The sequence below is a fragment of the Peromyscus maniculatus genome, chromosome 1 (genome assembly GCF_049852395.1).
Source record: "Peromyscus maniculatus bairdii isolate BWxNUB_F1_BW_parent chromosome 1, HU_Pman_BW_mat_3.1, whole genome shotgun sequence".
NCBI classification, from domain to species: domain Eukaryota; kingdom Metazoa; phylum Chordata; class Mammalia; order Rodentia; family Cricetidae; genus Peromyscus; species Peromyscus maniculatus.
In genome coordinates this window covers 112,236,825-112,361,143 of record NC_134852.1, presented here as the reverse complement: position 1 = coordinate 112,361,143, position 124,319 = coordinate 112,236,825, and the positions used below count along the sequence as shown (strand labels likewise).

Sequence of the window (124,319 nt, the reverse complement as noted above, 5' to 3'; positions counted from 1 at the left end):
AGCCTTTCAGAGTGCGGACATCTTTCCAGCAGAATCTAAAACTTCATGCAGACTAGAACCTTGCTTCCCAGGGCTTGCGAGGGAGGTGGGTTACCAAGACAAGGGAGAGAGGAACGTATTCTTGGGGTCAGGAAACTAATAAGCTGAAGAACGACTTCGGTACTATGTGGACAATGTCATTTACTTATAGATTCTCCAGATACTTAAAACAGGGTCCGGATAATGTAGAACAGGGACTCCAGAGAGGAAATGAGACACCTTGGGGATTCCCAACAGAATTCAAATTGAAGACTGCAGAATCTCTACACATTCAGTAATTTATGGATGGGGTCAGAAGTCATGTGCCTGGACCACCAAAGGAAGTCCTATCATCCACAGACTTGGTTGGAGGGAGCACCTGGCTGAGGCGGCACACAGTCCACCTGACAGCACAGCTCTAGGGCTTCTTTATATTTATTTTAAAGAGTAGAGCTGGCCCTCCATAACTGGCTTCCAGATCTGTGGATCCAAGTATAATAGCAGACTGGAAATATCCAGAACACACACACACACACACACACACACACACACACACACACACACTATCCAGGGGGGGAAATGTGTTTCTAGTAGGCATGTACAGAATTTGATTTTGTTGTTGCTGTTATTATTATTCCCTAACCAATACAGGCTAATGATGATTTCTATAGCATTTACAGTGTATGAGTCATTGTAAATAGTCTAGAGATGAGTCAAGTACACAGTGGTTATATGCAAATACTATTCAATTTATAGAATGGACTTAAGCGTCTTTGGATTCCTATGTCCAAGGTGGATCCTAGAACCTTGGATACTGAGGGACAACTGTAATAGAATTTGTGTGTGTGTGTGCGTGTGTGTGTGTGTGTGTGTGTGTGTGTGTGTGTGTGCGCGCGCACACATACATTCGTGCATAGGTACCACAGCACTCATGTGGAGGTCAAAGGGCAATGTAATGTGTCAGTCACCACCTATTTTTTTACCTTACTTGAAACAGTCTCTTGTTGGTTCCTGCTATGCTTGTCTGCCTAGTTGGCCTTTGAGCTTCTGGGGATCCTCTTGCCTCCACCTCCCATCTGCATATGTGAGTGCTGAGACTAGACCCCTGTTTTGTATCTAGTTTTACATGGACTTGGGTCCTCACACTCATCCCAAAAGCATTCTCTCCAAAGCAAGCACTTTACCTACTTTGCTTTATTTTTGAGACGGGGGTCGTTTTGTAGACCAGGCTGGAACTTGATAAGTAGACCAGGCTGGCACTTACGGAGATTTGCCTACTTCTACCATTGGAATTCTGGGATTAAAAGTGTGCACCACCATGCCTGACTATACCAGAATTTTTTAATCCTTGATTAGAAGTCTTGGTACTGAAATGTTTCTTAATATTTCTATACTACCGATTTTTGACCTGACTATATTTACATATTATTAGGGCTGATCTGCATACTTGTTTTATAACCAGGCTGGGACCCTGAAGCTATTCAACCAAAGATAAATTTTCTTTTTCTATCCAAAAGCATCAAGAAAAGGCTTAGATTTGAAAGAACAGTGCTTAAATTACTATTAATGGCAGTCGGTTTTTCAAGATTATTTGCACGCATGATATTTTATTTTGTTCTCATAAAGATGTGAAATTTACCTTTTACTCAAAGGTTTTTCAACTCAACAGGGCAGCGTCTCCCTTTTCACTTGCAAGCTGTTTTTTTTTTTCTAAATTAAAAACTGTTAAAAGATTCATCCTTTTGAAGACTAATTTCTTTAATCTTTTAAAATGTATTAACATAAATTACAGCGTACAATTTGCAGCTCACGTTTCTTTGTAAACGTGGCGTTTTGCTATGTGATTTTCTTTTATTGTTCCCTCAGCCTGAAGGGTTTTCACGTTTAAGTATCAGAGGCACAGCTTCCTTCCGAAGGCTCCCCTGGCCCACCACTTTACTCACACCCCCACCCTGCCCCAGGGAGACATGAAGTCCCTTTATCTTCGATTTACTGAGCTCTTACTGGTCTCTTGGAACCACTCTAAGTGGGAAATCCATAGAGGCCAGTAGTCATAGCAGCCTACAAGCCTACAGAGGAGGCCTAATTAATTACAAGCTATCTTTGATATCAAATACATTCCTCCCCACCTATGGCCTATCCGGACCAGTCCTCCAGAAACAAGCTCAAATACCTATTGGCGTTCTAGAATCACCTTGGATTCTGTACTTCCAAGTCCTTCGGTTCCGGTTCATTCAAACCCAGTGGGCTTTTATATAGGATGGGATTTCTCAGTTAAGCAAAAGCAATTATTGCAATATTGATCGATATAAAATTTAAGCAGTAGCATTTTTCCCTAGAAAAGAAGAGAAAAAAATTCTTGCATTTATTCAATAAAGGGGTGAGTCACAAGCTTCCCCGAACTGTCATATATACTTATCCTCTAGAGGGCGTGAGTTTCTTGTTTCTAGTGAAAAACATGAGTCCATACATGGGCTTCTTGGGGCCTCTGGGGGAAAATGATTTAGTTGGGCCTTAATTGGAACACACACACACACACACACACACACACACACACACACACACACACACACACACACACTCCAACGTCTAATCAGATAACATTATAACCCAGAAATTAGTTTGCAGTCATTCCAGAGGACAGAGACAACAAAGTTCATTCAACCTGCTGATGTCTGGTGGCCTCACAGCAAAGATGCCACTGCTAAGCTCTGGGCTGACCCAGGAGCAGCTAGCCAAGCCTCAGACATCTGCGACAGAAAACAGCACCAAGCTCTTCCCCGCCAGGGCTGTGATGGTCTTGGTCAGCTGCTCTGGGGAACGCCAGTACCCGGTTGTACTGAATGTTAGAAGTATTTCAGAAAGAGGCAGGCACTCCATGATGACTCAAATGGACTGCGTGGCATTGCCTGGGTTCCCTTGAAAACAGCCTGAGTCAAGAAGTCACCACCACGAAGATTTACTTAGTAGGTGATGTCAGGGTGCAGGAATGAGGAACGCTCACGCCGACCAGCTGTCCCTGATTGTAGGACACTGGGAGGTTTTCTAAGAGGTGAGACTTTTCGTGGTGAAACCCAAGATGTCCCAAGTAGATCCGAAAGGAGTGGTCACTGGTGAGTTGCCGGACCCAGAAGAAGGGAAGCCAGCTCAAGACGGGACTTTCTGGTTTGGTTTAATCCCATAGTACAGAGTACAGAATTGTTCATGCATGGGGTGGGAGAGGTGAGCAGTTGGCTCCCATGTCCCATGATGCCATGATGATACTGCTTGGGACGTTAACTCCTCCCACATCTAGGGCTTGTGCTCCCCCTGAGAGCCCGTGGACCTCCATAGGCGTTCTCCACTGAGGCATCAGAGACACTGGGTGGAAGGAGGGAAGCCGCTCAGCGGAGGAGCCGCGCTGTGGGTTCCGCCTGTGCCGCTCTGTTTGCTGCGGTAATGGCCTGTGTGACAGCGAGACTCACAGATGTGGGGAGGCATCCAAGACCGGGCCCACGCAAGAAGACTGATTCTGGCAGCCTTCACCACTTGGATTCAGCAGGAGATCATAACCTCTGCTTTTAGCTTCCAACTAATTTATTAACTTAACTGAGCTAAAATGATCTTGTTTTAAATAAGAAATTCAACCAAAAAAATAGTTTTACTTCACTTGGTATATAGTGGAAGAAACTGTGTTAATAATCTCTCCTGGCTAAAAAGAGAAAAGTTACAAGCCTTTGTACCTTTCACCCAAACTGAGGTGTGGATTTAGATGGCATCACCAGTATAAAACAGAGTGTGAGGAACAACCTAATTTGCTGAATTTTTAATAATTAAAAAGCCAGGGTGGTGGCACATTCCTTTAATCCCAGCACTTGGGAGGCAGAGGCAGGCACATCTCTTTGGGTTAGAAGTCAGTGTGGTTTACAAAGCAAGTTCAGGGCCAGCCAGGGCTACATGGTGAACAGGATTACAGCCTGTCTGAGAAAAGTTGGGGAATTTGTTAGTTCTAGCATTAGAACCCGCATAAAGAAGGAAGGATAGAATCTACCGGACAAAACTGTCCTCTAACCTCCACATTTGAGCTGTGGCATGCATGCATACAACACACACACACACACACACACACACACACACACACACACACACGCGCGCGCGCGCGCGCGCGCGCGCGCGCGCTCATCATCATCATAAATTTTTAGATTCATTGGGGTTTTTTATTTTGTGAGTGTTTTGTCCTCCGGTCTGTATGTCTGCCATGGGCATGCCTGGTACCCTCAGAGGTCAGAAGAGGTTGTCAGAAGGCATCAGATTCCCTGGAAATCAAGGTAGGATGTTATCAGACATCACTTGGTTGCTAGGGCCCAGCCCAGGGCATCTGCAAGAATAGCAAGCACTCTAACTGCTGGGCCATCTGTCCAGCCCCAATAATATTTTAAAGTCTATCATGTACCACAACACCTTGGTTAAGTCCCACCAATGTGCCTTGCAAAGATCCTTTCTGGACTTCATATGGCGAGGATGATTTAGATGCATTGTTTGCTTTCATGGTTCTTTTAAACCTTTTATGGCAGAACATTTTTAAAATATACAAAAATAGAATGGTATCGTGCAACCTCTTTTTGTTGTGCAAAATTTTAGAAGTAAACAAAACCAGAGAGAATAATGGAATGTACCCCTTGTACCAACCATGACCATCCAGCTTGGGTCATCCTTTTCCATCTCCCTCAGTGAGGAAGATAAGCTGTAGCAACCAAGAGAAAGCCTGTTTATACGCTTTCAAACAAAAGCACTATTAGCCCCCTGATTGCATAATATATAGACCTTGCGGTCCAGGGCTCTGCAGAATGGAATAATGTCTTCAGAAACTCAGCTGCCTCTGTCATTTTATTCTCCTGTCTTCAGAATGTGAGTGCAAAATGGCTGCCAAGCCTCCCAAAACCTGTATCCTTGTTCCAGTAAGGAGGGAGGCAGAGATGGACACTCGTCCTGCCTTGGGTTTCCTCTGAAAACCTTTCCTTGGAGTTTTATACATTTATTCACATCTCCCCGGCTAGGACCTGGGCACTGGGTCTCTATTTGCTGCAAGTGGATATGGGAGCCTGGGGACACAGCCACTCTGAATAAAATCCGGGTCTGGTCAGAAGAAGGGGGCTCTGCCCTTACGCCCCACCTTCCTCTGAGCTTCCAATGCCCTCCCCTCCCACAATCCCTCAGCTTATCACTTTACTTAACAAATATTCACTGAGCATTCCCAAGGCCAGGTCCGGGGTCTCCAGAGAGAAATAAAAAGTCATTTTTACTTTTAAAGAGGTCCTGGTCTAACTTGTAGCTGGAAGCCAATCCATAATATCTAAACTCAATCAAGCCAGAGTCACACAAACACATTATTTAAAGATGTAGATGAAACCCCTTGAAGATATAAAACTGGAATTGTTCAAAGGGCTTGGTTGCCCTTGGAGACTAGACTGGGGGCAGGGAGGTACAGAACAGAGGATTGTGGGTAGCATTACTCATTACATGTACTTCTGTGATTGGTACCAACGTAGGTAATAGTTTTGCTTGTGTGTGCTGGGGGTGGGGGTGGGGGGGTAGTTTGGGGTGGTGTGTGTGTGTGTGTGTGTGTGTGTGTGTGTGTGTGTGTGTGTGTGTGTGTGTTGGGGGTGGAGTTACCATGTGCCTGCATGATTTTCATAAAATATATTTTTTTAATTCCAAAAAAGAGTATTTCGGTAAACATCTTACACAAAGAGTTTTCACCATTTTTGGTTATGTTTTCTTGATAAATTCTAAGAACTTCTGTGTAAAAACTGCTGCTACAAATTGAACAGTTTAAGTGGACTGGCACGTGGAAACCACCAGGCACATCCCAGGCACTCAGTACACATTAGTGAGAAACAAATTAATCACCCAGCGTTTTGTCCAGACTCCAACCCCTTCCCCAGGGTTTCGGCAAAGAAGTGCTGTTCTCTCCGTGACGCTCCTCTGGGTCTTTTGTGAGCATAAACGAGGCTGGCGGCAGACAGCTTTGTGCCAATGTCAATTCAGGTTTTTGGCAGTGTACTTTGGGGATGGATTCCTAGAAATGGGTAAATGTGTAATTTTGCTAGCTCTTGCCTTGTTCCCCTCCTGTGGGGACCATGCCTTTTCCCCCCTTCAGCAGGGTATGAGCTTGCATTTCCCTCGTAGTCTCACTGTGACAGGTTAAGTCCAACCATGGGAGGTCAAGAGTGGGCCTGATGTCTCTCTCTTCTATTCCTCTTCCCCCTTCTTCACTCCCCCACCTCTTTCTTCCCTTCCCCTCCCCTCCTTTCCCCCTCTCCCCTCCCCTCCCCTCCCCTTTCTCCCCTCCCTTCTCTCTTCTCTCCTCTCTCCTCCTCTCCCCTCTCCTCTCCTCTCCCTTTTCCCCTCCCCCAGGGCCTTGAATACTTCAGGCTGGCTGCTCTGCCACTAAACTGCATCCCTAGCCAGAACCAATCTTGATGAGATTTGAATTTCCATTTCTTTCATCAGTACCCATTACTCCCCTAAGCCACTGCCCACCTTGGATTTCCTTTACTCCCAGACAGCAGCTCAGCCCATCCAGCTGCTTGTTCTTTACTCCTGGAGGATCTGCATGTCCAGCTGCTTTGCCCTTCCCAGACCTCAGCAGCCCCTTCAAGCTGTTGCGGAGGTGAATGCTAACCGACCCTCTGAGCTGCCTACCTTCCCACTCTGGCCCAGCGTTGGCTACCTCCCCCTTCTGTTTATACCCTACCAGCAAAACCGGTCCATCCTGCCCCTGAACCACTACCCAAAAGCATGTAAGAAGCAACTCTTCCTCAGGTAGGTGGGGCCTTCCTGTATCACTTTATGGGGGAGCTCTCTCTTCCTGGGGACGGGGACTTGTCCATCCATCAGAGCCTGAAGTTGTAGGAGCATGAAGCAACACTAACTTCCACAAATGGGTCGATGTCCATGGCAGTGAGAGGATCTACCTCTCCTTCAATTTTCTGGTTGCTGATCCTCTATATTCAAAATTATGGAGACAGCATTCTTCAAACCCTCCAGGGCAGGGTAGCACCGTGACTCCTCAGGCTCTTACCTTTTCTGTCCTTTCCAGGTGACATTCATCACAGAGTAGTGCACTAGAGAAAGGTTCACAACCACACTTGCTGCTGTTTGCTCCTCAGAGGATCTCCCTCCCACCTTGCCTGGGGCTACAATGGAGCCATGGTCTGTTTTCCTCTCCCATCAACCTACAGGTGCACCCACATATGAGACTCAGGCCTAGATGTTCTCTTCCTCTACCCTCTGGTTCCAGGGCGCCCCAGGGGTCTGTGTGGGCTGCAGGGGAGGGGTTGCGACCCCTGCTGTGTGGCTCATTTATGCTCCGGCCTAGATGTGTGCCGTTTCCATCATGTGACGGGTTGCTACGGTACACTCACGACCTTATCACGACTTGACAGCTTTAGTAATATCCTGCTCATGAGAGACAACCGCAGCTTCATAATTACTCGATGTCTGCCCCACAGTAAGTCTCTGTGACAGCTCAGCGGCTGTCAGCAGCTGCCCTGGTCCTGGCGGTTTGTTGTTGTTCTTAATTTTGAGACAGGGTCTCACTATGCAGCCCTTGGCTGGGCTGGAACTCACTTTATAGACCAGGCTGGCCTGGAACTCACAGAACATCTGCCTGCTTCTGCCTCCTGAGTGCTGGAATTAGATGTATGGGCTACCACACCTGGCAGAATTCTTTTTGAACTCATAGTTCTTGGACATAGAAGGCAAGGTTTAGCTAGAGATGTGTGCCATGTGAAAAACCCTATCAGGGCTTTTCCAAGACTCTACCCAGCGTCCTTATCTCCATGGATACCTCTAACACTGAAGCACTGGGCAGAGCTGTTTATCCCGCAACCTGGTCCTGATGCAGGACCCTCTCTCCCCCTACTTAAAATTGTTAGGCTCCTGACTACTTGATACTAGTATTAAGATAGTCTTCTCAGTGTGGCTTACGTTGCCTCTGAAATCCAAACAACCCACCTGACATGTGTATCTCTCTTAACAATAAGGCACAATAACTTGTTCCTCAGAAGGGGTATCACAGTGAGTCCCAGACCCAGACTCCCCAAAACCTTCTAGACAGAAATTTCCTGACTCTGTGGGGCTTCCCACCTATCTTCTCCCACAAACTGTTTTATTAGGAAATTCACCACAACAGTGTATTTCTCTTTCCCAAATGGCACGATGTCACCGTGGTGGACAGAGTGCTCTTCCACAGAAAAATCAAAGCCACCAAGGTGCTGGCTGGCTGCATCCTAGTGGGTGACAGAGGATTCCAGGGCCTGGGGACACACAACAGGCAATGAGTGTGACTATTCTTCCCATCTACAGGTGGACACCTTACCGTTCTCCTCAGTACAGGAACTGGAAGGACATGTTGACAGAGCTGAAGGCAAATGGGAGAAGCAGGGCTGATCTAGTCAACAGAGACACTTCATCCAGGTAGGAGCTACTTAAGCTAACACGTCCTAAAGGACATTTGTGGACATGAATACAGGAGAATGACGTGTGGGTAGAATGGGGACTACCACCCTCTGTCTCTCATGTCTTCAAGAATGACATTAATTTCTGAGCCCAAATTGCCTAAATGTGAACTAAATAAATGGTTTCGACTTTAAGCTACTATTTGGGGCATGGCTGTCATGAATCAAAGCCGCATTTGGCACGCAGGCTGAAAATAAAGGAGAGGAATATAGAAGAGCAGGATTTAGGAGTGTTCTAGTTTGCTTTCTGTTGCCCTGACAAGAAGCAGCTTTGGGAGGAAAGGGTTTATTTGGCTGACAGATTACAGTCCATCATCAAGGGAAGCCAGAGCAGGCACTCAAGGCAGGAGCCTGAAGCAGAAACTACAGAGAAACACTGTTCCCCCACCCTCCGCTCCACACTGGCTCACTTCCTGGCCCCTCTTCAGTTACCCTTCCTCCAACCCCCAAACCCACCTGACCAGGGAATGGCACCACTATTCCTAGGGAATGATGCCACCCACAGTGGACACGTCTTCCCACTTCAATTAACATAATTATGTAATCCCCACCTCCATGGCTGGAGGGCCATTTGCCAAGTGATTCTAGTGTCTATCAATCTGACATTAACCCTAACCATCACAGAGGTTAGGCAGCACAGGCCTTACTGAGTAATTTTCTTACCATCTTTGACCACTCTGCTTCCCACATCCAACCTGGTCCCTATGGTGCAGGCCACTCGTTAGGTAGGCCTGCTTCCTAGACCCTGGGGAGAACTCCTGCTCTGTGCCAGGCCCTGTGCCCCTCAGCCCACAGCCACTGCTGTCCCAAGCAGAGTGCCCCCCACTGCAGCCCCGTCTCCCTTCCCCACTGCCCCAGAGTGTGGCAAAGCTTCCTTCTGTGTTGCCCTCACGCCCTCTGAAGCAGTCTTCCCCACAGAGGCAGTCTGGCCACAGCATTCTACCTTCCATCCCCTTTTGCCCAGGGACAAAGGGTTCTGGGCAGGCAACTGGACTACTGCTAGAACCAGGACTTTCCTGGGCAGAGTGGGGAGCGGGAAGAATGGCCCATGGGAGTGGCATTACCATGACTAGGTCAGACTAACCAGGATTTACACCCGAGAGGCTAGAGAGGAGGTTAGCGTTCCTGAATATGGAACTGTGGGCAATCAAACAGTAAGTGCTTCCTTATGATGCACAGAAGGGAGAAAACTCTTGAGTATGCAATCAACATAAGTGATTATTATGGGATATCATTATAATTGTGTTATGATTATTAAATGAGATATAATTGTTCTCTCATGCTGTTGCTGTAAAGATTAGACAAAATGACTTATGACATGCTTTACACAGAGAACCAATAATAGTCTCTTTTTATTAAACACTTCCATTGTTCAAAGCTCTGCTCTAAAAGCACTTGTGCATTTAAAGGCATTACATGTGTTCTGTCACACATCATACAGTGTCCCAGGAACAGAAACCAAGCTCCATTTTACAGCTGTTCCCAGGACATAAGAGGTTAAGTGAGGTAGCCAAGGCCAAGCAGCTAGGAAGCAGAGCCAGGTCTCAATCAAGGTCTGACAGTGTGATGCCACTTTTACATACACACTCACATTCACACGCACTCATACACACTCACTCACATAACACTCTCATACACTCACACTTACATGCTTACATGCGTTCAAATACATTCAAACACACAGACACACAGCATCACACTCACACTGACGTGCTCGCATACACTCAAACACACCATATCACACATTTCCACATGCTCACACAATCACATGTGTGCTGTGGATATTGCTCTATATAAATAAAACACTGATGGCCAGTGATCAGACAGGAAGTATAGGCGGGACAAGAAGAGAGGAGAATTGGGGAAACAGGAAGAAGGAGAGAGACACTGCAGCCACCGCCAGGACAAGCAGCATGTGAAGACGCCGGTAAGCCACCAGCCACGTGGCAAGGTATGGATTTATAGAAATGGGTTAATTTAAGATATAAGAACAGTTAGCAAGAAGCCTGCCACAGCCATACAGTTTATAAGTAATATAAGCGTCTGCGTGATTATTTTATACGTGGATTGTGGGACTGTGGGGCTTGGTGGAACCTGGAGAGAAGCCCTCCAGCAACACATGTGCTTATTCACACTTACTCTTACACTCATGCACTTACTCAAAAATTCATATTTGTACACACACAGAGATGCACAGCCACATACTCACGTAAACACACATGTATGCTTACACAGACACATTTATTCACATACAAAGGTAGATACAAACATGGTCATATATGCACTCATACATTCTCATGCACACTCACACACAGTGTGTCCACACTCATGCTCACCCACACTTACACCACACTATCACAGTTACATACCCCACACAAACATAGGTCACAGATACACACAAAATCACACACAGGCACACAATCATATACTGTCATGCTCACACTGACACACTCACAGACACATTTCCACACACAGAGTCACACATAAACACTCTCATACTTTATCTGCCACACAGTCATACACAGTGACACAGTCACATAGGCACATTTACAAATATTCTTACATGTGCACACACAGTCACAGTCACAGTCATATACTCATACATCTGCACTAACACTCACAATTATGTGCACACTCATAACACTCACATATTTTCAAGTATATAAAGCACTAATACATATGCTAATACAACTCTCACACTCATATTTACACACATGCTCACATATGAATGCAACTCTCACACAAAAACTAACATACACTCCCAAGCACTAATAGTATACACACTCACAAACTTGTACATGCTTTTAAATACACACATTCGTGTCACAGTCAAACACATGCTTACACAGTTTGTACACAATCACACACTCATCCATAGTACACTCTCATATTCATGCACACTCATGCTCACACTCAGTCTCACACCCATGCATACCGATGCCAACACAGTAACAAAAACTCATATTCTCACACTCATGTGTACACCCACTTGGTTACACAGTCATTCACATGTCTCCACACTCTTGCTGTTAGTCAACTACTCACACTTGGATTCTCACCTCCACATATTCACCTGCTCGCATTCACACACAGACTTGAACATGCCCGCTCTCACACTCACAGCCACGCACTTTGTCTCCCACACAGGAGCATGAACACTCTCACATCCTCACACACATTCTACTCTCACACAGTGTCACACACAGTCAGACTCACCTTAACAGATCACATGACTCCCACTTATATGTGTGCACCCTCACCTCCCACACTTTTATACCCACGCTCATGCAGACTCCCACATACACACTGTCAGAGCATCCATGGTCAGTTCTGATAGACAGAACATGTCTGAGTAACTGACATTAAAAGCATGGTCGAGTTTGCTTTCTTCGACATCTAGAATCCTGATTTCCTCAAAGTAGCTGCCATCCCTCCACTCCGTGGTCCATGACCCTCATCAGCTGTCACAGCAGGTCACCAGTAACCCCAACCCCATCGTGTGACTCCAGAACCCCAGACTTAGGCTCCAGCACCATGGTCAGGCCATCTTCACAGTCAGCAAAATGAGCGCCTGTGAGAATGTTTGAAGGACATTGGACATTAGCGACAATTTCTGCTCATAGTCAACCAGGCAGACACTTCGGGTCTTCTTATATTTACTTAATTATTTTTGTTAGTGCACAGGTAGCTGAGCTATTTAATAATCCTCCATTCCATCTGTGCTTATATTTGAAAATTTCATATACTGCTTGATTTCATCCCTTCTGGCTTGGAATTCTGCTCAGATTTCAGTCACATTGGAAACCACAGGACTAATATTACCAAGGATAGTAACATGAGTTAGTGCTCCATAAGTAAATGAACCACCACAAAGACTTTGTCCTAGTTAGGGTTACTATTGCTGTGATGAAACACCATGAACAAAAGCATCTTGGGGAGGGTTTATTTGACTTACACTTCCACATCACTGTTCATCATCAAAGGAGGTCAGGACAGGAACTCAAACAGGGCAGGAACCTGGAGGCAGGTGCTGATGCAGAAGCCATGGAGGGGTGCTGCGTGCTGGCTTGCTCCTCATAGCTTGCTCAGCCTGCTTTCTTATAGAACTCAGGATCACTGGCCCATGGATGGTACCACACACAATGGGCTGGGCCCTCCTCTGTCAATCACTAATTGCTAAAATGCTCGACAGACTTGCCTACAACCCAGTCTTGTGGAAGCGTTTGAGATTCCCTCCTCTCCAGTGACTCTGTTATGTCAAGTTGACATAAAACTAGCCAGCACAGACCTTTTCAGAATGACTCATCAAAAGAATGTCTCAAAAAAGAGCCGGCCCTCAGAAGCAGTGCCTTGGTTTGCTGCCTGTTCCTAAGACAAGATACCCTGACAAGAAGAGCATCCTAAGGAAGGAAGGGTTTTATTGGCTCCTGATTCTAGGCTATAGTCCATCACTGTGGGGAAGTCGAGGCAGCCAGAACTGGAAGCCGCTGGTCATATTGCTTCTATCCTCAAGAACAGGAGAGCAATGGATTCGTGCATGCATGCCAGTTCTCAGCTCGCTCTCAACTTTTCATCTGGTCCAGGACCCAGTCCATGAAATGGCACCACCCACATCCAGGGTTGGTCTTCTCAGTTAACCCAATTAAGAAAACCCCTCACAGGGATGCCCACAGGCCAACCTAATCTAGAGGATCCCTCTTCGAGACTCCTGTCCCACAACCCCCCACAGCTGCAAATGATCGTTCTCACCTGTCTTTCTTCCTCCCTATGGTCCAGCTGTACCCCGAAACCTCTTTTCTCACTAGCTTCACCCACTGGATTACTTCCCTAGGGCCGCTGAGCCAAGTGTCACAGACTGGCTCCAGGCAACAGAAGTTTATGGAATCAGCTGGAGATCAAAGGCTAAAGTCATGTGAGGGGCTTCCTGTTCTCCCTAGAGGCTCTAAAGGAGGACCTTCCCTTGCTTCCTCCAGCCTCCAGCAGCTGCATCTGTGACAGGAAAAGTCTAGTGCCTCTCCTGAGCTAATCAACACTAGCCTGCATAGGTTTACTCTCTTTTGTGTGTTTAATGGGCATGTGTGTGCAGTTTCACACGTGTGTGTATGTGTGCATGCACATATGTGAGCATGTATATGGAGATCAGAAGACAACCTTGGGTGTTGTTCCTCAGGCACCATCCACTTTCTATTGGAAGGAGGAGAGAGAGAGAGAGAGAGAGAGAGAGAGAGAGAGAGAGAGAGAGAGAGAGAGAGAGAGAGATTGGATTACCCTAGGCCAGCTCAGTGGCCAGGGAGCTCTGGGAATCCAACTGTCTCCACTGGTTAGGATTAAAAGCATGCACCACCACAGCCGTTATGGGAATCAAACTCACATCCTGTGCTTACAAAGCAAACACTTTTCCAATGGAGCCATGCCCCAGCCCCCAGATGATTATTATTACCTCCCCCAATTATAAAGGAGGAAATCAAGACACAAACTGAGCAAGGAAATGTCAAAGCCGGGATCTGAACCAGGTATCCGCCAGATGCTGGAGCCAGCACGGCATTCTGCTCAAGAGCTTCCCAGACACCAGAAGAACCCATGGGGAACTCATCTAGCAACTTAAAAGAGTGTCGTGGGAAACTTGGAAAGGATAAGAAAGGACACTAAGTCAGGAACCTGGTTCGTTCTACATTTATTTGTTTAGTGGCGGGTGTGTGTGTGTGTGTGTGTGTGTGTGTGTGTGTGTGTGTGTGTGTGTGTGTGTGTGTGTGTGAATGTGCTATGGCACACATGCAGAGGTCAGAGGTCAGCTTGAAGGAGTCAGTAGTCTCTTTCCATTGTGTGGGTTCTGGGATCAAACTCAAATCAGCAGGCCCCTTTAACCACTTAGCCATCTTGCCAGCCTGTGCGTCTGTTTTCTCTGGAACTAGTAGAAGTCAGGGGGAGACAAAATATCACAGGTCACCTGAAGAGATGAAAATGGGTGCTTAGGGGCAGTTTTTGTTTAGGGGGGAGTTTCCATTGGTGATATTTTCAAATAGATTTGATGGCAATATAATATTAATCTGGTTAGCTTCCTATCTCACGTCTATGTGCCCTACTTTTGGTAAAAATTATTTGGTACCCTGGAGCGTGTGCTGTCCTGGAAGCTAGTTTGTTTTGATTGACGCTAGAGCTGGTCATGCAGGCCTGATTCTACCATGAACATGATTTCTTCTGCGGGGCAGCTGACTGTTCATCATGCAGACACAAGTTTGCCGAGCAGACTATTATCTTGTGCTGAATAAAGTCACTCTTACAGGGCCACGGTCGCCACCAAGATATCCCCAAAGATATGTGGGGCCAGCCCTGCTTCCTCAGGAGATACAATCGCTCAGATTGGAATTTTAATAATAGTGACTATGTTTCATTTCAACATTCAGTGACTTCTTTGCTGAGTGCACGCTGTCTGATGTTCTGTGTGGGCGATAAGGATGGAGAGAGAAGCAATCCTAGTCTCCCCCTCAAGCAGCTCAGATTGGATGAGGGGAACAGTTGATTGCAGCCAATGGGATCCATGCTTCCAGGGCACAGCATCAGACGGCACTTTAGCTGTGCACACCGTACACGATGAAGCAGGAGGGAGGCAGGCTCAGTGCTTCTGCACATCCAAATGCAGCAGGGCCAGGGACAGCATGCCCGGCAGAACGCCCCACCTCACCTCTGGAGCTCTAGTGGAAGCAACATCACCATTTTGTCTGTCACTTGTAACGACACCGATGGGAGGTGCCAGATATTAGAAACTCCTCCAGGAGTGTGCTCAGGTTTCATCATAGCTGCTTCCTCGATGATTCTAGCTACCCACTTCAGCCCTCGGTGCCCGTGATATCAATAAGGGGCACCTTCTTGGGAGAACCTAGGTCACATAGGAAACCCAAGATACAGTGCAGTTTGGAAAATGTCATTTCATTCTTGAAACCCCAAGTTGGGGCCTGAGATTGACAACTTAGGAGACAAAGCCTGGCCAGGTGGTGGTGGCGGCAGCTGCGGACATCTTTAGTCCCAGTACTTGGGAGGCAGAGACAGGAGGATCTCTGAGTTCGAGGCTAGTCTGGTCTGGTCTACAGAGTAAGTTCCAGGACAGCCAGGAGCTACACAGAGAAACCCTGTCTCAACACTCCCTGCTCCCCAAAAAGGGAGACAAAGCCTGGCATCTCTGGAACAGGAAGGAGAATCATGGGCCACCACCTACTCTGCCTTTGGATCTTTGCACTTCAAAGTCCTGCCCCTTTCTGGGCCTCAGTTTCCTCATCTGACCCTGTGGGTGTTCTGAGGAAGGTTCCTGCTGGCTCAGCTTCTAGCCTTCCCTTGTGACAAAAGGGACATCCTTTGGAGAGCCTCCCATTAAAGAGAGAACTTTTCCCTACACTCAATGCCAAGAAGAGCGGAGCGAGGCTGTAGAGCTCTGTCTTCTTCCTGTCACCGCCTGGCTGCAGCAGTCACAGGGACCTCTCCATCAACATGTCCTCCCAGCCTGAGAGTGCTCTCTCTACCTGTTATCCGGTGGGATCTGGGCACAGCTTTGGAGTGAGAATCCAGACCCCATCAGTCCCTGATGGGGAGGCCCTAGGTAGTCACATGACCAACCTGCACATCTGCTTCCTCACCGGTATAAGGGAATTATTGATGATAAATGAGACAAATGCAGGAAAGTGCTCAGCGCCGCTTTGGATGCAGGTTGCTCAGTGAAAGCCCCTCCCTCCTTCCCACCCCAAATCTGAGTCTTCCGCTATGGCCCTGGCTCCAAACACTTTTGATGGTGTCTATGGAGGCTGCAGGAGTCCTGGAAGATGGCTCAGGAGGCCTTGAGCACTCACACTAGAAACTCACCCTGCCTCTCCCCTGTCTCCTCCTTCCCTTCCTACACTGTATCACCCACCCCAGCCCAGGTTCCAGTCCCAGCAACTCAGCCAACACCAGCACTTGAGCTGAACCTAAGACTTCCGGGCAAGTGGACCTCTCAGGAGCTATTTATATGGGATCCTTCTCCCTCAAGGTCCTGCATTTCTATCTGACCCTTGTGCAGGGATGAGGGACTGCTGCAGGGACCCTAGGCAGTCAGTATTCCCAGGGGTGGACATTCTTCATGTTGAGCTTGGGAGAATGTGGACCTCTAGCCAACAGGACCAGGGCACCCCTAACCATCTGGGCTAGAGATCAGTCAGCAGGGTTGGGGTGCTGTATTATTCTTCCTGCAAACCTGCCTTGGAGTTTCTGTCCAAGCTTCTTCAAGACAGACTAATTTCTCCCAAAGAGTTCTGTCCTTGTCAACTTCTCACAAGGCGCCAAGCAAGCATCCTCGAGGCTCTTTAGAGCATGGAGCAGATGCACAACCATTTCAACTGAGCCTGTCTGTCAGGTGATTGCTCTCTAAGGACTAGGCAAGTGGGCCAACATCTCCCATTCACTATCCACAAATTTATTCATCTATTCATTCATGTGGACTCACCCAAGCCATCCACTCATTAACCTCTTTATTCATTCACTCAGTCATTCTGGTGCTCATTCATTCAGTGGCCCACTGATTCATTCACCCATGAACTTACTACTGCAATAGTTTTGCTGATTGCTCCTTCAAGTGTTATTCATCTGCCCACCCATGCACTTCCTTCCCTCACGTGGTAAGCATGTATGGAGGCTCTCTACAGACCAGGAATCAGGGACTCTTGCTCTCCGAAACAGCTCAGTCCTCAGACAAGAGCAATTAAGGGGCTCCGGGAGGGCTGGCTGGGTACGTGCCTATTTTTTGATCCTTTGAACCTCAGGTGCAGACAGTGGAGCTAATCACATGCCTCAGTTCACAACATCAACACATCACTGATCATCAAAAAGCCCTGGTCTTCTCTTTTTTAAACATTCATTGATTTATTTGGGGAGGAGGCTTGCATGTGCTGCAACACACGGATGGAGGGCAGAGAACAGCTTTCAAAGTCGGCTCTCTCTTTCCACCCAGTGGGACCTGGGAACCCAACTCAGGCCCCAAGCCTTGGCAGCAAGTGTCTTTACCTGGCCAGCTGTTTTGTCACCCCCAGAGCCTGCTCTTATTTTAGGCATTTGCTTTATCCACATTCTTCCTTACCATTCTCCTCTCTCCTTCAAGAGCAATCATGGGCCTAATGTTTAGCTTTTTGTTCATGAGAATTATTATGAGATGAATTCTTCAAATGTGAGTGCTTGGATTTAAATTTATGTAAATTGATCCATATGATAGATCTTAATCTCTCTCTTTTTTAACTCACGAACGTTTTTTAGGATTCACGGTGCTGTGTGTACATCTATATGTTATCCTTACCAGCCAAACAGCGTTCAATGATGACTGTACACCTGCCTTCCCGTCAGAGCACTACACACTCAGTCAACACCGACATCCTTGTTCCAACAGCTCAGGATTATATACCCCCCCCCAGAAGTGGCCCCGGTGGTCACGGGACATGCACACACATGTGCCCCATCTAAAAAACAGCTGCCAGGGTGGTGTCTAGAAAAACATCAGCCCACACTCCTGTGGACAGTTTCAAAGTTCCACCCTCCCACTTCCCACCTGCAGGTGACATCATCATCTGGCTGTCTGGTTTCTGCCAGTCTACCAGGTACAAAATGGCTTGTTTCTGCCCTTTCCGTTTCTCTGGTAACCAAGGAGCTTGAGCAGATTTTCCAAATACTTTGAGTTACTTTTTTCCATAAATATCTTGTTCTGGTGATTTCTGCTTTTTATTTTTTTCTATCGAGGTTGCTGTTTTCTTGCAAGAATTTCTTGTGTATCCCAGATATTAGCAACTTGTCAGTCTTACACATTAAAAACAATGTCTCCCATTCCGTCAGCTCTCTATTAACTTCGTCTGGGATACATGTCACCAACCAGAAGTCCAGAGTTCCCGTGTAATTGAATTTACCAATGCTTTTGCTTATGACTTGTCCTCCACGCACACAAAACTATTCCAAATTTTCTTCTTGTTTATTTTTATTTTGCTCCTTTTCACACACTCCAGGCTAGACAGGATCTCACTATATAGCAAAGGTTGGCCCTGAATGTCTAATCTTCCTGCTTCCTTTTCCCAGGTGCTGGGATTACAGACATGCACCACCAAGCCTGGCTACCCCTCTCCTGTTACATTGAATTTCATCTTTCACACTCAGTCTAACTCAGTCAGCACCCTCCTGTCCAGTGTTCTCCATCTCTGTATCACAAGTGAGTTTCCCCAACAATCATCCTTTCCCCTAGATGTTGGCTCCAATTTTGGTGGGTAGCATTATGGAGCTCCTAATTGCCAGATGCTGTCCTCTGAGCCCCCTGTTTCTATTCTATTGGCCCAGTGGTTTTTCTTGCACCGATACCACTTACAATTAATCCCTCTTTACTTTAACCTTTAAAGCCTATTTTTATGTTTATGGACTTTGCTTTTTATTTTTCATCATTTTATGAATATACATTAATCATACAAAATGGATTGCCTTGTGACATTTTTATACATGTATGTGATGTACATTAGTCATATTCACCACTCATTGCTCTCTCTTGCCCCCCTGCCACTCTGGCTGACTCTTTCTCATCCCAGCTAGTGCCACTTTCTACTACTTCTTTATTTTTAAGTGACCAGTGAGTTTCATTAAGATTTCACGGAGGGGCATGAAGAGGCTCTGTTGACAGGTGCATGGGCACCTTATCAGTGGCTACCCCATCTGGAAAATGCTCTCCCTCGTTGAACAACCAGGAACTTCTAAATCCTCAGGGCGGGGTAAGGCTTTGAGAGCTCCTGCCTCTGTGACAGAATGTTAGTGAGTTCAATCTTGTGGAAATCTCGTACAGGTAGAAACAGCTGCTACAAATTCAAGCATGCAATGGACATGTCATGCCAGAAGTCAGCCTTCCCCGCTGTCCCCTCCCTTCCTCTGGCTCGAATACACTGTCTGCTCCCTCTCCTGTGATGTTCCTTGAGCATCGGAGATGATATAGATGTCCCGCTTACTGCTGAGCACTCAGCCATCATTTATTCTCATTGCTCTTGCCGGTTATGAGCGTCTGCAGTTACAGCTGCCCACTGCTAAACCAAGCTTTGTTGACCAAAGCTGAGAGCAGCACTCGTCTATGGGCATAAACAGTTATCTAGGAGGCAATTTGATGGGCACATCATGCCCATCTAGCAAAACAACAGCAGCAGCTTCCCCTCTAGGGCCTATGACCCTGCTAGCCATATTGGCTATTTCTTTTATAGTGCAAGGCATAAAACCCAGGTCCTCATACATGACAGACAAGTACTCTATGGCTGAGCTTCATCTTCACCCCAGACATATATCCATCCCAGTCTTTTTCCTTAGTATCTCCAGGTGGTGTGTGTGTGTGTGTGTGTGTGTGTGTGTGTGTGTGTGTGTGTGTGTGGAGAGAGAGAGAGAGAGAGAGAGAGAGAGAGAGAGAGAGAGAGAGAGAGAGAGAGAGAGATTGAGAGAACACTTTGAATTGGGTCTTACTATTGCTGTCCAGGTTGGCTTTGAGCTCATGATCCTCCTGCCTCATTTTCCCAAGTGCTGAGACTACAAGTGTGCACCACCATGCTGGGCTCTCACACTAATGTTCCTGTGGAGGTGTTATCAATGTCTGCATTTCCAGAAACATCAATGAGCTCTTCCAGTTCTAATACTCTTCTATTGACCTGTTTGCTTTTGAATTAAGTAATAATGTTATCTGTGAAAAGTACGTTTGCCCCATGCTCCAGAGGTACCCGTCTTATATCCTTTCCTTTGGTTATGGCATTGACCAGGCTTTCCGAGTTAAACAGTATTGCTGATTGTTCTATTTTGCATTTCTATTATGTGATTAAACACCATGACCAAAATCAACCTGGAGGAAGAACGGGTTTATTTGGCTTATGGGTCACAGTCCATTATCTCTAGAAACTGTGGCTTGGGTGAAAATGGCCCCCACAGGCTCAGATGTTTGAATGCTTAGCTACTGGTTGGTGGGACTGTCTGGGGAGAATTAGGAGTTGTGCCTTGTTGGAGGAGGTGTGTGACTGAGGATGGACTTTGGGGTTTCAGAATTCCACAGCATTGCCAGTTAGTTCTCTCTCTCTCTCTCTCCCTCTCCCTCTCCCTCTCCCTCTCCCTCTCCCTCTCCCTCTCCCTCTCCCTCTCCCTCTCCCTCTCTCTCTCCCCACTTATGGACCAGATGTAAGCTCTCAGATAGTGTTCTAACCCCATGCCTGCTCCCGCGCACTTCCTGCCACGATGGTCATGGACTCATTCTCTGAAACAGTAAGCCTCCATCAAACACTTTCTTCTCTAAGCTGCCTTGACCATGGCCTCTTAGCACAGCAACAGAAAAGGAACTAAGAGAGGAGCCGAGGCAGGCACTCAAGACAGGAGCTGGAAGCAGAAGCCGTGGAGGGATACTGCTCCCTGGCTTACTTCCTCGGTGCTTATAATGAGAATGCACCGGCACAGAAAATGACTCAAATGTTTGCTGAAGATTTCTGAAATATTATCTTTTCCAAGTCAATTTCCAATCTAGTCCCACTTTGTTGAAGTCATTTCAATCACAAATAGGCATCCTCTATATCAAACACTTTTTTCTGTACCCACTGAAGTAATCATGAGTTTTCTCAATAAGTCCTATTGATATGGGGAATTACATTTCTGGGTTTTCTGGGGTGAAAACATCCTTTCATCCCTTAGGGAAAATGCTTCTCTCTGATTATAGTGCATTTTAAAATATTCCATTGCAAACGTCTACACTTTCCATAGGAGTTTGCCAGTTCATAGGCAGCACTGGGGTGACACTGTTCGTACTCCGTTTTTCTTTCTGTTTTATGTCTGTTATCATCTCTTGAGTTAGGACGATCTCATTTGGAAATCAAAAAACCAGGCCAGTTTCCTGTACCTTTTTGGGGGAATGGTTTTTATGAACTAGAAACTAATCCTTCTTTTAAACATCTATAACTAACTGGATAGCTAACTGGGTAGGAGTGTTTGGTGGTTGTCGCTTTGCCAGTTTCACAATGTACAATGTGTTGTGGTCGTTTTCAGCCTTCCCCTCCCCTCCCACTTCTGCCGACTCCTCCATCTTTCCAGACACTCCTCTTCCTATTTCACACACACACTCTCTCTCTCTGTGTATGTGAGGGAGAGACAGACAGACAGGCAGGCAGAAACACAGAAAGAGACTCGTGAGTTTAATTAGAGTTATGTGCGTCAGCATGTGCAGGAGGCTGTTTACCAGAGCGTGTTCATCCTACTAATGGCCACAGCACTAAAGAAAATGACCGCCTCCCCTGGCAACCATCAGTTGCCAAAAGCTCCTCGTGGAGAGGTGGAGTCCCATGAACCCCTCCCTCAGAGGGTTTCTTGAGAGGACATCACAAATTATAATTTCATCCCTTTAATACATATTTATCAATTTGAATTGTATGTTCTATGAGTTTTTATATTCTTCTAGAAATGAATTTTCCCCATCTAGGTTTTGTTTTAAACCACAATCAAGGTGTCTTTATTCCAGAAGGGAATGGATAGTTCAACACATGCAAACCAATAAACATAGTTAGGTCCCCATCCCTCACCTTGCTTAGAAGCCAATGCCAAATGGACCAAAGCACTCAACTGAAAACATGAAGCTATGTGACAGCACACATCTCTAGTCCCAGCATTCAGGAGGAAGAGGCAGGCAGATCTCTATGACTTTAAGGCCAGCCTGGTCTACATGGTGTACTGAGACTAGCCAGGGATATATAGTACAGCCCTGCCAAAAAGAAAAGAGAAAAAAGAACAACAAAATAAAAAAAAATAAAATAAAAAAAACGTGAAACACGATATTAACATAAGAGCAAACTTTCTGAATAATATTTCAGTCCCCCAGGAAATAAAGCCAACAATAAACAAATGGTACCTCATGAAATCAAAAATATAACAAGAGTTCTCTCATGCAGGTTCTAAAATTATTATTGTTTATTACCATCTTTTACTGTGATTTTTGTTCTTTGGCATATGTAATATTTTCTGGGTTTGTCATCTACTTCACATATTTTCATCTTCTAAGATTTAATTATTTTTATTTTATATGTATAGGTATTTTGCCTGCATGTGTGTATGTACCACATCCATGCAGTACCAGTGGAGGCCAGAGAGGGCGTCATATCCCCCTGGAACTGGAGTTGCAACTTGAGTTATGAGCCAGGACATGGATACTGAGAACCAAACTTGGGTCCTCTGGAGGAGCAACTAGTGAGCCATCTCTCCAGTCCCCTTTTGAATAATCGTTCTTACCAGAGATCAGTTTTAACAATCTTTTCAAAGAGCCAAGCTGTTGTCTTTGACAATCTTCTCTGTTACTGTTGGTGTTTTCTGCCCAGTATTTCCCTTCTTTGGGGTCCTCTGGAGGTAAATGACTTATTTCACTCATTTTTTGAATTATTTTCTTTCTTAATAAATAACCTTAAAGATGTAAATTTCACTGTGTACTGCTTTGGCCATTTTACAATATGGTGAAAGGTTTTTACATTCTAATTCTAAGTACCTTGTAGTATAAAAAGTAAAAAGGTAAGATTCTTTATACTTTTTGAACTGACAAGAAACTGAATAACATGACATTTAGCTCCCAAATCTACAGAAATTTATTCTTTTTTATTATCAATACCTATTAATGTTTACATTTATGATTTTGTGGTCAGACAACATTGTAGTTTGTGGATCGTTTGTAGGCCTCTGTGTGGTTCCCTAGATGGTCTCTTTCTCAAATATTCTGTGTGTGCAGGAAGACGCTGTGTTCCCTAGTGAGCGTTAAAGTGTGTGCTGCGGCTCTTTGCCTGTGCCATCTTGCATTTCAACCAGCAGTGAATGATGCTGAGAATTCTGATAACCTGCTTCAGTCTTGCTTGTGGAATTTCTTTGTATTGGTGATCTTAAGTTCCTGAACTAATGTATCTGGTTGTCCGGCTTCCCCCTCCATCTCCCCTGATGGATATGCTCTGTCTCCTTTAGTCTTATGTCTTCTGTTTTGTTTAATAAAGCACATTGACATCAACTCTTTTTTATTCATATTTTTTTTAGACACACTCTCGCTATGCCATCCCAATTGGCCTGGAACTTATTTTGCATCCTAGGTTTGCCTTGAACTCATAATCCTCCTGCCTGGGCCCAAGTTCTGGGATTTCAGGCATGAGTCACAATCCTGGCTCCACCACTGACTTTCTGCAGACATTTCCCCTCCCTCCTCTGAACTTGTTATCTGGATGCGGGAGCTTCCATCTTTTTCTACAGCTCTTACGTTCACTGTCACACTAGTTCCTGGTCCCCTTCCCATTCTCTGCCTTTGTCGAGAGCTGGTCTAGCTGATGTCAAATTTCTCAGCTCTCTCCAGCAGCATCCACCATGGCCATCACTTACCACCTTCTCTACTCCAACCATTTTTTCTTCATGCCTGATACTTCTACTTGGTTCCTTTATAAAGATTTCTTGCTCTAACTTCATGCTGCTATTATCCGCCCATATCTCCTTAAGTAAATTCAAGGCATTTATTTTAGAGCGGGGCCCATCTGTTCCAGCAAGTCTGCCTCAGACTGCTCTGCGCTGTCTGCTTTTCCATCTTTCTTCTAACCAACCAGTGTATTCTTTTGACCTGTGAGCCAGTTGCCTTGGGGGTGGAGAGCCCCAGGGGATGAGCTACAGGTAGACCCTGTGTGTGCTGGGGTCTTGGCTTTAAGCAAGTGGTGGAGGTGAGCTCCCAGCACCCCACAGCCACGGTAGGACGCTGTGGCTCTTGACTAGAGTCCTCTGAGCCGCAGCACCATGAGGAGGCCTCTCCCCAGATGTGCACAGCTGTCAGGGCAGGCAGTGATTGTGCAAGGCAGCCTGAAGGCTGCGAGTGCTTTCCTCCAACCTGACTTTTCACTTCGTTCTCTCCCCATGCCCAGTGCACCCCGGAGCTACTGTCCTCTGCTCCCAGGATCCCACACTTCCTACTTGTTTCCAAAGCTTCTTCATAAATGACTTGCAGATGGAGAAGGGCAGCGGTGTTGGCAGGAAGCCATCACTCCATCAGTTATCACGCCTGACCCACCAATCTCCAGCCGTGATGATGCCCTCTGCTTTCCACAGGGACTCATCCTGGTGTATTTCTCCCACCAGAACAGCCTGGCTGGGCTGTGTGCACTGAGGTTGCACTCACATGCAGCTCCCCATGTGACGCGGGACAGCCTCCCTCCCAGCTCCTGCCCATCCTGATACTCCGACAAGGCTCCTCCTTTCTGATGCTGGACAAGGGAACTGTCACCAGTGAGGAATCCAATGCCTGTCCTGCCCTGAGCGGAGGGACAGCTCTGGAAGGCTTGTGAAGACAGGGAGCCCAGGCGCCTCTGTGTGGTGACAGCTTTGTGCTTCAGGAGGGAACCCACAGGTGTGAACTTGTGTTAGGCAAGGCCTCCCATTAATATCCCCTCATCTGCCCCACACCCATGCTGCCTCCCCATCTTCCTAACCCTGTCCCCCACTTGCTGCCCAGAGCCTGGCCTCTGGGGCAGTGGCTGCCCTTATCTCCCTGGGGACCCAGCTCCTCTCACACCTTCACATTCCTGGATCACACACACACACACACACACACACACACACACACACAGCCTCTTCTCACCCTCTCTCAGTCACCTTCACCCTGTCTGACTACCTCCTTAGCTCACCCATCCAGGACCCCACACTCTCCCCAGTCCCCTTCTTAAAGAGACCCAGTGCTGAGCCGGTCAGCAGGGATGAGGGGCCGAGGCTTTGAACAAGCCCTGCTAACTCTCCACCTCCCAGCCTGCCCTTCCGGCCTGTCTGCAGCCCCCTCCCCTATCTGCCTGTCCCCCCACCTAACCGCAAGCCCCCCTTGAGCCCAGGCTCCCCTGCTGATCCCACCTCAGATGCATGGGGGAGGGCATGCTGCTCTCCTCTGCTGACTCCGGGGCTCTCTTGAGGGGGAGGGGTATCAGCTCTCCCCACACCTGACCACAAAGCTTGTCCTGCCCTCCTCAAGGGCCCCGGAGAGAGACCCCCCCCAGCGGGCAGACCCCTCCCCCCAGGGATCCAGCATAGCACTCAGGCAGAGCTCACGGACCTCCTTCTTGTTCAGAGAACAGCCTTAGGGGCTGCTGTGTGTAGAGTGCGGCTGTGTAGGGCCTGCGTGTGGTGACGAGCGTGTAGAACAGAATGGACCGATGAGGCTGTGTGTGTGGTGTGTGTGTGTGTGTGTGTGTGTGTGTGTGTGTGTGTGTGTGTGTTGCTGTGGGAATGCTGTGGTGTGACTGAGTGTGAAGCCCCTGTGGGGCTTCTATAGGTGAACAGGAGAGACATTAGCCCTGGAACACACCTGCAGCACACACCAGTCCCTGACCTCTGGGGAAGAGGGTGGCAGTGGGGGTGCCACCTGGTGGCCATAGCAGCACTACATGCCACCTTACCCCTGCGACCCTGTAAACCAGCAGTTCTCAACCTGTGGGTCGTGACCCCCACTGGAGGGGGGGTCAAACAACCTTTTGCAGGGGTCACCTGAGACCATCTGAAAATGCAGATATTTATATTACGATTCATAATAATAGCAAAATTACAGTTATAAAGTAGTAAAGAAAATGACTTTAAGGTCGGGGGCCACCGCAACACGGGGAACCGTATTAAAGGGTCGCATCATTTGAAAGGTTGAGAACCCCTGTTATAAACACAGGATGCATGTGCACATACTCCTCCTATCCCAGCTCCTTCTTTGGGGCCCAGCCCACTTGCTGGGCACCCATATGCCCCAGGGCAGTACTGCCCAGACTGCCTGGACCGCAGGTGGAGCTCCTGTCCTCCAGGACAGACAGCCTTCTCTCCTGTAGAAGAGGCCTCGGAGAGGAGCAGCCAGACAAGTTGGGCTGCCTCACAGCCCAGCCTTGGCAAAGTATCTCTCCCAACCTCGGACCGCTCAGCTACATAATGGGCAGTGGCGCCTACGCCCCAGAATCTTGTGATGTTCAAATAAAATGCCAACTGGGACCATTGAGGGCAGGGTCATTACAAGAGACCGGCGGGGCTGGCTGTGTGTCCTGTGGCTTTATGAGGGCTGTCTGCAGGCTCTATGCAGATGGCCCTTACCTCACCTAGCCTGGTCCCTGGCCCTGGTCTTCATCCCTGACATCCCAGGAAGTTCAGTCATGCCTGAACATACACTAGGGGTAGGGGTACGGTGGGGATGAGCAGACATCTACACTATCGTGGGACACAGGAATCCCAGCTCCCAATGCATTTTCCATTCTCTCTCTCTCTCTCTCTCTCTCTCTCTCTCTCTCTCTCTCTCTCTCTCTCTCTCTCTCTCTCTCTCCAACCACAGTCCCTGTTCACCAAGTCCTGCGACATCAGCATCTCTCAGGTCCACTCCTCATCCAGCAAGGGCCACGCTTCACCCAGAGAGGCAAGCACCACCACTTAGCATCTGGGCCCTTCCTGGGTTAGCCTTATCTCTTTTGTCTCTGGACTCCTCCTCAAGTCACCCGCCCTTCATCTGTGCCTTCACAGGGACAGTTTCTTCAACCACAGGGCTTTCCCCTTCTGCCCGCAGGAAAACAGCACCTCTTCATCCTTCAGCTCAGCTGTGGTTCTCAAGCTCGGGCTCCCAGCTGGCACACCAGGGCCTAGAACGCAGGCACTTGGGGCTGAGATGGATCTGTCTCCTTCACCTAACTGTGAGACCCTTGGGACCACAAAGAGCAGGTTTACAGGGCATGCATGGAAAACGATTTGCAGGTTAGTCACCTAATCTGATGGCGAGGAGGGATATCACAGCCTGGGCCTGCAGGGAGGCAGAGGCTGGGAACGGACACCAGATGCAGGTGGAGGGGAGCAGCAAAGCCCCTTGGGTTTGCACTCAGGTTTTCTCCCCTCTGTCCAAAGGCTTACGGAAGGGTGCTGGTGTGTGTTCAGCACTGAGGGTTGTGTGTAGAACAGTTGCGTCTACCTGCACCAACCTTAGTGTCAGCCCGGCACCGTAAGCCAGCCATCTCCTTCCGATCTTGGGCCAGACACTGGCCCCCAGCCTAGCCTAGGAGCCCATGGCTCTGAGAAGAGAGAGCCTAGGGGAGCTAAACACAGGACTGGGCAGAGGTCGCTTGAAATCTACATCTGGAGGCCAGGCACCAGCCTGGACATCCTGAGACCACTCAGTCTAGACAGCTAACTCCAAACCCACAGGCTGTGAGCAGAGGCAGCAGATGGGCTCTGTGTTCCCAAAGGTGAGGCTGGCATCCTAGGACATCGCTGTGGTCGCAGGATGGCCCTATGGGTCCCCTCCAGGCCCATCCACCCTTATGAAAGGAGAATAATGTCCAGGCTCCTCACAGATCATCGTTGATTGGTCAGGATAGGTGGATGGGAGGGACTAGGCAAATTGAGGAGAGGATCCACTCCACAGTTCCCAGCAGAGCTCACAGCTGTTTGCGCAGCAGCAAATGCCCGCACAGCTGGGCAAGCAGGGACAAAAGCCACGGACACAAACCAGGGTCAAATCCAGCATGGAGACTCACACTCAGAGAGACCCCTTCCACAAAACTAGGAGAAACTGGGACGTGGGACTGATGGTTACCGGGACAATCCTGCAGGTAGAGAGAGGCTCTGAGGTCCGGGCGCTGGCTGTATGGGCCTTATGACCAGGGCAGGCCAGCATGCAGAGGTGTAGAAGGAGCCACAGGTCACCTCCTCCAAGTAGCTTCCCTGGTTGCTTCCGACTCTGAGGTCTTCCTCTCCGGTCCCCAATCTACCAACTGATGAACTCCCTCGCTGTTTCATACCTGAGCCTCCGGTGTGCCAACCACCCCTAGCCCTCATATCTGGCCCAGGAATTATCTCAACGGGTCAATGACACATCCTGGCCCCAGAAGAGCGACTAGGAACTAGGGGTAGGGGTTTCAGTAGCCAGAGTTTCTAGGGTGCTGGCCTCTGCCAGCTCTTTCCCCTCCACCTGATGTTCAGAGTCCACAGACAGCCTCCTGGGGGAGGGTTGGTAGAAAGAAATAGATTTATTCTCATGTACAAAGCACTCAGCCCACGGGACCACATACAACAGGTGCACAGAGTCCTAGAAAAACGCATCTCTCTAAAGGCAACTCAGAGTAGGTAAGGCAGGTGGCCCCTCCCCCACCCACAACACACACGGAACAAAACAGAAGAGAAGCCAGTGGCCACTCACCCAAGAGGCCCAGCCCTCGGGGGAGTCTCCTGAGCCCCTGGGGCACGTGTGGATATGGCCTTAGAGAGGAGAGAAGCCCTGCGGGGTGAGGCCAGGCCCCTCCCGGATGGCAGGAATGAGAGGGGCTCAGGCCAAGGGAGATACACTCAGAGGAAAAGAAAGGTGAGGCTCTCTGTGCCTTGGGGTGGCAGAGCATGGCACAGCCACTCGCGGACTCCACAGAACTATGGAGACTTCGATCTAAACAGAGAATAGGCTGTCTAATGATCCTGTCTTGCCTAGCTAGGGAAAGGAACTTGCTTCAGGCCACACCACCTGAAGGGCGCGTCAGGGGCCGTCTCCCAGCTTGAGGATCCTTCCTGCCCATCATTTCTGTCCCCAATTACCCGGCTGTCAGCTCGCTCCAAGGGTCCCAATCCTACCAGAAGCACAGACGTGTCCTCAGGACACCCTCATCCTATGGCTATTTCTAGCTGGTGACTGTTTCATATACCCTCTGCTCACTCAGCAGTCTCTTCCGTGAGGATCTCGGAGTCCCCGGGGAACGGGGATTCCTCCAGGAAAACAAGGCTATTGACCTAGCGGAGCTATGACAGGGTAACAGAAGAAACCGTGACAGAGCTCAGGGATGGAGCGGCTTGGGCAGGACTGGGCACGGGTATGGTCAGAGGTGCAGAATGGAACCCACTGCCACTGGTCACCACTGAGCTCTTGAAGAACAAATGGGCAAGTCTGTGTGAGACTAGGGATCTTGCTTCCCTTCTACAGATGAGAAAGCTGAGGCCCGGCCCGGGAAGGGTAGCATGTGCTGGGTCACAGGGGACATCCTGGCCTAGGACCCAGGACCCATGGCTCTGGTTCCCAATGCATCAGACAGACTGGTAGAGAGCTGTGGCAGGAGGACTGGGCAGGGAGGGCCCCCAGAAGGGATCACTCAGCCTCAAGGCTGCAGCAGCCATTGACAGGAGCCCTGGGGCCATCCAAATCGGGCACCTCATATTCCTCGTCCAGGAAATCCAGCGAGTTGTTACTCGGGAGGCCTCGGATGGTGAACTTGTGGGACACCTTGGTCCAGTGCTCACGGTTGGAGGCCACACGTTCATACAGCTCTGCCGCCTTGGGGAACAGGTCTTGTAACAGCCTGGGGGTGCAGGGGGTGGGGTTAGAGGTCAGAAAACAGAGCAGACAGCAAGACAGTTGAGGACCACACCACAGAGGGCATTTCCAGTAAGGCTGTGAAGCCTGGGGGTTGGGACAGCATGAAGACCATGGGGGTCTGAGGGGGAAGCGACAGGGTCTCTTGCTAGCACTGAGGTAGATACACTGCCCTGCCCTCTCTACACAGGGTCCCAGCTGTGCCCGCAAGCTCACTTGTAGATGGGCATGGCGATGTGCTCCATGAAGCTGATCTGCAGCTCAGGGATGTAGGCCTTCTCCCGGTCCATCATTTCCATCGGTCTGTTGCCCATGGCCTTCTCCTGCAGGCACCAGATCATCAGGTTTGCCCCTCCTGCTCCTCCATCAGGTACCAGGTAGGGCCAGCTAACCCAGACCCTCCCAGCGTTGTGCCAGGAACACCCCACCCACCCACACACCACCACCCTGGGCATCCTGAGGTCACCTGACACGTACCAAGTCTCCTTGGGAGAAGAACTCTTTGTAGATCAGCTCCTGGAAGGCAATACTCCCATCACCTCCTGCAAGTGGGATCTGTCCACCTAAGCCCATTCCCAGGGTGGCAAACTGAGGCCCAGTGTCTCAGTCCCACCCAGGGCCTACCCTCACTAGCTTGACAGTAGGTGGTACACTACAGAGCCTGGACTCTGCCCACTTCACACTGGCCACTAATTTATTGTGTGACCATGGGTAAGCCAGTGCCCATCTCGGAGTCACTTCATCTGTGGTCCTGAGGTGGTCTGGATTTCTGATTCCCCAAAATACAACCAGGCAGAAATCAGCACAGAATGGTGTTCAGGATGCTGTAGGGGCACACGGGGCTGGGCAGAGGATATAGCTTGTGTTTCCTCGGGTGGGAGGGCCCATGCTTACCGCAATTTTTCTAGTGGTCTTCCAGCCCTTTGTCTGGTCAGAGAGGTCACAGGAAGTCATGAGGAGGCAGAGAAGAAGCCTGTGGTGCTGTTTGTTGGTTCGGTCATAACCCACTGTTGAGGGACAATGGAGTCAAGGGGAAGGGTCCACGCTCCTGTCCCTTCTGAGAGCAAGGGCCCCACAGCCTGTCCCAAAGTGGATCTAGAGTGTTCCATGGGGAGCAAAGCACACCTAACGGGAGCTGGGAGGCAGCACTGGGCAGCACTGGAGGGACACCATAACCAGGAATGGGCTAAGGACAGGAGAGAACCACGGCAGATGTTCAGGTGAGCCGATCTCCGTGCTAAACCACCCATCCCTCCCCAACAGCGAGGTGTGGCACCTTCGGCCATCTTCTGCAGGTCCTTGAAGATGCGGAGGTGGTGTGCCAGGTCTGTGGCCAAGATGATGTCCCTCATCAGGTCCAGCATGCGCTGATAGTCCTGGAGACGGTCAGGGAAGGGCATCACGGTCCCTGCTGCACCACTCCAAGGCGGGTCTGCTCCTCTGTCTAGCCAGTCCCCAGCTCCCCCCACACAGACCCCCACACAGCCCCATCACCTTCCGGGAGAAGTGGTCAAAGATGTTGCAGCCGTGGGTGTTGAGGATGGCAATGGCCTGGGCAAAATGATGCCGCTGTGGGGAGAGGAGAGACGGGTCCCACTGGATCAAAGTGTCTCCATGACCAGAGGCTCCCAGAGAGGCAGGAAAGCCCAGCAGAGACAGGACCCCAAGCTCAGCAGAGCAGGCAGAAAGGAGAGTTAGGGTCCACATTCCCTTTGTGAGTATTCTATGGGAACCCTCTGTGGCCCCCCCGCAAGTCCCTGGCCAGCTTCCTGACGCAGAGGTGTCACATGAAGGGGCCTGATAAGGTATGCTCAGGGGGCCTCCAAGGCTGGAAGAAAATTCTGAAATGATCCCCTGATGTCCTGGACACTAATTCATGCAGAAAATATTTGTTTGCTGACAAGGGAAGGCAGTGAGGGAGAAGAGGGCAAGGCCCCATCTCCTGATAGTGAAGGGCTGTCATTCGGAGGAGGAGCAGGCTCATCCCAGGGGACAGAGGGCAGAACCAGGGTTGCCGCAGGGCCTCCTGGGAGACAGTGAGCAGGCCGTATATCTCTATGGGTGCAAACAGGGGCAGCCTCTGGAGGGGATGCAACCGGAAACAGCCTGGGGCAAGGTGACCTTGGAAATGTGGTTCCCACCCTGAATCAAGACCTGCACAAGAGAAGTGCTGATGTCTCGGATCTTGTTCCTGACCCAAGAGGCCGCTGGAGAGCTGACCAGCCCTGGGGACCCTAAACTGAGGGGATTAAGAGTTGACCCAGGCCTGAAGGGAAGGGTAGGTTTGAGGGGCAGGGTTGCTCAGTCCCCGCTGGCTTTGCAAACCGGGCTCAGGCTGACACAGTGGCCCGAGTCACGTGAGTCACGGCCCGAGTCACACCCGCACCTGTGCTCATTTCAGGAAAATGAGGTCCATGAGGCACAACCCCTGCAGCCTAGCTGGAGAGCATGGCTTGAGAACTGTCTAACTTGAAAGTCGCTGGCCTTTGGGGGTTCAGGATAGGGGCTGGGCAGGATGGCAATTTACCTCCATGACAGAGCCCTCGGAGCTGTAGAGCGCAGCCAGCACAGATTTCTGGAAAAGTCCAGCAAAGCTCTGGTTACTTCTCCCATCTGGGTCAGAGTGGGCACCTCCCACGGAGGTTATTGCTCCCTCCTCCCATCCCAGCTCCCGGCCATTGCTCCTGGGGTTGAGAAGGGCAAGGCAGGGGGCCCCACTGTGAGGAGAGCAGGCTCTCACCGAGGCCACCTGGAAGGAGTTGTTTGTGCCTCTGTGGTCCAGGTCGTGACACATGCAGGAAATAAACAAGGCAAAGATCTCGATGTCCCTAGGTGGGAGGTAGTAAAGAGAAATGTCACCCAGAGCTTCCGCCCTGGGTGCCTCAGAGAAGAGACAGATGGATGAGATGCCCAGGGACCACCCAGCGGTCAGGAGGTTCTGGAAAGCAGCTCTCCTTCGGGAGTGTAGCAGCCTTGGGGGAATCAGGCCCATCATTCTCTGTGACTGAGCAGCCCCCTTGTGGAAGGTGGGGGCTGTCTGGCATTGCCCCCTGAGCGGAGAAGACAGAACGAGTGGCCAGAAAGGACCTGCCACACACCTGGGGCTTGTGGAAAGGACAGCCACTTACTCGAGGTAGCTGGAAAGCTCCAGGTTCTTATAGAGCAGGTAGCAAAAGTGAGAGACAGAAAAGGCGTGCATCCAGTTGTGGTAGGGTGGGTCCCGGTAGCCTTTCTTCACCATCAAGCAGAACCTGGGGGAGCCGAGACAGCAGAGGGGTCTCAGTCTCGCCTCCTCTGGGAAGCCCTCTAGACTCGGTCTGTTACATTTTCTTGTCTTTCTTTATTCATGACCTGGTGTCTGAGTACGGCTTCTCATTCACAGGTCCCTCTCTGCTCCCACAAATCCAGTCCTCCCCCACGCATCTTTAGAAAGACCCCTCCCAAGAATGCTGGGGGCAATGGACATGAGATAGGAACAATTGGAGATGGAAACTGAGGCTCTGCCCCAAGGGCAGTGCTGGGGCACACACCGGGCCAGAGTTGGGCAGTCAATTTTGTAGTTATTGATGAAGTTCATGTCTTGCAGCATGCTCAGGATGGCCTGTAAAGCAATGAGAGGGGGTGTCAGAGGGACAGCCACTATTAAGATGTGGCTTCTGTCTCTACTTCTCTTGAATCCTCACACTAAACAATTAGTCTTGTAACTCGATGGGCGATGGTGTCGCACACCTTTAATCCCAGCACTTGGGAGGCAGAGCCAGACGGATCTCTGTGAGTTCGAGGCCAGCCTGGTCTACAGAGTGCGAAATCTACACAGAGAAACCCTGTCTCAAAAAAATAAATTTAAAAAAACAAAAACAAAAACAAAACCTCTCAACCTAGACTAAAGGACAATTAAATAGATGAACAGACATGCGTCAAGCTGTGAACTATCTGAAATTTGAGGGATCTGAGAGCTAAGACTTCTTGGAAACAAGCCCACATACAGTCTTAGAAGAACAGAGATAGGGTTTCAAGCCTCACGGCCACACACCTAGGGTAGCTTTGGACCACCATCCAGCCCACTGATGTTCCCTAAGCAGCCCATGGCCCATGACAGCAAACGGCGTGCCCAGCCTGTCTCTGAAGGAGCCTCCACAGCCCTCCTTGGTGCTTCTGCCTCACCTGGAAGTTCTGTCACACCTAGCTGACATCTATACTTCCCACACTCCACCATTCTCACCCCAAGAAGGGCCAGCTCACCATAGAAGTGTCGTCCTCAGGCAGAGAGCGAGGCGTGTAGGTGAAGTTGGCAAAGTTGGAGTCAATAGCAGCCACAGGTTGGATCCCATCGTGGAGAAGCTTGGTGTACTCATCATCAGAGACCTAGAGCGGACAAGCCAGGCGTTAGCAGACAGCCCCTTCCCTCTCCAGTGACCTTCCCATCAGATTCCCATGCAGATGGCGGATCCCTTGTCCAGTATTCATCAACTTGGATCCCGACTCTTCATATTGTCACTGGACAGATCGCCACAGCACTACAGCCCACATGCCTGTGTCCCCTGCCTATGCACAGATGACCACATACATGACAGCCAAAGGCAAAGACAGCAGGTGCCCCCGTTCGTGATACCCCAACCTGTGCTTTCACGGCCACTAAGTCTAGTAGTTTGTCTCTTGGGGAAAGCTTTCGAATGTGTCATTTCTGTCTCTCCTACTACTGCTTTGTACCTATTCCCAAGGTACTGGGACAGGTGAGAGGAAATGTCCCACTGAACAGTAATTGTCCTATACGCTAAGCTAAGGCTTGAGGTAGCTCTTTTGAAGCAGGGCCTGGGAATGAGATTGCAGTATCAGCAATTAGGATAACTCAGGGATGCATGCATGACCATGACAGCCAGAGAGTGGTAGGAGAAAGACCCCCAAAAAGGTTTCAGCCTTCGGGGCTTCCCCAAATGGGGCATAGTCTCTGGGCATGGGATGAGGGTAGCTGTCTGAACCAAATTATCCCCTGGGCGAAAGCCTGCTGGTTGCTTCCAGACTGGGGCTGGACTGAGAAAAAGGCTCAGGAGAGAGGGGTGTGAGAAGGGGGAGATGGTCCCTAGGCAGAGCAGGAGGCCAGGTACTGATGGGGGTCTGTTTTCACATTCTCAAGAGCCAGCAATAGGAAAGCTCAGCCTGGACCTGGGCTGCAGGGGATTCTGGGAGTCAGGGAAGAAGTGTGGAGCAGGTGGCCCCAAGACCCTAAGAAGTACAGGAGTTCCAGTCAAGCCTCACCTTCATATGGTACATCATCATCTCATTGGCCAGGTGGCTGCGGTACTGGGCCTCGTTCACCTTTTTGTACAGGAGTGACTGAGGAGAGAAAGTGAGAAGGACGGGGCTGGAGTCGGAGGCTGTGACACCCTCCAAATGCCAGAACTGGCAGGAAGGGGTCCGATCGCAGAAGTTCTCCTTCCTGTCCCACTGGAGGCCCAGCGTAAACCATTAGCAACAGCCCAGTCTTCAGGTTCTACCCCCACTCAGTTCTCTCACTGGCCTTCCCCATTTTCTTAACATCTGAGGCACTTCGTGCATGTGTCTGCTGAGTCTGACCCAGACTTCAGTGATGGAGCCATGGAGCCCTTGGAGGAGATCAGAACGGGGAACTGACTCCGGAACCTGGGCTGGATTTTCAGGCTAGAGCTGCTAAGAGCCTGGACAGAAAGGCCCAACATTTGCCAAAAAGACACTGATTAGTAGATTGGGTTGGAATTGCCGGAGGAGGGGTGGCATCTTAGCAATAAGGTTTTGTATTGGGTTTTTTTTTTGTTTGTTGAGACAGTGTCTCGTGTAGCTCAGGCTAGCCTCCAACTTGCTGTGAACTCCTGATGCTCCTGCCACTCCCTCGAGTTGTGAGATTATAGGCCCATACCACCAGCCTAGCAGAACTTGGGGGGTTTTGTTTGTTTATTTGTCTCTTCTTTTTCTTTTTCATGATCCTCAGAAGCAGAGTGGACAGGACCGGAAATAGTATCCCCAGCTTTCATGCTGAACCAGCAGAGGCGGCCAGCATGTACTGCAGGCTGCACAGCACTCCACTCACTGGGATCTGAGCCTTATGCATGGATGGGCAGACCAGAGCAAAGAGGACCGATGTGGGGAGGAGAAAAGCACTCTCCCCACCCCGGCCGCGCTCCCTTACGTGGGCGATGCTGATGCCGCAGTAGATGGAGAAGGCTGTGGCCAGGTCCTCATCGAACTTGCTGAACCATGGCCCATTGATCTTGTTCACTAGTTCAGCCACACCGATGACCTCTGGAAAGACAGGAAAGGTAGGAATAGCTGGTGAAGGGGTCCAGAGTGACCTGCCTTTCCCTAACTCTTCTGAAAGTAATGGTTCAAGGCCAGGCAATCCCAATCGCTTCAACTCCGGGACCCTAGCAGAGCGGAAGAAACTAAGCGGGCCTTCCACTACGCCCCGCCCCGGCCCCGCCCAGCCCCTCCAGGCCCCGCCCCCGGCGGCCAAGAGTTCTCACCCTGGTTCTCGTTTTTGATCGGGAAGCAGAGGATGTTGCGCGTGCGGAAGCCAGTGCTGTCGTCTACGCCGCGATAGAAAAGCGGATGGGCGTATGCGTCTGGGATGTTCAGGATCTGGCCCGTGGTCGCCACGTGGCCCGCGATGCCCTGGTCCGCCGGGATGCGGATCTCATAGCTCTGCCCAGACAGGGATGGAGTAGAAAGCAGAAGTTGGGCTGGCTATAGACAACCTTCATAAGCGGCTTGTTCCCCAGGGCCCTTGCGTACTCCTGGACACCTTCCATACTTCCTCACCTCATCGTCCACCACGCCGCCATCGAACACCTTGGCCACCAGCTCGTTCTGATCCAGCAGGAACACCGAGCAGCTGTGGAGAGAAAGTGGTTGGTCCGTTGGGTCCTGACGCCCCTCCAACCACGCATGACTAGGGTAGCGATTTCTGAGGCCCTGGAGGAGTGTCCTGACCTGAGATACTCTCCTCAGAGCTGGCCATTTCCAAGCATTCCGTTTGTTTTTTATTTGTTTTGTATTGTATTGTATTCCTACTGTGTGACACTGAAACCTGTGGCATGCTAATCTAGTGCTGTCCCGGCTGAAATAAGAACCCAGTCAGAAGGAAATGCCAGACAAGAAGAAAGGGAGGGGGCAGAGATGGTGAGGAACGAGGCCTCAGTCTCCCTCCCCCATCCCACGTCTGCTCACATCTCTGCATTGCTGAGGTTTCTGGCCTCGGTGATGATCTCCTGTAGCAGAACAGAGACGTCATCTAGAGGAGGGGTAAGGAGAAGTTCCATGAGACCTGAGGAGTGCCAGGCAAGCCCTCCATGTCCCCTCCCCAAACAGCCTGTGTGGCAGACAGTCACTCACCCAGGTGAGTGAAAAGGTTTTTTGCCACTTGGAGAAGAGCCTGGGAAGGAGGAAGAGAAGATGATAAAGTGTTGGGTCAGAGCTCACCCTAACCAACCCCCTGCTGCCAGTGGCCCCGGGGATGTTCTCGTTCCTTCCCCAGGGCTCCCGGAATAGGCTGGAAACTGACATGTCTAATGAAAACCTTTGGGTACTAAATGAAGGAATAGAGGGATAGCCAGAGAAGATGAGCGGGAAGCTTCCCGGGCTCACCACCTTTGCCTCTTGCTGCCCAGATGTTGTGGTAGTGCCAATGTTAGACACTAGAGGGCAATCCCAGACAATGCCTAGAGCCTAGGGAACTCCTGCCCTCCTCTTGAAGAGACTTCCAGGTCACTAGGTTACCTAGCTGCACCAGGGCAATGCTGCCATTAGCCCAGATAACACAGGCACGCAAGGCCCTGGTGGACAGCCTTCTGGGGCTGGAGCTGGTCCCCAGGAAAACCCCAGGCAGGCAGACACTCACCTGACACTCACACTTGAGTTTCTGCTCCTTCTGGAAGGCCAAGGTGCTGGTGAGCACCGTGCCTGTATAGTGGAAGCAGTGTTGGATCACGTGTTCATCCTGGTCCGTGAACCTGGAGGGAGGGGTGGTCCACCCGAGAGGGGAGGAAGACAGGCTTCTCAGCCCTTTTCTCCTTCCCTCCGCGCTGCCTGGAAACCCATATCTACCAGCTCATGGAACGCTTTTCAGGCTGAGGACACCCACACTCCCTGCCTCCCCCTTCAGGCCGAATGCTCTCTCAAGGGTAATGTCTACTTGTCCTCAGTCCAAAATGTGGGTTCCTCCTTAGACTACTACTTTCTTTTTGTTTGTTTGAGGCAGGATTATAACATGTTGCCCAGGCTGTCCTGGAACTGCTAGGCTCAAGTGATACACACACACACACACACACACACACACACACACACACACACACACACACACTTCAGACCTCTAGAAGCTGGGGCTATTGCTATACCACCACACCAGGAGAGCTATTGCTTCTCAAAACCATATCTCCCTTCTCTGATTGGAGTCACTCAGACCAGCGCTAGTCTCCTCCCTCAGACTAGAGACTTGCCAAGACCAGAGCCGGCTGCCCTCCTGCTCTTCTATGATGCCCCACCCACCCCTGCGGCCTCATGGAGAGGCAATGAGAAAAACAAAAACAAAAACAAACACCACAGATGATGGAGAGTCAGCAATCTTCCATTAGCAAACTGAGGCCCATCACTGCTGGGGTAGCACCCCTGCCTAGTCCCTTCTCACATTGTTACCCTGCCCTGCCTCTCAGCTTCAACTCCTTATGGACACTTCCCAACCCCAAACTCACAAGTCTCCTCCAAGCTTGTTGAAGGCGCAAGCCAGAGCCACCACCTGGTCAGTGGCCCGGCTGATGACAGGGACACATAGCATAGCCTGCAGCTCACAGCCCAACATGTTTTGTAGCTGCTGCACATCATCCTGCAGAGATACAGGGGGTAGTGAGCCAGGGCAGGGGAGGAGGGGCAGTGGGCCTCCCCCCCCCCCCCCCCCGCTCTCCACCACACTCTGCAACCTGCTATGGCATGAGGATGGGATGCCACACAGTCTCTTGATCTTGTCCTCCCATTCCTAGGCTATCCCATTCCAAAGACCCTGGGGCCTGAGCAAGGGGTCTCCCCCTCCCGCTCCCCTGGCTCAGCATGGCCATGGCTTACAGAGGTCAGGTCCTTCAACTGGATACACTTCTTGTCTTCCACCACCTGGCCCAGGTGTCCCATGGTCAGCTAGAGAGTGAAGAGAGACCCAGTTGGCCCAGATCTCCATGTCAGGGATCTCAACCCATCCTTCTCTCCCAAGTCTGGAAGTTCCCACACGCTTTGAGCAGTTCAAAGAACGGATGGAGCTGATGCTGAGGAGCAGAAGATGGGGGTGTAGGGAGGCCTGGGGTAGCCAATAGTGGACTTGATGGTTTTCCCTAACTAGGGAGTGATAGGCAGACTCCAAAGAATCTCACTGATCTCAAGAGATTCGAATAGACTCATGTCTAGCAATACTCCAGCGGGAGGGAGCTGATCCCACATAGGCTTCCTCTAGTCTTTAAGAGATTGCTCCTCCTGGAGCCTGAGTATGAGATACAGTGCTCCTTTGTAATACTTCTAAGTAGACGTCAAGATCTGGACTAGTCCCACCAAGAGAGTCTAGCAGGCCCCAGTCCTGCTGGGACTCCGTGGTCCCTGCAGGCAGGCTCCAGTGCAGAGGGCAGAGGTGGAACTCACAGGAAAGCTGATCTCTTCTCCCAGCACTTTATCTCCAATGACCTGTGGAACCCCGTAATGGAGACAGATTAATGGAAGGAAAGCCGGACACGGGTCACCCTGCCCCACAGTGGACCTGGGCCCTCACCTTGCAGGAAAGCTGCAGATTATCCTCTGACACAAGCAGGAGGCAGCAGTGAGATGCCTGTGTCTCCTGCTGCAGCTGCAAGGGGGCAGAGAGAGCCGGGCTGAGTGTGGGGCTGGGCCACCCTCTAGCCTGGGGGGGGAGGGGGCGGCCAGGCTTTGGGGAGAGTAGAGAGGATGGGATGTCCCCATTTGGATTAAGATGAGAGGCCCAAGGGTCTGCTGGTCTTTGGAGAGAGCTGAGGTGGGAGAGAAGATGCTCAGGGACTCACGTATTGAAGGACTTTGAGCTGCAGGGAAGTGGCATCCAGGTCATAGAGTTCCCCTGCAAGGGCAGGGCTCAAATCAGAGAGGGTTCCTCCGCCTTGCCTGGGCGCTGCTTCCATATTCCACCCCTGCCTCTCCTCAGGCCCCACCTGACCACCCAGAAGACCCACGTTCTTTCCAATGCTATCCGGGTTCTGCCTTCTGGTACGCACACCTCTCAGGCCCTTCCTTCTCCCCAGATCTAGCCCCGGCCCTGGCCCCTCCAGGATCAACCCTGTTGGTCCTATAGACTTGTCCAAGTTCGGCCCTCACCACACAGCTGCAGGATCTTTCGGTCATGGTCGGTGTGCCCCTTCTCATCCTTTTGGTCTTCAGGGGCATCCACTGAGGTGTCCTGGACAGCTTCAGTCCTGCGCTGCTGCAGAGCCTGCACCCTCCGCAGGGCCACCAGAGTCTGGGGCAGGCAGAGCGGTTAGCACACCCTTACCCCACCTGGCTGCTGGTGCCACCACCCGACTGCTCCCCTTTGCTCAAGCATTGCCCACTGCCGATCTGGTCCCAAACAGTTCAAGCCGTTGGCCCCTCCCCCTCCTGAGAGTTCCCACTGCCCCTAGAGCCTCCTTCCATCCATGGCCAAGTATAGTTGTCTCCACCCCTTGCTCACAGAGGCTTCCAAATGGGTCAGATTTTTCTGTCTAACGCCATCCTGATTAAGACCACAGATGCCCAAAATCTTAGGCAGAAAAGAGCCTGAGTTATGCACAAGGTACTGGACTCGTCGCTAACGTAGGTTAAGTCAATGCTATCATTATCCCCATCTTCAGATGTGAAAGGCAGGCTCACAGAGGCCGCATGACTTGCTCGAGGTCCCAAAGCTTCAAGGTGGTGGCGCCGGAACCAGAAGCCAGGTCTGCCCAGCTCTCTGGCCAGGTCCTCTTCCCACCAGTTCTAATAAAGGCCTTCCCCAGGCCCTGTGTTTCCGTGGTCCTACCCCACTCACATGCTTCTCCACCGCCTGCAGGCTCCGCTCCTCACTGTCACTCAGCTGGCCACAGTGCACCTGGCGGGGAGGGAGAAGGGACCAGCTGTGACCTTCCCCAGCCTGTCTTTGCTAGCATGTCCTCCCATGGCCAGCACACACCAGTCGCTACCAGCACAGTCTGTGACCTCCGTGTAAGGCCATCCTTCGGGCCAGGCAGCCAGCTCTGGGAGTCATTTTCCCAAGGAAGACGTCCAGGGCAGGTGCAAAGGGCAGAACTTGTCTGTCTCTGTCCCATCACTTTCCATGTCCCCTTCCTGGAGAAAATTGTCCCATAGATAGCACAGTCCAGGTGTACAGTGTTAGGAAGGGAACCTTAGATCCTTCTCCATCTTCCACACCTGGAGCTTCAGGCTAAGGATTTGTGGAACTGGCTTCAGCCTCCCAGCTCCATCTTTCTGGGTGCGGTTTGAGCTGCCCTTACATCTGGGATAAAGGAGCCCAACATGACATCTGCCAGGGAAGGTGTGCAGCTGAAATGAACGGACGGACTGATGGATGCTTTTTGCCTTACATGGGATCCTCACCACCGTGAGATGCAGTCTCCCCCTTACAGATGAGCCAGGACCCAGAAGGGGTAAGGGGCTCGCCCAGTCACCAAGCAGAAGGTGGCAGAGCTGGGACCACTCCCTCCCTTTCTACACTTCCGCTCTCTAGATTCATTCTTACCACCTCCATAATCTGTGTCCCCCGTGCCCGTCACCAGGGCTCCCTTCAGCCATATTCCATGCTCTGGAAATCTCTCTTCCTCCACCCTGCTTGGGTGTTGGAAGAGGAAGTGTGGAGGGGAAGGCGGGATGGCAGTCTAGGAACCCACCGTGGGCTGCCAGCAAGGCTCCCCACCTGCCTTCTTTAGCTTACTCAAAGCTGCTCGCCACCTGTGGAGCTCCCACCAGGCTTGCAGGGGTGGGGGGCTCCACCCTGCCTCCCTTGCCCCAGCAGCCCCTGCCTGCCTCTCTACTCTGGGTCCCCTGCCAGGAACAGATGGAGAGGAGGGAACCAGCAGGTTCTCAGGAAGCTCAGGCTCTGGCCGGGAGCAGGATGAGTCGAGCTGGGGTGCACTTGGGAGGCGGGGGGACCTTATACATGAGGGAGTTGGGCGGGCACAGACAGCCTGGGCTGGGAATCTCAGAGGGAATGGTATTTGGGAGGCTTCCTGAATTGGAAGTACAGAGTAGGAGAGAGAAGAGAGAGGAGAGGGGGGCTGTAGACCAGAGGCTGTCCCAGTGAAGTGCCACCTGGGGGGTATGTAGGAAGGTGAGGCCCAGGGGTGGGGAGTAGAGATGTCCAAGGGGCCACAGAAGGAAGGGCCTTGAACTTGGATTTTAGGGAGCCGTGACAAACTTTAGCATCTGACACATGTTGTCTATGGGATGAAGGGCAAATGTCAGGGAGACCGGAAGAGACCTGGGTGGGGAGGGGCAAGGGCTGTGTTGAAGCTTAGGCTGGGAATGAGGCGCTTTCCTACAGGACAGGAGTCTGAGGGCATCTGAGGCCAACTGCATATGCTTTACATAATTATGCTGGCTTTTTATGTTTAGTATGTGGAGGGCAGCATCCTTCTTGCTCCTTCTACTTGGACCCATCTCTCAGGAAGAGGGGCAGTTGAGACCCCCTAGAGCTGGGGGGAGGAAACCAGCTTTCCAAAGGCCTGGACCCAGATGCAGAGCTGGGGGTCTGAAAATGCTGAGGGAAAAGAAGAAACTGTGATGTTCCCTCATCCCAGCATGCACTGCCACCGGGCTGCTTCAGCCCACCCACTCAGCATGTGCTCAGACACACACACAGGTACTCCCTTGAAGACGCTAAAGCCCCTTCCCATGTACACACTTGCATCCACTCTCCCGTGGAAATACACACACACACACACACACACACACACACACACACACACACACACACCTGCACCTCCACTGCCCACACCATCCACATGTCTGCATCCATACCAGCACACAAGAAATCAGTTTATACACCCACACCCGTACTTCCAACATCTCCTAACACAAGCCAGTTAATCTCCCCAACACACTTACATGTGGCAACATTTACTCTTGTAAATGTTAATGTTAAGGTGGGTGTCTGAGGCTCAGTGGGAAACACTGATTTGTGGGCACCAGGGTTTAGAAAGAATTAAAAACCTGGCCAGGCTACCAGGCCCACCCTCATCAAGTTCAACATGACTAATGGCGGGAACGCTCTGTTGTCATGCAAGGAGCTAACGGGCACAGCTAGGGGAGGAGGAACAGGCACAAATCATGCATCATATGCCAGAGACCAAGAGCCACCCACTCCTCGAAGGGACTTGGTATCCCAGAACTGAAAACCAGTAAGAGACTTTCGACAGTCAAGGCGCTTGAACTGAGCTGCGAAAGCTCAGAACTCAGGCCCATAGCCATGCACCCGGACTGCACATTTCTTTTTTGTTTTGTTTGTTTGTTTTTCGAGACAGGGTTTCTCTGTGTAGTTTTGGTGCCTGTCCTGGATCTCGCTCTGTAGACCAGGCTGGCCTCGAACTCACAGAGATCCACCCAGTTCTGCCTCCCGAGTGCTGGGATTAAAGGCGTGCGCCAGCCACCGCCACCCGGCTTGACTGTGCATTTCTTAGCAAGTCTGACAGCAGCTTCATGAAACCCCAATGCTCCTCAGGACTCCCAGGTCTCCTGGCTAGAGCTGGCCAGTGTCCGAAATTCTCCCCTTACTTTTGACACTGTGCCATGCCCTCCAGGACTCAACGCAGGAACTGATGATCTATCTAGGTCATTTCTGTGTTTACAGAACATAGCACACAGAGCTTGACACCTAGTAGAAAGAGGTCTTGAATGGGTTGTTTGTGTGTGTGCATGCATGTGTGTGTGTAGACAGTGGACACCAACAGCAGATACCCAGGTAAAAATTGGAGTTGTCAAGGAAGGAGCTGATGATTTACAGCCCTCGCTCTTCCTTCTGTGCCCTCTACCTTCCGGATTGGGTAGCAGCTGGGTACCCCACGGCTGCCTCTGTTGCCTCTGGGAGGATGAACGATCCTGTGACCCTGGGAGCAGCTGTCAGATGTGTGTGCCTTGGGGAGCAGGCATCCAAAGAATTGTGTTTCTACCTGACTGGGAAGCTTCAGGCTTAGAGGAGAATTGGACAGTGAGATGCTCTAAATTCCCTTCAAGAGCTCTTCACAGTCAGGATGTATGAGGAGATGAAGGAACATCTGTCAGAAACTTCTGTGCCCCGGGTAACATCTTCCTTGGTGGTGCACACCTCACACTTCAGCCTGGCTGGGATCACACTCCTCCCTGCACACCCCTGCCCTCCCCTTGCCCCTGCCTCTGCCCTCCCACCTCCTCCCTACACCCAAGGCCTCGCTCAGACGCTCTCTCCGCCGGGGGACTCCCCTGGCCGCTCCAGCTTCTGCCGCCAGAGCACCGGCTGGCAGCAATTACTTCATTTGGCTTGTGGTAGCCTGAAGGTGTCCCTGCCTGTCCCCAAACTGAAAGCTCCAAGAAGTAGCAACGGCTTGTCCCAACACCCGGCCAGTGGCTGGCTGAATTAAGATGACACTGGGGTTTCCTCTCTTCAGGAAACTAAATCCCAGACTCCTGGCGGCGTAAAGCTAGCCAAGGCGAACATGGCACCCATCCTTCTGTGCCAAGATGAACAACTTCCTTAATGTCTTCACCTTGGGGAGATACTTTTCTTCCCGCCTAATCTTCCCTGTATCAAAGTGAGGATGGGCTTGCAAGGAGGCTGGCACCTCTAGGCTCTGTTCTGTCTACAGAGAGGATGTGCTGAAGCCACTGTCTCCCCAACCCCACTTTTACACCTGCCCCGGCCCGTCCTTAGCCCACCAACTCCTGGCTAGAGCTGACCAGCATTTGCAAGGCTACCCAAGGAACAGGGTGAGAAGCGGGGTATGAGAGTCCTGTCTAAAGGTCCCATCCCCAGGGAAGCACAAGCATCAGCGGGACTAAGCCTCAGAAGGGGTGGTTCTGAGCTCGCTCCCTCCCTCAGGCAGATGTGGCCTGGTGTCAGGGAGTCAAGCCCAGCACCCCATCGCAGCTGGTAGCTGTCCTCTCCACTCCCACCGCCTGCCCCGCAGCTCAGGAAAGGTCAGGCGCCTCGGAAACCTTTAATTCCCTTTTAATGAGCTCGGGAGGAGTCCCTTGGTGCCTAGTTTATTTGTCCCGGGCGGCGCCACTCTGACGCTGGCAGATTCCCAGTAACTGTGACTTGGGGTGCAAGCCTTTTCCTGGGATAGGACAAGGATTTTGACTTCCATCTCCATATGGGAAAAGGGATCAGAAGAGTAATAGAATCTTTGCTGGCAAGACTCAGCCACCTTTCCAAGGAGCTGTGAAGCAGGGGCCTGGGAGACCCCCGTGAGGGGCAGCAGAGAGCACCCAGGAGCCCAGGAAAAACAACTCCTTTAATCCCTGTGCATCTCCACCTCTGAGGGAGGCCCCTTCTCTTCCCTCTGGTTCACAGTTTCAAGGGTCATCTCGGTCCCTGGTTGTCACCCAGGCAGCTCCATCAGGGACACCCACCTCTCCTTAAGTCCCAAGCTTCCCCAGTTCTGACATTTAAACTGCCTAAGTGTCTCTAGTGGTTGACAGTCTCACGGCTACCCGTGCCCTTTCAGTGTCTGTTGGTCACAATCACCTCACTGTCCCTGTCCTCTTGGACACTACCCATAACCCATCCAGAGTTTCCCAAGAGGACACTGATGAAGCTAGGTCTAGATGGAGCTTGGGTTACCCAGTGGACCAGTGGGTTCTTCCTGCCAGGGTGAGGCCCAACTGTGAAGTTGATCCAGGCTCTGGCCAAGCCTCATTTGCCTCCAGTCTATCCCAGGTGCCTTGAATGCCACCTCCTCTCTCTAGGGCGCGCACATGCACACACACACACACACACACACACACACACACGGGGGGGGGGGGCAGACTCCAGCCACAGATGTCCCCCCTGCTTTCCTCACCCTCATCCTACCCACAACCCAGCCACGTGGGCAGGCTCTTACCAAGATGACAGCTGCCACGGTTCCAGCCTCCTTGCCCACCAGGGGTATGATCAGCACTGCGGGGGGGAGAGAGGGCAATGAGGTGGTGCTGCAGGCCCCGTGAGGCCCGGAGACACTGAATGAGGACCCGGGGAAGGAGACAGAGACGCAGACAGAGAGGCTGGGGCAAAGACACAGAGAGACCCAGAGGCCCGGTAAGACGGAGAGCGGACCTGAGTCAGTGACAGAAGCAACCACGGCAACAACCCCTGAACAGAAGGAGAGCCCCTCACTTGACAGCTTTCTTGTGATTCTCCCAGAAACCCTGGGAGTGAGGGAGGGAGGGAGGCAGGCAAGGACGAGCATCCTTGTTCTACAAGTGGGGAGCCGAGGGCCAGAAAGGGGAAGTGACTTGCCCAAGATCACTCAGCAAGTCAGGCCTCCTGACTCCCAGGCTTGTGCACTTTCCACATCGAGACAGAGGACAGAGACCTAGAGAGACTGAGACATGAGGCAGAGAGAGACATGGCGGGCAGGGGGCATGGAGAGGACAAGAAACAGACACGGACAGTGACAGAGAGCACGACAGCAACTACAGCCCCATCTGGGCACAGGCACGAGCACAGGGTGACAGCAGCCGCCAGGCACTGAAGCCTAGGGGGCCAGGCCCTTAACCCATGCCATCTCATCTGTGCCTCAGAAACATCCCCTCAAGAAAGGCGCCGCCGTCCCATTTTACAGTCAGGAAACTGAGGCTCTGGGGCATTAGTAGCATGTTAGAGAGAATTAGAGGAGGGGTTGCTGGAGACGCAGAGCAAAAGGAGGAGACAGATGGGGGCGAGTAGAAAGCAGACCCGACCTGGGAGCTGAACCACAGCCTGCCCCATCCCTGTCCAGTTCCCAGCCCTTACCTTGGGTGCCAGGAGCCAGCGGAGCCTCCAGCCTAGTCAAGGGCTTTCCTAGCAGGTCTGAGGAGCCCAGTCCATTGCAGCTCAGCCGCTTCCCGGAGGTCACCGCCTCTCTGAAAATAAGACATGGTCTCACCGCTTGGGCCCTGGATCAAGGGGGAGTTGGACCCACCCCCACCAGCCTGAAGGATACCAACAGGCTGAACCCTAAACACACACACAGGCATCTAGACGATTTGCGTCTTGGTGGACATAAGGGAGGTCGAAGTGAGAGTGGGACCCTGCCCCACCCCAACCCGTGTAGAAGGGCTGGTGGCCACAGCCTGATCTTCCATTTGACTGTAGATGTGGAAAAGGTCCAGGGCAGATCTTTGGGTAACAGAGAGTGCAGGAACATCAGGGCTCACAGCTGGGGGTGTCAACTCAAGTCCTGACCTTGCTCCTTGACCTGAGCATCCCAGGAGGAACTGAATTGAGGAGTACACAAGTCTCCCATCTGTTCCACAGGTTTTAGCGCTAAGCATAAGAGGGGCACTACACGGGAACCACCTCGCTAGTCGCCGGGCATTCCCTGCGCACCGTCACAGTCAGATCACACATGCACCTTAACATAGACAATGTACAAGTTACTTTTTCTTCATGCCGCAACAAAATCCTCGACAAAAGCCACTCAAGCGAGGAAGGGTTTGTTTGGGTTCGCGGTTTGAGGCTACAGCCCACTGTGACAGGGAAGGCATGGCTGTAAGGGCGGCTGTAGGTGTGGCCACAGAAGCATGAGGCCGTTAGTCGCCTTGCATAGTCAGGAAGCAGAAAGAGATGAATACCGGTGTTCAGCCTGACGTCCCATTTGTTTCTTTTTTAAATTCAACTTGGGACCCTAGCCCATGGGGTGCTTTAATTAAACCTCTCACACAGAGGTGTATCTCCTAGGTAGTTCCAAACCCAGCTACTCTTACAATGAAGATCAACCATGACAAGCCACCTGCTACCCAAACACATCACTTTAAATCATAACATTCATCCTCTGGTTCTGCAAGTCCACCTCCTGATGGAAACTGTATGTAGTTTATGTTGGGATTCCTGGCCACTCCTCCAGCTACATGACCACACACACTCAGTTCAGTAGCCAAGTAAGGGGCCTTATGTCCGTGAGCTGCGTGTAATTTGCCCGCAGCATGATCACACAATCTGCGCATGCATGGCGTAACTCCATAAGCCCATATGTGCATGTGCAGGGGAATCTATAAGACTCGGGACACAGGCCCCTCCCCCTCCTCCCTCTCCTCCCTCTCCTTCTCCCTCTCCCTCTCCCTCTCCTCCTTCTCCCTCTCCTCCCCCTCCTTCTCCCTCTCCCTCTCCTCCTCCCTCTCCTCCTCCCCCTCCTTCTCCCTCTCCCCCTCCCCCTCCCTCTTCCTCTCCTTCCTCTTCTCCTTCTTCTCCTCTGTACACAAGTCTTCCACAAGCCTGGTCACGCTCTCTTCTATTCCTCCCTTCTCCTAATAAAACTCTGCTCTGATAATGGATTTTGTCCTGCCTCATGACTTTTCAGAGTAAAAGTGCCGCATTAGAACCAACAGTTTATGTGTAAGAGTCACACCCACATGGTCCTATGACTCTTATATTTCACATGTGCCAAACAGAAACCATATGGATGACACTTTGAAGCTCTGATATCAGCTGATGATGCAGTCTGGCCCACTTCTACCACAGCTGTACACTTGGGTGGCTCAACTAGGAAAATCTTTCCCTATGCAGATGTTTGGGGGCCAAGAGGCCCCTACAGCGGCATTTTCCATTGAATCTCTTTCCTTTTGAATGAATCTGTATTTTTAAAACCTGGAGCTTCCAATGGGTACAGCTTAGCCCTCAGACCACATTTCCTATTGGCTCAGTGCAAAGTAAAATGTTTCTGTTTAATGTTGCAAATCTCATAAACTTGTAGACACCTGTCAGCACCCACTGACATGTCTACATGGCTAATGTCTACAGCTTTAACCTCCACATTCACATTCCTTTCCTTGATAAACTGCACATTTTTCATACCTTTCTGCTTTGAATTCTCATTATAAGTCTCCATAGATGCAGCGAGCAATAACCATGCCACAGCCTGAATGTTTCAGATTATTTGCAGGATATAAAACAAACATCCAGTTCCCAAAAGACTCCTCATTCCTATTTGAAATTTTGTGAGACACAACTTCATTGATCACATTTCTACTGGAATTCTGGTTTTCCGCACTTACACAAGTCCATTACACATGGTCCATTAAGCTCCTGTTATAACATTCTAGGGCTGCTCTAGCCTCCAGCTCCAAAAAATAGCTCACATCTTTCCCACAAAGCAGTTCTAAAGACCTACAAGCCACATGCTCAGGATTATTACAGCAATGACCCCACTTCTGGTACCAATTTCTATATTAACTTCTTTTCCTTTCTGAGGCAAAATACACATCAAAAACAATTAAAGAAGGAAGGTGTTTGTTTTTGTTTGTTTGTTTGTTTGTTTGTTTTGGCACATACTTTGATGGCGCAGTTATCATAGTGGGGGCAGGGGTTAGCATGGTGGTGAAAGCAGTTCCATTTTGTTGCCGCAGGAATTCGAGGCAACTGGTTGCATTGTGTTATAGTCAGGGAGCAGAGGAAGGTGAATGGTGATGCTCAGAGCGCTTCCTCATACATATTCAGTGCAGGATTTCATGCCATAGCCCTTCTCTTTACTGAGCCCCGCCCCCCACTGAGCCCCGCCCCTCGCTGAGCCCCGCCCCCTCACTGTGTCCTTCATTGGGTTTTTCGGTTACTCCAAACTACTCCACTGAACCCCACTTAACTTATCCTCCATGCCCTAACTCAGTTCCACCCCCCACCGATGCCTACCCTCACTCAGCCTCTGTGATGGCAGTGCCCAGAGTAGGTCTTCACTCCTGCTAAACCTCTCTGGCAGCACCCCCACCGACACATCCACTGCTGTTTCCGAGGTGATGCCAGCTCCAAACAAGTTGGCAATGAGATTAACCATCACATATTAATTCAGAGTCCCTTACCACTCTAGGGATTAAAAATGGTTGTCATCTTCGTTTTGCAATAGAGAGGCTGAGGTATAGACTGGTTAAGTGACCTGTCTGTGGTCACATAGCTAATAAGTGGGAGAATGAAGCTCTGAACCCAGGCAGCTGGCACCAGATTTTGGTTTAATCACCATGCTTGGACAACCCCAAAGACATGTGGAGTGTGAGCCTCAAGCAGGGGACTGGTGTATGTGGGGGTAGGAACCAAGGCAAGAGAGGTTGGTTGTGAGAAGAAGAGATTTCTCTCTGCCTTCCACACACGTCATCTTCCCCCAGGCCTCTGACTCTTCCTGCTTAATTAAGCACCTGATTTTTCACCAAATGTCACTCCCTGATGATTAATTGCCCTGGGTTCCTCATCTTTCATGCTATTTCCCCTTATTGTGTTTATAAGAACTGCCTGGCCTGGATAGAAAAGTTGGGACTCTGGAGCGTGCAAACGGGGTCATTAGGGGAATACAGCCCAGATCAGATGAGGAAAGGGAGGGAGTGGCCTGCAAGTCACCAAGTCAGGAGGTCACAGCTGCTGGAGAAGGCAAGGACCAAAGAGGTCGAACATCTCTCTCAAGGTCACAACACAGTATTCTGAACCAGACTCATTCTCTCCTGGCCCTGCTGACCAGCTCAGAATCTACAAGAGCCACTGTGTCTCCCATCTGATGCCCTTCAAACCCAGAGCCTTCGCGGCTCCTGAGTGATGGGAACCAGTTCTTGGCTGTTCCAACTGCTTGAAAGCAGGGAGGCAGGAGGGCAATGGGAGCCACCTTTCCTGTTGACCAAACTGATGAAGGCTGGGGCTTCTTGGGAGTTTCACACCCCACCCTGCTGGGTGGCCTCAGACATGCTGGAAGCAACAATGTGGTGAAGGTCCCTGCGCTGCTGGTCAGTAAACTATGAAACCTCACCCACCAGCCCAGACGATCCTACTCCCCACTCCTAGACCCAGCTGCGCCTGCCCCCCCAGGATCCTGTGCACACGGCCTCAGGAGTCTCTGGATCTGGTTCACAGCTCCAGACTCCAGAAACTCAAAGGCTGCCTGGAGGTATCGGGGTCATCCTGGATGTCCCTGAAGTGCAGCAAAGATATTTCAGCCCGAATGTACCTTCTCTATCTCCTTCCTGTCAAAGCAGGGTGCCTCCTGTGACTCAGCTGTCAACTGTCCTGGTGTCCCTCTCTTCCTCAAGTCCTCTCAGTAACTGATGAGTGGCCCCCCATGTGCCACTCACAACTGTCCCTGCTCCCTATTCCCAAGCTACTGCCCAGCCTCAGCGGAGATACTCTACCCCAGCCACCGGCCTCCTGTCTGGGTTTCTAACTGTCCTCCTTAGCCGAATAAGAATCCACTTCCTAGACAAAAGGCCTCATGGGTACACACTGCAGTCTCATCCTACTTGGCCCTTCTGGGTCAACTTCAACAGTGGAAGCTGACGTGAAGGATGGGACTCCCACCTGACTCAGGGATCCCAGCATCATGTAGAGACAGACACACAGACCCACAATGGAGATGGGTGCCAGAGCTACGACAAAGGGATGAAGAGCCTGCCCGGTCCACCCTCCTATGGAATGGAAGTGAAGTCAGAAAAGGCTTCCTGAAGGAGATGCCTGCGTCCTGAAGGACACACAGAGGTCAGACAGACAGACACAATAGGATGATCGGGCAGCGGGAACTGAATGTGGGAAGGCTCAAAGAGGAGAGGATCACAGGCCTGCTGGAGAGTAACAGCCACCAGAAAGTAGGTGTGGCTGGGCAGTGGAAGGCGGGGCCAGCGGGAGCCTAGGGCCCTGGGGAGCTGGGTTTGATCCTGGGGCAGAGGAAACCCTGACAGGGATTTGAGCAGCAAAAGACATGGCTGAGTGTGGTTGCAGATCTTTCAAGCCATCGACCTGGGTAAAACTCTCTCTAGAAAAAGAATATTGACACTGGAAATCTAGTCTCAGTAGCTTTGGGACCAAAGCTGAGAGGCAGGCTGAGAGAGCAGCCTTGACTGGAACCGGGTCCTCACCAAGCATCAGTGCCTCCCCAAACCCTGAACTCTTAGGAAGTTCTGGCACCTTGCTTGAATTCTGTCCTCCCTGGTCCAGTCACAGCACATAGCCCCAGGCAGGGGCATGTTACACACACTCCCATGGGCCCCCATTTACTTGGTCACACCCTTCCCATAATATGCCACCTGAAGGCTCCACAAATGCCTACAGACTGTATAGAAGGGTGGTGAGCTGAGGGTTCCTCCCCCACCAGGAGAGGCTCCACTACTGCTAAACCCCAGAGTTCTTCCCGCTCACTTCCCGCTTCCTTCAGAGAACCTCCTGCCTCTTCTCACCCCTCCCCACCATCCTCCAGGCTGATGATGAGCACTGGGGGACAGGGGACTCGATCCCCCAAGTCCAACTGCCCAGACTGAGTTTCATTGACTCCGTCTTGGTGCCGGGGTGGTCGTGGCCTGCCCCACTGAAGAAAAAGACAGATGGGCACGGAGTGCAGAGAGCAATGGGTGTGGAGTTTATGACAGTTCCGTTCCTTTAACAACTATTTGTTTAATGGAGAGAGAGTAGAGGGGAAAGCTGTGTGTTGGTAAGGTCAATAGCCTGGAAAAGGCCACGTGTCCAGGCCCTTTCCACCTCCCCGGAGCTCCTGCATCCTTCTCTGCCTCCTCCTTTACTGAGACCTGCCCCTTACCTGCTCCCTCACTGACCATCATCCTTCACCACTCCCCACTGAACCCAGCCCTAACCGAACACCCAAGCTTCATACTGAGCCCACTTTTTTTTTTTTTTTTTTTTTTTGGTTTTTTTTTTTTTTTTTTTTTTTTTTTTGGTTTTTTCGAGACAGGGTTTCTCTGTGTAGCTTTGCGCCTTTCCTGGAGCTCACTTGGTAGCCCAGGCTGGCCTCGAACTCACAGAGATCCGCCTGGCTCTGCCTCCCGAGTGCTGGGATTAAAGGCGTGCGCCACCACGCCCGGCCTGAGCCCACTTTCAATGAGCCCTTTCCCACAAATTCCATCTTCTCACTGGATCATTCAGCTCCCTGAGCCCTTCTCCTTACAGATCCTTCATCTCCACCGAGCCCCGCCCCTCGCTGGGCCCCGCCCCTCACTGGGTCCCGCCCCTCACCGAGCCCCGCCCCTTCATCCTGCCCCCTCATTGAGTCTTTTTCACCCTAACCCACCCCACTGAGCCCCACTTAACTTATCCTCCATGCCCTAACTCAGTTTCCATCCCCCACTGATTCCCACCCTTCACTCAGCCTCTGCGACGGTTTATATTGGTTGTCAGCTTGACAGGACGTGGAATCGCCTTGGAGACAGATCTCCCGGCATGTGTGTGAGGAATTTTCTAGACTGGGTTCATCAGTGTAGGAACTCATCCTAAGTGTGGGCAGCCCATTCCGTGGGCTGGGATCTCAGACTGAATAAGAAGAAAGCTAGTTGAGTGTTCACTCTTCACTGCTTCCCGGGAGTGGATGCAGTGTGGCCAGGACTCACGTTCTTGCAGCTGAGCCTCCCCGCCACGCTGAACTGTGCCCTTGAACCCCTCACTGAAACTCATGCCTCACTGAACCCCATGCTCTCACTGAACCCCATCCCTCACTGAACCCCAGGTCCTCACTGAACCCCATCCCTCACTGAACCCCAGGTCCTCACTGAACCCCATCCCTCACTGAACCCCATCCCTCGCTGAACCCCACCCCTCACTGGACCCCACCCCTCACTGAACCCCATCCCTCACTGAACCCCATCCCTCACTGAACCCCATCCCTCACTGAACCCCATCCCTCACTGGACCCCATCCCTCACTGGACCCCATCCCTCACTGAACCCCATCCCTCACTGAACCCCATCCCTCACTGGACCCCATCCCTCACTGAACCCCATCCCTCACTGAACCCCATGCCTCACTGAACCCCAGGCCCTCACTGAACCCCATCCCTCACTGAACCCCAGGCCCTCACTGAACCCCATCCCTCACTGAACCCCATCCCTCACTGAACCCCATCCCTCACTGAACCCCATCCCCCACTGAACCCCATCCCTCACTGAACCCCACCCCTCACTGAACCCCATCCCTCACTGATCCTCCATCTCTTCACTACGCCCCCATCCCTCACTTAGCCTTGCACTTCCACTGAGCATTAATCATCTCTCTCTGCCCTTTCATCTCTCTTGGAGACAAATTATGATCTAGGCCATCACCGGGCTCTCCTGCACCAGAATATAAGACTCCAGAAATGGGAACAGATAGTCCCTGTGGCCTCCAAGACAAACCAGGTGGACATCGGATTCTGCCACGACAAGAGACCAGGTTTGCCCTGAGGAAGACACTGCAGATGGTAGCCAAGGCTAGACAAGTGGCAGCTGGAAGGCCTGAAGCTCCTGTACCTGGCAGTGGGGAATCTGAGACTTTGAGATGCCAAGAGGTAGTTGTCTGGTGGGGGTCTGAAACAGGCTAGGAGCCTGGGGTGGGAAGCTTCAAGGGTTCTCTCCTTTCCGGTCCAGGGTTCCTGTTGAAGCCAGTAGAATTCAGGGCTGGTCCGACCTCCCCATCTTACAGAGGGGTAGATGGAGTCCCAGGGAGAGAGCAATGGGATTGTCATCACAGCAGCACTGCTTTCCAGGCCCGGCTCTTCTGAGGACAGATTCTCCCTCGGGAGGCCACAGTGACCTGCCCCTTTTGTGAAGACTGGCTCTTTCTCATCGGCAGGGAATCCCTTGTGCATGGCTCCTGAAGTGGGTCTCAGCTGAGCCACTGAGGATGGGCAGGGAAGGATTATTCAGGGGAGCAAAGGGTACAAGCAAGCATGGGAAGACACACAGGCAGACCACGCTGGAGCCCCTAAAATGAGCATGCCATGACGCCCGCAGAGTGGGCAGAGTCGGACCACCGTCTCGGCTCCTTTTCTGCCCATCACCTCAGCCTTATCTGCCTTTATGATCCAGGCTCCAGTCACACCTGCTGCTGTTTGTCATCCGGCAGCTGCCAGCAGCCTGGTTTCCTGCAGGAGCACCCCTCCCCTCCACTGCCCACATAGCTGCTCACAGGCAGGTGCTTCCTCTACCTCTTGATGGTCACGCTTAAGAGAAGCCTGTACCCTATTCCCCCATCTCACAGAAAGAGACTGAGGCCAAAAGGAAGCTCATTCTCTCGAGGGCAGCCAAGGTTAGTCTTCAGTTGGGTTGGGGAGCAGAGAGCAGCAATCTCTGGACACTGCTAAGCACCTGCCCTCCACTGTCTTACTGAACCAAAATGGAGGCACTTAGGATGGGACACATGAAGGCAGGGATGAGGCTAGGCCAGAATCCAGGCCTGTCTGCCTTCCACATGCCTGGATCTCAAGCTTCACTCTGCTGGAAACACTCAAGAACAGGGCCCAGGCCACCCTTGAGCCCATCAGCCCAAGTGGTGGGCATGAGCTCACTCAGGCCCCATACACCAGACCGGGTATGGGCAGGCAGAACAGGTTCCAGAAGAGGTGTGAGCTCCTAACTGGCCTGGCTGTGTGCTAAGTTCTGTGCCCTGGGACATCACTACCCCATCCTTTCTGCCTTCTGGAATCCCTGGTTTCCCAGTCCCAGCAGGCATTAGCCTCCCATCTCCCTGGAGTTCTGGGCTAACTGCATTTGGGCATTCAGTTTTAATTGTCTTTTCTTCTCCTTTTCCAAAGGCTCTACTGGATAGGCAGCCATTGTGGGGGGATGCTGAACAGGCCACTAATGCAGAAGGTCAGAGCCCCTCCAAGCTGCCCGCATGCAGTTACCACCAACTCCCCAAGGGAGCATGGCCTGGAGCGCCAGAGAGAGCAAGCTCCTCAGGAGGTTCCCTCCTGTCTCCAGAGCCTGCCACTCTGTATACCTCTTCCCAACCCCCAGGAATGCCTTCCCAGGCTGCTGGGAAACTTCCTGGAGGAGGTGAGCTAATATCAAATGAAGAATTATGGGTGGGAGGGACTGGCTCAGAGGAGAAAAGGGACGTTATAGCTTTTTTTATCTTTAAGATTCAGACGATCTGGCCTGGCAGTGGTATAACTACCCAGGAGGTTAGATCAGTAGAAGAAAATGTGTGAGTCTAACTTGGGCTACAGAGTGAATTCCAGGCTACCCTGGGCAACTTAGTGAGACCATGTCACAAAATAAAAAGTATAAACAAACACGTGGGTTGGAGGATGGGTCTCAGCAGAGTACTTGCCCAGCATGCAGGAGGCCCTGTGTTCAGTTGCCCAAAAGTAGGAAGTGTTTGATCGGGCAAATGATGATGTGAACACCACACAAGGCAAAAACCTCTAGAGAGGACACAGGCTGGAGGGGACCGTGGCTTTGTTCACAGTGGTCCTCCAGGGGGAAGTTGAGAGCAGAAATGGAAAGGGAGCGTGTTAACTCTCACGGGCCTCCCAGACCCGTGACAGGACAAGAGGGAGGTCTCTGGAATGGGGGAGGGGCAGCTCCTTCTGTCCACAAGGAGAACTCAAGGAGACAGGCCACCATCTTAGAACCCAGGGGATCAGGGATCAGAAAGGACCCAGGACCACGAGGCTGGCATCTCCAGGCAGGATTCTCCCAGGACTTCTGTGACTAAGAGTGGCCAGGGTAGCAGCCCAGGAACTATCAAAAGAACTGCATGCCTGGACCCCAGGCAGGATTCTCCCAGGACTTCTGTGACTAAGAGTGGCCAGGGTCGCAGCCCAGGAACTATCAAAAGAACTGCATGCCTGGACCCAAAGAGCATGGCCTTCTGGGAGCAGCTCCATCTCACGGCGCCCACTGCGCCCACTGCTCCTAACCCAGTGCTCCCATAGTCTTTAGATAACAAGGATGGGCCTTCCAGAGACTGTCGCCTCCCTGCTCCCACCGTGAACGGCGTCTTAGGCCCAGCTCGGCCTCACGCCTGGCTTGCAGTCTTGAACATGTCTCTCAGTGTGTCCTTACTGGGGAAATGAGGCAGCTGAACTCACTGGGCTCAGAGGTATCACCCTAGCGTGCTGAGCTCTGGGTTCTCATAGCCAGAGCAGACTAAACACGATCATTTAATCATCCCCACAGCCCTACAAGCACTACTATTCTCACCACGTCACCAAAGAGTAAAGCAAAATGGAGCCACACTCCAAAGGATGTCTGGTTAAGGGCACGCAGCTGGTACTCAGGGAGGTGGGCACTGAATCTAGGTAGCAGCAGTCCAGAAACTTCTGCAGATCCCGTGTTATCTCTGACCTTAGGTACAAGAAGCTGACACTGTGTTCTTGCAAGCCAGGCATACTGGGATTCCCAACCCCAAGCCTAATGCTCAGGGCATGCTGGGGTTGGAGCTGAGAGATGCTGCAGCCCCCTTCCAGCCGCCCCCAGACCCCACTCTGAGCAGCCACAACCATCCACCACTCTATGGGAGCTGGACGTGATGGATCCCTTTCGTGAGCCCCAGCACTTGGGAGGGTGAGGTAGGAGGATCACGGCAAGTTCAAACCCAGCCTGGGCTACACTGTGAGACTTTGTATTCAAAACAAAACCAAACCTCTATGGGAAAAGAACGCTGTGGAAAAGGACTCTGTGCAGAGGGAACCTGCCCACTCAATACTTTCCCTACATAGGAAGGGATATTACTTCGCATCTCCTGAACTGGGGACCCCCCCCCCTGGATGGGAGACTGGAGTTGGGGGTGGACGCGATGATCATGGAAGGTTCCTCAACCCTGAGACCTCTTGGCGGTGCCAGAGGACAGAGGACAAGCAGAGAAGGACTTACCGGATTTTCCCTTCCTGCGGCAGCTCATGAGGCGGGTCCTCACACACCAGCCTGGACTCGCCCTCCAGCAGGTAGGTGTAGACAGTCTCCTAGGACCAAAAGCACTTGTGAGACCCTGTAGAGGTATGCCCAGCCCTCGCCTGTCCAAGGCAAGGCCACAGGGGAGACCTGGAGAGCTACTGCCCAGCCCCAATCTGTCCACAGCAAGGCCACAGGGCCTTGGGGGCTAGAGCCTGGTGGTTTGGAAACGGGTTCTGGACAGGCAAAATCCATGAAATCTGCTGTTTTCCTTACCAATCACCCCAAATCCAAGGTGTGAGCCAATCACCCCCACATTGAACTCCAGCCTCAGGCATTTGGCAAACCATACTTGGTATGGCATGCAGGCCACACTCGCTTAGGATGCTCTCTCCTTCCAACACCCCCATGATCCAAGCCAGGAAACTATAGTCAGGGCACTGTGCCCGAACGCAATGGGGCCCTGGAGGGCTTCCCAAAAGAGGCAGTCTTTCAGCTGTGACTGGACCCTCATGGGGTGTGGGCGAGGCTCGGAACTGACCAACCCAGGTAGGCCAAGGTGGCGCAGAGGACAAGAAGCATTTCAGAGCTGACAGTGGGGTGAACCGGTGAGGGAGAGTGGGGCTGGGGCTGAAGGGCCTTAGAAACAGCTGGGAACAGAGGCTGAGCAAGCGTGCATTTTCGATCCACCATGGCTCAGGGTGAGTTGGAAACGCTGGCTGGAAGCTTGTCTTTAATTCAGCAACCCCCCCCCCACTCCCCCAGGACAGACCGCTCAGGTTGCAGGCCTTGTCTCACAAATAGCAAAAGCCATTGTCTCACAAACATCTCCTTCCCCACGTGGGGACCCTTAGCGGCCCTAGCCACACTCTCTTTGGTAGGCTGGGGAAGCCCCCTCTCTGCTGAGGGGGCCAGGGAGGCTTCAGGAGGAGCTGTTGAAGGTTCTCCCTCAGTAAGTACAGGGTCCACAGTGCACGGGGAGAAACCACAACCCCACCACCACAACACACACCACAACACACACCACAACCCCACCAGCTGCTCCTGAGGCCCTTGGATATTCCACAGGGGATTCCACAGGACCCTACGATGACCTCCTATGACACTGACTGGGTTCAGTTGTCCTGGTGTGGGGTAGGGATTACAGGACCCAGGAAATGGAGGGCAGGGGCAGACTCTGGGCCCATGCAGAGTCCCCTTGGCCCAGTGATGACGGTCTAGGCTGGGCCTGGGAGTGTTGTTTGAGGTTTTTTTGGTTTTGTTTTCGAGACAAGGTCTCTCATGTAGCTCAGGCTGGCCCCAGACTCACTACAAAGTTCAGGCTGGCTGAGGACTTGTGCTTTGGCCTCCCAAAGTGCTGGGATCACAAGTGTGAGCCACCACCAATGCCCAGCTTCCGGAATCCAGGGACAAAGAGCCACTTTGAGAGAGCTGCCGGCCCCCAGCTCTACCCAGCCTCCTTCCTTGTCATCCAGTCTGGAGCTCTGGAGGGTTTTGTTTGTTTGTTTGTTTGTTTTAGTTTTCTTTTCTTTTTTTCTTTTCTTTTCTTTTTTCCTCAGACAGGTTCAGAGCCTACCAGGGCATCCAGTGCCCCCGAGTCCATCCTCCCACAGAGAGAGGTGGGCGGTCTTAGGGGGGCGGGGGCGGAGCCACCCTTCACTTCTGTGTGTCCGCGCCTTCCGCCCTCACTCCCAGCCACCCTGGTTAAATTTAGCTGAGTTTACTGGGTAGGAGGGCTGCTTTGCGTTTCGTACACATCAGCACCATCTGCACTGGGGCTGCCTGCCACAATGGGTGCTGATGAGGAAGCCAGGTGCTGCAGCTCTCCTCCTCCCCTCCCTACCCCCACTCCTCAGGGCCCAGCCCCTCCTTACAGTCAAGCGGAGGCTCCCCCAAGCCTGGGCTCCCCCAGCCCATCCTTGGCCTCTTGAATAATATCTCACTGCCTCTTGGACCTCAGCTGTCAGCCCGGGCTTTAGGCTGTAGTTAGCTGGGCACCAAGACAGGCGCGCGCGCGCGCGCACACACACACACACACACACACACACACGGCTTGCAGGGCAGGTCCACAGTCATTTTGACCTGCCATCCAGATGTTCCTCCACCCCAGGACAGATGTTGTCTCAGTCACAACCCTCTCCCAAAGGATTTGTTTTTGGGCGCCAACACACCACCCACTTCCTACCAATTTCACGCTCAATAAAGCTCAGTCATTAGCCCTCCTCCTGGGTGCTGAACTTCTAGGAGGTTTGGGGAAGACAGAGCTGAAGACAGGGAATAGGGGCACTCAGATGCCAAGCCCCATTTGTCCCTGTCATGCTGTGTGACCTTGGTGAGGTACCCTCCCTCTCTGGGCCTCTGAGGGTTCATCCATCACTCAGAGCCAGGGACAATAGGCTTCAGTGGGGTGGGAAGGTTGCATCCTGAGTTGGCCATGTTTCCTGAAGCCAAAGCTGCCTCTGCTGGTATGTAGAGTGGGGAGAGGATGTTCAAGGGGACTTAGTTTAGATATTTCCTCCTCCAGGAAGTCTTCCATGCTCCTTGTGTTGATTCAAACCTGTTCTCTGGGCTCCATAGTTCCCTGCATCCCTCCATCTGGCACAGCTGTAACCTGCTGCTTTGACTCCTGGGAGCTGGTTCAACAGCCTTCTGCTTAGAGAATGAGCAATGGCCATTGGAGTCAGAAGTGCCAAGGGCTGCGGAAGGGAGGCACAATGCCCCTAACAAGGTACTCAGGACCCAGGTGACCATGGTTGCCTGCCCCCCACCTACCATCCCATTCTTGGTGTTATGATGAGACAGAGAGAAGCTTCAAGACTGCCAACTGCCCAGCCTCCTGCTTCCACCCAATCCTAGGTCCACATATAAGGGTGAGTCTTCTAGGACTGCCAAGACCTGATATCCAGGAAATTCTTCTTCATGGCTATCCTCAACCTCTCCTGCTACACATACACCCAAACCCAAATGAGGGTCTGTGCAGGGTGAGGTGCAGCTCAGAGCTAAACAAAGGCTCAAGGGGAGGGCAGGAAGGCGATGTGAAGGGTGGACACCTACCACTCTGGGGAGCACAGCTGAGAGAGCATCCTTGGCAGCCTGACGCAGGCCAGCGATGTCGATAACGGCGCCCAGGCTCAGCAAAGCATCCTGGAAGAGAAAAAAGAGCATGGGTCATTCTGCCTGGTGGTCCAGGCCGAGCCCTGGGCCCAGGGACTGTGAGATGCGCCCAAGACTTAGACACTTAAGCATCAGACTCTAGCAGTATTAAGGCCATAGACTGTCCAAGTCCCCTCACCTTGCATATGGGGGAACTGAGGCTTGGAGATGGACCAGAGGCCTAGCCAAGGCCTCTCAGTGCGTTATGAAGGCAAGCCTGGAGTCAACACGGGTTTCCTGTCATTAGGAAAGGGATACTCTGGCATCTAGATGTCGGAGGCACTATGGCCTTATGTATCCCAGTTTCAGCTGAGTTAGAGCTGGGCAGACAGCAGCAAGCATGAGAGTTGGGGGTGGCTGAGCACAAAAGGTATGCATGATGGATGGAGTTAGGCCACCACAAGCAGGGGAGAAGGCAAAGTCAACCTTGATCGCCTCCTAGCCTCCGCCTCCCAGGAACGGGCCTCGTCCTTGGAGAGCCGGAACTGAGACAACAAAGGTCTCTTCTCGCTCCATTAACTTGGCCAGAACCACAGGAGATCAAAGAGGAAGGTAACGGAATTGGGGAGCAAGGCCAAGGCAGAATGGTGACTCACACCATCCACTCAGCTGTGCCCTCTCCCCAAACCTTGGAAGTCCTTCCTGATGTCTTCCCTGTAGGTCTGTTCGGAAAGCAGAGTGAGTAAATATGGAGCAGAAAGTGAGTAACCACGTAACCACGGAAGCACGGCTTGCTTCGGCCCCATTCCTGGGAAAATGATGCCATGTTGAGGGTCTTGGTGGACCCCATGGTATGTACATAGCTGATAAAAATGAAAATGCTGAAATTCCAGAGTTACATTCATAGGAAGTTGTTAGCCCACATGGGGAGGTGCCAATTCCTCACTTCTGTAATGTGGCTAAACCACCCTCAACTCCTTGTGTTCCAGATAAGAACAAGATGAGATTTATCCAAATGATATGACCCGTCAAGGTGGGGGTTAGAATCCGAACCCAGCATGTGGCTAAGACTGGACAGCCAGGGAGGCTCAGCCTAAGGCTTTTGCCTCTGAACGTCACATCCTCAGACACCCTAGAGTGGGCCAGTGAACTCTGCGGTCACTGAATGGTCAGGGGGCCCAAAGGGTTTCACAGGAAGCTAGCACCATCCAGCGGGACGCAGACCCTCTTCCCAGCACAGCCACACTGCGAAGACTGAGACCATCAGATGAAGGGGAGCACTGGCTTTCCCACCCCCAAGAGTGGTCAAGAATGAGCCAAATGCTGCCCGACAGAAAGGCTACAGAGGGTAGTCCTGAGCGGGGGTCTGAATGAAGCCCAGGGTCTCTCCAGGTGTCAGCTCCAAATGCCACTGCCAAGTCTCCTTGGCTATGGACACACACACACACACACACACACACACACACACACACACACACACACACTGTTTTCCCAGTGGGAGGGACGAGCAGGCACTGCTTTCCCTGCCCAGGCCTCGCTTTGACCTCTGCCACTGTCAAGAGTATACCACGTCTTGGTCATGGGTTGATGTCTATCTACTCTTGGACACTGGAGGCAGTTGATTGAATCCAAACAACACAGTCCCTAATTCTGCTCGCTTGTGGCCCTCGGGCACAGCTTGCACAGCCTTAGTGTTGCCCTTCCCTAGAACCCCTCCATCCTTGAGGACACCCAGCATGATGATGTCAGGCCCTTCTAGGTTCTCTTGGGAACAGCTGCTTCCTCATGTAGCACAGACCAGAGACACCCTCCCCCCACATCACCTGCTCACAATGTATTGTCACAGGCTGAAGACCACAGAAGGAAGATCCCATACCCAGACAAATCTCCAAAAAAAAAAAAAAAGTTTTCTTGACCCACACTCTCCAAACTGGGGCTTCGAGTACAGGAATCCATGTAGACCTATTCCTTCCTGGAGGCAGGAGGATCACTGAAATGAGGCCAGAGAGGGCCTGACTTTGGTGATAGCTGCCAGTGTGTGCTAAGGAAGCAAAGAAGTACAGCCAAAGCCATGGAGCCGGCCTGATATGCAAGAGAAAACCACGGGCTGCAAATAGCTGTCTCCCCATTTAAGAGATGGGGAAACTGAGGTTAAAAGAGAAACAATGACCATCTGTGTTAGGTCAGGGGTCACCTAAACCTCCAGATCTCCTACACCTATCTAAGCATACTCGCACCCAACCCCCATCTCACACCCCAGGGGCTTAGAGAAATCAAACTGTCCTTTGTTCTGATTGGCCAGCCCCTCAACCTGCCCTTTGCTCTGATTGGTGGACACCTTGGGCTGTCCTTTACTCCAGTTGGTTGTTCTTGTCTGGCCTTTATTCTGATTGATCAGTTTTCTGTGGCTTTTTAGGCCAAGGGCAGGACAATGGCAGTTTGGGGGCAGGTGAGGTAAGAAAACTTGGGGAGAGTTGGGGCACAAGTGAGGAGGTTTCTCCATCCTTGGCTGAGTAAGTAGGATGCAGACTAGTGGAGGTGAGGCTCTAGGCCTGGCAGCCATCTCTCCATCTGCTTTGAAGTCTGACCTCCCAGGAGTGGGGTGTTGGATGCAGGAAGCGCGGAGGGAAATGGACCACTTCAGGCCTGGCACGCAGAGAGGCCTTCACAGCTTGCTCAAATGCCAGTTGCACCGGTGACACCCCCCCCCCCCTTGTGAGAGTAACTTAACCTCCACTACACCAGCTGGGGGAGGGGAGTCAAGTTCAGAGCCAGTCTGGGCTCCGAGGACAGAGCTGCAGCCTTGGGGGAGGGAGCAGCTGTGAATGGGAAATGGGGCAATTCCTGAAATGGAGGCACAGTGGGGAGCCAGCCTCAAACAGGGTTAGCACCCCAGGACTCTCAAAAGAAGAGAAAGGGAAAAACATGGCCATTTCTGCCCACATGCCCCCATGTGCCATGTATACACCTTAGCCTGCATGTAGATACCTCATATATGCACACACAGAGAAATACACACACACACACACACACACACACACACACACACACACACACACACACACACACACACACACACGAGCCCTGGCTCAGGGTGGGTGGAGGCGGTCACATTTCCTGTCCTTGCAGCTTTTGTGAACAAACACCAGGGTAAATATCAGCATAATAACCAGGCAATTTTCCAGACCCCAGGGGAGAACCTGTGGTGTATAGACAAGAGCAGTGATTTCCAGTCCTGTCCCAGATTGACGACAGAAGCTCCCTGTGGCCTTGGACACACCCCTTTCCTCTTCTGAGTCTTGGTTTCCTTCTTAACGTAAATGGGTCTTTCCAATCTGCCGCATCTAGTTCTGTGGTTTTATGGTTTAATTTGATGAGTGTGAGTGGGTAGGCTGAAAAATAGGTGAATGGTGGATGGGTGGATAAGTGGGGTGGATGGATGGGTAAATGAGTGGTTAGGAAATAGGTGAGTGGGTGAGTGGCTAGAAAAACAGGTGAGTGGGTGGATGGATGGACAGATGGATGGATGGGTAGATGGGTGAGTGGGTGGGGAAATGGGTTGATGGATGTGTAAACTGATGATTACATGGAAAAATGGGGAGATGGTGGATGCATAAGTAGATGGGCAGGTGAGTGAGAAAATCAGAGATGGATGAGTAGAGTGGTTAGGTGGGTAGACAGGTAGGTCAATGGGAAATGGGTGGGTGAGAGGACAAATGGGGTGACAAGATGGGAAAATGGATGGAAGGCAGGTAGGTGGAGGGGTCAGGAGATGGGTGGGTGGTGGGTGGTAGTTTGTGGACGGTAGGTAGGAGGATGAACAGAGCCTTTTCCTCCCTGCAGCCCCTTACCTGCTCTCCTCCACCTGCTGCTGTGGCCTGCCTGCCTTCAGCACCGCAGACAGCGCCATTCCCACGTCCTGCTCTTTCTCTCCAGGTACCAAGAAAGGCGAGGCTATGGGAATCACAGTTTCTCTGAAACCAGGGAGGTTGCTAGTTTTCTGAAACCTGGGCCTGACCCAACATTTGTGCACTCATTTGTGGAGAGCAGAGGGTCCAGACTAAATTGTCTCTGACTCCTCCGTAAAGCCCGAGATTATGTGAAACCAGAAACCTTGGTCTTCTCCCCTTTGTGGCCACCCACAGAGACAGATGGCCTTGAGTCAAGGGTCGCTGACTTAAGATGGTCTCTTATTTCATCTCCATAACCCTCCGTGTCTTTTCTCACCTCCACAAGCCCTCCAACTGCTCTCCCCTCAGCCTGGCAGCTGGACCCCCTACAAGAAAGTGGTAATATCAAACTTTAGAGTAAGACCCAAGCTGTACCCCAGGGCCATCTCCACTGATTCATCTAATCTTGCTGGCTCTGGGTCTCCTCCTGGCCTGCAGTTAGGGGATGTCCAAAGGGAGGTTCCTCAGGACCCTGGAGCTCCTCTGCCTGTCTGTTTCTTTCCTTCCCTCTGGGCCAGGCTCTCCTGGTCCCCCTGAGTGTCTCTCTGCCTCTCTCCATCATTCCCTAGTCGATGTCCATCTGTCACATGCTGTTCTCCTGTCTTGTCACATTGTTTCCACCTCCACATCCTGGCTCTTTCTCCTGGATGGCTTCTCCACCCACTCTCCTTCTCTTCCCTGCACACTCCCCGCCCCCACCACTCCTGTCTCCCCTGCCTACTCCTCCCCCAGATCTCCAAGAAATCATCTAGAGAGCACGGGGGGGGGGGGGGGAAGCACTTGACAAAAGAATTACAGCCATGAACAGGAGCTCCAGAAAGTGGCCAAGGTGGGAAAAGCCAGAAGTCTGGAGCAGACAGCGCCTGCCCGCTTCGTGTCTGGCCTCCGGTTCTGGTGAGCAATGCACACATTTCCTAACCCTTCCAGGAGAGTAGGGGAGTGTATCCATCTCCATGTCCAGCACATGGTGGTCACTGGCCAGTGCCACAGCTCAGGTAGGGCACGTAGTAGAACTTCCCAGGAGGACTCCTTGGAACTCAGAGTAAGGAAGCCCCAGACCCAAGCCCAGCACCCCAGGCCTCCTCTTTGGCTCCTCACAGCTGCCCAGCCACCAAGGCAGGAAACAGGAAGCAGGACAAGGTGGCTCCTTTCCCTCCCGATCCACCCACGCCTGCCATCTGCCCAAAGAGCTGCCTCCAGCAAACCTGGGGCCCGGAATATAACAAGAGCTACCTGTGTGCTAACCCTTGCATCCACAGACCTTCCCACAGCAAGGCTGAGCTGGGCCAGAGGCAGAAGAAAGGAAGAAGGCTTGGTGACCTCGGGCAACTCAGATGACAGGTGGGCTAGCTCAGACGTCAATGCCCTTGAGTGACTCTAGCTACGTGGAGGGAAAGGAGCTCTCTCAGGCACTGATGGGAGTTGAGGTGTCCCTCAGTGGTTCCCCAACTTTGGCATGTCCCAGTGTCACCTAGAGAGGGCTGTTGAAATACAGAGTGCTGGCCCTACCCCCAGAGTTTCTGACTCAGCTGGTCTGGGAAGAGGTCCAAGAATTTGCATCAGCACCCCCACCCCCCATTCCTAGAGGCTGCTGCTGGCCTGAGAGCTGACTTCACTCATCCCTCTTTAGAGGCAGGGGCCAAGCACCAGGACGCAGGGGAGGTGGGTCTTTGCTCCAGAGAGGGCAGTGCAGATGACAGGTGAATGCTACCCCAATGTGAAGAGACTCCACAAGAAAGATGCCCATGGAGGGGAGACAGAGGCGTGAGAAAGGGAGCGTGTGCTGTGACCAGGGGTGAGTTGGTGACAGAAGGTCACAAGGTCACATGGAAGGAGTCACCTGCAACTAAAGAGCCTAGCACTACAGGAAGGTCCTCCCTCCTCTCTCTCCTCCCTTTCCTCCTCTCCACTGCCTTGCCAGGCCCTCTCCTCCAGGCCCACCACCCTGATGTGCCCTCTCCTCCAGGCCCACCACCCTGATGTGCCCTCTCCTCCAGGCCCACCACCCTGCTGTGCCCTCTCCTCCAGGCCCACCACCCTGCTGTGCCCTCTCCTCCAGGCCCACCACCCTGCTGTGCCCTCTCCTCCAGGCCCACCGCCCTGCCAGGCCCTCTCCTCCAGGCCCACCGCCCTGCCAGGCCCTCTCCTCCAGGCCCACCGCCCTGCTGTGCCCTCTCCTCCAGGCCCACCACCCTGCTGTGCCCTCTCCTCCAGGCCCACCGCCCTGCCAGGCCCTCTCCTCCAGGCCCACCGCCCTGCTGTGCCCTCTCCTCCAGGCCCACCACCCTGCCAGGCCCTCTCCTCCAGGCCCACCACCCTGCTGTGCCCTCTCCTCCAGGCCCACCACCCTGCCAGGCCCTCTCCTCCAGGCCCACCACCCTGCTGTGCCCTCTCCTCCAGGCCCACCACCCTGCCAGGCCCTCTCCTCCAGGACCACTGCCCTGCCAGGCCCTCTCCTCCAGGCCCACCACCCTGCTGTGCCCTCTCCTCCAGGCCCACCACCCTGCCAGGCCCTCTCCTCCAGGCCCACCGCCCTGCTGTGCCCTCTCCTCCAGGCCCACCACCCTGCCAGGCAGGATGTGCCCTCTCCTCCAGGCCCACCACCCTGCTGTGCCCTCTCCTCCAGGACCACTGCCCTGCCAGGCCCTCTCCTCCAGGCCCACCACCCTGCCAGGCCCTCTTCTCCAGGCCCACCGCCCTGCTGTGCCCTCTCCTCCAGGACCACCACCCTGCCAGGCCCTCTTCTCCAGGCCCACCGCCCTGCTGTGCCCTCTCCTCCAGGACCACTGCCCTGCCAGGCCCTCTCCTCCAGGCCCACCACCCTGCCAGGCCCTCTTCTCCAGGCCCACCGCCCTGCCAGGCAGGATGTGCCCTCTCCTCCAGGCCCACCACCCTGCTGTGCCCTCTCCTCCAGGCCCACCGCCCTGCTGTGCCCTCTCCTCCAGGACCACTGCCCTGCCAGGCCCTCTTCTCCAGGCCCACCACCCTTCGTAGACTCTGGCTTCAGTTGTTACTCCGACAGGGCCGCGTCTCCAGCCTCGGAGCCACACTGGAGACACGTGCACTGTAGAATACACCTGCGCCTGTCCTGGCGCCTCCCGAGGGGATCCCCACTCACTGAGGCAGGCACTTAGCCCTCCTCTTGGCTCCTCTCATCCCACACCCACAGCCAGTCCCCGCCCCCGACCTCCCACTCTGTCTCAGCCAGGCTGGACTTCTAACCCAGGTCCTACCACTGTCCCCGGCCTCTTTAGAGCCCTCCAGGGCAAGGTGTGGTGTTAGAAAGAGGGAAGCGGTTGGGAGGGAAGGCAGGGGCTGTTCATGCTGCCAGTCTGACCCGCTCTCCAGTCTGAATGAGAGGGATAAGGGAGTAGTTAACGTGGGAAGAGGAGAGAGGCAAGAGCTGAGTTTGGGGAAGAGGTGATGGCCCTGCCCGGAAGATACAAGATCATGTTGGTATAGGTCAGGCCCTGGTTTCTCCTCCCTCTCCCCACCTTCAGCTTCCTCCTCCACACCATAGCCCTCAGGCTTCTCACCAGCACAGCACGGCTCCCGAGCACATCACCGTAATCTCCTCACCACGACCACTCAGTCATCTTGGCTTCCTGTCTCCGTGACCATGAGGATTGAACTGAGCACAGTGGGACGTTCAATGGAGGCCAGTGTAAGCATCTGGTGACTCAGAGTTGTGCCTGGGGAGATGTCTAGGCAGCAGGGAAGCTGAGTACACCATCCCCCCCCCCCGGGAGTACAAGAACGAAGGCACACCCGAAGGCATTGGTGCCCTGAGAAAAGGCCTCGGTGGGCTGGCTGACCTCCAACTCTTGGTTCCGTGAGTCCCTCACATGCCCTCAAAGGTAGGTTAAAAACTTGACCCAGCAAGTCCAGAAGCCTCCCAACATCAGGCATAATGACCCAATCAGGAGAGAGGGCTGCTGAGTGCCTAGCTGGACCAGTGTCAGAAAGAGACATGTGCCAAAGGAAATGATGGCCAGAGGAAGGATGGGATAAATGAGAGAGAGAGAGAGAGAGAGAGAGAGAGACAGAGAGAGAGACAGAGAGAGAGACAGAGAGACAGAGAGAGACAGAGACAGAGAGACAGAGAGAGACAGAGAGACAGAGACAGAGAGAGACAGAGACAGAGAGAGACAGAGACAGAGGGTTGGGTCCTCTTACCTGGGACCCTACAACATAGCAGACACTCCCTTCACAGCACAGCGGTCATTACCTTGCCACTCTCCCAGGTAGCTCTTAGCATCAGCTAGCCCCCAACAAGAGCCTAGAAATGTCCAGAGGCCTGTGCACCCCTGAACAGAAAGGTGGCCCCCAGTTCTACTGGAGGCCCCAGGCAGGGAGGCAGTAGAAGTCCCTGGGTCCCAAGTCTGGCACCATGAGAGTCCTAGAGGAAGAGCCTATGGAATAAGAGGATGCTTTTCACTGGCAACTTTTGACAGCATTTACAAGGTATCTTGGCAAGTCAGGAGACCTTCTGCTCTTTAGGATTGTCTCGGGGTGGGAAAAAGCCTGAGGCCAGGGCATCAGAAGCCTCCCAGTAAGAGCAAGTATCACCTGTTCTAGGAAGTTTTCCTACATACAGACACTTGTCCCCACCTAGCCCTTCTGGGAATCCCTATGGGACCAGAGTCTACAGGGCTCAGGTGTCCTGGCATTGGATCCACAGTTTGGTATGGGGTGTATGGAAGCCCAAAGGAGACAAAAAGACTAGTCAGGGTCTCCCCTAGAGACATGGGCAGGCCCCTCTCTCTTGTGGCTTTGGGTCTATCAAGTCCTGCTTTGGCCAAGGGATAGACTGGCCACCTTTCCAATGTGGAATGGGACTGGGTGTCTCTCTAGGCCTGGGTGGAGTCTCTTGTCTCCACTCTTCCACCTTCCTCTTCCCTGCTGTGCCCACAATAGATGATAAATGCTAAGTAGCACTGGCTTGACCTAGGGTGATGAATGGCCTGGAAGGAAGAAACGAAGGCAGGAAGGAAAGGCTGGCCAGGGGTCTAATGTTGGGCTCTTCTGGGACCAGGCAGAGAACTGGCTGCCCCATGGTATCTGCCTGGGGGTTGGTCCTGACTCTGTCTCCAGCCATCCCAGTACCTCCCCAGGGATCTCTGTGTCTGTCTGTCCTGCTGTGTCTCTCTGGTGTCTGTCGACCCCACAGCCTCACACTGCTTCCTCCTGTGACTGTGTTTGGCTTCATCCTCACAACTTAGCCCATCCCAGCTGTTCCCCAAATCCCAGGAGAATGGGGGTATGAGAGAGATAAGGACAGAGACCAATTCAGAAACAGGGAAACACGTGAGAGCAAGGAGGGGACCTTGGAGACAGGACTGGAGGGGCAGGACCAGCCGGGGATGACCCCATCCTCTTAGGGAAACCCTTGAAGGCATAACCAGAGAACCGGGAGAGGAGAGGTTCCCCCCCTCACCCCCACACACTCTGTGCTGGCTCCTGCCCCTCCTCTCCCTCTCCCTGCCCCTGCTGGAATGTGTGAGCAGTTTTATTATTCCTAAAAATAGCCCTTCTTTCCTGGGGGCTGGGGTGAGGAATCATCTGGACAGGGTTCATCTCAGGCATGCCCCTGCCTTTGGGATGTGTCCCTCTCTGGGCTCCCCGACCCTGTGCAGTGCTCTGCTAAAACATAAGGGTGACCCACGGGGACCCCCCTGTGGGATGACCCTGGCTCCTCAGATCCCCATGGGCTCTGAGTTCCTAGGCTGTGAGGAGCTGTTGGCAAAGTCCCTGTGGCCACCTCCAGAGGGGCAAAGGGATCAGAGGACACTGTCATTTGAGTTCTTTCTCAGTCTCTTCAAACTCGGGCCTCAGCCCAACAGTTGCCTTCTACCCAGGACCCTCTTTACCCCTCCCCCACTGGCATCTTGGTTCCCCAATTTGCTGCACCCCAGCTGCACCCCAGCATCCTCTTCTCTTCTGTCCTTTCAGGCCCAGCCCTGGCCTGGCCTTCCAGGAGCTCCAGCCCCATTCCCTGGCTCTCATCCTTTCCTCTCCCCCTGCTCCCCCATATATAGCGGGGCAGGAACTAGGCCCCAGGGACCTAGCACATCCTCCAGTGAGTCAGAGTGTTGGTAGGGAGACCTTGCAGGCTCTGAGGCCCCGTGTCTTGATTCTGTACTCTCATTGCACCCCCCATGTCTCCTCCCAGCCTGTTCTCACTTGTACCAGGTCCCAAGTTTCACTGTCTGTCTCAGCCTCCAAGAGAAGCTCATCCAGTCTCACCTTCTCCCTACCTCCATTTTTCAGCTGCGAGAATCAATCCCCAGAGAGAGGCCCAGCAGAAACTGGCCAGGACCTCCGTCACTGCACATTGATGCACAGGAGCCCAGCTGGTAGGGCCCCAGGGACAGAAGCAGGCTCTTCACACACTCACCAGCCCCACCCGGCAGGCAGGCTGGCATCCAAAGCTATTTATTTGCCTTTGGAGGACCCAGAAGCCAGAGAACAAACATCCGGATTCTGCAGAATTTCTCCCACTCTCTCTTCTAATGTCTTCAGGGCCTGGGAGCTGGAACCAGGACATGCATGTACTCATGCACACACATGCTCGTACAGTTCCACACACGCCAGGGCTGGGTAATTAAGACCCAGGGATCTCTGAGGGAAAATGCCCTCCTCCCGGAACCTCAGACCTTCTGTGTGATTCAAAACAAATTTTATTTTGCAAAGGAAATTTTTAATAGCACTTGAGAGGCTTTTCTCATTGCGAAACTGGGTACATTCATCAGAATCGGGTTTTTTTTCTCACTCTGTGGGGAGCTGGGAGCTCTCACTTTACTGGTGACCTAAGCACATGCAATCCATAATGGTGTGTCCCTAAGGACCATCACATGACCATAGCTGAATATGTCCCTTGGGTCATGAGAGAGAAACATCTATGTGAAAGTATGTGGTCTGCACTTCCATGGAAGCCTGTGGAGGAGTAGAGTAGAGTGCATGTATCTATAAATCTTCTGTACCCATGTGGCCATCTGTATTTATGGATGGCCTTTATCACCTGTGTCCAGGCATGGATGAATAAGGTCATTGAGGCTGGCATGAGTCCAGTGTGTGCAGTGAGTGTGTGGCTGTCTGGGAGATCATAAATGGCCTTGGTGGCTGGTCTTGTGTCTGAATGAGCAAACGAGTCTGTAGTTGAGTGTTGGCATCTCGAGTCAGAGTCTTCTCACCATGCACATCCACCTTCCTGAGATCAGGACCCACCTCTCTGCTCCAGCACATGCCACACATATTCAACAAATCATTCAAGAAATCTAACCCAGTCTCAGTAGTCTGTTCTGCAAATAGTGCCTTCCCCAGAGCGAGAATCAGCCACGTTTTGACTAAGCTGACTGCAGGTACCTGGGACCATCTTTGGAAAAGTTGAGAAAGAAGTGACCCCAGCCTTCTGCCATGAGACGCAAGTCTCGGGGTAGAGAGAAGGCCCAATTTCAGTGTCATTCAGCTGCTCTGGAGTCCTCGGCCAAGAGATAATATGCAGGTTAAGAGACCTTGTAGATAACAAACAATGGTAAGTCCCTTCCTGTCCTCCCTTCAGGACTGCCTGAGACTAAGGGACTGGGACTCTGGAACTAGAATGTCACATTTCAGATGAGGCTTACAGGACAACCCACCCCTTCCTGACGTCTAAGACTCTACCCTCTTGACCCTCCCTTGAGCCCTCCCTCTCCAAGGCTCAGGAGACGGTCCTACAGGAGCCTGAGGAACACAGACTACAGCTGAGATGCTGAGCTCAGCTAACCCAATCTGGGGGCTCTGAGACCCCCCCAACCCAACTCTTGGTTGCACTAAGAAATAGGCCTGGAGTCAGGTGGAGACTCAACCAGGGAAAATGAGGGCCTCTGGCGGGGTTTGGGGTGACCCAAGCTTTGGACTCTCTTGGCTCCTAAAAGAGCCTGAGGGAGTGGGTAGAGTCCGGGAACAGGCAGTGGAGACCTATGTCCTCAGCCTGCTACCCTTCCCCACTTTCCTATCAAGCCCAGATCCCCTACTGGTGTGATGAACCAAATTATGGGTTGTTGGGTTCGGTTTTGTTTTTTCTTCCCCATGAGCAGCAGATTGCATTGGTCTTAATTGAATGAGACTTTAAGCACCTGTGCTGGAGGCTGATGGGCCGGTGAGTACAGCAGGAGGCTGGGAGGAAGGAATGCGGGAACAAGTAGGCATATCACCTCAAGGCTGAGCCAGGGAGAGGGAAGAGGACTGGAGGGCACAGGAGCACATCTCTCACAGGTGCTCCCATGGGTGCTCCTGTCAGCCAGATGCCTGGAGTTCCAGGGTTGAGGGGGAGTACCTCAAGAGACAGAACCCTCACCCAGCCTGGGGGACTGCTTCCTAGAATTCCATCAACAGCCTTCTGTGGTCCTTGGGGAAACTGAGGCTTAATGAATAAAATGACGAGCTTCAGTCAGAGTCGAGGGCACTGCTCTTGGTCGGTTTGACTAGCCTCAGAAGTCTTCTACTAGGGTGATGCAGCCCTGCCCCTGCAAATCCTCCCTGGGTGTAGAGAGCAGAAAGGACTGACTCTTCACACCAGCTCAGAGACACCATTTCTAGCCCAGTTGAGAATTTCTCTTGTCCATGCTACAATGCTCATCCTCCCTCTCACGGTCAGCAAGTAACTCACCAAACATCTTCAGTCCCTCCCACCCCTACAGTGTCATGCTCTCTGTCACACCAAGATAGCACACAAGGACACAGTCACCGTCACCTTCTCCCAGCAGGTCCCACACACTCGGTGACACAGGGTCGCTCCAGTGTCCACAGTGACTATCACACAGTGATTCATTGCTATCACCTTCACTCAGGGTGTCTCACGTTCTCGGTATCACACATCACATCGGGCCACTGTCTCACCCTTTTGCAGCCCCAGGTGAAGCTTCCAGGCTGGCTCTATGCCACACTCCCATTTTGATGCCACCCAGCACCTCTCAGCCTCCTCCAAAATAAATAAATAAAGGGATAAAAGCGACTTGAAAGTAGCAGGTGGAATGCTGGGTAGAAGGGTTTAAGCGGGGTTGAGAGGATCAAGGAGCTAAGGAAGTGGAAGGGTGGGGTAAGGGGAGTCAATACAAACTAAGAAAATGCCACAAGGACCTTACCTGCTAAGTTAAATGAAATAAAATAAAAATATTTCAGCAAATATGACCCACAGAACGAGGGGGAATACTCGCAAAGCTTGTGTCTAATGAAGGTTTTATGTATAAAGAACTCCTATGGTCCAGCAGCAACAGAAAGCAAACAATCCAATCTAAAGTATGAACAAAGGACTGGAGTAGACATTTTCTCAGGGAAGATACACAAACGGCCATGTGGAAAGACGTTCAACATCTCTAACCATTTAGAAAAGAAAATCAAAGCCACAGCGAGAGGCCATGTCACAGCCATTAGGAAGGCTATTGTCCACGAAATCCAGAAAACAGCAAGGGCTGGCTAAGGGGTGGAGAGAGGGAAACTCTTCTACACCGTGCCAAGAGTAGATAACGATGCAGAAGCTGTGAGACACAGTGTGGCCACTTCTACAGCCAACAGTAACACAGCCAAGCATGCTGGTGCACACCTGTGACTCCAGGACCCCACGGCAGAGGCGAGAAGATCATGAGTTCAAGGCCATTCTGGGGTACATGGCAAAACACTGTCTCCAAACAAACAGGCCTGCCCAATGACTTGGTGGTAAAGGTGCGTGTCACCAGCCCTGAGTTTGACTCCTGGCATCCACACGGCAGAGGAGAGAACTCACTCTACCTCCACATTCGTGCCATGGTACACACACACACACACACACACACACACACACACACACACGAGCAATTGTACACATGCACACACACTAAATAAAAAGTAGTTTTTTAAGAAACTAAAAAAAAAAGGAAAGAAAGAAAAACATGAAAATCGATGTAGATTATTACCATATGGTCCAGCAAGAGTAATTATTGATATATACCCAAGATCATTGAGAGCAGGGCCTTGAAGAGATCTTTATACATCCATGTCTGTAGGCACAATATCCACCACAGCTGAACAGTGCAGCTGACATGCATGACCACGAATGGACAGATAAGCAAAACTAAGTCCACTGGAATATCACTTGGCCAAAAGAGGAGGAAAGCCCTGCCACATGCTACAACACGGATGAACCTCTAGGACAGTATGTTCAGTGACATAAAAAGCCAGTCCTCAAAAGACAGATACTGCATGATTCCAGTTACAGGAGGCCCCTAGAGACGAAGGGGGGGAGGTTGTAGGAGGGAGGGGGAGAGCAGTGGAACAGGAGCAGGGAGTGGGGGGGGCAGGGGTAGAGGGCAGGTGGGGGGAGGACAGAAAATGCAGCTGTGTATATTTTTACCACAATTGAATAGTTTCCCAATTAAACAAAGAAAATTGAAAACAAAAGTGAAAAGGAACTGCACAGTTAATGTGACTAAATGTGAACTACACGTGACTAAATATGAACTACACGTGACCAAATGTGAACTAGACCTGACCAACTCTAGACAGCTGTTGAATCTGGGTGATATGGCAGTCTGTTGTATCCCTCTTTGTGGTGTTATTGCGCTTAAAGTATTTTTATTTGGAGCCAGGTGTAGTGGTGAATACAGTTAATCCCAGCATTCGGGAGGCAGAGACAGGTGGATCTATGTGAGTTTGAGGCCAGCCTGGTCTACATAGTGAGTTCCAGGTCACCCAGGGCTACATAATGAGACCCCTGTCTCAATAAAATAGAATAAAATAAAATGTTCCACGATAAAAAGAGGTTCCACTTCCTTGACCCTGCCCTCCATCTAGCAACCCATCCCTCCTCTGCATAGCTGTGTGGGTCACTGCTCATGTCTGCTTCCAGATCACCATGTTGCCCTGGCGTCCAGCCCCACTTGTTACTGGTGTGTGTGTGTGTGTGTGTGTGTGTGTGTGTGTGTGTGTGTGTGTGTGTGTGTGTGTGTGTGTGTAGAAGCCAGAGGTTAATCCCAGGTGTCTTCATCATCCACCCCCCACATTAGCTTTGTGGACAGGCTCTCTCACTGAACGTGGCCCTCATTCAGCCTGGCAGTCTGCTCTGCAAGCCCCAGGGTTTCTCCTGTCTCTGCCTCCCAGGACTAGGATTACAAGTGCAGGCTGTTGTACACGGCCCTTTTTATTTTCTTAACGTGGGAGGATCACATGCAGAGCCCGGTCCTGGGCAAGCACCTTCGCAGCCACGCTCTCTCCCCGCCCACGTGAGTGGTTCTTAGAGCCTTTTCTGCCCACAAGACGGCCCAGTCTCTTCCTTCTTTGTCACTTTCCGTCATCAAAAGTTCCAATCGTTTCAACCTCCGGACCCTCGCAAAGGCTCGTTCACTTCTGGGGAGCCTCCAGCAGGCCTGCCTACCTCCCCGCCATGCGGCTCAACTCACCATGCCACGCTCAGCACGCAGAGCCATCTTTCCCACCATCTTTTGTACTGTGGTACTCCCCTGCCTCAAGTCATGGCCGTCTTCCTACAACACTGTCCCACTCAGCATTGCGTGTCCACATTTCACTTTGTCGTGACCATGCCGCATCACGTGTGCAGGGTCAGGCCGAGGGCTGTGTGCGTCATAACCGTTGTCACACACGCCATGTCACTTCCTATCACATCCTTGTTCACACACTCAGCTGCACTGTGTCATGTCCTTGGGGCACACACTGGGTCTCACAGTGCGGTGTCAAGACACGCAAGCCACCAGCTCGGGAACACACCTGTTCCCACATGGTGTCACTTCCCCAGGTTTAGGTGTCGGGTTCTCATGACGTCATACCCGCTCTGTACCCATCATCGACCTCAGAGTCACACACCATGTGCCCACTGTCTCACACACTTAGTATCTGAGTGTCCCACAACGGGGTCACACATTCAGTGGCTCACTCACTCTCCACGCAGTGTCCCGAGATGACTGTCACACACTTCGTGTCACAGGTCACAGGCCCGATGTCACACACCCTATAGAATGCCCATTGTCTCACAATCAGTATCTGAGTGTCAACCGCAGCAGCACCCACACCCACCCCTTGGCTGGGCATAGTCCCAGAGCTGCTGCCTCGTGTCAACACCTTTTCCTGTTGTTGTGCCCAGAGGCCTCAGCTGATGCCTGTTCCTTCAGGGGTTTCCTGTTGTCAGGGTCCAGTCGGGCCGGGCCCTGTCTGGGACATACAGCCTGAAGCCACTCAGCAAGAACTCTGGGCTCCTCCGTCTCCCTGCCGATGCTGTGTGGGCTCATGGGGCTTTTCATGGTCTCCTCTCAATATACTCAAAATCTTGAAGTGCCTGGGCTTGGGTGGGTCCCATGAGAGGGCCACAGGAGATACTCACTGGGCCTTGCCCATTGATCAAGGGCCCAGCCCCTGCTTCCTAGTGAGACTCCTAGCAGTCTACGACAAACATTGTCTGACCGACTTTGGACAAGAGCAGCAGGCCTCAGTCTGGAAGCCTCACAGAGGAAGGAGAAGGAGGGTGGATGACAAAGGGTCAGGAGGTCAGAGAGTTAGAAAAGCTGTCCCAGAGGAAGTCATCGCTAAGGAAGCCTCTGAGAGCTGGGAAATAGGAAGGACGAGAGAGAAAAGGCTTAGAGTTGGGGAACCGGGAACCAGACAGGAGCAAAATGTCTTAGAGACGGGAACCTGGCTGAGCCAGGACTGACAGGACGAAGACAGGATGAGAGAGCAGAGGTCACTCTGTGGAATTTAGAAAAAACAGGTTCCTCCCTCCCAGGCCAGCATGGTTCTGACTCAGGCTCCAATCAGGGAACTCAGGGTACACCCCCCTCCTTCCTGGCTTTTCCTGTGGCCCTACAGATTGTCCCTTATGGCTGCCAAGGCCCCTCACCTCTTGCCCGGGCCAACCTGCAGGAAGGACATGAGGAGGCCAACACACACGCTCCCCACACGGCCTGAGATAAATATTTCCCGGGAAACGGAACTTGTTCTCTGAGTGTTTACAGCCAAGGGCCAAGCAGGACAAGGAGGGGGGCGTTCATCTCTCACGATCACGCCTGGGCCCGCAGCATCTGTCCCAACACCACCGTGGACCTGCTGTGCGTCTCTCAGCTAGCCCCTGATGTTTTCCTGAGCTGACTCCTGGTTCTCAAGGAGCCTGGCTCTCTCCCCAAGCCCGCAGCCTGGCCTCCTTCCAGCTTGTATCTTCTCTGACACCTCTCTCTTCTGACTACGCTTTTTTTCTGACCTGCCTGTAATGCCATTTCCACTGTTCTCTCATCAGTCGGGGTGTGGACAGATGGATGGGCAGACAGAGAGACGGGCTAGGGTGACAGCTGAAACCTCTTCTCTAGTCCCAAGGTCCTACATGCCCCAGGCCTGTGCGGCCTGACAGGTGGGCACAGACAGATGGCAGGGCCTCAGGGCCCCCGTGGATGCCAGATGCTACAGCCAACTTGTTGGCAGCAGCTCCCTCAGGGGCCACAGGGCAGCGCCGAGGCCACTTGCTTGATGTGAGAACTCAGGAGGAAGCGGAACAGCTGGCAGCGGGAATGCTTGATAAAGAATGTTCAGCTAGGCCTGCAAAACGGCCTCGACTGTGGCCCTTCCAGCCTCACCCCAGTGCTCTTTGCCCAGGACCTGTGCCCCACTGACATGTGGAGCCCTCCTCGCTGCCCACCTGTGGTCACGCAAGCCTTTTCCCTCCACAGCTCCCAGCTCTGCCCATTGTTAGCCAGTGCGTGGCCCCTCATCCACCACTGAAGCCTCCATCTTGTCCGTAGCTCTCAAACCACACCTTCCTAACTCCTCAGGGCTCCGCCTTGGGGCTGAGTTTTAGACTCTTCTACCTGGGGGTTCCTGGTCCCCGTCTCCCTTATTGGTTCTGTCAGGAGCAGACCACATGGGTTCTGACAGCCCAGCTGATCTCTGGCCTTGACTCTCTCCATCCTTCACAGTTCCAAGGCCACCTCCCAGAAGTCTCCATGACTCCCCCGATCCACTAACTGAGCCTCTTTCTTAGGACTCCAACCCTATGCACAGGAATGCTCATTCACTCAAGTAGTCTTTATTAAGCATCCACTGTATGCCAGGCACAAATGAACCCGAGCGATGAAAGAGAGTCAGATGTCTTCAGTCACTTGAGAGGGGACATACAACCCAATAACTGTGTGGTGTAGTTACTGACTGCCCAGCGGTACACCTGGGAGACTGGAAGCTGTGAGTGCCTAGGGAGGGGAGGAGACCGACTCCACCTGAAGTGGGAAACCTCACAGAGGAGGGGATACCTAACCTGGAGGGGTCAGTATGAGCCAGTACATGGGAGGATGGAAGAGCTGGAGTGTGCTGAGGATCGAGCAAAGTCACCAGACTGAAGCACGGACCGTCTAAGAGCAAGGAGTGGATGAGAGGGAACCCAGTGGGCGTGGGTTCTCAGTGCCATGCCAAGGGGTGTGGTCTTTATTTTCTCCAAAAGCAGCCACGGAGGTGCAAAGGATGGACCGTGCAATGGAGCACTTGGTACAGGCTCCTGTGCCTTTGTCCCACACCGGCAGCTGTCTCAGCATCTCTTCCAGCCTTCATCCCAGCTGGAGCTCCCAGGACCCCACCTGGTCCCTGTTCCCGGCTCAGAGGTATCGACTTGGTGTGCTCAGTTCACCAACTTCAACTGTTCCCACCGAGTGTGACGATGCCAGGGCCTGGGTCCCAGGATCAGCTCACCAGCCCCCAGCCCCCCAGCTGGCCAAGGCGCCTGCTGGGTGGGGAGGTGTGCTGACAGCATGGCCCCATTGCCGCCACCAAGCCGGTGCCAGAAGAATGTCCCAGGCCCGCAGAACTACCAGCCTCGTTCCAGCTCTACCGCATGCGCTGTCTTGTGTGTGTGGTGGAGGGCGGGCAGTTTAGTCCTGACTCTAACGAACACTGAGCAAGAAAGCCCGTCCCACGAGCAGCTATGGCACAGGCCTGGTCCTCACGTGTGCCCGGCAACTTCTCCCAGCTGCTCCGGATGCTGATGCTGATAACAGTGCATCTGTCCCAGTAACAACCTTTTTTGTTTATTTGGGCTTTTTGTTGTTGCTTGCTTGTTTATGTTGTTTTGTTTGTTTTGTTTAAGAAAAGTGTTATGTATCCCAAGCTGACCTTGAACTGGATATGGATCTGAGGATGATGCTGAACTTGGGATCCTCCTGCTTCCAACTCCTAAATCCTGAGATTAAAGGCAGGCAGCACCATGCCTGATTCACACAGAGCCGAGGAAAGAGGTCTGGTTCACGCTAAGCAAACACTCTACCAACCTGAACTACACCCATTGGGAGGTCTTACCTCCGCTTTCAGGTGAGGAAGATGGGTTCAGGATGGCTACATGGCAGGCCCAGGGTCACACACTGGGCAGCCACAGGCCCAGACCCAGAGCAGGTCCCTCCCACAAAGCAAAGCTGATGATGACCATCCTTTGAGATGGGTGAAGGGTGGTGGGCAGAACAGAGCTAGGCCAGCCCCAGACTAGACTCTTCAAGCAGAGAAGGCAGCAGGACCCAAACACAGGAGAGGCAGAGAGAGACCACAGTGATGAGAACAAAGGGCTTGAGATCCAGGGAGGCCTCGTGGAGAGGATGAGGCCGGTGGAACGGGGAAGGGATGGTATGTGAATGTGCAGACAGGAACAATGGCGGAGGCACAGAAGTCTGCACTCAGAGACACAGAACCTAGAGCCGGGCTCCTTCAGCCCCCGCAACCCTCGAGGGTCTCGGCTTCTCCAAATCCCTCCCCTCGTGGCTTCCTGGGTGGGTGACAAATGCATCTCTCCTGGCGGGTGGCCGAGGCTGCTGAGATACTGCTGGCTCCCAGGAACACCATCTGTCCCAGCTCTGGGGGGAGCTCCCACCCATGGGGAATGCCATGGCAATAAATAAATTAATAATGACTCCCGTCCTCCCTCTTCTGTTGGCCAGCTCCGAGCACCAGGAGCCGGTCCCCCTTCAAGGGACATTCTCAGCCCTGGCCTCAGGCTGTGGTAGGAAAGCCACGTTGAGCCTCAGACCCTGTGGACACCTCTTTCTCGTCTTTAATGAACGGGCAGGGAGGCATCGAGCCCCAGCTCTGCCCTGACCCACCCCCAGCACCTGCTCTGAGCCTTGGCTTCCCCCAAACACAGCAGTCCTGGGTTATGCTAAGAGTTGAGCGAGGGCACGTGCCCAAAGCGCTTGGCACCAAGGGGGCTGACACAGGCAGCAACCTCTTCTCAGTTCACTGAGACTGGGCACACTGGCAAACGAATGAACCAATGCGTGTGTATGCATACAAACACACACACACACACACACACACACACACACACACACACACACACACACACACACCACTCTGTGTCAATCTTCAGTACCCACAGTTCACCCCATTTTTGTTTTTCGTTGAACATGGAAGGTTAATTCAAGGCACCCCAAAGGCTGTCAGCCCTCCCATCAGTGGAGGCAGGAAGGAGAGAAACGCGTCCCCCAAGCTCAGGGAACTCAGCGCAGGGACAAGCCAGACACACAGAATCACTGGATGAAGAAAATGGGGTCCTATGGCACACACAGTGGATGCCCTAGCACCCAACGGCCAGGTGGGAGAGCTCAGAGGAGGGAGCGTGAGCCGGCTGGGACTGGAGTTGGTGGAGAGTGGGAGGAGGCCATGCTGGAAGAGGGAGGCTACTGCAGAGCCCCCCGGAAGTGTTTAGGATGTCAGCAGCAGGTGCTTGGTGAGGCAAGAATGGCTGAGGGAGATTGTGGTAGGTCGGAGCTTCCGAGGGTCAAGAGGACGGGAACATGGAGAATTGGTGAGTAGAGTGACAAGTTCAAATCTGGGTGTGAGGAAGATCCTTCTGGCAACCGGAGGGGAGATAAGAACAACTGGAAGCAAGCAGCCAGTGGGTGTCAGGGAGCTGGCCAGTGCAGGAAGGGAGCTGGGAGGGGAACTCAGCAAGGGGCAGGGGACAACCAGAGAGGAGTCTGAAATGGCGCTCAGGTGAACTGAGGGCAGGGCGCCCTCCAGGCTTGGCACAGAGTGAGAAAAGGGGTCTTGGTGTGTGTGTGTGTGCCCTCAGGCTGGAAGGGGTGGGCCTGGGATGCCGCTCCGGCCTCCGAATCCTGCGCCCGCCCCCAAAGCCCACCCGTTCTTCCCTCCACTGAGCTCTCACCTCCAGTCCGTCGGCTCTACTCCCTGGGGGCTCTGGCTCCTGTGCAAGGGGGTCCTGGCTGGCTGCAGAGACAAGAAGGCCAAGGGCTGAGGCCTACCAGGCCCTCTCCCTTCTCCCCAGCCTGCCCTCCCACCAGCCCCCAGCAAGTCCACAGGTGGCTTTCTCCTCCAGGCAGCCCTACCGGCTTGTCCCCGGGCACCTCAGTCTCTGCTTTTTCTCAACTCTGAGGACACCTTGCCTTTTGGCCTAGTGCTCCCAAGGCATAGAGATGAAGATGGTTCCACTCGTCCTGAGGTCCCTCCAGGAAACCTCCTCAGCCCTTCCTAAACCTCAGTTTCCCTGTCTGTAAAAGGGGATTAGAACCTCCACCTGACGTAGTCGTAATTCCCCAGAGCAGACGTTCAAGGCCCAGAGATGCTGAAAATCCCAAGAATTTGCGTCTGGTGTGCAAGCAACTCCCCCCAGTCTGGCACCGAATCCTTGACTGGACCTCGACCCATGTCTCCCAGCACCACCTCCATGACTCCCAAAGTGCTGCTAACAAGATGCGGCGGGCTGGACAGACACACCCAGGACCCGCTCGCTTGTGCTCAGAGGTCCACCACCCAGGCAACTTCGAGAAGCCCAGCTTCTCTGACAAGCACTGTCCTGGGCCAGCTGCAGGCTCCTGCCCCTCCCCACCCCCCACCCCCAAGCATGTCCCAGCATCGGACAGGCGGTGGGATATTCTGAGCCTGGCTTCGTTCCCGTCAGCTGCTGGCCTCCATGCCAGCCTGGCGCGGGTGCAGGGACTGATTTGATTTGGCAGCTTCGGAAGCGTGTGGTGGGGACAGGGTGGGGAGAGGGGGAGGGGGAGAAGACACCCACCCCTGAAAGGAAATAAACAGCCTCGGGCACTCAGCAGGATGGGGGAGACACAGTTTGGCGTGGGGAAGAGCTGGGTTCCCCGCCTGGCATCCCCCTCTTCCCACCCAGGCCCTGGACACCTGCCTATGGCTACAGGAGCCTCTGGCCCTCGGGGGTGGGGGAGGCGGTAGTAGCTGCACCCGGTGTGTGGATGCTTGTGGAGTGACTGTGTCAGGTGTCTGGTTGTCTCACATGTCCCCTGTGTCCTGTGGGGTTTCCTGCTTTGCTACATACACAGCTAGCCCTGAGTGCCACTCAGGGTGTCTGTGTGCAGAGTGATGGTCTGGGAGTGGTCATCTCCCCGGACGATGGCGGCCGAGTGGCTAGACCTCTACAGGGGACCGATTATAACCCAGGGTACGGCGAGATCGCCGTGTTGGCTGCTGTGGGGCCCGGCATATGTTGGCTCTGGTCCATCCCTTCCCTCTGTGTGGTGACCCCACTCACCCTGCTTGTCCTGCAGAGGAAATGGCAAGGACTGAAATAAGTGTCTGACCCTAGGGGCTGTCCCCACAGTCCTGAGTGCCCTCCTTTCCCAGGGAAATACAACTAGCGGCAGTGAGCCTCTACCACCCCTAGAGACTCCTAGAGAAGCTCCTGTTCAGGCACCCCATCCCTCCCCCCTTTCTGGTCCCCTCAACTGAACCCCAAGTCTGGGGGACTAGACAGGGAAAGAATCTCAGCTGGGCATTCACCGGCCCTCACCAGTTGGAATGCTGATGATCGTTTCCCTACTTGCCCAACACAGCCAGGTCACACAGTTTCCACCACAGTGTTCTGGGAATGTGTATTTACCTGCCAATGCATTGCCTGTACCCTAAGAACCTGACCTCTCAGGATTCAGTCAAAAATCTACCACAGGGGTATCAAGGCTTCTGGTTCTCTGACTTATGTGTCAGCGGGGACACAAAACCCTTAGTACTAAAGAGCAACAGGGGGGCCGGAGAGATGGCTCAGGGGTTTAAGAGGCACTGACTGGTCTTCCAGAGGTCCTGAGTTCTAATCCCAGCACCCACCTGGTGGCTCACAACTGTCTTCCAGGGAATCTGATGTCCTCACACAGACATATATGTGGGTACATAAAATACAAATAAATTAATTTAAAAAAAAAAAAAAAAAAAAGCAACAGGACAGGGCTATGCCCAGACACCAGATAGGGAGGTCACCATAGGAGGCGGAGCCTGCTTTGAGAAGATGCAAAGTCTCATCTGTTGCTTCCTCTTCACTGTCACACTGTCCTCTGGGACCTCTGTGGATCTCCCCCACTCAGTCACAGGGAGCTGAGGTGCTCCTGGAGACAGGAGAGAGGGGTCTTAAGGCAGAGGGGCCTTGGAGAGGAATAGACACTCATGTGTCCACTAAGGATTTAGTGAGGTGGAACCCATCTACAGGAACCTGAAGGGCTTCACGTGAGATTCATGGAGGACTCACCGCAAAGAGAAGACACTAGCACCCAGAGTGACTGCCTATCTGCCCGGTCAAATTGTCACCTGGGATGGGATTCATTTGTGCTTGTGATGTTTGTATATGTCTGTTTGTACACATGAGTGCCCATACTGGGCATGGAGACCTGAGCCCCGGTCAGTCACAAGGTCAGGGTTTTGCCAAAGGAAATGGCCATCTGGAAATCAGACAGTGGAGAAGCCAGGAGCCTGAACAAAGAAGAGGAACAGCAGTCTGGGGCTGTGGGGTAGGGCTAAGAGAATCGAGCTGTGCTTCAGGAGGCACCTGCAAATTCTGTGCTGGCTCTATCATGGTCAGTTCTCAAAGCCTGGATTCCCGAGGCCAAGGGCAGGGTGTGCCCATGACCCAGAGAAGAAGGGGCACAGCACAGAGCTCGCCACAGCCTGCCACGTGACTCTAGGCAGGACCTTCCCCTCTCTGAGGAGGTCTTCATCAGAAGAAAGGGGTTAGATATGATCTTCGAGGACTTTTCCTAGGATGGCGTTTGAGGGAGACACACACACACACACACACACACACACACACACACACACACACAGAAATGGAGACCTATGGGGATGGGAGAGAGCCTGGGGTACGTGGCTATGAGAGAGAATGAGGGGACAGGGGGTGGCAGAGCAGAGAAGAAAGCCCTGCCGGGGAGCCACAGGAAGGCTCTCTGAGAGCCTGGGAGGTCTAGCTAGGGAGGGTTCCCTGCAGAGGACCCTACCCTTGAGACCAAGACAGGAGGTAGTACACAATGGAGCTTTGTGGATGACAGGAACAGCTGTCTCCACTCCACCTGCTTTCTAGCCTGTGGGGGGAGAAAACTGGAGCATGGCAGACAGGGACTCTGCCCTTGAACTTGGGTCCTGACTCCACTCCAGCTCCGCAGGGATCCCAGGGGAAGGGAAAGGCTGGGGACAGTGAGGCACACCCAGGGAACCAGGAAGCTCTGTTTCAGACCTGCTGGGCAATGGGACCTGGACTGGTTTTGATCTGGCAGTCCACTAAGCCGGGGAATTCTGGATATGCTGCCGTGACAGGCTTCTCTAGGGCCCCCAAGGTTGGGTTCTAGAAGGCAAGATCTTCTTGAACCAGGATTCCTTTCCAACTCTGGCCTGGGTACTGAGGCACAAGTGGGATCCAAGAGGCAATGAGATGCGAGACAACCGGGCTGGCCTTGTGCCAAATTGCATGGTGTGCCTGAGACTTGGGCTGGACTCCACCAGCTCTTCTAGGCTCCCTGACCCTCGGGGTAAGAGCCAAGTCTGTAGGGAGTGCAGAGAATATCCTCTAGATGGTCTCTGGGTCCCCAGCCCTCACTGGCAAAAGTTCCTGCATCTCCACACCCGTGTCCAGGAAGGACACATGTCCTGTTTTCCCCTCAGGCAGCTGCTGGAAAGGGGGTGAGCAGGCCCCTCCTTCCTCTTTCATCTACAGCTCTATGAAGACACCTTGAGGGCTCGGATGGGAGGAAGGCTACTCTCTGGTCATAGTCTTAGATGGCTCGGAGATGGAGGCGGTGGGTAATGGGAATTACTCTCAAGACACACAAGCTTAGAAAGTGGCAGCCCCTCACATGAACATGCACCAAGTCTGCTGTGGCAAGAGACAGCCCATGTGACCAGGCTAAAGGGGTCCCCCTCTCCTCTGATGCCAAGGCACCCTTCCTCCCCTCCTTCACTCGGGGGTGGGGCTGTCATCCCATCCCAAGCTATCTGTCTCCATTGCGTCTTGTTATGTTTTTAATAACTGAACATTGACATTAACAAGGCAGGTGGCTGCAGCTCTTCCCAGCAGCCCCATTTAGCATCATTGAATCATCAAATCATCAAATTCTAGAATCCTGCATGCACAGAATGTCCGCATCTTGGGCTCCCAGAGTCTCAGCATCTTAAAGTCACAGAATGTCGGAATCACACAACCACACCCGCACCCAGCCCTGGGCTGATCATGGAAGGCGAGCATCATCCCAGTGAGAGGCCCAAGCTGACAATCCCAGATTTTCAAATCACACCCCCCGCCCCCCTGTCCCCCAGAGCTGGTACTCACACAGCCCTCCGAGCTCCGTGGACCACCAGCTTCCTCCTTTTACAAGTGAGAAAAATAAGCTCAGAAAATGGTGCAAGAGTACCAGAAAGCAAGGGACACAGACAATGCCCAGCCTCAGGATTGCAAAATCGGACCTGTCCAGGCCGGCGTTTCTGACAACCAGACAAGTTTGAAATTCTGAAGTTCCCATGTCCGCACTGGGTCAGCGGCTGTTGCCTCACGCCTCCATTTCTCCTTTTAGCTTCATCTTTTTCTTTCCGTGCCCCCAGCCTGGCCCCACCCCCTCCCCTGCCCACCCTGGTGTCCCAAACCATGAGTGGGGGTGCACAGGACTAATTCCCTCAGGGCAAGGGACAGGAAAAGCAAAATGTCTTCCTGCACCCCAGGCACCATCTGGAAAGGAAGGGCAGGCTCCTCAAAACAGGAAGGCCGGGCCCTGGGGGGTGACCAGGGCTGAGACAGTTCAGGGGAGCCTGAGCTAAAGTCCAGGGAAGCAGAAATGTACATTTCTCATTTTCATAAATTTACATTTCTACTCACACATTTTTTTGGATTTGAATTCTATTAATTTTTGCAGCTTGTTTTAATTTTTCCAGTTCTGAACACCCTGCCCAGGGCAGAACACCAGTTGCCCACATACACACAGGTGGGGACCCAGCAGCCCCACCACCCTTAGCCTCGTGGCCAGTGGCCCCCCTGGGAGGTGCTCCTGAGATATTTCCATCCTTGGAGACTCAGGCTTCACACACACACACACACACACACACACACACACACACACACACACACACACACACAGACACACACACACCTCTCCTGAGCCCTCAGAGGTGACACAGAGCCCACCCAGTCACCCCAAGCAGCTCCTTCTCCTCCTCCTCCACCTCTGCTGCTGGTCTCCCTCTCCACCTCTTCTCCCTTCCACCCTCTCCCAGTCCAGGCCTTATCATTCCCAGCCTGGACCACAGCGGCCTAAACCCCAGTCTCCGCTCCCAGGAGCTGCATGTGCACACAGGCCTGACATCGCATCCCTCCTCCCATCTCCTCCCCCTCGTGCTGGCTCCCTGGAAAACATCCAGAGTCCTCCACATGGCTTGTAAGTCCTGCAAATGTTGGTGGGTGCCAGCCTCACCAGCCACATCTCCTGTCTCATGTCCCTCCCCCACCTTCCACTCACTCAGTTGCCCACCTTGGCAGTCCAAGATCCAGCTCCATAAGCAGAAACATGGGACTTGAGAGGGCCAGCCTTCTCCCCTCCGTCTGCCACCAACAAGTCATCACAGCCACCGCCCTCCTTTCCGTCCAGAATGCTCTCCAGGCTCTGCTCTCAGCTCTCAGGTTTGTTTCTTTCTGAAGGCTTCCAGCTTTCCCATTCTCTAACTCTGGGCTGAACGAGGGCCCCAGCCAGCTCTGCCTAAGTGGCATGCACCAGCCTCTGTCTGGGTCCCCTCCCTCCTCAGCCCTGGCACCTGAGTCTGAGCTACCTGCCACAGGCTGGCTGGTGTAGTATTGCCCAGGCTCAGGGAAGGTATGGAGAACCTGAGGACCAATTTCTTGCTCATCTCACCCACCCTTCCCATTGGCACAGCATCCACCTAGGAAGGCCTCGTAGCACAACAGAGTATGATTAGGACAGGCAGAGCAGGCGGTGTGAGAAACCCAGGAGTCTTTAGACTTCCAGGAGACGAGGACAGGCTACAGAAGGCATTCAGCCCAGCCCTGAGGCCACCAGAGCAGCCATGAGAGTCAGGACCAAATTTACCACGCCGGAGACCAAGCATTTCTCAGGCTCACGGGAGCAGGTACCAGAAGAACTGGCTGAGCATTCAGGGAAGGCTTCCTGGAAGAGGAGCTATTTCTTGTTTGAGAAAAGGAAGACGGCAGAAATGAGAGGTTTCCAAGGACATGGGAAAGAAAGCCTTGCCTTTGCCTGTTCTGTACTCTGGGGAGGTCAGTTAGGGAAGGGAGAGGAGCCGGGGCGGGGTTGGGGGGGCGGTGGGAAGGAGGGCAGGGAAGGATGGACATACCATGATGCTCACACCATGGCCAGGGCAGGCATGGCTGGCAAGCTGGCAGGCAAGAGTGCCCCAGCTGTGGTTGGGAAGCATTTCCTGTCTCTTTGCCAGGGGGCGTCATTAATAATCATTTACCCGCCACAGGCAGCTCAGAGGCCAGCCAAGGAACAGCGTGATGCTGGGGCCAGAGCCCAGCCTGGTGGCCAGGAGAGCTGGACAGTGGTATGTACCAGCCTTGCCACGTGCCGTGAGCCCTGGCCCAGCCATCTCATCTCTTCTCTGGGAATGTTAGAGGGAGGAGGTTCTGGGAAGGGTGCTGCGTTAGGTCCCCGCCCTGCTCAGGGCTTCAGGTTCTCTGGCTGACAGCGTGGGCCACCAAGCCTTCCAGGGCAGCCGTGGCAAGTACTTCGATGGCAAGTACGAGAAGAGACCTAGGGACACAGGAAGCCAGACCCCAGTGGGGCGGACATAGAACCAAGAGCAAATTCAGTCTGGGGAACCACTGAGGGGGGAACCAGCTGATCCAGGCAGGAGGAGGGGGCTGCTGCACCCAGAAGGTACGGATTCCACAGAATGACCCTAACACTTCAAACTGTCCCTGAGTGGCGCAGAGTAGGGCCTCCATCAGTGCTTGCTTGTGGACAACTGCATGAGTGAACCTGCTAGCGAGCCGTCATCAAAGGACCCCAGAAGTCAGGAGGAACCGGCTGAACGATGCTGCTGCTGGTGGTGACAACTATGACGGTGACTCAACCAAGGACAATGGGTAGAGAAAGGTGGCAAGAAGCCGGAGACCAGGACTGTTGACCCGAAGCCAGGCAGCTGCTTTCGCACTTGGCCAAAAAGCAGAATCTTTTCTCACCTCAGCTCCCTGCCCACCTCACATTGCTTTCAAGACCCAGCTGAAGCACACTCACTTGAAGAATCTTCTAGAACCTAGAAGGTAATGCTGAAGCATAAACCCTAGACCCTTTCTGGCCAGCTGGAATGTCTCTGTGCCTCCAACCTTAGGAGTCCTGAATGTCCTTTAACGTCTATCAAGAGTGGCCAGAAGGGCTTCCCAGGGCCTTTTCTGGAGAGTGTGATGTGAGTCTCGAGTGCCTGGGACCTCTGCCCTCAGACTAAAGGATCCCCAAAAGTTGAATCAGGCCAACCCTTTCTGGTAATGGCTTCTATGAGGACAGTGTTAATTTCCCCTCTTGATGTGGAGTCAACAAAGCAGACACAGACTGAGGTCTTTCTGGTTGACCCCCTGTGGTGACACAGAGAAAGGGAGAGGAGAGCAGGGCATGGAAAAGGGGGGTTGGGGCTGCTCAGTCTCCCTGAGGTGATGTGACCCCGAAAGAACACCGGACCATCCCAATTCTAATAGTATACAGATGGTAGACTTGGTCAACTGCAAGCCCAGCCCAGGCTGCTCTGGCACAGAGAGGTACCTCCAGAGACACCACAGGAGCTCATGGCCAGTGCTAGACACTCCCTTCTGCCCAGGCTGTAGTAAACACAGTGGACTTGCTGACACGTGTATCCTCTCCCCACCCCTTCCAGCCCTGGCCCCAAACACGGGACAAGCGAAGAGGAAAAGAACAAAGGCTCCCTGACCACAACATCACCCGCCGCCCGCCTGTCCAGCGCCTGCTCAGCAGGAAACTCAAGACAAAGGCTTTGCTCAAAGTGAAGAGGATGAAGGGCAAAGGGTAGGGGCAGCCTGGGTTGGGAGGGCAGGCGAGGGCATCTCTAGGGACCTGATTAGGAGGAAAGCAAGAACAGGAAGGCAGCCAAGCCCTCCTTGCACACATACGTCACTGCACAAACATTTATGGGGCACCTGCTGTATTCCACACACGGCCAAACATAATATGCCTCTGTCTTCACACCACACACCTTATGCACACACTTCATTACCCAGACCTCAGCCCTGCCCCCAAGGCATCCCTAATTCATCCCAACTCACTGTACACGCTTCACACTCTTCCTCATCACATGCAAACAGTTCCCAGGGAGAAAAGATCACAGAACCCACACCTCGCACTGAAAAGTCACACAGCTCACACCCACCCACACTTCACACCACACTCAGACTCCATCTCCCACAATGCACCTCAAACTCACCTCCCAAGCCACAGATGCATGCATCCAATTAAATTACACACACACCTCAGACATAGAGGCACATGCAGACATACTCTGCACAGTATGCATGCTTAATGTCACACCAAAATATCACACATTTATAGACACACAAAGTCCCTCAGCCTGCAAACTGCCTCCTCTTGCCCACCCTCCAACCTGGTCAACCGGCTTCTTGGTTAACCAGATGCCTTGGTCTTGACCGCACCCTCTCTCGCCCAGAGATGTATGAACAGTCACCACAGACACATGGCACTCAAACATCAGCACACAGGTCCGAACATAATCCCCAAGCAAACTCAAGATGTACCATCGTGACCCTAAGCCACCCAGGAGGCTGCAAGCGCAAACCTCCTCCACTCTCCTCTCCTAGGACATCCATTCAAAACCAACAGGACCATACTAGGACTCTTCCTGGCTGCCTACTACAGCCAAATAACATCCACAGTCACATACTCAGTCTTCAACATGCAAGCTGTCCCTACAACAACATCACACTGCCATGACAGACACAACCATGTGCACACATAATAGTCAACACACAGTGCTACAACTCCACACCCACAATTCTGCCTCTGTAGCCACACAGAGCATGTTAACACCATCGACTCATAATTTCCATACCATAATCCCTCTATGAAGAATCTCATTCAAATGATGCGACCATACAGAGCACAACACACATGACCACACAAAAGGCACACCCAACACATGCTATACACCTTCAGGAACACTCACACAAGCACATACACCCCAGACTCGCCCATCCCTCACCGCAGGTGAAGGGCATCAGCTGGCAGTCTACCCCTTTCTCCATCCATAGACCCAACTGCCCCAGTCACCACCAGGACAGCAGAAATAAGGGGGGGGGGTAATAAGTTACAAGTGCCAGTGTCCCACCTCATGACCCCTACCTACCTCATATCCTGGGCACCCTTGAGGGCAATGTTCTCCATGTTTAAACCCTTGTACTCCAGTCCATCCCATGCCATGCCTGAGAACACAGGCAGCGGTGGGTCCTATACATCCCAGCCCTGTCCTCTGAGCCTGCCCCCTCCTCTACCCAAAGTAGAGGCAACTATATAGGGAAGGCATGGTCCCAGGAATACCCTGGAACAAATAGAAATCTCTAGACACTGAAGGACTGAACAGACCAAGAGAGGTGAGCAACCTGGAGCAACACACTGAACGGAGGACAGCACAGGGCCAGGACAGAGCTCAAGAATTGAGAGAACTGGAAGAATAATGTGGCGCCATCACACCTCGAGAGAGGAGGCAACAGGAGGAGACTGGAGGTCTGTGGAAGAGGGAGATGGGGACTGGGAGGGGGAGGTCTGGCAGAGGAGGAGAGAGAAGCTGGGGTAGAAAGGGGGTTTGGACCCTTGGGCTGGGTTGAAGATGGTGCTAGGGTCCAGATGATTAGAAGAATGGGGGAGTGAGGCTATAGAATAGAAACTAGAGGTTTGGGGGTGAAGTCCTTCCTATGAGGTAGAGCTCCCTGCTGCTAGGGGTTTGGGGGTTATGGGTGTGCCTGGAATCTGATATGTAGAGAGCCATAGGTTTGGGAAGGGGGTCCAGTTACTCTGAGGAGGGAGCTCCTGCTTTGTACAGAGCTGTCAGTGTGGGCTGGGGGTCCCACCGTGGATGGAGAGTTCAGGGCTCGGGATGGAGGAGTTCCAGATGCAAAGAGGAGTTCGAATCTAGAGTGGCATTTGGGCTGCGAGCTGGAGTGTCAAGGACCCCCCCTCTGGGTATGACTGCAATCCCATTCGGTACAAGACTGGTTCAGAACTAAGAGAAGGTCCCCTCTTAGAGGAAGATTCAGGAGAGGGTGGACTGTGGGGCAGACGGCTGTAAGCTCTTCAAAAGACCGGGCCCCAGCTGGGCTCTCCCCGGACACCCGGTTCTCCCTGTTACCCAGAATGGGGGGGCCCCCCTACCTGCAGGCTGTCGGCGCATGGCTGCGGCGGCGGCGGCTCGTCCGGCTTGAGGAAGACCTGCTGGCCCCGCCTGAGGAATTGGACAACAGCGATGAGGATGTGGTGCAACACCAGGACCATGCTCGCAGCCGCCCGCCCGCCCCGCCAGCCCGGCCCGCTGCGCTCGGTCAGCGCGTCCGCAACAGCTTCGCCGGTCCGCGCGAGGGTCCGCCCTGGTCCCGCCCCGCCCCCGCCCCCGCCCCGCCCCAGGCCTCCAGGCCCCGCCTACGTCCCTGCCACCAGGGACAGCACCTTAACGTCTTCCGAAGATCGGACCCCACCAGATCCCGGCCGGCTCGCCCCGTGCCAGGCCTTCACCCTCCCACGCCTCCTCCAGCGGGTCGGCTATGGGGATCCCCTCTCCTCGGTCGCCTCTCAGTCTTTGCTGCCCTCCGCTTGTCCCATCGCCACTCCTCCTATTTGGCAGAGCCCCTCCCAGAGTCCCGCGCACTGTCGCACCACATTCTCTCCCCATCACTTGGACTTCAGTAGCCCAGCCAGAGCCCCAAGGCCGAGTCCAGCGCAGTGCAGGGGCCGCGGCCGCAGTCCAGGTGCCCTGAGGTCCCTTCTCCTTCCAGTGCAAAAGGTAGAGGGAAGTGAGGGAGAAATTTAGAGGTCGCTCCAAAATGGGACGAGCCCTGAAGCGGTAGCAGATCTGTGAAGGAGACATGTGCTCCCTGACACACACAGGCGCACCATTCCCAAGTGTGGGGTGAAGGCACTGGGTCCCTAAGGCCACCAGGTAGGTCTGCATCGGCGTTCCGGGAGACTGAAGAGGTTGCAAGCCCCAGGGCCACGTAGTCCGCAGTTCCGCGGTGGGACCCCGCAAGCTGGGAGCGCGTTTCTCCGCAGAGCGGCCTCTGTGCTCAGGCGCTTGCGGCAACCGTGACGCTCCTGCGCCCCCTGGTGTCCTATGGCGGCGGTGCACCCCGACCCCAGTTGCAGTTGGCTGGAGAGATGAGGGGACATTAGTGGCATGCAACCTGACTCAAACTCCTTGCCTGGACCAACCTGTTTTCTAGCCTCTGCTTGCCATAAGACAGGCTAAGGAATGAGATGTGTCTGGATTGAAGGGTGAGGTTGCGTCTTCCTTGACTTTGCCAACGCGACTTCAGCCAGATCCCCTTCTCATTTTGCTGGGCCCCGGTTGTCCCACAAGATTGCCAGAAAACTCAAACTTGGGTTGATGGTGAGGCAGACAGACACAGACTCCTGACAGCCCTCACTGTGACCTTCCCTGATCCTCCTTTCTGCACTACTGTCCCGCTTTCTGTCCTTCCCTCTCCCCCTGCCCTTGGAAGGTGACTCAAGGAGCCCCGAGCCCCCCACCTCACTGACGTGATTCATCTGAGCCCTTTCTCCCTGGGGAGCAATTTCCTCAGTGTTGAGTCACTGAGCCCAGTGCTGGACACAGTCCCGGCACCTGGCACAGGCTTGGAAGTGTCCTGGCTGTCCTGGTAGCTCAAGAGGTGAGTGTCCATACAAGGATTTCCCCCTCCTTCTTGCTGAGGCATGGCTCTGAGATGCTTCTTCCTGTGCTCAAAGACCCTTGGTGGCTCCTTACCAGCACCATAAAGCCTAAATCCCTCATTTGGCATTGCAGACCTTCCAACCCTGGCTTGTCAATCAGCTCTGATACCTCCTATCCCTTGTTTTTATACGGCCCTTTTCATTCAGATAGCAACTGCCTCATTCTCCCCTCCTGGTCTGTCCTGTGCCTCCCTATGCCCCTGCTCCATTCAGTCCCTATGCCCCTGCTCCATTCAGTCCCTATGCCCCTGCTCCATTCAGTCCCTATGCCCCTGCTCCATTCAGGAGCCACTCAGAGGCCATCTGCTCTAGGAGTCCTCTGAATGCCACCTCAGTGTTCTGGGAGGCCCTTCCTGGGAGTCAGGTCTGGGAAGCTGAGGACATGGTCTAGGCCAAGTCCATGTGTTTTAATGCATCTTCAAAAATAGGGCAGTTAGTTCTTCATATTAACACTGTACAGACCATGACATAGGCTAAGATGTGTAAAGGTTCTGCCTGCTCCCCCTTCTCCTTTCCGGCCTCAGTTTCCCCTTTGTAAAAAGGGATGGCCAATACAATGACTGTTCCCCAGGCCCAGTAACACACACTGCTTGGTAATCCTGGTCACATGTCACTGGCTTGGTCCTAGGCTTTGGATAGCCAGGGTGGAACACAGGTGCCCAGGAGGTGTCAGCATGGTTATTGGCCAGAGCTACTGATTCTTCAGGGGACCTCAGCTCAGCCCTGCAGTCAAGAGCCGACCCCAGCCTGGCACGGCCCCCTTCTTAAGGTGGAACCTCCACAGCACTTGCCTCCCTCCTGAGAAGTTATTCTTGCTTCCTACTGGAGTCTCTCCTATTTTGATGACTATCGTCCCAGATGTGCATTCTGTCTCCCTCGGTTCTTAGTGCGTTACTTGTTCTGATTCGACCGTTCTTTATGAGGACGGAGTGAGTGCTCACGGAGTCACGGGCTCGCTGCATGACTGTGGCCAGTGTGGCCAATCTATCTGGGCCTCCATTGCCCCATCTGTGAAATGCTAACGAGCTAACAAGCCTGGATTCAATAAATAAGCAAACAAACCTCTATGAGCATTTGGTTCATCTTCCCCTGAAGTCCTCAAATTCCTCAACCAGACTCCTCACAGTTGGGGCAACCCAGGCTCTGCCCAATTGCACAGGGAAGGGACCTTGCCAAACTCTCGTGGCTAGGAAGCATGCCACTCAAAGGTTAAGTCTGGTTCCTCCAGCCTCCCTAGAGATCCCGGGTTTCCCAATCTCTACAGTCCATGATCCACTATGCTTGGCTCTCCCTTGTGATTCTAACATACTTCTTGGTCTGAAACCCCAGGATTGGATTCTGGCTGATCCCTGTCTCATGAAGGTAAGAGTCAGGACTAGCCTCTAAGATCTGAGTTTCACATCTAGGCCTGGGAGTCTTCAACACCAGGCAAGCGCCTATTATCTCTGCCTCTGTCTCTTCAGCATAAAGTACACTTGACATGTGTGCATGTATGTGTGTATGCATGTGTGCATGTTTGTGAGTATACAAGTGGGCACAGGTGAGTGCTTGCATGTAGAAGCTGGAAAATAGCCTCAGGGGTCATCTACAAGAATGCTGTCCACCTCTTTTAAGATGGTGTCTCTCATTTGGCCTGGAACACATCAGTTAGGCTAGATTCTTGGTTAGCCAGCAAAGCCCCAAGAATCCTCCCACCTCCGGCTCCCCAAGGCTGGGAGAACACCACCACAACCATCATTTTCACATGCGTTCTGGGGATCAGACTGAGGTCCTGGTGCTGGTGCCCTGTCTCCACAGTCCCACTAGCCAAGGTTCACAGATAAGGAAAACTAAGGCCCAGAGATGCTAAGTCAATTGTTCATGGGCACGCAGCTAGTAAACAGTGGAGCAGATTTCAACCCTGCCTGCCTACCATCTCTACCTTCATCTCATGCTCAATGCTTAAGAAAAGGCAGGTAAGGAAAATGGGCTTCTCATACTCTGTTATCCCCAACAGTGCAGGGACTGAGGGTCCCATTCTCCCAGTCCCTCCACCCTCTGCTCGTCTCTGGCATCAGGAATCCCATCCCCTGATGTCCTTTGCAGCCTATCTGATCTTCTTCTTGTCCCCCTACTTTAGTGCCCGCTTAGCCCATACTAGGTGCTCCTCCAAACCCCTGCCCTAGACAGGAGAGTTAGGAAAAGGTGACTCAGCTGAGAGCTTGTCACCCTGGGCCCACCTGACCTACAGCTTCTTATAAGATCTGCACTGCCTTGCATCTGCAGTCGTGAGAGTGCCTGGGACCCTGTGCATACCCAGGACCTATGCTTGAGGTGTTGGTTTAGCCTCTTGTTGTATATAAAAAAAAAAATGGAACTTCCAGGTGCATAGCCATTACCTGGGTTCAGTTGGTCACATGGACGCCATATTCAGTGTTCTTAACATTTGGAATGAGCCTCTGTGCCTGCCGAACAAGGGCCCAAGCGTAGCCTCTCTAGCTATGCCCGCACATACCCCTTCTCTAGGCTTCCAGAATCCAAGGTGGCATCTGGACTTTCAGCATGGCATTCAAGGCTCATCCTCGGCCATGCTTACCTCCTCACCCCATCCAGAGCTTGTGGCTTCTCCTCAAACTTTGCCCAACCTCTTCTCCATCTGTGTTCAAGGCCCTTCCAAGGTCGAGTTGCCTGTCAAGATGACAGGTCTCTTCACTTACTTACGGCCAGACATTGGGTGAGAACTTATTCCATGCCAGGTACTGAGGATGAAGATGTTTTTTAAAAGCAGTTCTTGGGGCTGGAGAGATGGTTCAGTGGTTAAGAGCATGTACTGCTCTTCCAGAGGACCTGAGTTTGGTTCCCAGCACCCATGTCAGGCGGCTTCCAACCACCTGTAACTCCAGCTTCAGGGAATCCGACACCTCTGGCCTCCTGAAACACTCGCACCCATTTCATACCCCCCAACACACATATACACATAACTAAAAAGTAAACAAATATTTAAAAAGCAGTTCTTCCCAGCCACAGACAGAAAACTCCCATCCACTGAGAAATGGCCCCCACCAAGATGACCCAAGTGGATCCACCCACTTCTTTCCCTGTGCCTCTTCGGTGGTCCCACAAGTGAGGGCAAGGATTGTTGGATCCTGCCTTGTGTCTTCACAGACCAGTGGGGAGCACTGAAGTTCTCAGAGGAGTCTAGTTAAGTCAGAAGATGGTTCCCATCCCAACATCTCTCCATCTCCCACAACTGATCCTGACAGACGTTCTAGAGAACCCATATGTGCTCCTATCCCCAGGACCATGACCTGCTTCATGAGCCTGTTTTCTGCCAGGCATGATCCATCCAGTGCTGGACTGTGGTCAGACTATGGAGGCCCAGGTTCAAATGAGAGCCTTGCCTGGGTATTCCCGGGCAGGAGTCCAACCCTCTCTGGTCTCAGACTTCTCAGGAGCAACAAAATTGGCCTGGATCTCTTGAGGGCCCAGGAGGCTGAGGTGGGTGAAGGGAGGACCCAAGCAGACCTAGATAGGCAGAAAGCAACTCTCCTGCCCAGTCAGGCCAGGCCAACGGCAGGGCACAAGGACCAGCTTCCAACACAGGCAGCTCCTCAAAAGAGAAACTGGCTTGCCATGACCTGAGGCAGAGCCCATAAACTAAAAGGGGGCTCCAGGATCCTGAAACTTTGTTATCTTCTTTCCTAACTGTCTGGACGACGATGATGATGATGATGATGATGATGATGATGTGTGTGTGTGATGCAAGACTCTGCACTTAGGTGTGTAATCATGGTGGGTATGAAAGCAGGAGGCTATGGCAAAGGGATGATATTTCCACTGTATATGCCTGAGCTTCTGTGTATATGTCTACATGGTTATGCATGTGTTATCTACAGTAATATGTGTGTATAAAAATATATGTCTGTGTACAAGCATGTACGTCTACATGCCTGCATGTGTGCATTGGTGTATATATACAAGTGTACATTGAAGGCATGTATGTACAAATGTGTGTACAAGCGTGTATGTGTTTGTAAGTTTATGCCTGGCAGAAGTGCCACCTATGACTACTATTCCATGTGTGTGTGTCCCCTGGCTATGGCTGCAGATGTAGGGCACCTCTGGCAGGAAGGGGATCACAGACAAGCGCTGGGGACGATGTCTGACATTTGGGGTGGGTCAGTCACAAGTCTCCTCCATTTCCATGTCATTTGCATCCTCATTTGTTTCATATGCAGCAGGTGGTAAATGCGGTGACCCTCTATGAGGAAGGGAACCCATGAGGTCCAGTCCAGAGTCTGCTGGATTACATCATCTCAGCTGAGGAGACTCCTGAAACCTTAATGTCTTCTCTCTATCATCCACAAACTACACGATCCTTCCTCTACACAAAGCTGCCCCGGGTCCCACACACTCATGCTCCTACACTCCCAAGCACTATCAGCCTTTCCTCAGACACAGGTATACATTCTCAGAGCTCCTGCACACACACACACACACACACACACACACACACACACACACACACACACACACACCTGCAGGTGGTCCCTCAATGCCTCTGGCTCACCAACACCCACCCTGCTGTGGTCATCTCTCCTACCCAACTCAACCTTGGTCTCAACCCCTATCTATATGAATCCTGTCGGCCATGGGACACAGAGGATGCCCTGCTTTTGAGCTGGAATCCCTGCCAAGCCCTTCAGCCCGGGTGAGGCTGTGCCCTGTGGTGCCCACTGCCTTCTAATATCCCTTTAGCTCTCTGGAGGAGGGTCTCCCCACCCCCACTATGCTGTCAGCTCCTGTGATGGAATGTTTTTGTTTTGCTCACCACAGTAACCTCAGCTTCCAGAACAAGGCTTGGTCTAGTATTGCTCAAAATCACATCCGGGAATTGGGTAAGATTTTCCCAACCTGTTCTGCCTTCCTCAGTGGGACTTGCTTAACTCTGCATTTCCCCCATGTGCCTCCCCAGTCAGATATGGTTCCCCAAGGCAGAGACTGGGTCTGCAGCAGCTACAAAGTCTCATGCCCAAGCACAGTCTGGGCACAGAGAGTAAAGCCTAGGGCATGGCAGAGCCCAGGGTATGACAACCCCTTTGTGAGATTCAGGAACATCTGGAATTAGGCTACTTGAATAAAGTACTCAAAGTCCAGCCGCCTCCAGGAAAGAGCACCCCCTTGGCTGCCTTATCTAGCATTGGAACCCCATCCTAGCGCATTCTTCCTAGCCACTCCGCCCCTACCCACGCCGCCCCTGCTTGCACACCCCCGGGACAGGGAGCTTCCCTCCTCCCAGCTGGCTCCCTGCTGTGTGAGAGAGATGGCTGCTCCCTTATAGCATCATCCTGTTGCCTGGCTTCCCATGGGAAGCAGGAAGTGGCCAGGCAAGAGAGGAGGCAGACCCCTTCGGAGCAGTCCTGGTTCTCTTCTGTACAGCTTTAGGCAGTCAAGGGAAGAAGGGGCTTCTCAGCTCTGGCCTATCTCGGGTCAGCAAGTGAATTCAAAGTGCTCAGATACCCAACTCCACCCATCATCTCTGGAACCTGACCATAGTACCCAGGCAGCCTGGAGAAATCCTCGGGCAATCTCTCCTGGACTTCATTGCCTTCTCACTTAACCCAGCCATCATGAGTGCCCTTTATTGCATCTCCTGCCCATCATTGGGGCCTACGAAGCTCACCCCCCCCACATCCCTATCCATGCAGATAAAGGTTCCCTTCCCTCCTGATCCCCAGTTCCTCCTCCTTTTGGCATCTCCTACAAGAACGGGGGAGGGGACTGTTCTGACTCCTTCCCCAGGAGAGGACCATGAAAGATGCATCCTCCTGAACTTAAACTGCAAGAACGTTGGGTGGATAAGCTGGTCCTCGTCTGAGATGGTTGCCTACAGCCTGCACAACCTCGCCTAAATAGCTGCTATTCCTGAGCTGGGTCTGCTCCTAAGGTGTCTCGGGTTACAACCAGTCACCAGCATGTCCCTCCTCAAAACATGCCCTTCCCTGTGCCTTTTCAGAACTGAGTCTGTTTGGGACACTGAGGCAAGACAATATAAGTCACAGGGACCGAAAGCCCCATGCTCAGACAACTTGGAAACCTTCTTTCAGCGAGACCTCCGTCTATGGCTTCAAGCCTCCAAGGACTTGTACAGCCTCGTGTTCTAAGAAAATCTCAACATTTGTACTGCTCACATTCTATGAATCCAAAGCCCTGGAGTCCTTAGGATGTAAGAGCCCATGATCATAACATTCTTTCTAACCATCAGGATACAGGCAAGACTCCCACATCTGGGTTTCTACGGCCTTTGGAGCTTGACGGTCTATGGGCTTGCGTTTCTGAATATCAGGGAAGGGGGCAACTGGGGAGACCCTTAGAAATAACACCCCCCCTCCCAGGTAGCACTGAGAGCCATGAGGAGCCCCAGATTGTGGGGGCAGGGAAGGAACTGGGCCAGTGTGAGTGACTCAGTCCAACCCCCCACTCTAAGAAGCACCAACAGTCCATTCTCATTCTCAGCTGGGAGGATCAGCTGGCCTTCCTCGGTTCAGGCAGATAAATGAGAGAACACCACAGAGCCACGCACACACGGGATCTCAGGAAAAGACAGCATTTGCTGTCCCCACCCGGCCTCACCCCCAGCAAGCCTCACGCTTCCCTGGCAGGATCAGTGCCCATGGTTAAGGCACGGGATGTTTAACCCAATGCCCAACTGACTGACATATGACTGCTGGCCTTGGCTTCCCCAAAGCCTATCTTTGCTCCTCTCTTCCTATCCCATGGTCCCTTGTAGTTCTCAGTTTGAAAGACCGGCCTCGTAAGAGGACAAAGTGAGGCTAGGATCAAGGGAATCTCTTTCGCTCCGACACTCAATTTTTCCTCGCTACCATGACAATGTGGGGCCTTCGGTAAAGTTCACAGCCCAGGATTTAGGCCAGGTGGCCATGATGGCCTCTTTAAGAAGATCTTGGCAGGAAGAACCAGCCAGTGCCATATTCCTGGGGCCCAGTGACAAGGAGTGACTGAGGATAGTTTGCAAATTTGGCTCTCCACTGAGCCTTAAAGATTGAAGAGAATTTGTTCAAGCTACACTTTGCACCTGACAAGACCACCACCACCACCGCCACCAGTAGACCAAGTTCCTCCTTTGTGGTACTCCTACGGCAGAACTATCTCCAGACAAGGCTCTTGGTTCTTTCTGATCACCCTGTGTGTGTGAGACCCTCCAGCCTCCCCTCTTAGCACCATCCCCCATTCTGGGGGGCCTTCACTCTTCTCTGCCAGTTCAAGAGGGAAGAAAAGGAATGCAGTGACCACAGGCCCACCCTGGCTTTATATTTATGAGGCTGGTGCCACTTTACAATTGGTGGGACCGACTAAATTCACACAGCTAGGAATGGTGGAACAACCAGCTAAAACCAGCTGTCTCCAGCTCCCAAGCTCCTATTCTTTGCAGCAGACTGGCTTCTGGGAGAAGAGATAGGGGCCTCCCTCTTGGCACCCTCCTTCCCCTACCCCAGTGGTCCCCAAGGTCTAGAAGGCAAAAACCATGATTCTTTCTTCCCTTGCTTTCCTGGGCTGGAAGCAGCCACACTTCCTGATTGATCCAAAGTCACTCGATAGGCACAGACTCCCGTACTGGGACTGGGGGATGTGGTGTTCGGTTTCTAAGCACCCGTCGCTATGGAAGCCAGGTGCTGCCAGCCCAAGGCCTAGCAACAAGGCATGATGTGGGGCGGAGGGCATTGTCGGGGGCTTTGGAGGCAGCCAGCAAGAGAGCAGACGACATTCACGCTCAGGCTGGAGGCTGGGACCTGCTGCTGTGCCGGGCTTGTAAGGGGAGGAAGGAGGCAGAGAGGTGAAGTCCACACAGAGCCCGCGAGACAAGACCCAAAGATTAGAGCTGAGAAACATGTGGAGCCTGACAAAGGGAATCCAGAGACTAAAAGGCAGAGGCACGGTCAGGAAGATGGGTGTGGGGTGGTAGAAGCAGACTGAACTGGCCAGCCACAGAGACAGAGGCCAGCGGTGGAGAGGCACCAGCTTTCTCAGAGACCCTACTCCTAGCTCTGGGCCTGAATGCCAGAGAGTGGGGGAGCGTCTCTGAGGAGTGACAGAGATGGATGGACTCATGACAGAAGGAGATAAGCAGAGGCAGGAGGCAATACAGCAACAGTAATCAAGGGAGAGAGAACTGGGGACAGAGAGGATGGGCAGGCCAATGAGGACCAGACTGGGAGGCAGAGCAGACAGCAGTGAGGACAAGATGGCAGAAATATGAGGACAAGGGCACTGAGGCCACCAGAGTCCCGAGCTGACCCCAGTCCTGGGATTTTCCCTCTTCATCTGCCCGTGGGTCACGCAGACCTCCACAGCCTCTGACTGCTACTCCATGCCCATCGCTCCCTAAACACAGCCTCATCCAGACACAATCCCTCAGCGAGGACCCTGATCAGGGGCTCCTGTCCATCCTGTCCCTGTCGGGACCCAGCAAAGCAGTGTCAGAAACAGCAGGTAGTCAGGTCTTCGGGCTTCCAGACGTCAAACTCCTCTGACCCTGCCTGTGTTCCCACTCCAGCTGCCCACGGAGGTTCTGGAGGATTCCATACAAGGCGTGCTTGTCTCCCGACAGACTGAACAAGATGACATCGTCCAAAATGAAACCGACCTCCTGCCCCGGAGGCTCCCTTCCTTCTTCCTCTACAGCAGATTCTTTCAGGGCACTGGGGACACACTGGGGCCCGAGGACAAGGCAGACAGCTCATAGAGATGCAAACACAGCTGCCCATCTCAGAGGTGGCCGGGGATGGCGGAACAGCTTGGCCTCCAGGGATCAGGAAGCCGCAGGTGCCTGGCAGGCAGCATCTCGTTTAATCCTCCTTGTGCCTGGGGTATAGGTACAGGAGACTGATCCCCTGAAGGGGAGCCACGTGCCCTAACCTCCTCAGTGGCCAGCAGGCACTGAGCCAGGTCTTAAACCCAAGTCTCATGGAGCCAATGTGAGTGGAAGGGTCTGGGCAAAGTCATAGTAGGTAAGGACATCTAAGAAGGGAGCGGCCCAAGTCTGCTCATGGCACCTCCCAGGAAGGGTGTGCAGTAGCCTGGGCAGATCTCAAGCCCTGCTCGAGGCCACTATTCCTCCATGGGGAGAGTCCCATCTCCTCATGGCAGGATGTGACAATAATTAGCTAGACCCTATCCGATGCTAACCTTTACCAGAACCTGTGGTAATTGTTTCTCTAATTAGCACTGTGGAGGCACTGATAGCCTGTTCCGGGAGCATGGTGCACTCAGAGGTGCCCGTGTGCCTCATCAGCCTCCCTCTTTTCAGACTCCTGGAGGAGGACCAAGATAAAGTTTAATTAAGTGCCTACTATGTGTCCTGTGGTGTGGAACACTTGGCATTTATTACTTTATTAAGTTGCCCACAGAAGTCTCTGGAGGCCGCTGGCTGTGTTGGCCCCATCTCCCTGCACCTCCCACCTCCCCCCAGTTACCACAGTCAGGCAGACCTCATGGCATTCCCCCTACCCCTGTCCCCAAGAACTGCCCTTGAGGTAGGGTGAGCTGTGGAGCAGCAGGTTCCAAAGGTGCCTGGGAACTGGGAGGTTATTTCTCCCTTCCGTAGTGGAGGTGGGTGGGGAGCAGCTTCACCCCACACACTGTACACTGTATCTGGGCCACAGTCCAGAAAATCGACCCATGGCGCCATCCTCCCCTGGGCCCTAGTTCCTGGAAGGCGATACTGAAGGGATGATCGATCTGTCTCCCAGCCTTCTCTTCTGCTGCCTTGCAGGTGGCCTCTACAAAAAGAGCCCCCCCCAGCCAGTCGGTGTCACAGTCAGGGTGAGAGCCAAGGGTCAGCCTGGGAGCCATGACCCTCATTCTCCTCTACAGCTTAACATTCTCACTACTCAGGGCCGAGTGGACAGATGCTGCAAGGGTCAGTGTGGTAGACCAAGCTCACATATAAACATGTACATGTGTGCACATGCATGCAAGCTGGTAGAGCAGGAGTTGTGAACACAAGATGTGAGCTATGCAGGTATGGGTTCAAATCCTACCTCCTCCATTTCTTACGTATGTGTGCTATCCATGTTACCTAGCCTGTCCGAGTCTCAGTTTCCTTATCTATATAGAAAGGTTAATGATAATATCAAACAGTTGGATGAACAAGACTACACATGTGAAGTTCAGCCACCATGTTTACCATATGTTTTTGATACACAAACGCTTTTATTAGTGTAGCTGTATATGTAAGTTGGTACACATGTGTAGGTGCCCTTAAGAGGCCTGGGAAAAACTTCTAACACCCTAGCAAAGGGGTGTGGGCAATGTTCCTTAACTGCCAGGTCCCCTAAAAGGGGGGGCCTAGCTACAAAAGAGGGGAACTGGCTGTGCATCCCCCTGGGGAGGGAGGAGCCTGTGCTAAGCAAGGCTGTAGGAGATGAATGGCTCAGCAGCCACCAGGCAAGACCAGCGATTACGAGGCTCACAGCCCAGTATCCGGAGAGGAACGGGAGGGAGGCCGAGTTGCGGGGCCATCCATCAAGGCTGGCAGGCCCAGTAATGCGGCACAGAGGGATGGGGGAGAGAAAAGAGAGCTGTAAGATGGGGGAAGTGTAGACAAGCAGGAAAAGTCCTCAGCACAGACCTAATCTATGCAAATTTCATTCAAACCAAGAGCAAAGTGACCCATGGACCCTGCCAAGCCGGAGGAGTAGCAGTTACCTGGGAAAATGCTAGCCAACCAGTCTAGGACAAGAGCTCCTAGCTGGAGCCCAGCAGAGCCTAAAGGGCTGTTTGTTGCTACTAACCTAAGCAAGCTTGGGCAGGTCACTCTCTGCCGCTGGGAATCATCTTTCCATCTCTAAAACAAACCCTTCCATTTAAAAATCAAGCAACAGTGAAAACCTGCAGGGTTCCTTTCCACGCTACAAACTGTATGTTCCTTCCTGCTTCCCTTCAGCAGACTTCCCCCAGGTTCTCTACTATACACCCTACCTTCAGGCTGTCCCCCATCCCTCCGTGTTTCAACTCTGGATCATGGTTTTCCTCTCAGAAGCCCTTCAAGAAGCTGCTGGCGCAGTTAAACTAGACCCTCCTTTGGACTACCACACACCTTTCCAGACCTCTAAACAGGATGTACCTGTCCCTTGATCTTACTCAGCTCCCCAGAATGCAGAAAAGGTCGAGGCATCCAGTTCAGGGGCTCAAGCAAAGTAGAAGGAAGAGAAAGAGGGTAGGTGAGTGAGGAATGAAAAGGATGAGAGACGTAACTGTGGCCAAGGTCCTTCTAGCTCTTGAGATCTTCATAAACTCTAGCCCAGCGCATGCCCTGACCCTGGCTCCATCCTCCTCCCCTCTGCTACCCCTTGAGCTATAGCCTCTGTCAAACACAGAAATACAAGGGCCTAGGGCCAATAGGGTCTTTGGCCTCTGCCTCTGCACCAATGGAGGCTAAGATCAGTACACGGTCGTCATAGCGATGCTGGGTGCTGTCATCGTAAATTCATCACCTGAGTTTTGCGAGGCCCTCAAGGTATGAGGAATGCTGGTTAGAGCTGATCAGAACTCTGGGCTTTGGGGAGGGCATGCATTAAACTTCACCCCAGTCCAGCTGTGTCCTCCCCTCACCCCTTAAATCCAGGTAAAGAAGAACACAGAACTTCCCCCCTCCCCCCTGTCTACTGCGGTATCTACTGTGTATCTAGCTCAGTCCAACTTGGTTCAGGGAAATTGGTGGTGGTGGGAAACATTGCTGCCCCAGCATCTGTGATTGGGTACCTGGGCCACTGAATAAGGCAAAGGATAGGTTCTCAGTGTGTCACTGGGGCTAAGAGGGAAGAGAGAAGACAAGACCATATGTCATGCCCAAGCACCAACGGATGACTATTAAAAGTTACTCTAATTCATAGAACATGCGTGGTCAAAATGATTACCTGCTTTACAAGAGCCTGGATGTTCCCTCTGCCTGAATCCTCCCAGCCAATTCTAATTAACAACCCACTCTTACCCCCAGGCCCTCAGTACGCCCTACCCACTCTCACACCTCCTAAATTTGAGAAAGTCCAATACCCCATTACGGGGTAGGACTGGGGCTCCTCCTTCTCCTACCCTGACTGGTGGAGATCACAATAGGAAGCTCTTCCCACCTCTGATACACTGTGGGCTACCGGTAGATCAGGTTCAGGCCTGCAGGTGGGAGCTGTCCGCGGTGCTGAACCCTCCTAGCCTGACTTCACTGGAAATCTGTCTTGGAATTGGATTGCTGATGGATTGGAATCCATCAGTTCCTCAGCCCAGAGAGCAGAGGCCAGGCTCCCACACATGAGGCATCTCAAATGCTGTCCATGTCTTACATTCACAAAACCTCAGGAAGAAGCCAGAGAGATGGTTCAGCAGGTAAAGGCGCTTGCTGCTCAAACCTAATGACCTGAGTTTGATCCTTGAAAACCCCATAAAAGGAGGAAGACAGAGCCAATGCTACAAGGTTACCTTCTAACCTCTACATGCAGAGTATGGCACACCTTCCCTCTCCATCATGCATGCAATAATAACTAATCAATAAAACACACCTTGGAAGAAAAGACTCTATTATGAGCAGAAGAATGTGTACAAAACCAGAATGCAGTCACACAAGGCTTTTATTGAGTACCTAGGATGTACAACCCTATAATAAAGCTCAGAATACAGCAGTAACAATGCAGATCTGATTCTGTCCTTCAGAGGCTTGGATCTGATGGTGTCAACACTTGGGTCTACTCTCTCTCTCTCTCTCTCTCTCTCTCTCTCTCTCTCTCTCTCTCTCTTCACACACACACACACACACACACAGTGGTCTTACAATGTGCATTCAGACCAAGGAGAAAATGTATGCCCATTTTACAGTGGGAAATGGAAAACCTCGGGGTGACAATGGGGCTTGCAGAGGTCACAGAGGTACTGCCCATCAAAGGTAGGTCTTAAATTCAAGCTATGCCTGCCTTCTGCCTTCCGAGTGGAGAGGAGATCACAGACATAGCCCTGCCCTGGAGCCAATGAGCCCCCTGCAAAGGATGCTTGAATTTGACCTGAATACCTCCTTCTGCAGTTCTCCCTTGGCCTCTTTGTTAGGGACTCAGCAGGTAGGGGATCCGTTTCCATCACCTGGGGTGCTTCCAGGCCACCTAGCCCTTAATCCACCCCCACTTTGCACTGAGGCCTCCCCCTACCCTGCATGGGGGAGTGAGGTGTGCACTCTAAAAATACCTTAATCCCTCCCTGCTCTCGCTCTAATTAAGCTGAGTGAGTCACTACTTTAAGTAATTTATTGCTAGTTACATAATTGCTTTAATATTTGGTTCTAGAACTGGGGAGCAAGAGTGGCCCCCTTCTTTTCAAGGAATTGGTAATCCGAAGACGAGGGCTGGTGGCCCCTGTAGTGGAAGCAGAAGCAGCGTCACTCTTGGTCAGGCTCCTGCTCTAATCTGGGCCCACACATGACCACCAGGGCCCCGGAGAACACTGGGAGATCTGTGGAAGTACAGACTTCTTGTGCCATTCTGAAGACTCCACTCCAACCTCATATCCAGGAGTTGCTATCAGGAGCCACACCCCAAGAATCCATTACACTGCCTGGCCTCCTCTTGACCAGCAGCAGAAATTAAGGCCCAGAGAGGTGATCAGTTCCCTAGCACCACCCAGCACATACCAGGTAGTCTTGCTCTATGTCACCAAGCTGTCAGTGCAAGAAAACCCCAGCACCTCTCACAGCCTGGTGATAAGTCAACCCTAGTCAACACACACACACACACACACACAGAGAGAGAGAGAGAGAGAGAGAGAGACAGAGAGAGAGAGAGAGACAGACAGACAGACAGACAGACAGATACACACACACACACAAAACTCACTACAATGGGCACAAGAGAACATTTGGAGGACAAGACAATGAGATGGCTCCGTAAGAGTGCTTATTGCTCTTGCAGAGGACCTGAGTTTGGTTCCCAGTACCTACATGGTGGCTCACAGCCACCTATAACTCCAGTTCCAAGGGACCCACAACTGTCTTTTGATCTCTGCAGGCACCAGACACATATGTTGTACACTTATATGTGTGCAGGCAAACACTGATACACCTCACATAAAAATAAATCTTTTTAAAATTCCTTTCTTGATTTCAGTGGTGATTACATGACTACAGATTTGTTAAAATTCATTATATTCTTTAAATTAGAGGTCTTACTATATGTAAGTTATACCTCAATAAAAGACATACTTTTAAACATTAAAAAGGGAAGTCCCACCCTCACCCTCCAGGCCCCCACAGCAGGAACAGCTGTTCTGAGACTGGGGCCGGGCTGAGAAGCTGGTGTGTGCTTAGTAGGTGCTCATGGTGTAGATGTTTGGTTTGCTCCATGCCAATTAACAAGGCCGACAGACACCTCCTGTGTGCACCTGCACATCCTTAGTCTCATTAGCTCATTTTCCACTCTCCACAGCCCATGAGGGAGCCCAAGTGCATGCCAGGCCCATCACACACGTGGTCTCATTTCATCCTCACAGCAGCCCTAATGAGGTGGGTGCCAGGATCATGCCCATCCACAGGTGCAGGAACAAAGGGGGCAGGACTCACCGGTCCCCCCACTAAGATGTGGCAGGCTTTCATTCATCAGCACCTCCCACTGCTTCCCGGTAGCTCTAAATTACAGGGCTTAGGAAGCTGTGTGTGGAGGACATGCCCTTCGAGCCCCTGGCTTGACTCAAAGGTGCACCTCACTGGGTTTAGAAGTAGAAGCCGAAGCTGAGTGTGGTGGTGCCTACCTGTAATCCCAGAACTGAGGGAGGTAGAGACAGGATTGTGAGTTCAAGGCCAGCCTGGGCTGTATAGAAAGACTCTGGCCCAAACCAAATAAAAACAACAGAAGAAAAAGTGTGAGCAGATGAGGAGGGGAAAGGTAGGGAGAAGCAGAGAGAAGAGAAGGAGAGGAGGGGGAGGGGAGGAGGGAGGGGAGGAGGGAGGGGAGGAGGGAGGAGACAAGGGGAGGGGAGGAGAGGAGGGGGAGGGGAGGAGGGAGGGGAGGAGGGAGGAGACAAAGGGAAGGGAGGAGAGGAGGGGGAGAGGACGAGGGGGAGGGAGGAGAGGGGAGGGGAGAGGAGGGGAGGGGAGGAGGGAGAAGGGAGGAGGGAGGAGGGGAGGGGGAGGGGACAAGGGGGAGGGAGGAAGGGAGAAGGGGAAGGGAGTGGAGGGAAGGAGAGGAGAGGGAAGGGGGAGGGGAGAGGAGAGGAGGGGAGGAGGAGAGAGGGGAGGAGAAGAGAGGGGAAGGGAGGAGAAGGGAAGGGAAGGGAGGAGAACCCAGGCACACTCCACGAACATGTCTAAGTTCAGAGAGTTGGTGAGAGGCAAGGCCAGCCTGGGAAGGAGGCAACTAGGTTAGGCAGCCAGCCTGGGGAAACATAAAAGAAACCACAGTGTTGGAGAGAGTGAGGCAGCTGTGGGTTCAGTGCCTTCTGGGCCCTGAGCAGCAGGGGCCCCTTGATGCTGTTAGTGACTCATTCCCTTCCAATTAGCCTTTGTCCAGTTTCTTGGTTTTAATGGCCTGTTCACACCCACTGCCACTATCTCGCTGAGTATAGGAGAACAAAAAAATCTTTCACCCCAAATTTGACAAAAGCTATGTGGGAAATAGTTAATGATACCTTCAAGGTTGGTGGAGGGCCATGAAAAGGGTCCTACCAAGGTAGGGGCCACAAGAGGGGAAGAGGCCTTCATGGAGGGAGGGGTTAAGAACATTTCATATTGAAGAAGAGGGGAATCCTGGGGATGAAAGGCTTAAGTGGGTATGGGAGTGGGGTAATGGGGATGAGGAAGAGGTGGGGTTGGGTTAATCAAAACTGAGACTGCATGAAACAGCAGCATTACAGAAACCCAGGACTTTGTAACTTCATTTAAATATATAACTTTGGAAATCGTTTAGTGTATGTGTATATGGGTGTTATACTTGCATGTAAGAATGTGCACCACGTGCATGCTTGATGCCCACAGAGGCCAGAAGAGAGTAACAGATCCCCCTGGAACTGGAGCTACAGATGGTTAGGAGTCATTATGTGGGTGCTGGGAACAGAACCCAGGTCCTCTACAAGACTAGCAAGTGCTCTTAGCTGCTGAGTCATCTCTTCGCACCCTATTTTTTTTTTTTTTTTTTTTTTTTTTTTTTGTTTTTCGAGACAGGGTTTCTCTGTGTAGCTTTGCGCCTCTCCTGGAACTCACTTGGTAGACCAGGCTGGCCTCGAACTCACAGAGATCCGCCTGGCTCTGCCTCCCGAGTGCTGGGATTAAAGGCGTGCGCCACCACCGCCCGGCCGCACCCTATTTTTTAAAGGAGTTTGAAGCCAGTCATGGTGGCGCACGCCTTTAATCTCAGAACTCAGGAGGCAGAGGCAGGCAGATCTCTGTGAGTTCAAGGCTAGCCTGGTCTACATAGCTAGTTCCGGACCAGCTAGGTCTGCACAGTGGAAGACTGTCTCAAAGGTGGTGGTGGGGCTTTGACTGGAGGTACCCTGCATTGGTGAACAATGCCATTTCCAGAAGACAGTAATAGTTAGGCTAAACTCCCAGTGCCAGGGATGGAGTACCCCCTTGATTTATTGGTCAGGGAGGCCCCAGAAGCCTGCAGAACATCGCAGTCTATTGCCATTGTACTTGGTTGCCCATCATAACTAGGTGTTAAGATCCTGTTGCTGAGGACACCACCCAATTTTGGTTGCAGGACACGGAGAAAGTAATCTAGAACAGACAGGGAGACTTTCTCCCTGCTGGCTGGCTCTCATAGTGCCAGTATGTATTCATTATACAGGCCCCTGGGGGAGAAAAGACATCAATGGTTTACTCAGCATGGGCCCTGAATGCTACACCATCAATTTACCAGGCAAGATGTGACCCCTGGCACACAATGGCATGAGTGTTATGGGGTAACCAACTGCTTTCTGATGGATTTGAGGCCAGCTCCACAGTAAGACATTCATGCTTGGCGCTGTATAAACTCGTTCAAAAGCCCACGGTGGCGGAGGTCATAGGCCACAGGGGGACAACCTACCATGGTTGTTTGGTTAAATGACCATATCGTCAAACTGCCATCTAAATATTTATGTTTGTACCTATAGATATGTGCTGCTCCCAACCTTGGTCAGAGAGGCTTCCTTTTCCAACAGGCAGCAGTTAGTACTGGTCGAGGTGCCAAAAGCAAGCAGCTATGACTGCTTAGCTCTAAATGGGACATCTATCAATACCTGCCCCAAGGCTCAAGGAACACTGGGGAAAAGAGAATGTAAGAAAGAAATGTAAGAGCCAGAAAGTGGCGAGAAGTACTGCGCAATGCTCTGCTAGACATGACAAGGCCATTGAACTCATGACCTCACAGCAGCTGTGGTTGCCTACACAAGGTCTGTACAAGAGCAAGCCAATCAAGCCGTGTGTGTGTGTGTGTGTGTGTGTGTGTGTGTGTGTGTGTGTATCCTATCAAGTCTTGGGAAGTTCCCTGAAAGAGGGGACACCAATATCAGGGTAAAAAGCAGGGATCATCAGGGAAGGTTTTCCCCTAATGGGAACGATCTGTTCCCTCGTGGTGGGAGCCACGGTGGGAACCAAGCAGCTGGGCCTGACTTTGGTAGTGCTGTGTCCATGCCAAGCATGAGTGACTTCTCGGAGTGCAGCATGCACGAGCTACATCCCACCTGTGCTCTCTGTCTGAGTCTGTGAGCCTGCACTGTGTGCATGGATGGTTCTAGTTTCTATTTCTCCTGCTTCTAGATTAGCCTTAGATGAGCCTAGGTCTGTTGTTGGATACAGCAATGACTGCCACGTGCATGGTGGCCTCTTTGTCTGCAGTGAGCTTCTTCGTGTAGAGAGAGCTGCATCTTTTGATCTCTGAGAACCTGTACCGGTGTGTGTGGCCCTAGGTCCCAGTTGTCTGAGTCTCAGTGCCTTGTGCGTTTGTGACCGTGATACCTAGTTCATCAGGTCAGGCTGCTGCTGGAGCCACCGGAGGAATGAGCTGAGCAGGTGTTGCAGCTAAACTGATGCCCTGATGCCCACAATAGCACCTAATGATCATCCAACACTGAGCGGGGCTGAAGGTAGCTAATTATCACTGATAATGAGCCAAAGCTCAAGGCCCATCAGAAGCCAAAAGTGAGTTCCCACTGGTGTGTGACCATGGTGAGGTGGCTGGGCCAGAGTCCCTAACCCTTCAGCATCACGAGGGAACCACCCTCACTGAATCATCTCCCAAGAAGGCTCAAAGTCAGGGAGGGCTCAGGACCACAGCAAGGATGGAGGCCTCGGGCCAGGAGGAGGCTCTTCGGGAGAGAACTTAGTATGGACTTGGCTTTGCAGGGGTCACAAATGTAATCAAGAGATGAAGAGCAGTGACCCAACATTGCTCTCGGGGCAAGAGTTGGGGAGTGTGGCCTATGGGTAAAATTGATGGGTGTTACAAGAGTGGAAAGCACAGATAGCACGAGACAGGGAAGACTGTCCCTGCAGACAGGGGAGATTGTTCCTGAAGGAAGATTGGGAGCATCAAAGAAAAATGACCACAGCTCAGGCCTGTGAGCCAGGTAGCACGATCCCTCTGACATATCTGGGCACCTTCCTTGTCTTCAGCCAGTCTTCAGGGGGACTTCCTACCTCTCACCTGGGTCAACATACCACCCCCTTTCCATCCCTCTAGTCCGTATAACCCCAAAGTAACTGTCACCTGACCCCAATGAAGTCCTCCCCATTTCCTGATGGGAGCTGGGATTCCATATCTGCCTCTCATCACCAGGTTTTTCCTCCTTCCCCAGAGCCTTGCACCTGTCACTGCATCCCTCTGGTGGGCCAAGGTCAACCCCCCCACCCCTGCATCACTGCTCAGGAAGCATCCTAGTCAACCACTCCATTACTCATATCTGGGCACATCTGTCTTTAACAGGGCAGGGCAAGGACCATTCAATCCATCTCCATGGCCTGGGTGATGGACACAGGTAGAGTACACCTGGGCATCATCAAAGCGTGGCTGAAATGCTCAGGCAGGTGGCAGAGTAGGGTACAGGCCCATGACTGGAGACTAAGGACATCCCTCAGCAGCCCCCTTCCCAGCGCTGCACAGATAGGTGAGCGGCAGGCAGGGTAGGAAGAAGTTCCCAGGCTGACAGCAACCAACTCTGTCCATATGGGGGCCCTCGGGAAGCACCCAGCAGACCAAAGTCAGTGTGAGAGCAGGTATTTGAAGGCTGGACCTAGCTTTGGTGTTAACTCTGAAATCAACCCACTGTGGGACTGTGGGCAAATCTCTACCCTCTCTGGACTTTGTTTTCCCATCATCCATTTGTCCCTTCAGATTCAAGTTCAGTTCTTTCCTGTTGTGTGGTTGGCCTCTAGTGGCAGCTTCATCTCGGCTTGTTACACCACACACACACACACACACACACACACACACACACACAACACACACACACACACACACACACACACACACACACACACACACACACACACACACACCGCTTCCAGAAGAGCTCTGCTAATGTAGGTGGGGTGCCAGCAGGAGCAGAGGATGAAAAGGGTATTTATCCCCGAGCACCTCACCCCGACTGCGAGGCCGTGGTGGCCCCGCTCCCCCAGGGCAGCCCCTTCTCTGGGCCTAGAACTTCTCTCTGGTTCAGTGTTCATCTTGCCCCTACGCCTTCCCACTGCTGGTCTAGGTACCTCAACAGGCCCCTCTTGGCTCAGGAAGCCCTGCCTGTCACACAGCCTCCAGGGAAACAGCTCAAGAGGCACTTGTTTTGTTCTCTCTGCAGAATGGCACTAGCTCCTTGAAGGCTTGTTGAGGTGATTAAACAAGGCAATTTCTAGGACTTTATAGAGGGCGCTTTGGCAACATTCCGTCTCTCTGCAGGCTTTGGTGTCGCATGCCTAAAATCCCAGCACTCCAGAGGCGGCAGCAGGGAGACCGGGAATTCAAGGTCATTCTTGACTACATAGTGACTTCCAGGTTACCCTGGAGTAAGACCCTGTCTCAAAAGGGCAAAAACTAAAATAAAATACATATAAACTAAAATTTTAAATTAAACAAAGGAAAGAAATAAAACTTAAGCCAGGTGGTGGTGGCAGACGCTTTTAATCCCAGTGCTTGGGAGGCAGAGGCAGGCGGATCTCTGTGAGTTCGAGGCCAGCCTGGTCTACAAAGAGAGTTCCAGGACAGCTAGGACTGTTACACAGAGAAACTCTGTCTAAAAAAAAAAAAAACTTTAAAAACATTTCTTCTCTCCATCTCTCCCACTCAGAGCTTTAAAGTAACTCTGAGTTCTCTGACATGGGAAGGGCATGGTACTCCTGCCTCCTCCTCACCTCTCCTACCCCAGTTCTTTCCAGCCAGAACCTGTGTCGATCCCCAACACTGATCTCCTTCCCTCCATCCCAAGACGCCCCCTTGACTGTCTGCTCCTTCCTCACCAGTGTTCAGCAACAAAGTCACTCGAGTCCCAGGTCTTCCCTGGCCTTCCGGAGCCCTTACGACGGCCCTGGGCTGCCTGCTTCCAGTCCCAAAGCCGTAGGAAGACAGAGTTCTCTCTAGTGCCAGGAAAGGCTTTCCCCCTGTTTCAGCCTTCAGTCAGACCAAGAGACCTCTCATCCTTGCGCTAGCTCAGCTGCCAAGGAGCCCAGGAGACCCACACCTCCCCACACTTCTTCCCCCGGCCCCTCCACACAGCAAATGCTGAAAGTTTACCTCTGTTTGCAACAAAACTCTTTGCAGATAGAGCCCACTTGTAGCCTCCTGAGGCATCAGGGGAGCAGACCCTATCCCAGGGGCAGGGAGCGGAGCTTTCTTCCCAAGGAAGCCCCTGCCCTATCTGTCCTGCATCCTGAGCTGACCTTCTGCACTTCCCATAGCCCAGCACTGGCTCAGCACCAAGAGCTCATGGAGGGGTTGTAGGGAAGCCTGAAATGCTGGAACAGCAAAAGCCTAAAATACAGGCTCTGCTCAAAGAAGAGGCTCTTGAGGCTTTAAGAGGAGGCCCTCCCCCACACTCACCTATCCCTAAGCTCCTCTCTCAGAGGGAGTCCCCATGTTCTGTGGGATGACAGACTTCACAAGCCCCCAGAAAGGCATCTCACAGCACGCAGAAGCTCTGGTAGAAACTTCAAAGCTAGAGGCCCAGAGGAGTGGAGACACCCAGGTAGAGGATGGCCTAAGCACAGCCTTGGATCTCCTCAGGGTGCCCCAACTGCCTAAGGGGCAGAGGGAGAGACCTCCTGGGGCAGACACACCTTTCTCTCCACACCAAGCCTTATCTCTCACCCTGATCTTATTGGGTGATTTTAGTTTTCTCTAGTCCCCTCTGGCCTCAGTAGTTGCTTCTGTAGAGGACCAGACTGGGAGCCCCTAAAGGCCTCTGGGTGTGGTGCAGGTGTGGTCATCCCGGGAGAACAGAACCTACCCTCCCCAGACACATCTAGCCTCTCAATCAATAGCCAAAGATTCTGGCCACCAAACCTGAACCTGAATTCAATGGTACCATTCCTTAAGGTCCTCATAGCCTGGAGAGGATCCCAGAGTCCTCTGAGGGAAGCTCAGACTCCATGCATGAGCAGTATAATAACCACTAAAGCCCAAGTTCTCATACGTCTCATCTCTACCTTCAGGCAGGTGGGGCCCAAGATGGAGGGTAATGAGGAGCCAGACCTTGGTGAGGCCTTGCTGAGTCAGCAGCACAGGCCTCAGGACCCTCACGCGCATGCACTTGGAAACACAGATACACAGTTCCACTAGGACACATACGCATAATACTCTGCACATGCATGCGTACACACATACACACAAGCCACACTTGCACACACAACCACCTACCAAGATTTGGACATAAAAATGAACACACATGCTCACACATACAAATATATACACACTTTTACACAAACACAAGTCCATATATTCTTCCCCTCTCTGACCAGGATACACATACCTCAGTCTGGAAGATCACACTCTACAAATAACACACACACACACACACACACACACACACCAACTGATATTATTCTGCAGTTCAGCATCAGACAAATCTCAAGCGCTACAATAAATAAAACAAAAACCTAAACCTAAGTGCAAGGTCACCCTAAGCCCGTTTCCCCATTAGCCTGTCCCAGAACTGTGAGGGGAAACTTTATCTGAGCATCGTTCCTCCAGCATGCCTGTCCCTGCTATTTGGGGTCCCAGCCACTCTCTGTCCTCACCCCCAACTACGCCTTTGTAATGTAGCTCAGAGGAGGTGGGGAGCACTAGGCTACCCTCTCACCACCATCCTTACTCTTCCCTCCCGGTCTGTCCGACATCCAAGCCAGGGGCTGGAATGGCGTACGTAGCAACCCCTGCTGGGTTTATATGACATTGTAGCACAGCTCTGTTGTACATATCTACATTCCCCAGCCTGGGCAGAGAAGAGGAAGAAGGGGAAGAAAAACAAAGAGCTGGGTGCTCTAAGGACGGCCTTCAGAAGCTTCAGACAGCCTTTGGTCTGTCCACTTCAATCTATCCAGCCAAGGCATCAAGGTCATGACCTTCCCAAAGCCCAACACTGACCAGATCTGACCCTCACTCAAAACCCTTGGGATGCGAAAGAACAGAGTTCTGGTGGATCACAGCCACACATCCAAACTCTCAGCTGGAGCTCAGGTCTTTAAGCCCGGGCTAGCTCTCCCCTCCCCTGGCCTTATGTCCCACAGAATTCAGCTCTTGCTTCCATTGCCCCAGGCAGCTCTTGTTCCACTGTTCTCTGCTGAGATGCCTCATCCCCAACTTGAATCGTCCGTATCTTTCCTGTTCTTCAAGGCTAGTACTTTGCCATCTGGACCTATAACTCACGAAAAGAGCAGGAGCTTTGGAGACCTGAGGACCCTGCACTCCAAGCCTGGCCCCACCCACCCCGGTGAGCAAGTCAGTCCCTTGAATCCTCTGCTCCCTCATCCAGAAAACAGCAGCCTCTTGGGTCTGTGGAGGGGATTAAAGAAGATCATAGCTGTGGAAACCAGGCTCACACAGCTGTAAACTTCCCTGTGCATGTGCAACAATTCTCATTATGACTTAATCCTTTGATCCCTGCTCCTGCCTCCATACTCCAGCACACAGCAAGCTGGCAGAGAGCAAGAAAGGGTAAAGGCTACTTCATCTCTGAGTTCCCCAGGCCTCAGCCCCTTCTAGGGCCTGCCAACAGTCAGCCTCAGCAGCAGGGTGTAGATTTGGTTTGAAGGAGGCTGGACAAATTATACTTACTGCAAACTCACACCAAACTACAATTCCCAGAATGACTCACAGGCTCCCGTGGGTGTGGCCATAGGCTTAACCCCTTCCCCATGAGCCTTTTCTTCCATCTCTGAAGGTTGGTCTCAGGCCAGGCAGGTGCCACCTAGCAAGGTGGTCAAATGTCCATCAGACACCTCCATCTGCCCACAGAGCATCTGTGCCTGTCACCACACCCACCGCCTCCTGTCTTCCCCCACACACTGACGCTCTCTGGGCTCCTAGCCGTGGTCTAAAAGTGTAGGTGAGTGTGGGTGTTCTTCAGTGGCAGCAGCTAGCCTCTCTACGCACACTCGCTGCATTCCTATTGCTAAGTCTGTGCTTCCAGATTCTTCACAACTATTCTGTGAGGACAGAAGGGTTGTTGCTACCGCACTACTAGTTTGAGGTTCAGAGAGGAGTCCAGCAACTTTCCCAGGACCACATGGATCCAGGCAAAACCTTTATCTGTTTGCCATTTTCCCTTGCCTGTCTTCAAAGCTTCTTCTGAGCCTGGAGAAGAGGAATATCCCAGAAGCCCCAAGGTTCACACTCCTCGGCAACACTCTTGGGAAGTCCTCCCAGATATCAGACACAGGTTTCTTCTGTTTCACTAAGTTCCAGCTGCCTGGAAAGGGTCAGTGAGAGGATGACTTCGGGGACTTCAAGAAGTGGGTCACATCACTAGGGGACTGGCCTTTCCCGGGGAGCGGGCAGCTGAACAATGGGAGATAAATGTGTGAAAAGATCCCTGTTACTAAATATATCAACATCCCAAGAGGACTGAGAAACTGACAGGGTGCTTGTGGTCCTCACCTTGGAGGCCATAGTCTTGTGGGTCAGACAAGCCAGGGCACTTGGAGCAGAGATGAGGCCATCATGCCTGCCTGAGCCTGGGGCAGAGGGAAGGGGAGGCCAGCATGGAAGCAGGTGATGTCTCATTCTCAGAGCCTAAGCTGCCAAGCACAATGGGCTGATTTGCATATTGCTTTGCATTCATTTGCATGCCACTTTCTGGAAGGGCTCACATTCTTCAAACGCTGCCTTGCCCTCATTTCTAGGGTCTCCGCTTGTTTTGCTGAACACCCATTCTCAATCAGTGTGGAATCTTTTGACAGGCCCTGGACAGGGGCACTAGGAGCAACCAAAAATGTTGCACATTAACAAGAGCGTTGACATGTCAGAGACACCTTCATGGCTGGAAGTGCTACCTCTAGTCTGGCCTTGATTACTCGCTCCTCTTTCAGTGCCTTCCTCCCAGAATGCACTTCATACTTAGGCCTCTCTGAACTCTGCTAGTCCTGGCATCAGGAAACCATGCTAGCTCTGGCTCCCGGTCTTTGCACACTGTATGCTGTATGCCCTCTTCTTAGGGTTCTCCTGCGATTTGGCCAGTGACTGGACCAATGGCCCTGGCACAGGCAGGGAAGGTGGGCGGCTCCTTCCTCCATCATGGTCATTGGCTCTGCCCCTCTCCTTTAGGAATGCAATGCTCAGCTGGGCAGCATTACCAGAAAAGGCTGCCGAATGAATGATCCTCTGTCTCTCAGGCCCTTCTCCCTCTCCCTGGCTAACTTTGGTCACTGGTGGGAGGATCAAGAGTGGATAAAGACCTCCAGCTCTTTCCCATTCTGGGACATTTCCTCCTCCATCAGTCCATTCACTCAGCCAGGAGATTCTACAGCCCTGCTATGGTCGAGGGAAGTTCTTCTTATGGTCTATCCTCACTCTCTTTCAGGTCATGCTTGTTTCTTTATCATGTTTTCTTTCTTTTTTTTTTTCTTTCTTTTTTTCCGAGACAGGGTTTCTCTGTGTAGTTTTGGTGCCTGTCCTGGATCTCGCTCTGTAGACCAGGCATCATGGTTTCTAAAGAAGAGTCAGGGCCTCCCACTCAGCTCACTATGTATTTTCACTAGAAGCTGCTCATTTCCCTCGCCCTACCTGGGATGCTGCCCCTCCTAGATCACTTATGCCCCTGCATGCACCACCAGCTTAGCATAAGGACAATGACCCAGCATGGAGAATGGACATAAAGCCAGGCCAAATACCCTGAGTAAACGGCCTTGGATTGCTCTCAAGGAATAGGTTACCCAAGCAGAAAGGGATGAGCGTCTTTGGGGGTGTGCAAGTCAGAAGCTGGACAGAGCGACTAGCACACTATAGAGAAGGTAAGCAACTGCTATGATACCCGAGATTTGGAGAAGATGCCTTGTAGAGTAGGGTGGGAAGATAAGGCAGCTTCCTCCATGAAGGAACTGCTTGGCCGGGTGGGTAAAGGACTCACATACAGGAGCCATCACAAGGCTGCATTTGAGCCACATTCTCAATCCTGGTCCATCAGGGATCAAAACTGCAGGGTGAGTTATGGGTTAGAGGGAAGAGTCGATCTATGAGGGCTCCCTAGCAGAAGCAATTTATCTGAAAACCTTTCTCTAGCTCTGTTTCCAAGCTGCTCATGGGGGTGAAATTGGAGACCCTACAAAAGTTGGCCCTGTCTGTCTCTTTTCCATCTCCTTTCTGGCTCCCTCTAGCCTGGCCGAGTTCTTTCTGTCCCTTGACGACACTGAACCTTCCATACCCTACAGTCTTTACACATTGTTTCTGCTGCTCTTTGCCTGGGAGCATCCTACAGGGCCCAGGCAAACATGTCTTCCTCAGACTCTTCCCCACACAGCTCTGTGACACTGTGTGGTGTCAGTTTCCACTCCTGTCTTCCTCGCACTGAGCATGTTCTGAGTGTGAGAGAGGGGTCAGTGTCTCTAATGACCAGGTCATGGGTACCAAGCAGGCTCTGGGGAGTTCCTGTTGATGAACAAATGAATGAGTGAGTGAGTGAGTGAGTGAGTGAGTGAGTGAGTGAGTGAGTGAGCGAGTAAGGAACCAGGCTGAGGGGTCATATTTTACAGTCCCAAGTAGCAGAAGCTAGGGAAATGTAAGCCTGACAGCAGTGTGTCTGAGAGTGAGCCTCCAGTCCATTAAGACCGAGCGGGATTCTGATGGGAGTCCTGCCCCCCCTCCCCATCACCATTTGGCTAGATCCCAGATAAGCCATCAGTGGTCTCTGGGGACAAGAGCTGGAGTGGGAAGCAGCAAGAGTGGCAGGAGCTGCTTGGTGGGCAGGGGGAGCTGGGGTTGGGGCTGCAGGGAGCACAGAGGCCGTTAACTCCCGGGTGAGCTGACCCAGAGCAGCAGGAGTTCTAGGTCAGCCTGAAGGAGAAGGCTGCCAGGGCCTCTGAGGACCAGGCTGAGGAAGAGGTCCAGCTCTAGCCTGGCAGCCAGGGGAGACCAGCAAGAGGCAATTCTGATTCCTGCCACCATGCACCTCAGCTAGGATCTCTCTCTCTCTCTCTCTCTCTCTCTCTCTCTCTCTCTCTCTCTCTCTCTCTCTCTCTCTCTCCCTATGCCTGAAGATCTGCTACAGAAAGAAGTTCTGCTCTCATCTGACCCTTGGCTGACTTGGCCGACTACGTCTCAGACCTCATGGCTCCTTGAACTGGCCTGGCCCCTGCTCTCCTTTTCTGGACCCAGCTGCCTGAACAAGCTTAACCTCGACAGTGCCATTGAAGTGGGTTTCATACCCAAATATAATCATATCCCTCCTCTGCCTAAATATCCGTATGCCTCCCCTGCATAAAAACTTCCCAAGGCTCCCTTGGGGCCTCCAGAAAAAGCCCATGGGATCTGGAGTTCAAAGTCCTGCAAGATGTGAGTCCTGCCTACCCTGCAGCCATTTCCCACCACCCATCTACAGAGCTTCCTCCCCATTCTCCTGCCCAGTCCCACCTCACAGCCTTTGCCTAGCCGTTCCCAGGATGCACCACCTGTTAGCTTATGCTGCTCTTTATTGCTTCGTTATTCTCAAGCTATTTTGTGTCTGTGAAGCTGAGGAGGCCCCAGAGGGCAGGGCCATTATTGCCTATTTCTTTTCTGCATCTCTCCACAGGGTATAGAATGAAGTGTCCTGGACTCACAGAGGTGGTCACACATTCAGCCACCTCCTCTCTCCCTGGGTAGACCGAAGTGTCCCAACTGTGCATTCAACCATCAAAGAAAAGAAACCCACACACATAAATGGACATAAATAGGCACACACATGTATACCAGTCACACAAAGACCGAGATGCACACATATTCAGACACACCAGCCCCATGATCACACACCCACACCAGAACTCGTAGACAAACACACAGATCCACCTACACATACATTAAAAAAAAACAGTTATTCAAGCATAATAACACACAGATGTGAACACACCCTCAAGCAAGCAAGCAACATGCTTACTGAGTCATTCTGTCAGAGCATACATATTCACATGCAGGGCAACATGCAAACAACTTGACACGAATATCTCCTTATATACACACCAGCCTGTACTCACACTCAGACACAGGCAGTGTCCTCCCACATCCACACGCTGGGGTTCACAAACCCGTGCAGGATGCTTCACATCCAACCTCAGGGACCCTAGAACCCTCAAGACCCCTCTACACCCAGGATGTCCCCTGCACTCCACAGGTGCACACACACACACACACACACACACACACACACACACACACAGTCACCTGCCTGTCACCTTGGAACTTCTCACAGTGGGTCCTTCATCTACACATGCAGCTTCTGCATGTGGACAAGCACAAAGCTGGAGCTCCATGGCTCTCTCTACCCTATCCTGGGACAGATGATTTGAGGTGAAGTTGCATAAAGTAATGCCCTGAACCCTTAATTCCTGATTCCATGGAGCATATCACCCCGATCATCTCTTCTTCTGGGACCACGCTTATTCATACAATATCCTTATTCTCTCTCTCACACCCACAACGCAATATAAAACACTCCTGGCAGAGGTTGTCCCTCTCCAGGGTGCTGAACCATCCCATCTCAGCCACCAGAACTCCTGGAAACTCCTTGGTCAAACTCCTGCACCCCACCCCAAGCATAACTCAGGCTCCTCACCACCCATCCCCCAGTCAGGAACCCGTCTTTAGGACCATCACCTCCTGGGTGGATGCCAGGCGTCTCTCCCTTACACAGAGACCCCTAACTAGGTTGCAGTTCAGCAGCCAGGTCCCCAGCAGGATCGATCCTCCCACGTGGCTGAGCTCCATGTCAACCCCAGTTCCTAGAGGGACTTCCCTGGCCCCATCTGTGGCTCCTCTCACTACTGCTTACCCAGACCCCAGATCCCCTGGCTAGTACTCACGGCTCAGCCGGTCGCGCTGCCGGGTACTGCTGGCTCCTGCAGAGGATGGAGTGGCCGCATGCCTGCCCCATCACTCCTCATCATCTGCCTCCCCAGCCAGACTAAGGTGGCACCTCGCCCTGCCCCCCACCCTGTCCGGAGTTCTTGCTGGGGCACTCCCAGCAGGCACAGGAAGCGAGAGCAATGGCTGGTTCTCGACTCTGCCTGGACTCAACACCCGATCCAGCTCTGCTGCCTGGACTGCTCCGGCTCCGCCTGCCTCTCAGGCTGCTACTGCCTCTGCTGCTAGGCTGGCTCTGGGAGGAGGCTAGAGCAGGTCTGATAATGCAGAAGGGGGAGGGCGCATGGAGGAGGAACAGAGAGAGGCCCAGACAGAGAGGGAGAGAAGGAGGGAGGGGAGAAAAGGTACACCGAGGGAGAGACTGAGAGATACACAGACAGAGAGAGAGAAACATAGGAAGAGAGAAGGAGCTGCGCCTCAGAGAAGATCAAGACGGAAATACAGAGACCAGAAAGGCATGCAGAAACACACAGAGAAAGAAACAAAGCTATGAGAGCAGGGATGGTGCTGGGCACTCCAGGGACAGAAGGACATAACCCAGACTCTCTGAGGCCCTATCACAGAGTCCCTCCGGGTGGGAACACACCATTGTCCTCTGAATCTGGGACAGCAAAGCCTCATGCAGAACTGGCTGTCATCCCTTCTGGGCATCCTCGCTGTCTTTGTGTCATATCCTAGGGTGCATCCCAGTGTGAGCTGTCACACAGCAGACTCAGCCTTGTCATCGAGCCTACCTTTGATGACGGTTTACCTTGGGCCACAGTGGGAGCTGATGCTTGAACTTCTAGGAGTTGTGGGTACCCAGACTATGGCCTGCCCCCGCCCGTCTTCAGTGGCCACAGGCTCTAGGCACCAGGGAAGCCTATTGCATTTTTATCCGTCCTCAGAAGGACTTCTCGGGACAAAGCTTTAGCCAAAGAGAATGGGAGCGTTTAGCAAAGGAACAGGTAAGCAGTTGGCCCAGCAGAGCTTCTATTATGTGTGGGAGAGAAAATGCCACACCATGAAGAGGGTGTGGGAGACAGTTGAGGTAAGGAAATAGAGTTCCGATTCCACCGATGGTTTATTGATCCATGTACAGACACCTACCATTGGCTAGCCCCACCTGCTGGGACTGGAACTGCTTCTTGACCTTGTGCCCACCCTGACCCAAACAGGAAGTTGGCCACATTTCCAGAGGAGGTTCTGTGTTGTCTTTACAGGCAGAAGGGGGGGATCTAATCCAAGGAGGTGCTACAGTGAGTCTCACCAGTGACCTCATCTCTTGAGTCATGGAGGGAGTGCCACTCCCCCATACTAAGCTCCAGGCAGAGAAGCCCCTGAGATTTCATGGAAAGCTGACCCAAGCTGAAGGGCATGGATGAGCAGGAGTGAGCTATGCAGGCAGAGTATTGTAGACACAGCAGGCTGTCGCCTCAGACACGTCAGGGAAGATTTGAAGAAGCTTTTGCTTCCCCTTTGGGACCCCAAAGATAGACCTTGAAATCACTGAAATCTCTGGGGAAAGCGCTTCTCACTCAGAGGGAACAAGGGCCAGGTTGGTTCAAAGCCAGGTGAGCCAGCTCAGAACTGGTGTCTTTCTGCTTAGCCTCATACCTCTGAGATGGCGATGCTCCAGGCCTGTGAGATGGGAAGGTGTTCCCCAAGACCCTGGACCATGGCTGGTCACTCACAGCTCTCCCTTGGATGCAGAACCTGTTCACAGACCTGAGGGGCTGTCAGTGGAGCTAGGCAGAAGAGTTCAAACGAGGGCACCCCCCGGGTGTGGGTGCTCGAAGCCTCACCTGCTCTCCCACCTGGAAACAGTAGCGGTGGCTTCCTGCTCAGAAAGCTCCTGGGAACACGGTGTGTGTGTGTCGGGGGGGGGGGGGGGGTCCTCC

At 52.6% G+C, this 124,319-nt stretch overlaps 1 protein-coding gene across 9 annotated transcripts; it reads right to left on the bottom strand.

Moving 5' to 3' along the window:
* Positions 1-28,524: 28,524 nt before the first annotated feature.
* Pde2a (phosphodiesterase 2A) lies at positions 28,525-123,089 on the bottom strand. 9 transcript variants are annotated; one of them, XM_042279393.1, is made up of 33 exons: positions 123,026-123,043; positions 92,330-92,399; positions 86,245-86,280; positions 81,841-81,902; positions 60,703-60,792; positions 57,631-57,719; positions 46,841-46,950; positions 45,951-46,006; positions 40,907-40,966; positions 40,219-40,360; positions 39,912-39,964; positions 39,644-39,718; positions 39,517-39,558; positions 38,956-39,024; positions 38,589-38,719; positions 37,739-37,850; positions 37,234-37,273; positions 37,069-37,132; positions 36,661-36,733; positions 36,366-36,543; positions 36,032-36,144; positions 35,125-35,202; positions 34,111-34,233; positions 33,399-33,469; positions 32,997-33,119; positions 32,609-32,696; positions 32,396-32,443; positions 31,363-31,437; positions 31,145-31,244; positions 30,763-30,875; positions 30,346-30,384; positions 30,085-30,191; positions 28,525-29,854 (listed from the first exon to the last, which is right to left on the bottom strand). In XM_042279393.1, the coding sequence occupies exons 1-33, from the start codon at positions 123,026-123,028 to the stop codon at positions 29,644-29,646; spliced, it is 2,844 nt and encodes a 947-aa protein (XP_042135327.1). In that variant the 5' UTR covers positions 123,029-123,043; the 3' UTR covers positions 28,525-29,643. The 9 variants fall into 9 exon arrangements, with proteins under 9 accessions (XP_042135327.1, XP_042135339.1, XP_042135332.1 ...); XM_042279405.2 differs by lacking the exon at positions 123,026-123,043 and adding an exon at positions 122,379-122,491; XM_042279398.1 differs by lacking the exon at positions 86,245-86,280.
* Positions 123,090-124,319: the final 1,230 nt, after the last annotated feature.

Excerpts from the sequence above, each read along its gene's own strand:
- Pde2a (XM_042279393.1), bottom strand. Across the intron at positions 40,967-45,950 it reads CCGTGGCAGCTGTCATCTTG|GTGCACTGTGGCCAGCTGAG; the intron begins GTAAGAGCCTGC and ends CCTCCCCGCCAG. Across the intron at positions 37,274-37,738 it reads AACTCAAGTGTGAGTGTCAG|GCTCTTCTCCAAGTGGCAAA; the intron begins GTGAGTGTCTGC and ends CCTCCTTCCCAG.